A 144179-nucleotide genomic window follows, 5' to 3' on the forward strand; every position below is an offset into this window, starting at 1 on the left:
CAGCCCCCATAAGGGATTGGGAGAAACCCCAGGGTCCTTGGTCCAGGATCCATATAGATTTTGCTGGGCTGTTCCATGGGCAGACCTTCTTAATTGTGGTAGATGCCTACTCGAAGTGGTTAGAAATTTTACTCATGAAAACCACAACAGCGGAAGCTGTAATCACAGTATTGAGACATCTATTTGTGACACACGGGTTGCCCGACACTCTAGTGTCTGATAATGGCCCACAATTCACGGCCACCCAGTTTGAGGGGTACTTGGCAGAAGAGGGCATCCGACATGTCCTCTCGGCGCCTTTCCACCCGGTGACGAGAGGACTTGCAGAACATTTCGTACGCAGTGCCAAGGAAGCGCTATCTAGAATTAGCCCAGGAGATTGGCAATCCAAAATTGATACCTTCCTGGCAGTCCAACATAGAACTCCCTGTGTGACCACCGGCCGCAGCCCATCGGAGTTATTAATGGGTAGAAGACTCCGATGCCCCCTAGATCGGTTAAACCCAACACACTCCCCTGATGGGTACCAAAGCACAAAGGGAAGAACCAGAACAATGACAACCGGTGACCCGGTATGGGCACATAACTATAGTGAGGGCCCAGCGTGGCTAAAGGGAACAATTGTAGGAGTGACGGGCCCAAAGTCATACATAGTGGACATGGGGGATGGCCGAGTGTGGAGACGCCACATAGATCAATTGCGAAAAAGAATACAAAACAATCCAGAAACCAAACAGCCAGACCCTGACTACCCAATATTTGAACTAACTCAACCCCGAGGCGATCAGAGGACTTAGCTGAGTCTGAAGAAGTCCAGCGACGCCAACCGGCTCCTCCAGAGGACAGCAGGGACGACTCTGACAATAATCCAGGGCCAGATGGCCCAGAGGAGGAGCTGGGAGGAACAAACAGTCCCTCCGACCAGCTCGACTCACTCCCAGGGAATGAATTGCGCAGGTCAGAAAGAGTTAGGAGACGCCCTGTCTACCTGCGTGACTACGTGGAAAAATAACATGCAAATGTTATGCAAAAACTATGTAAATATGGTACAATGTGTTCTGGGAGGGGAGGAGTGTAATGTATTTGAATTTTAGGAGGGAAATTTGGGTGGGAAAATGCACGTTGCTGATTGGCTGATGCCTCAGCCAATATACTATTTAAAGAGGGGTTTTTGCCTGTTGGCTTTTGCTGGGATCACAATAAACCAAAGAGCTGTTGTCACTTGTATGTCTCCTGCCTCTTCATTGCCCGAACTTAACACCCAACACATGTTTTTGTGCCTTCTCCCCAGATAGTTGTGCAGTCCATTTTACCTTCAAGTTAACATATAGTTGTAAGCCGGAAGTTTCTTTTATAACAACTTTCATTTCCTACACATTTATTTTTTCTGTAAGTGATTGCTATTCACCTTGCTAGGTAGAGATGGGCATTCCTATTTCCTTCCGAATGAAACCTAACAGGAAATCCACACTTCCTATTTTTTCTGTTTCAAATTGTAAAACTTGGGGAAATTTAGCAAAATTCTTAGGTTTGGAGGGCAAGGCCAGGGTGAGCTCTCCCTCAAAAAGGCAAGGGAGTTGTGAAGAAGGCAAAATACCAGCCCAGGTATTCGTCTTGCTGGGTGTTCGGGGAGAGAAACTGCAGGACTCCGACAGCTGCGGATACGCCTTTGTGTCAATGTCCGAATGACACCCGGGTTGGCTGACAACTACCGAAAAGTAAGGCTGGTGCCAAATAAAGAGGCAGCAAAAGAGAAAATGCGCCGTTTTACGATCCGCCAATAGTCCAGTTCTTTCCTTCGACCTCTCGAGGACGAGAAGGAGATCGGCGCGCCTCCACGTTTATTCTCCCCTCAGACCCCCGAACCTGATCCCCAAGGGCCAACCAAGCGCGACAGGCAAACTTGGGCTGGCTCTCCTCTCCTCCAAGACGCTGCCCGGCCGTCGCCCTGGCTATCCGCTGGGCTACTGCCATCTCTGTGGAGCCCGAAGGCTGTGTGGAAAAATCGTCAGGTGGGCCAGAGACTCAGTCCCGCCCTCCCGCAGGGCAGCGCACTGCTGTTAGTGCCTACATCGCTCCCGGCAAGCGGCGACAGACGGCGGAGCAGTGGCGGCCCAGCATTCCCGAGGAGGCGATGGACAAAGCGGAGATGGCGATGGTACGCGCCAGGTCTTGGGAAAGGGCGAGGGGGGCGTTATTTGGCTTTGGGGCCTCATCAGGTGCAACCAAAGGGCGAGGCGGTGCTTTCTCGGAGGGCGGAAGGAAAAGGCATTTCGACCCGGGCACCACCTCCTCCTCCCTTCAGGGCTGGATGAGGCTTCGCTGGTTGTCCTCCCGCTTCGGCCCAACTCTCAATAAGTCTCAGACCGTACTGGGTCTTATTTTACTGAGTCGCCCTCAGAATCCCTGAGGATGGTGTCTGTTTGTCCAGCTTTTCAGAGTTTTTCCACCCTTGCCCAAGACAAGCTCAGGAGGCGGCCCGCTTAGTTCTCGCAGTGCCTTTTTAATTGGACTGCAGGAGCTTGTATGGATCTTGCCTAAAGAAACCCCAGCCGAAAGTCTAAAACTTAGCGAGCTCAGGAACGACCTCCGTACTCTCTGAGTCTTTCACTGCAAACAGAGATTGCAGTGAATGAATTACTCCCATAAGAGGCAGAACTGCTGGTTTAGCCCCTTTTCTCTTCTTGCCCATAAATTGGACTGATTGAGGAAGGGAAGATTCCTCAGTATAGGAAACATTTCCCCCCTCATTGCACAAACAATTAGTGCCTTGTCCTCCACACAAAATATTGCATAAACAATATAGAGAATAACATTAATATTAGTAATAATGTCACTAATGACACAGACAACTTTTTATTCCCGCAGCAATAGCTGGTTGATGGGATGTATTGCATGTTGGAAGTGCCCAAAATTTTTGACCTCCTATAAAGAATTAAGCATCAATCAGTATAAAGACGAATAATTAAAATCCATCATCACCATCACCTTAAATATTGAAACCCGGATTCAGGTCTCTTGCTTTGACCTTCTCGTAATTCATTTCAGACACACATATAGACTATCATCAACACTTTGTGAAATGTTGAATCCAGGAAAAAGGGTAAAGATTTATCTTCAATAACCAAAAAAGGAACATGCATGGCAGGGAATATATAAAGAAAAAAGGGGGAGAGAACTGGGATGTGTATTAATATAACGAGGAGAAATATTTGAGAATTTGCAAAAGATTTTTTAATATTTGAGAGCAAGATCATGTTTCCTCCCCATATACATGGCAGTGCTGCCTTTATAAAAACACTTAATGTCAATATTCTTATCTGGTACAGCAATTATTTAAAGTTGGTAATAATAGACAATCAGTATGCTGCATCTTATATATGAAAATCTGAGACAGGGAGATTGAGCAATGCATTAGTCAATTTACTTATGTGCTTTTATTTCATAAGCTTGTGCCTTTGTAGACTAATTCCAGATAATATAGAAAATAGAGATGTGTGGCTTTGAGGAGTAAGAAGAAAGATACAACAATTTCCTTTCGTGCCAATGTTGAAGGATGCCAGTATTTACTGAAACATGCCCTGCCTAGTGCCTGGCACAGGGCAGTGCACAGATGGTGGTAGTATTACATTCATATCTCTTGCCAGACCGGTCCTGTGGCTTTCTTCTGTAGGGAATGTCAAAGAAGGTTACTGGAGTGAAACAGCAGTAACTGGATCAAGAAGAGAGGCCAAGAGGGCAGAATGTCTCTCCCAGGGCCATGTGTGCTTGTGCATTTTGGTGGTGGCTTTCCCACTGAGGAGAGAATTACACTTGGATATGCATATCTGGCCTGAGGGAAGCTGGTGGAATGGCTGTGTACAGATTTCATTCCACGAGAAGAAGAGAGACTTCTTTGATACTCCTTTCACCAAAATGAAAGACCTATTGACAAACACTTGGAAAGAAACTAGTTAGTTTCTTAGCATGTCTAAACATTGACGTAAAAGGCATATTTATTTATTTGTTTATTACATTTCTATATTTTTATATATTAAGCAGTTGGTGAAACTTAATTGACATAAAGATTGCTGAAATCTTCACAGTAGTGGAATGATACATTTTGAAATGAAGAACTCATTGATATTGCAAAGACCTTCTCCTAAGAATCTAACTATACACCCATTAAATTCAATATTTATATTCAGTTTCTCTGTAATTGCTCTCTTCTCAGCAAGTCTAATAAAAAACTAAACAATAAAACAAAGCCAGCCAAATTAAGCACATTTTTAATATAATTTTGCAGTTTATGGGAATACCTCTTATATATGTAGTTAGCACAACATAATGTAAGATAAGCTTCACCCAACTCCATGGTATTTATTGAAGGAAAAGTTTAATTTGAACATAGGACCAAATATCTTAATTAACTAATCAGCTCTTAATTAAAGACCTAAACAGAGATCATAGGACTTGTGTGTCATATTTACAGTAAATTAGCCCTGATTTGGCTAATTGGCTTAGGCTTAGGACCGTGATACCTTTCGAGACCGCCTTCTGCCGCCGATTGCCTCCCAACGACCTGTGCGCTCCCACAGAGTGGGCCTCCTCAGGGTGCCGTCGACCAAACAATGTAGGTTGGCGACCCCCAGGGGGAGGGCCTTCTCTGTGGCGGCACCAGCTCTGTGGAACGAGCTTCCTCCGGGATTACGACAACTCCCCGACCTCCGGACCTTCAGACGTGAACTGAAGACTCTATTATTTCAGCGCGCTGGACTAGCCTAAGAATAAAATGTTTTAGCAAAATTTTAATGGGGTTTTTACTGTTTTAGTGATCAGGCCATGATAATATTTAGACTTAACTGGGTTTTAATGCTTATTTATTATATTGTTTTAATATGCCTGTGAACCGCCCTGAGTCCTACGGGAGATGGTGCGGTATATAAGTATGATTAATAAATAAAATAAATAAATTTATTTCTACCCAGTTTTCTGTGTTTGGCAATGCTCTAGAGCAGGGGTTCTCAACTCCTGGGCCATGGCCTGACTGGAACTGGGCCACACAAATGGAAAGTGCACACACTTGTGCAGACAGCTCCATTTGCATGAGTGGCGGGTATGTGTGTGAGTGTGTGTGTGTGTGTGTGTGAAGTTCCATTTGTGTGAGCGGCAGGTACCCGCTGCTCACACAAATGGGGCTTCATGCACATGCACATGAGTGCCTGCCACTCGCACAAATGGAGCTTCATGCGTGGAACCATTTCCTCTTCCACTGGTCCACAAAGCCAGAAAGGTTGAGGGACCACTGCTCCAGAGGAGTATGTGTTATCTAGCCTGTGGCTTCTAATGTAACACCATCATGTTACTAATGTAACACCATCATGTTACTTTAACTTGCCATCGGCCGGCTCGTCATCGACAGTGACTCGGGAGTTCATGGCTTCCATGACGGCCTTGGACCTGACTCAAGTAGTGGATGGCCCCACTCACATCGGGGGTGGCACTCTGGATCTTATTTTTATCTCTGGTCAGTGGTTGAAGGATCTGGATTTGAGAGATGTAGTCATAGAACCTTTGTCATGGTCAGATCACTCTCTCCTTCGCCTGGACTTTCTGACCGCCACTCAACACCGCAGGGAGACGGAGCCACAACGTTGGTTCCGTCCCAGGCGCCTGATGGACCCGGAGAGGTTCCGGACGGAGCTTGGGCCACTTCCTGAGGGTCTGGCTCACGGCACGGCAGAGGAACTAGCCGCAGCCTGGCAACGGGCTGCGGCTGGGGCTTTAGACCGTGTCGTGCCTCTGCGCCCTCTGCCCCGGCGCAGACCCCACCCGGCCCCTTGGTTCTCCGAGGAGCTGAGGGGGATGAAACGCCGGAGAAGACGCCTAGAGAGCTCCTGGAGGTCTAGCCGTTTAGAGGCTGATCGGACACTAGTTAGGTCCTATACTAGGACCTACCTGGTGGCACTGAGGGAAGCGAGGCGTTGCTACGCCTCCCTCATTGCGCCGGCAGATAACCGCCCAGCCGCCTGTTTGGGTGACCCGCCCTCCTTCACCAGGGGAGCGGGATGACCCGCTGCAGGGACGTGCTGAGGAGTTTAACGGTTATCAATACGATAAAATCGTGCAGGTTCGAGACGGTGTAGAGCAAAATTGCGATGCAGATGAGGCGTCTGAGGGTGGTCTTGGTGACATTTTCTGGGATGAGTTTGACCCTGTGGCTCCCGAGGACATGGACAGGTTGCTGGGTAGGCTGAATGCCACCACGTGTTTACTGGACCCGTGCCCCTCCTGGCTGGTGCTGGCCACTCAGGAGGTGACACGAGGCTGGCTCCAGGCGATTACGAGTGCCTCCTTGTTGGAGGGAGTCTTTCCGGCCGCCTTGAAAGAGGCGGTGGTGAGGCCCCTCCTCAAGAAGCCCTCCCTGTCTTAGGTAATTATCGTCGTCTCCAACCTTCACTGGCGAAGGTTGTAGAGAGTATGGTGGCATATCAGTTTCCCTGCACCTGGATGAAACTGTCTATCTAGACCTGCTCCAGTCCGGTTTCCGCCCGGCTACAGCACGGAGACGGCTTTGGTCGCGTTGGTGGATGATCTCTGGAGGGCCAGGATAGGGGTTGTTCCTCTGTCCTGGTCCTATTAGACCTCTCAGCGGCTTTCGATACCATCGACCATGGTATCCTGCTGCGCCGGTTGGAGGGATTGGGAGTGGAGGCACCGCTTATCGGTGGTTCTCCTCCTATCTCTCCGACCGTCGCAGACGGTGTTGACAGGGGGCAGAGGTCGGCCCCGAGGCGCCTCACTTGTGGGTGCCGCAGGGCCGATTCTCTCGCCTTCTGTTCAACATCTATATGAAGCCGCTGGGTGAGATCATCAGTGGCTTCGTGTGAGGTACCAGCTGTACGCTGATGACACCCAGCTGTACTTTCCACACCGGCCACCCCAATGAAGCTATCAAGTGCTGTCCCGGTGTTTGGAAGCCGACGGGTCTGGATGGGGAGAAACAGGCTCAAGCTCAATCCTTCCAAGACAGAGTGGCTGTGGATGCCGGCATCCCGGTACAGTCAGCTGAGTCCTCGGCTGACTGTTGGGGCGAGTCACTGGCCCCGATGGAGAGGGTGCGCAATCTGGGCGTTCTCCTGGATGAACGGCTGTCTTTTGAAGATCATTTGACGGCCGCTCCAGGAGAGCTTTCCACCAGGTTCGCCTGGTGCGCCAGTTGCGCCTTTCTAGACCGGGATGCCTTATGCACGGTCACCACGCCCGTGACGCCTCGCCTGGATTATTGCAATGCTCTCTACATGGGGCTCCCTTGAGGGGCATCCGGAGGCTCCAGTTAGTTCAGAATGCAGCTGCGCTGGTGATAGAGGGAGCCCTCGTGGCTCCCGTGTTACACCTATCCTGCGCAGACTGCACTGGCTACCTGTGGCCTTCCGGTGCGCTTCAAGGTGCTGGTGACAATCTTTAAAGCGCCCATGGCATAGGGCCGGGCTATTTACGGGACCGCCTACTGCTACCAAATACCTCTCACCGACCAGGCACTCTCACAGAGAGGGACTCCTCAGGGTGCCGCCAGCTAGGCAGTGCTGCCTGGCGACACCCAGGGAAGGGCCTTCTGTGGGGCTCCCACCTCTGGAACGAACTCCCTCCAGGACTTCGCCAACTTCCGGACCTCCGAACCTTTCGTCGCGAGCTTAAAACACACTTATTTATCTGCGCGGGACTGGATTAGATTTTAAAGTTATGGGTTTTAAGGGGTTTTTATTATTTATACTATTTTAAATTTGGGGCAATAGAATAAGTTTTTTAATTGTTTTTTAATCTGTATTTATATGTATTTTAACTGCCTGTGAACCGCCCTGAGTCCTTAGGGAGATAGGGCGGTATATAAATTTGAAAAATAAATAAATAAAATAAATAAATCATTTATAGAGAAAACATTGCCAATATATCTATCTCTCCATACCAAAAGGTCCTCTCTGTAGCTACATATTTAAACACAGTGGTTGTTAAAGGAATGATTGAAGATATGTAATTAAGAAATAGAAATAATTTGAAATGAAATGGCTGCTCAGCTGCCATTTTAGAAGGGAATGGAAAGGGAGAGGAGAGAGTGAAGGAAGAAAGTAGGTAGGAAAGAGAGAGGTAGAAGACGGGGAAAGGAGAGGAAGAAGAAAGGGGAAAGAGAGAGGGTTAGAAAGGGTGGAAGAGAAGAGTGGGGAAGGAGGAGAGGAAGTAGAAAAGCGAAGGAGAGGAAGGATGAAGAAAGTAGAAGAAAGTAGAGAAGGGAGGAGGAAAGATTGTGTTAAGGAAGGAAGTGGTAGCTGGGCAGGTCCGAATAAGTAATGAATGAAAGTTAATGACTAATGTTGAATAAGAGATTGTATATTGAATAGGTTGTTGGAAAATGGAAATAAAACTTTTTTATTAAAACACAGTGGTTGTTTATATGACTAGGAATTCCAGGTCAGGAAAGGTTTTGGAAATCTGTGAAGATAGCCCCTTCATTCTTTTCCTCTGTCATCCAGAACTAAGAATGCTCTGTATCCAGTGATTGCCGGAGGAAAGACTGAAATCCATAGATCATTCAGAGGACTATCATTTAATGCTATTGGCTTCTGCCTTCTTGATCTCTCTGCTCAAGCTATCTGGTATAAAGACAGTATCCAGGACTTTAACCTGGTAGACAAATTAAATGGCTGGGAACAGTAAGTCTCTACAAGAGGACTCACGGCTGCTCTTGCACTCTAAAGCACTCTGCTTGCAGCTGGGTCAAGATTTCGCTGTTTTGAGAATGCTCCCCTCCTCTTATTTTAAAGGGAACTTTTTTCTAATCTCAGTTCTTACAGAAGAGGTTTCAACAAAGAAAATAGGGAAGGGAGAGGAAGAGGGAGAGAGAAAAAGAGAGGTATGAAGAGGGGGGTGGGATGAATTCTAACTGATGTCTCGTACTCCAGGCTCTTCCAGGGGACAAAGCTGCATATTGAGATATATAGCTTTGTCCCTTGGTATGTGAATATGTGTATACAGTATACAAAGTATGTGCTGTGAGTTGCCTTTTTCTTACATACTATGTACATCTCTAGGTTTATTTATGGCTTAACTTTTGCCCCAATGTACTGAAAATGACTAAGCCTAATAAAAAATAGGGTACTGTTATGTTACAATGATTGTGAGTGAAATAAGATTGGATTTCCTAACCCTTTGAAGCAAGGAAAGGGCCTTCTCACAAAATACATATTTATCAGGCCAACAGATGAGGCTGCCTAATCCCACTGAGTTGGGATTTAAGACTTTCATTATGACCTTTTGCAATTCACCTTTGCCTTTTTTTTTTCTGGTGTACCAGCACATCACCTGTCATTTCTAATAATAATTTCTAAGCATACTAATTAACTTCTAAGAATATCTCTGGGGCTTACATAGGAATAGGAGCATTCTTGAAAACAAAGATGGAACCTAATGCATTCTCTAGTTTATTCCTTATCTGTCACCAGATGCCCCTACAGCCATGGGGAGAAGAGACTGAAGATGGAGCCATCTATAGCATCACCCTTGAGCGAGTGAAGGCAGAGCCTGCAGCCAGTGGAGCATCTTCCTTGGTAGGTTCTGTTATCATTCAAAGAAGAATGAGGCCCTCTCCTCTTTTATCACAAGGGAAAGAAATTGGGGCAGGTCAGGAGGAAAAAGTAGTTCACTGAAAGTGAGGCATTTTTCATGCAGTTAGTCTTAATTTAATTATGTTGAAAAGTTTTTCATTCCATTGAAGTGATGGAACCTATCCCTAGGTTTAATGTTAGCTAGAGAAGAAGGCACTTAGTGGCCAATAGCCCCGATGGCTACATGATACTGACAGTATTTGATGCAACCTACAGCTCAATAGCAGTTACCAGAAAAGTGATGCCGCCTTCTTATAATACTTTGGACTTCCAAGGCCCCAATGATCCTGCACTCAGAGCAGAGAATGCTGGGCTAGATGAGCCTTTGAACTGATCATGATGACTCCTTGAACACAAGCATGCAGTTTTCTTGGCAACAGTATAGAAATGGGTTGTCTTTGCCTTCTGCTGATAAGACCCTGAGAAATGCGGATGGTCTCCTACTTAAGTACAATGTCCCATTCTGCTTAACCCTTTCGGATCAGTCAGAGCCACCATTTACTTTGGCGAGCTTCAAATATATACTTTTGACTTATTTATATGCAAGAACAGTGTTGTTGGGTGACTTAACATTTATCTCATGCCTACCCCTTTCCTAGAAGGAGCTTCCAGAAACATCAGAATGTCCTTTTGTCCAGTACCGTACTTGCAAGAGGCGCACATTGCGGGCTGCCACACTTCCCCAACTAGTGAAATGGCTGCTGACAGCCAACAAGGAGGGTGACCTCGACTACACATCTAGCTTCCTGGCTACCTATCAAGCCTTTACTACTCTCATGCAAGTGTTGGAGTTGCTGCTGCCTCTGGGACCAGACAAGTGAGCCACTGAGACAGAGTGGATGGTGTAGATGTGGAGAACACAGGAAGTTCCCAAATCAGACCTCCAAGGAAGGTTTGAATTAGGAACTTGGCAGAACAGAAAGAGAGAGTATTCTGCTGGTGCTTCTGGCAGCTTCCCTGTAAATAGACTCTTTCACGCTAGCATAGTTCAGTGTAGCTTCATAAAAAACTAATTATTGACTAAAGCATATGGCACAAAGACTATCAGGAAACAGCTGACAGTAAAAGACAACATGATTGAAGGACAAATCAATCCTAAATGTTCAGTTAGAAAGTATAATCCACCAGGCTTCTTTTGATTTATCATGTTGCGAGAATCCACTTTGTTTGTTTGTTTGTTTGACATGTTTACCGCCTGTCTCACTACAGAGGCGACTCTGGGTAGGCTTACAAACATTATCTTTGATTCATCCTTATTTGTGAGATTTCAACTCCCAGAATTCTTAACAATAGCTGAGTGGAAAATTCTCCACACATCTGGAGGGAATGTAGAGTGAGAAAAAATGATTTATGCATAGTACATTTTTTGGATCCATACAAACAATTTCACCTAGTGGTTAATCCAAGAGTTGCAAATGATTTCTTGTATCAAAAAGTAGCCCCGAGCCATTAGTTCTAGTTGCTTTAAGTCTAAATTATGATGCTCAAGAGGGGATAAGTGATAAAACCCCGCCACTGCAAAAGGATGCTCTACAGTAATTAAGACTTTTTTTTTTTTTTTAAAGTAAGAATGTTCTGCCTTTGACAGTATGGTTGAATAGTAAAAGGAAATATTTCCAGGAGGAAGAACATAAGCATTGTTATTTAAGTAATAACAATGTTTAAAAATCTCATTTCATGTTTTTGGGAAAAAAAGGGAGGTTCTTACCAGAGGAGGGTATGCGAGAAAAAAATTACAGGTAATCTTCAACTTACAAGCATTTGTTTAGCAAGCCTTTGAAGTTACAGCATCACTGAAAAAGTGACTTACAATCTACCTTCTGACCTTCAGAGTCAGTTTCTGACAAGCAAAGTCAATTGGGGAAGTAGGATTTGCTTAACAACCACATGATTCACTTGACAATTGAAGTGATTCGCTTAACAACCATGGCAAAAATGTTGTAAAATTGAGTTAAACTCACTTAACAATTGCCTTACTTAGCAATGGAAATTCTGGTCCCAATTGTGAAAGTTGAGGATTACCTCTATGTACCAGTTTAATGTGAACCTTGATATGGGAGAGGCAACTTTATTGAGTGAGATGATTAGAGTACAGTTGAAAGCCAGGAGTGGCTTGTGTGGAACAAAAGTATCCCCATGGCTTGGGGTGAGTGTGGGTCAGGAGCTGACTGTGTTTCTTTTCTGATTGCAGGGCAGTACTCCATATATTGGAACAGTGGCTACAGCATCACCCTGAGGATTTCTGGGAACCTCCAGAATACCCTAATCTGCACAAAATATTGTGTTTCCTTCATCAATCTGCTCCTAACTCCCCAGTGTGTGCTTTGGCAAAAGGATTGCTACAAACCCACAAAGAAAAGGAGGCAGATGGTAAGAATAATGTAGGACCAAAATTGCCAAGCATGACCTATCTTCTCAGAGTTTCTAGTTTGGATCCATCCATTCTGACTTCTGTTCTCATCAATATGCTACTGTTCTCATGTGAAGGTGTTGTTTTCACATCCCTTGCATCTGACATGTCTGCTTTGATCCAGCTCCCTGAAGCCCAAACCCAGTTCCTCACTGGCTAAATTAATTCAAATTAGTTGACACATACCACTACGCTCGGGTATGCCTGCCCGCCCACATAGAAAACTATGTAACTGCACTGATTTTTTTTGGCAATAGCCCTTTTTTCCCCAACAGATGCTATCATCCAACAACACCAGTTTGGGAACAGAAGCACCTGTCAGACTGTCTCTGATTATATTTAGGAAAGAAAATACCTTGACTTCATTTGAAAATAAAGAAAAGTACTTTTACTAAATACATCTGGAATACAGCCGTGGATAGTTGAATCTGAGACAAAATATGGCCAACATCCCATATCCCCTCATTAGTCCCTCCTTCCACAAGACGTCAGGCAAGGCTGGGCCAATGCCACCTCCCTCTTGGCCCCCGTGGTAAACTTCTTCTGAAGGTCTCCGGCTGCTTGGCATGTCAGGAATGCAGGTTTCGTTGAAAAGCCTGCGCATCTGGTCTTCATGCTGATTTCAAACCTTTCCTCCCCCCTCCCCTTTTTTATGTCAGACGACACTCTTAAAGGGCCCTCTTCGCCTTTCCTGTATAGGATAGTAATACACCTTAAGTCCATGAGTTATTCTACACTAAACATAATAACATTGCAACCTAACTACTAAATATAAAATGCAGAAATAGAAGTGAAGATTGGAGTGGAGGCTGATAGCACCAAAATTTGTGGTTCCAATAAATAGCAATAGCACTTAGATTTATATACCACTTTACGGTGCTTTACAGCCTTCTCTAAGTGGTTTACAGAGTCAGCACATTGCCCCCAACAATCTGGGCCCTCATTTTACCAACCTTGGAAGGATAGAAGGCTGAGTCAACCTTGAGCTGGTGAGAATCGAATAACTGAACTGCTGACAGCTGGCAGTCAGCAGAAGTAGCCTGCAGTACTGCATTCTAACCACTGCACCACCACATCTCTTAATAAATACATGTGTTAGTACTACATACTACATTATTTAAAATGGATCAAATTATAGCCTGTGCACTCAAATCAACATGGTTGCACAGATTTTGCAAAACTCTCCCAGCTCAAAGGAACAGAATATGAATGGTGTCTGCCTTCTCACATGTGTAATCCCAGGAAGGGACAGACACCAGGTGAGTCTGAGCTGAAATTATCTATTTGCCCTTCTGCTTATCAACCTAGGGCATCATCCAGCTCACACTTAGCCTCTTTTGAAATTGCTATTATTAGTCTTTCTACAACAGCCTTTTCTAAACTGGTACCTCTCAAATGCTGAGGCTAAAACTCCCCTCATCTCAGCCCATCATCTAGTGATGTGCTGGTACAAATAAGGAACAGTATCGTGTTGTTCCCTGCTGTTAGAAGATGTGGTAAATTAACACCTCTGGAGGACACAGAATGAGGTGATAAATTTTTGAACTGTACCTCTTTCTGCTGCAGGTGAGAAGGGTTTGACCTGTTTGTTTTAATGTTCCTTTTTATAAAAGGCTGTCTATATGTAGCAGATTAAAACATCAGGAAAAGGTTGTTACTATGTTGGCTGGAGCTACTGAGCACTGATTTCAACAGACCCTGGAGTTTCCCACATTCCCAGACCATTCTGATCCCAGGAAGAAGAAAATGGCAGGAAGAGGAGCAATGGTGGCTGCCAAATCTGCCACAATCTCTCTTCCCATCAGAATGCTGATTCTGTAACCAGAGAAGGAGGAGGACTCTCCTACTAGAGTTGGACACTTTGCTCCAATGAACTTGTTAATTCCAGGATAATGGAATTGTAAACTGGCATTTGTCCCCCTTTGGAATTTGTAAACTTTCAGTATGTATTTATTCAATTTATATGGCTATCCACTTGCCAAGTGGCTAGGTTGAAAATATCAAATGCAAAAGAAAATGTTAAAATAATAGAATAAAATAAAATACATTATACTGAGAGCTACACATATAATACCTATATAGTCATGGTCTGGAAGGTGATCCAAATCTTCAAGGTCTTCTTAAAGACCAGCAGGGTTAATATCAGCCAAATTTTAGGTGGAACAGGTGCAGTGACAGAGAAGAAATGCATTCTGTCTTCCATTCAGTGATACTGCTTACTTGATGGGACCTGGTGCATGCCAACCCTGTCACATATTATACAGAAGTTTCCACAACTATCCAGGCCTTGTGCCATGGACCTGTGCCACCAGGACCTTAGATTTTACACCTAAAAGCCCACTGATAACCAGTTTGGCTTGCACAGTAGTTGTTATATCTGGACTTACCAAAGTGCACCCATAACTATTTATCCTGCTGTCTTCTGGACCACATGTAAATTCCCAAGACATAGAATTATAGGTTGGAAGAGACCTTGGAAGACTTCTAGTCCAATCTCCTACTCAAGGCAGGAGTCATTTCAAGACACTTCAGTAGCAACCTCTATAAAGTGTGTTGCATAGTTCAGATAAGAAGTAACTGTAAGTCGGACTCCTTGACCTTACTTACAACAATTGGCACATAAGAATAAATTGTGCAAAGCCACAGACATACTGTAGCTGTAGCTGCTATTTTAAAAGAAGACAGAAGTCTCTGATTATCTGCTCATGCTGGATTATTCTTAGACTTCATGTCACTGATGTACACTAAGGAATGAAGAACAGAGAAATGTGCTGCATTCTGTTCTGCTACAGAAATTAAAACTTGTCATTACAGAACTTCGAGGAATCAATCAATCCATACAAATAAATTAAGTGGTCATTTTATGTATTAAATTTACCAGAATAGTATACCATATAACAGGGGTGTCAAACTCGATTTCATTGAAGGCTGCATCAGGGTTGTGTTTGACCTCAGAGGGCCAGGGTATTGGTATTATGTGGCTGGGAGTGGGCGTGGCTGTAGTGGGTTTTTGACACAGGCTCAAGATATATTTTTTTCCTTTCTCTTTTTTCCCCCACAGTTCTTTACTATAACCATTTTCCTATCTCTTCTGCCAGATATTTTTTTTATTAAATTTTTTTACAAAATTTTAACAAATATCTCCCCTCCTTCCCCCTCCCCCAAACTCCCCCCTCTCCCCCTTTTCCCAACCCCTCCCCCCCAGACTTCCCAGAGCAAAATACAGGGTATAACAAACATCTAACAATCATAAGCTAAATTTATGCTAACTATCCATAAACTCTCATCCTCCCCTAGGACCTTAACTCTCCTTTTATATAAAGAGAAATATAAATATAATTCTTGCAGTCTGTTCATTCGAAAGCCATTTGATATTTCTTGGCCTGATATTTATTTTGAATATAGTCAATCCATCTTCTCCATTCCACTATGTATCTTTCTTGTGAACAGTCTTTCAAATATGCTGAAATTTTTGCCATCTCTGCTAAATTTGCAACTTTTAATATCCATTCTTCAATCGTAGGCAGATGTTCCTTCTTCCAATATTGCGCTACCAATAGTCTGGCTGCTGATATTAAATTTAAAATCAATTTACTCTCTATTATCGTACAATCTGAAATTATACCCAGTAAAAACAATTGTGGAGTAAACTTTATCTTCTTTTTCAAAATATTTTGCATGACCCACCAAATTCTTATCCAAAATGGTTTGATTTTTTTACAAGTCCACCATATATGATAATAAGTAGCATCATCACAGTTACATCTCCAACATTTAGCTTGCAAATTCGGATACATACAGGCTAGTTTTTTAGGATCTAGATGCCATCTATTCTTCTGCCAGATATTATTGGCAAACATTTATTACTTATTCTTCATACTCCACTAAACTATTTTTTCTAAATTTATGCCCCATTGTTTAATACTAAATTGCTTTTCCAGGCAGAAAAGCTATTTATACTATTGTATTTTTATTATCAGTTGAATAGCATAAATAGCATGATAATACAAGATCTAACAGCAGAGGATAGTAAATAGAAATGGCTGTCAATTATAGATTGTTGATAGGCAGAAAAGCTATTTATACTATTATAATAGTATAAATAGTATACTATTTATACTATTGTATTTTTATTATCAGTTGAATAATAAAAATACAATAGCATAAATAGCATGATAATACAAGATCTAACAGCCGAGGATAGTAAATAGAAATGGCTGTCAATTATAGATTGTTGATTGTAGATTAAATGAACCTACAATATGTAAAATCTGGCATTAAACTATAATATTAACATAGGTTGTTGCTTGTTTTCTATCCATATCAGGCACTTACTTCAGGCCAACCCCATACATGAGGGCATGCAATCTATCTCTAGTCTATTCTGAGAGCTTAAAGGATGATAGATGGCATATGTGGCTGTTTGGATAGATTCTACATATTCCTTCTTGAGCCCAGTGAGTACCAGGACCTGGATACTCCTAAATTTAATGCACTGGTATATAGTCATGCAAATGAATTCAGTTACTAATGGGGGCTTTTATCTCCATAGAGTAGCATGAGGGATCTAGTGGTCTAGAGATGCCCTAGTCATCTCGTTTGGATTTCTATAATGTGCTCTACATAGGGCAAATCTTGAAGAGTTTTCAGAGGCTACAAATGATACAGAATGTAGTGATGCAAACAGTTCTGGAGGGCTCTAGGGTGGAACATGTAACACCATTGCTACACAAGCAGCATTAATTGCTGGTTTGCTTCTGAATCCAATTCAAGGTGTTAGTTATCACCTTTAAAGCCCTTCATGGCATGGGACCAGATTGTCTGAGGAACCATCTCACCACAATGGGATTGGCCCACTCCAGCTGCTCCAGCAGAAGAGGCCTTCTGCAGACCCCGTTGGCTCAAAAATTTCAGCTAGTGGGGTCCAGGAGAAAAGACTTCTCTGCTCTCCCTCTCCAGAACAATTTGCCACCAGAGATGAGATCAACCTCCATTCTTCTGGACTTCCAGAGGGCCCTTAAAGCTTGGCTCTGCTAATTGGCTTAGGGTCCTGATAGGGGCACATTATGCTGGAGGTAGTTGGTTGAGTGACAGACAAAATCCCAACCCCCATTCCATCTGCGCTGTTGGTTTTTAGACTTAATTGTTGTTAATTTTAATGCTTTTATATTTATGCAACTGTAAGCTGCCCAGAGTGACTTGGGCTAGTGAGACAGAGGGCATATTAATTAATTAATTAATTCTGCATGATCCAAAGAGAACTTTAAAGGGCTGTTTATAACATATTCCTGAAATAAGGCACAACTGGCACATCATCTCCCACAAGTCCAGAGGTTCTTGAGGAAGCAAATATTAAAAGTTAGTGTGGAGTGAATGTTTTTGATGCTGGCATTTTGGTCTGCTGCAATGGCTTTCTTACAGCCATTGTTTGAATCTTCTTTTTTCTATAGATTACATTATTTTTCTACAGGAGGCAACTCCCCAGGGATGAGACCATCACAGGTTATCACAGAGGCAGTTGGGACAGATGACTGTGAGGAGATACCAGCACTGATGTCGTTCTCTGTGAATGAAGTGGCCGAACAGCTGACACTGATGGATGCTGTAAGACCTGTTGGGGCCAGGGACTGAAAACAACTTGGAAAAGAAAATAGACTATGGCTATGATGAGTAGGGTAGTTCTGAAACTTTTGAAACTGGCTTGATGACAGAACAGAGAGCCTATGTCACTTTTTACAGTTCTGGTAGACAACCTTTAGTGTAAAAAGGGGGTACTGAGGACCATAAAGTGGATGGGATGGATGTGGCTGCTATGGGCATGAATTCGGGATGTTCTTTGCTTTGCAATATGTCTATTTGAGACCTTGGATCTTGAAAACCTGCTCTGAAATCACTTAATGCACTGAATGGCTTTCAAATGGTGCTGAGTACTTTCTTTTCCCTTCCCTTTCCCCAGCACCTGTTTAGAGCAGTGCTACCCTTCCACTGCCTTGGCTGCATTTGGTCCCAACGAGACAAGAAGGAGAATCAGCACATGGCTCCCAGTGTCCGTGCTACTGTGACCCAGTTTAATGCAGTCACCAGCTGTGTCATCACATCTGTGCTAGGGGATCTGGCCATGCGCATTCCCCAGCGTGCACACCTGCTGGAGAAGTGGATCCAAATTGCTAGAGTAAGTCAAGAATAGGGTTAGAGTGGGGGCAGTGGAAAAATGAAGCAGGGCTGGTGCTAGGAATTGCGTAGTTCATCTCTTGGGAAACTGTGAGCCAGAGATGTAGTGACTGCTCACATGCATTCCTTATTTGTGACTATTTCTTGGCAATGTTTACCACTAATGCAACTTTTTCAATTGACATCCCTGAAAGGGGTTTCTTGTTATTTTTTTGTATGAGGTGAATTCTTCTCAATTATTGTATGCTCTGAGCCTGTACATTTCTGCTACCCAAAGTAAGGGGATCCTGAATTTTCTGGATGAATATAAAAAATAGGATGGAACACTGCAAGTGGGAAAATTAAGCGTGCTTGATGGGGACAGAATGCATATGGACAATTGCAGGGCAGGCAAGATGAACAAAAACATTGTGTGGGAAGCTACAGTGGCCAATTGTTGGTTGGCTGGAGAGAAATGGAAAAAGGGACACTTAACTAAGGCTGATTATCCGCAGGTAGCCAGAACATGCAAATATGAAGTCAGGAAAGCAAAGACTCAGAATGAACAAAGACTTGCAACAAAAGTCAAAGATAATTAAAAAAAGCTTCTTTCAACATATTGATAACAAAAAAAAGTCAAGGAAACAGTCCACTAAATAGAGAAGATGGCAAGGAAATAACAGGCAGTAGGGAGAAAGCAGAGCTGCTTAACTCATTCTTTGCATTCTTTGCACGCAAAAAGAAACTATAGCCCAATGTACAAAAAAAAAAAAACTACTGTAAAAGACAAACTAGAAATAAAAAAATAAGCAAGAAAATGGTAAGAGAACACCTATCTGACTTTGACAAATACAAATCATTGGGACATGATAGATTACATCCCAGAGTTCTGAAGGAGTTGGCAGAACCAGCTCTTCAGATCCATTGTACCATATCTTTCAAAAATCCTGGAGCACTGGGAAACCCGAGGGTTTTCCAACCCGAGGATTGGAAAAGGGCTGATGTGTTTCCCATCTTCAAGAAAGGGGGAGAAAAAAACAGACCCAGGAAACTACAGACCAGTCTAACTTGTGAAGATCCTGGAAAAGATAATCAAGAAACAGATATGCGAACAATTAAAAGCAAATAAAGTTATAACTAGTAGCCAGCATGGGTTTGTTAAAAACAGATCATGCCAAACCAAACTTATTTCATTCTTTGACAAAGTTACTGAATCGATATACCAGCAAAATACTGTGGACATAGTATACTTAGATTTCAGTAAGGTATTTGACAAAGTAGACCACAAACTACTTCTTGGTAAGCTAGAAAAATATGAAACAGACAACATTACCACCAGATGGATTTGTAACTGGCTGACAAACCGTACTCAACAAGTAATCCTTAATGATACCAGATCCACATGGACAGAAGTAAGCAGTGGGTACCACAAGGCTCAGTCTTAGACCCAGTACTCTTCAATATCTTCATAAATGACTTAGATGAAGGAATAGAAGGGGAACTCACCAAATTTGCAGATGACATTAAATTGGCAGGAATAGCCAACAGCCCAGAAGACAAGCTCAGGATCCAAAAAGATCTTGACAAACTTGAACAATAGGCCCTATCCAACAAAATGAATTTTAATGTGGAGAAAAGCAAAGTTTTACATTTAGGCAGGAAAAATCAAAGGTATAAGTACAGATTAGGCAAGACTTGACTCAAAAACAGTAACTGTTAGAGGGACCTTGGAGTCCTAGTGGATGATCACTTGAATATGACCAGCAATGTGCAGCAGCAGTCAAAAAAGCTGATACAATCCTAGGTTGTATAAACAGAGGCATAGAATCGAGATCACATGAAGTACTAATACTGCTTTATAAAACCCTAGTAAGACCACACCTCGTATACTATAACCAATTTTGGCCACCAAGCTACCAAAAAATGTTGAGATCTTATAAAAAGTTCAGAGAAGAGAAACCAAGATGATCAAAGGCCTGGAGACTAAAACATATGAAGAATGGCAGCAGGATTTGGGTTTGGCTAGTCTAAAGAGAAAAAGAATTAGGGGCAACATGATAGCGGTATTCCAGTATTTGAGGGGCTGCCACAAAGAAGAGGGGGTCAAATTATTCTCCAAAATACCAGAGGGCAGGACAAGAAACAATGGTTGGAAACTAATCAAAGAGAGAAGCAACCTGGTATTAAGGAGCAACTTCCTAACAGTGAGGACAATTAACCAGTGGAACAGCTTGTCTTCAGAAATTGTAGATGCTCCATCACTGCAGATTTTTAAGGAGAGACATTAGACAGTCACTTATCTGAAATAGTATAGGTTCTCTTGCTTGAACAGGGGGCTAGACAGGAAGACCTCTACGGTCCCTTCCAGCTCTATTCTATTCTAAAAGGGAAGAGGTTGAGAGAGGAAGGTATCCTGTAGCCCAGCGGTGAAATCCTCTGAAGTCTGCTACTGGTTCTGTGAGTCTGCTACCTGAGGCGCCCCTGTGCAGCACTAAAAAAGGAACATTTTGAAGTCTTCTGAGTCTGCAAAGATAAGTAGAACAGCGAGGGGGGGAATCCGCTGTGCCATGCGATTTAGATTAGCTAGAAAGCAGGAAATGCAACGATTCTAGCTAATATAAACAGCGCATCACAGCTGATTGTTGTCCAGCTGATAGTCGGAAATACCGGTTCACCCAAACCAATAGTGTTAAATCCAGACACCAACAGGGAGGCAAGACAATCGTAGTGAAGTAAAACAACTGTTTATTTCAGGCAACAGGAACAACAACAAAAAATAACTACGGACTGAGGGCTGCTCAAGGCTGCAGTTCCTTTTACTGGGAGCTGTCCCGTCTGTCAGCCACTGATGCTTGTTCATTTTCTCACTGGGGAAAATGAACCAATGAGTGATGGCTGATGACATCACTCCTACTGGCTGATGACTCACTCCTACTTGCATATTCAACAGATAGCATTTTTTACTACTGGTTCAAGAGAACCGATAACATTTCAACCCTGCTGTAGCCCCAGTATTGGTCAATTGGTCATCAGAATAAATACCTCTTTTAAATTCCATAAAATCTGGTATGATTCCTTGGGAGCCTTTAGTTAGGCACAATAAGCAACTTTATAGTCTCATAGGGGACTTTAGGTTACTGTAGTGTTGTATCTTATACTCTATTCTGTAGATATGTATACAAGGAATAGTTAGAGTAGGCATGGCAATGAACATTACACAAGTGGGATCTCTGTTGGACAGTCATTGGAGGAATCCAACTTTGTCATATTTAGACAAATCTGATATCAATCTTTCCTAGGTCAAAATAATGATTGGTTATGAAGATAGGCCCATCTGCATTCTGTCTTGGTTAGTTTCTTGGAAGTGTAAGTGCTTGGCTGCAGGATCCCTTGGTCATTTTTCTGCAGCAATATGGTACCCACTGCTACATCACTAGCATCTGCCTGGATGACAAAGGGGGCATTTAGGCCCGGGTACTTTAGTACAAGTTTGGCTGCAAATAAGTGTTTGAGCTTTTCGTATGCCACTTGGCATTCCATTGTCCACTTTAGAAGTTGGTTAGGTTTAGGTCTCCCTTCCCCTTTGGTTTTCAATAGATTAATAATGGACAGTTTAATGTCAGATCTGCCCCAGCTTAGGTCTGTAGGAAGCCTCCCTACCCAGAGAATGAAATGTTTTAGGGAATATTAAAAGAGGCAGAATATTATATTTCCCCAAGGAGAAATGGAGAAAAATCTTAGCAAAGGCAGAAAGCAGCCCCAACAGCCTCTAGCAGGTACCTGAAGTCTTTAGAGATGGATATTTTGTGCCCATTAAGAAATTGTAGATGCTCCATCACTGCAGATTTTAAGGAGAGACATTAGACAGTCACTTATCTGAAATAGTATAGGTTCTCTTGCTTGAACAGGGGGCTAGACAGGAAGACCTCTACGGTCCCTTCCAGCTCTATTCTATTCTAAAAGGGAAGAGGTTGAGAGAGGAAGGTATCCTGTAGCCCAGCGGTGAAATCCTCTGAAGTCTGCTACTGGTTCTGTGAGTCTGCTACCTGAGGCGCCCCTGTGCAGCACTAAAAAAGGAACATTTTGAAGTCTTCTGAGTCTGCAAAGATAAGTAGAATAGCGAGGGGGGGAATCCGCTGTGCCATGCGATTTAGATTAGCTAGAAAGCAGGAAATGCAACGATTCTAGCTAATATAAACAGCGCATCACAGCTGATTGTTGTCCAGCTGATAGTCGGAAATACCGGTTCACCCAAACCAGTAGTGTTAAATCCAGACACCAACAGGGAGGCAAGACAATCGTAGTGAAGTAAAACAACCGTTTATTTCAGGCAACAGGAACAACAACAAAAAATAACTACGGACTGAGGGCTGCTCAAGGCTGCAGTTCCTTTTACTGGGAGCTGTCCAGTCTGTCAGCCACTGATGCTTGTTCATTTTCTCACTGGGGAAAATGAACCAATGAGTGATGGCTGATGACATCACTCCTACTGGCTGATGACTCACTCCTACTTGCATATTCAACAGATAGCATTTTTTACTACTGGTTCAAGAGAACCGATAACATTTCAACCCTGCTGTAGCCCCAGTATTGGTCAATTGGTCATCAGAATAAATACCTCTTTTAAATTCCATAAAATATGGTATGATTCCTTGGGAGCCTTTAGTTAGGCACAATAAGCAACTTTATAGTCTCATAGGGGACTTTAGGTTACTGTAGTGTTGTATCTTATACTCTATTCTGTAGATATGTATACAAGGAATAGTTAGAGTAGGCATGGCAATGAACATTACACAAGTGGGATCTCTGTTGGACAGTCATTGGGGGAATCCAACTTTGTCATATTTAGACAAATCTGATATCAATCTTTCCTAGGTCAAAATAATGATTGGTTATGAAGATAGGTCCATCTGCATTCTGTCTTGGTTAGTTTCTTGGAAGTGTAAGTGCTTGGCTGCAGGATCCCTTGGTCATTTTTCTGCAGCAATATGGTACCCACTGCTACATCACTAGCATCTGCCTGGATGAAAAAGGGGGCATTTAGGCCCGGGTACTTTAGTACAAGTTTGGCTGCAAATAAGTGTTTGAGCTTTTCGTATGCCACTTGGCATTCCATTGTCCACTTTAGAAGTTGGTTAGGTTTAGGTCTCCCTTCCCCTTTGGTTTTCAATAGATTAATAATGGACAGTTTAATGTCAGATCTGCCCCAACTTAGGTCTATAGGAAGCCTCCCTACCCAGAGAATGAAATGTTTTAGGGAATATTAAAAGAGGCAGAATATTATATTTCCCCAAGGAGAAATGGAGAAAAATCTTAGCAAAGGCAGAAAGCAGCCCCAACAGCCTCTAGCAGGTACCTGAAGTCTTTAGAGATGGATATTTTGTGCCCATTAAGAAAGATTGGGCCATTCTACTCAAAAACAAAACACCTTCAGTTCCAGGGATTAAGAAGGACAGGACAGGACTTTTAGGACATAATAGGAGTAACCCACAACATTAGATTAGCAAAAGACACAAAGCTCACTACATTGCACAACCACCTGGAGCATTTCAAACACAAATCCCCAAAGAATGTATAAAAGCCCACCTATCCCAACCCCATTTGTCAGCTGTCCCAGAACTGCATGCTGTTATTCAAGTTAAGTGGTTGCAGCAAAGCTAGTAAAGCTAGATCTGATTATTCCCACACAAAGGTTACACTTTCCCCCCTTTTTCTAGCCCTCCTGCCATGACTAATCCATCAGTGCCCAACAGTATGGCATTTAGATGTTTGGGAACTGCTTGCATGTTTGGTGCCTCTTAATCCAGGGCAGGTGTTCTTGGTGGCTGCTTTTTTCTGGTTTGGCACTCTGGTTCTCATCAGTGTGATCCCCCCTCCCGCGTTTGCCTTCTCACTCCTGTGCCCCAACTTTATTTCCCCAAATTCCTTTCCCCCTCTTGCGATTTATGGCAGGATGCCAGCAAAGTGAAGAAGCTGAAATTGGAAGATCTGACAGGCCTCACTATTCTGAGGACCAAAAGTGCAGATTGCTTCAATTAAAAAAAGCAATTTTGAATGTGTTGAACATGAAAAGTATGAATGAACGTGTTGAACATGAACATTATTTTAATAAATTGTTTTAAAATTAGGTAAATCAACACATTTAAATATCCAATAGTAATCATATTTAAAGAAATATTTCCATTTAATTTGAGATGTACATTTTCAGAACTTATTTATTATCATTTATATATTTATTTATATTTCACATTTCTTAACCAAACATATCCCTCAGAGAGGGGCTCTGCATTCTTGGATTGCATTCTTGGGTTGTTAAAAATATGAGATAATGACTTCCGGTTTGGCACCGTAGGTGATGGCGGTGATCTTTACGATCACCAACCTCTGGATTATGTGGAATCGCTAGGACAGCTTAAATCTGCTGCCCAGCGGTTCGGAAAACCCCCTCTTCGGGAGAAGGAGAAGGGGTGAGCTGAGGGCAGAGGTTGAATTTCCCTAAAGCCCCTGAGAAAAAAGGGGTTTGAAGGGTTAAGTTCCTCCAGTAACCAAGTGCTCCAGATCCGAGGATTCTTCTGCTTTGGAACCAATCACCACGACCAAACGCCGAGATTTATTTTGGACAATAAAGGATTATACCGGACAGAACGAAAGTGGGAGAACTTTATGCAAGTAGCCAAGCCGATTCCCCGATACTTTGTAACAAGCTTGAAAACAGCAAGAAAATGGAGGCGAATTGTTAACAAGTTAACGAGTGGAAAGCGAAAGTGATACTTTCAGCGTGTGCCTCTGCAGTTGGTAATTTGCATGTTACTTGCTGCTTTAACTCTTTGCTGCCTGCTGATAGAATCTAGGGAGATTTTTTAAATACTGCTTTAAAAGACTGTGTTTCTCAGAAGTTAAGAAGATTTAAAGTGAATATTAAGTTGGAAATAAATAAATAAATAATTTTATAGAAGATGGCAGCCAAACAATTAAAGTCTACTGTAACAAAGAGCTCTGGAACTTTATCAGCTGGTGCCTCTCCAGCTCATACAGCAGAGACTAGAACATTGAATTTAGAGGCGTTACAAGAGAACTTAAAAGGCTTTATAGAAGAAAATTTAAAGTTATAACTGATGAGATGTCTGAAATGAAAGAGCAGATATCAGAAATTCAAGTGGGAAATAAAGAAGTTAAAGAAGGATTTGTAATGGCAGTACAAGTTTGGCAACGAATGTGATTTTATTGGAAGAGGAGGTTGAAGAATTAAGCAACATAATTCAAAATTAGAAAATAAAATGGATGAATTTCAAAGTAAAATGGAAAAGACAGAGGATGAAATAGTTTTGATACAATACAGAAATATGGAATTTGCTCTTAGAATCCGAGGTTTGAAAGAAAATAAGGAAGAGAATTTAAGGAAAATTTTCTGAAGTATTTGCTGAGATATTAGCAGCTCGTCCAGCAGATGTGGCTTATCAAATTGAAAAATATATCGTGTGAATTCTTGGATAGCAAGGCAAAAAAAGTTGCCAAGGGATGTTGTTATTTATTTTACAAACAGAATAGTGAGAAATCAGATTTTGCAAGCTTCATATAAGGGGGAGAAGATTCAGATTGCTGGTCAAGATATCTTGATATTAAAGGAAATTCCACCAAAATGTTAAGGGCTAGGAAGGAATTTGCCTTCCTGGTGAATGAACTTAAAAAACATCAGATTGAATATAGATGGGATATTCCAACTGGTATAATAGTATATTATGCAGGGAAAGTACATCGTTTCAATACGGTTGGAAAAGCAAGAGAATTTTATGTTGAGGTATTAAAAGTTGGAAGTCTTCCCCCATTGGAAGCTAGAAGAAGGGAGGCTGAAGTGAAGGAAAGAGAAGTGAAGCAGGTACAAGAACAGATTGTGATGGAAGAAGATTTATTACAAGTGTTGGAAATACCTACGACGGGTTTAGATTCAAAAGAACAAAGGCTGACTAGAGCTGCTGCTAAACGCAAGGAACAAGAGATGAAGGCACAACAACAACTGGCAACTACTACAATGGAAACAGTGGGAGGAGCAAGGCCTAAAGTAAAATGTGATCTGCGGCTGGTGTTCCAAAAGTTTCCTTTGGCCGATAATGGCAATTAAACTATTATCTTGGAATGTTAATGGCCTGAATTCACCGGAGAAGAGAAGGAAAGTATTTCATTATTTGAAATAATTTAAAAATGACATTACCTGTTTACAAGAAACACATATTAGATCTTGCTAAATGTTGGAGATGCGATTGTGAAGATGCTACTTATTACCATATATGGTGGACTTGTAAAAAAGTTAAAGTATTTTGGATTAAAGGCTGGTGGATCATGCAGAATATTTTGAAAAAGAAGATTAAGTTTACTCCGCAGTTCTTTCTACTAGGAATAATTATGGACTATACAGCTATAGAGACTAAATTGATTTTGAACTTAATAACAGTCGCAAGACTTTTGATTGCTCAGTATTGGAAGAAAGAAGAATTACCTACAATCGAAGAATGGACAAAACAAAACAACAAATGGACACTCAAAGTATCAAATCTGGCAGAGATGACAAAAATCTCCGCTTACTTGAAAGACTATATACTAGAAAAATATATTTTAGAATGGAAAATGTGGATTGATTATATTTAAAATAAGTATCAGATAAAAAAAAATATCGAATAGCATATGAGTAAATTTAGGAAATATTTTGTATTAGATATATTTTTGAAGGAGAGGGGAATTGAGAGTGTGACTAAGTGTGGTGTGACTAAAGATTATAATTTAGGAATTATTTTGGATTATGATTGTTAGTTTTGATACCCTGCATTTTGTTCTGGGAAGTCGGGGTGGGGGTGGGGGTGGGGGTAAGGGGAGGGAATTGGGGGTTTGGTAGAGATGGAGTGATGGTTAATGTACAGGGATTATTGAAGAAATATAATTAATGTAGGGTCGGGTCTGCATAGTTACCATTTTAGAACGGTGGGGAGGGAGAAAAGAGAGAGTAGGAGGTAGGAAAGAGGAGAAGAGGAAGGAAGAGGGATAGTAGAGGGAGAAGGAAGGTGTAGGGTGGAGGGAGGAGTGGATGTAGATAAGAGAAGGAGAGGAAGGTTTGGAAAGTAAAAGAAGGTAGAAGAGGGAAGAGTGTTAAAAAGGGTGGTGGTGACTGGGCAAGCCCGACTAATTGTATATAACTGTACATTGGATGAATTATTTGATATGATTGTAAAAATAAAACTTTTTATAAAAAAAAAAAAAAAAAAAAAAAAAAATATGAGATAATCTCCAATTTATACATGATTGTAAATATTAATATTAAATATTAAAAACACACATTTTCATTTTAAATTCAGCTCTCCCTTTAATGTCAGGTTAATTTGATTAAACCAATAAACTTATACTTTTATTTAACTGATTGTACCACTCTCTCTCTCTTTGTCTTTCTCTTTTGCAAGCTTAGTTCACACAGCTATAAACTTTCATTTCTTGCTGAACTATATTTGTCTTTTCCTCCCCAACACCAAACTTCCAGCAATGCCGGGCCTTAAGGAATTTCTCCTCACTGTACGCCATCCTCTCTGCTCTCCAGTCCAACTCTATTTACCGATTAAAGCGCACCTGGGCTGCAGTCAACAGGTGAGTCTTTATAAGGGAATGAGATAAAAGACAGCAAAGGGGCTGGTCAAATATACTTCACTGCCTTCCCTTTGGCAAAAAACCACAATCACATGGCAAATCCCAGGGATTTTCTTGGAGAGCAATTCTGCAAAAAAGGAAGCACCAGCACATTAGACTGACCACACATCAAGCAGTTCTGCATTTTATCCCGCAGAGACATCAGGAACTCCTTTCGAAAGCTCTCACAGATCTTCTCCGAAGATCACAATCACTTGAACTGCCGAGAAATCTTGCTGCAGGTAGGGGAAATATCTCCTGAGAAGAAGGAAAAAGAATGTAGTGCACAAGTATGGTTTTTCAAATGGTTTTCCATCTCTTATGGAAGTAGTGAGGGAAAATACTGACATTTTTTACTGACTGATTCTTGGTGCAGTCTAACATAGTCAATTGGTACATTTTAATTTTGTATCAGCTGAAATCAGTTTGCCCTTTGGGGCTCTTCTGTAGGAAGGAGATACTCAGGGTCCTTGCGATGGATGGAGAAATCGTCAAACACCAGTCAGGACTTCTCTGAAGGTAAGATTTAAACTGGTGCAAATGGTATGAGCTTTGCCTTCTTGACTGCATCCAGCCAGACTTGCTTAATGTTTGCATTCATAGAAACTTTGCAATTTTGATTTCATATCATGGTCTTAGATTTACACACATGCACCTCTTTTGCAATCTTTGACAAGCGGGTATGGTAGGAGGGTGGGATCCCACAAGGAGACGGAGAGAATTATACCATCCTTTTTCCTTGCTTGCAATTGCTAGTGTCATGGCATGGCATACCCACCTAATGAATCCAGGGTTTTTGTTGCAGATACCTACCATCCCATACCTTGGCATCTTTTTAACTGATCTGATCATGTTGGATACAGCACTGCCAGATTTTGTAGAGGTGAGCATCTTTGAAAGAGGGCTGAAAGAGGGGGAAGGAGAATGTGGTGAGCATCTGGGGACAAACAATTGTTCCCATGACACTTGGGTGGGCATTTCAAATTAACTTATTTATTTAACCCCATCTCGTTTGAAATATTGAATGAATGTGAATGGCTTTATTTGTACCAAACATCATCAGGAGAAGGGATGCCCCATACATTGAAGAATGATTAGCACATAAATTTGAACTGTTGCAGTGTGATGTATCTGGGATCACTCTGGAGGCTGGCAAGGAATCTGCAGCTCACACCAAATGGCACAATTACTCAAGAAGGAAACTTTCCCTAACCAATCAACACCTGTTCTGAAGACACTGTATCAAGGTGGATGCCAGTCCATTACTGAGTCAAATTCAAGCGATCTGTTACTATTCAATTTAGAAACTAAGTATCTGGTGAAGTACTGGTTCTATTATGGACTTGCCTGCCAGTTCATCTCTAGAGGACAGTAATAATTGAGAATGGGGTATTTGCTGGCCATCTATGCTTCTATGTGTGTGCGTATATGAGTTAGGGAGAAGTTGCCAGTTGTTGCCAAGGGGCTGTTTTTGTCTTGTATCTGATGAAGTGTTGTCCAATTTATCATGTGTCCCAATACCTTGTTTACTCTTTAAAATATCACCAGATTCTTTCTTACTTTTTTGGTTGGACTCAGTTGTCTAAATTCTCACTCTGCTATTTGAATTCCTTTTAGTTAAAAATAAACGGGATGATTGAACTTTGCACACAAAATATTAATGGGAGCTGGTTTAACTAGCTGCTGCTTAAATTCTGTCTCCATGTGCTGCTCATTGTCTCCATTTTGTTTTCTTTTTCCAATTCCACAGGGTCAGCTTATTAACTTTGAGAAGAGGCGCAAGGTAAATCGAAGTTAGAAGAACTGGAGGGATAAGGGTAGGAGCTAACTTTTCCTAGTTTTGTGCTTAGCTCTGGGATGGGGAGGCATAATCCTGGTCACCAGGAGAATGGACATGGATGCAATCCCAGCAACAGTGTGACTCTGTCATATGCACCCCTCTTCTTCAGGAAGCAGCAGTCCTCTTCTGCATCTGTCATCTGCAACAGTCCTGTCAGGGATACAATCTTTGCCTGAATCCATCCTTCCACTTGGCCTTCCACCACCAGCGGCAGCTTTCTGAAGACCAGAGGTGGGAAGGGAGATTTCTGCTGGGGATGGACAGAAAATTGTTTGGTGGGCGAAAGCATTAGGCACTCCTAACACTTGTATCACTCAGATTGCACCTCTGGTTAGTGATTTTTAAGTGCAGCAATAATTGCAAATTTAAAGTGTGCTCAAGACAACTTATCATTTTTTTTACATCAGAAAAAAATCAGTTTGCAGGGCCTTTCTCAAAGGCAAGACAGAGAGCAGCTTGATTCTGTGCTATGTGTGCCCTTTCCCTGCTGAAAAAAAATCATCCAAATTGTTTTCTTCAAATATACTATTATTGAATCTTTACTGAATTAGTCCATATCTAAATGGAGTTTATCTATCTATATCTATATCCATCTATATCTTCATCCATCCATCCGTCCCTCCGTCTGTCTGTCTGTCTGTCTATCTATTTATCATATGCTGCCCATCTTACTCTGCAAAGTGACCATACATTGCCAAGAAAAGCAGAAGAGAAAAGATCAGATTATTTTATTTGGGGAAGAAGATACATATTTATGCTATTACACTTTAGTAGATTGTGAAATGGCATTGATGATGATATTTCCATTAACAGGCAGCAATCCTATTTTGTTTCATCACTAGTGTTCAGAAAATAATGAGGATACTGAAATGATTCTTTTATTGCTAGTTTTACAACTTCATTATATTTGTAAAGTTTAGTCATTCCTCTCCTTCCCGGCTACCAGAGTAAGAGAGTGGTTGTCCACTACCAGGTTAGATTCAGCTCTTCTGCTTTTCAAGATGTAGATCATTGTACAATCAAGGCAGGAGAAAGGAGGAAAGGAGGCTGTTGGCCTAGTTGTTCTTCCATGTCTCTGTATTCCATATTGTTTTACTACAACTTGGAACCTGCCAAATATGGTGTGAAACCAGCTTAGAGAAGCCCAGGTAGAGTCTTGGAGACAGACGAGCTCAATTGCTGCTGCAGTGAATGGTAAAAGTTCCCCCTTGGAATGGGGACAGCAGCAAAGACAGCAAAGGCATCTTACCCAAAGAAGAGGCTCAGCCCTAAATCAGGACAATACCGTTTGACAATGACTCAGAATAGACTCAGAAGAGGCAAGATAGGGTTAGCAATGGGAGCAGTAAATATTATACTGGTATTTGTCAGCTAAAGGATGGGTGAACAGTAATGAGCAGGGGTGAAGGACCCAACGAGAGCATGGGGCAGGACAGAGAATCAGAAAGGGTTCTGGGAATTGATGAGTAAAAAGTAAGGGGAGATATGGGGCTGAGACTTCAGGCCATAAACCCCAAAGTGCCATGTGTATTCTCAGTCAACAATTGAGAAGATGTAGCTACAGAATCTGTCTTCACTTTTCTCCTCCAGCTACTACATTTCTTGTATGATAGAGCCACCAACTGATTCCTGCCCCAACTCACCAAAGCTGCATCGCAGTCTGACCAAACGCTTCAACTCGTAAGTTATCCCAGTAACTGGTGAGAGGAGACATTCTTGTTTCTTTCTATCCTCTGACCTTTCATCTGCCAACGATCCTTCCCTTCAAGTTCCAGATAAGCACCCCATCTACCCTGTGGGGTTTTTTTGGGGGGTGGGGGTGGGGGCCTCTACAGTCTGCTTTTCCCATGCTGAGGGGAAGGGCAACCAAAACTGGGTTAATTTGGGTGTGGACAGGTGGGTCCTTGAGTGGCGCAGATTGCTAAAACAGTCTGTTATTAACAACAGCTGCCTGCAATTACTGCAGGTTCAAGTCCCACCAGGCCCAAGGTTGACTCAGCCTTCCATCCTTTATAAGGTAGGTAAAATGAGGACCCAGCTTGTTGGGGGGGGCAATAAGTTGACTTTGTATGTAATATACAAATAGATGAAGACTATTGCTTGACATAGTGTAAGCCGCCCTGAGTCTTCGGAGAAGGGCGGGATATAAATGCAAATAAATAAATAAATAAAATAAAATAAAATTAAACCACAGTGCAATTATAAATCAGCAAATTAAGCTGTTTACTTCATGCTTTATTTATGGGGTTTTCTGAAGCATTTGGCTGGCCATTATTAAAAATAGGGTACTAGACTATTCAGAGGGCAGGGCTCACTTAAGGCTGATCTTATAAATACGGGGCACAGTGTCACCCTCTTCATATACCACCAAATCCAGGTAATTTAGGCCTCTGGAGATTTGCAAGAGGTCTGGGCTTTCCAGATCATACAATTCCTGGTTCAGAGTAAAATTAAAACCCACTTTCCCTAATATAATGTGAGAAGTCCTAGAATTCAGCTTTCTACAAGTTAATTTTTTCTAAGGTATTAAATACAATTCAAAAGAAATGGTGCTTCTAAATTAAATTAAATTAAATTTCCTAAGAGGGAATTTTCAGAAGAAATGGGCTGTTGCAGAAACATAATGAATATGTAGAATGACTGATATTTTAAATTTATAACTGTACTAGCATTAGACATTTAGGTACTCATGAGAAGACACATTCAGAAGTTTACTAATTTTGATTAGATTCCCTTTGAATAAGGAGGCACTGTAAGTGGATTTGCAAGCTGTTAAAGCTTTCCAAATGATCAACGAAATTATTTCTTTTTTTTTATAAAAAGATTTTTATTTTTTATTTTTCAAAAAATAAACGTTCCATCTTTCCTTAAACAGTGTGTCCTCTGGGTACAAATATCTCTGTGCAACAACCTTCAGCATTTACATCATTCACTTTAATATTAACTCTCTAATCTTAAAATTATAGTATATTAAACAGTTGAACATTATAAGCCTATTTCTTTTTCCTCTTAACATGTCTTTTAGTAAGAATACAATAATAATAACATTAAGCATAATTATTTGAGTTTGAGTTTGATCCTGTGACTCCCAATGACATGGACAGGTTGTTGGGTAGGCTGAATGTTTATTGGACCCGTGTCCCTCCTGGTTGGTACTGGCCACACGGGAGGTTACACGAGGCTGGCTCCTGGGAGTTACCAACGCTTCCTTGTTGGGGGGCATTTTCCCCACCGCCTTGAAAGAGGCAGTGATGAGGCCCCTCCTCAAGAAGCCTTCCCTGAACCCAGCTATACTGGCAAACTATCGTCCAGCCTCCAACCATCGCTTTTTGGCGAAGGTTGTTGAGAGTGTGGTGGCATATCAGCTTCCTAAATACCTGGAGGAAACTGTCTACCTGGACCCGTTCCAGTCCGGTTTCAGACCTGGATACAGCACGGAGACGGTTTTGGTCGCGTTGGTGGATGACCTCTGGAGGGCTCGGGACAGGAGATGTTCCTCTGTCCTGGTCCTGTTAGATCTCTCGGCAGCTTTTGATACCATCGACCATGGTATCCTGCTGTGGCGGTTGGAGGGATTGGGGGTGGGGGGCACCGTTTATTGGTGGTTCTCCTCCTATCTCTCTGACCGTTCGCAGACGGTGTTGGCAGGGGGACAGAGATCGACCTCAAGGTGCCTCACCTGTGGAGCGCCTCAGGGGTTGGTTCTCTCGCCTCTCCTGTTCAACATCTATATGAAGCCACTGGGTGAGGTTAGCCGTGGTTTCGGGGTGGAATACCATCTGTACGCTGATGATACTCAGCTGTACATTTTCACCCCGAACCACCCAAACGAAGCCGTCGAGGTGATGGGCCGGTGTCTTGAAGCCGTGCGGGTCTGGATGGGGAGGAACAGGCTCCAGCTCAACCCCACCAAGACAGAGTAGCTGTGGGTTCCAGCATCCCAATACAGTCAGCTTATGCCATCGCTGACTGTTGGGGGGGAAGTATTGACCCCCAGGGGAAGGGTGCGCAACTTGGGCGTTCTCCTGGACGATCGGCTGTCCTTAGAGGAACACTTGACGGCCATCGCCAGGGGAGCATTTCATCAGGTCCGCCTGATTCGCCAGTTGTGCCCCTTCCTTGACCAGGACTCCATACGCATGGTCACTCACGCCCTCGTTACTTCCTGCCTGGACTATTGCAATGCTCTCTACATGGGGCTCCCCTTGAAGAGCACCAGGAGGCTCCAGCTAGTCCAGAATGCGGCTGCGCAGGTGATAGAGGGAGCACCGTGTTGCTCCCATATAACACCTATCCTGCGCGGCCTGCACTGGCTGCCGGTAGCCTTCCGGGTGCAATTCAAGGTGTTGGTCACCACCTTTAAAGCGCTCCATGGCTTAGGACCGGGATACCTACGAGAACGCCTTCTGCCACCAATAGCCTCCCAACGACCTGTGCGCTCCCACAGAGTGGGCCTCCTCAGGGTGCCATCGACCAAACAATGTCGGTTGGCGGCCCCCAGGGGGAGGACCTTCTCTGTGGCAGCACCGGCCCTATGGAATGAGCTGCCTCCAGGGTTGCGCCAACTCCCCGACCTCCGGGCCTTTAAATGTGAACTGAAGACTCTACTATTTCATCGTGCGGGACTAGCCTAAGAACTATTTTATTGTAATTTTAAATGGGTTTTAAGTTGGTCTTTGACCGTTTTAGCTGATTTGGCCATTAAATATTTGGTTTTAATTTGTTTTTAAAACTGTTATTTATATTTGTACTTTTAATATGGCTGTAAACCGCCCTGAGTCCTTCGGGAGAAGGACGGTATAGAAATTAAATTATAAATAAATTAATAAATAAAATTATCCTCATAATCATAATACTAACAATTATCATCTTATTTATACCTCTATCTTAACATATTTTCTATTCTTCTTTAATCTTTTCCTTTTATTTCCAGTTTCCCTTTTTATTCTCTAACCATTGATAAAATACTTCCGATATCATATAATATTCAGTTTGTTCTTTCTCCTTAATTGCTAGTGTTAATCTGTTCATTTCTGCACATTCTAATATTTTCCTAATCACCTTCTCATTAACAGGAATCTCTTCACTTTTCCAATGTTGTGCAAATACAATTCTAGCTGCAGTTAGAACATGGATAATTAAATAAGTGTTCTCTTTATTTTTCAGGTATTATAACTTTCAGGTAAAATCCCCAGCAAAAATATTTCTGGTTTTAGCTCAATGTGTTGTTTTATCATCTTTTCTAACCATGTCTTTATTTTTTTGCTTCTACACATGTCCACCACATATGATAGTAAGATCCAGGTATCTGGTGGCACTTCCAACATTTAGCTGACTTATCTTTAAACATCTTTGCCAACCGCGCCAGTGCAAGGTGCCATCTATAAAACATCTTATGCAAGTTCACTTTATATGCAGTCAACATTGTTAATTTATAATTCCTATCCCACGGTTTCTGCCACTTATCTAATTCTATCATGTAGCCAACATTTTTCACCCATGCTATCATTGTCTCCTTTACTTGTTCCTCTTCCAATTTTATACCCAGTAAGTAGTTATACAATTTCTTTATCAATCTTTCTTCTGTTCCTATTAATAGTTTATCTGTTAGTTCTTTATAAAAACCATGTAATTTGGCAGCTTTCTCATATCTAGAATGTATCTGCACTTGTGAGTAGCATGTTATACCAATCCCTTGCTCACTCATTTCTTGTTTAGTTTTGAGTTCCCCCTTTTTATTCAAAATATCTTTATATCTAACAATATTTCCCATATTAATAACATTTGGGTGAATCAATGCTTCCATTGTTGAAAGCCAAACTGGTATCCTCAAATAATGTTTGTTTGTTTGTTTGTTTGTTTTGTCATACAGTATATATAAGCATAAGCATGAAATAATTATACAATATATAAGCGTATATATGAGTATGAGTATGTAATAACTATATTAATTGGATATAACGAAAGGACACAATAGGACAGGAACGGTAGGCACGATTGTGCTCTTATGCACACCCCTTACATACATCTTAGGAATGGGGTGAGGTCAATGGTAGATAGTTTTTGGTTGAAGCTTTGGGGATTTTGGGAAGAGACCACAGGGTCTTTTTGGAGGATAGCTGTATTGTTGTAGTGTTCAATGGTTTGACATCGTCAGCAAAGAAAATACAATTACTTGTAATATGGTCATAGAGATCATTAATGTATAATATGAAGAGTGTTAGTCCAATAACGCTGCCTTGGGGAATGCCACTTTTAACAGGAACAGGATTTGATAGACCATTGCCAATTTTGACCACCTGTTGTCTGTTTGATAGAAAAGCAAGTTATCCAATTGTGGAGGGGTCCTAAGATGCCGTAGGATTTTAGTTTTAGGAGAAGTTTATCATGTACTATTGAGTCGAAAGCTTTACAGAAGTCTATGTAGATTGCATCTATTGCTTTGCCCTGATCAAGATTTGTAGTCCATATGTTTTTGCAGTGAAGAAGTTGTAAATTACATGATAAATTTTTTCTGAAACCAAATTGTTTATTAGAGAATAGGTTGTTTGTTTCTAGATGGAGGGTAATGGATTGGTTGATGATAGATTCCATTACTTTGCAGGTGACACAGCAAAGAGAGATAGATCTGTAATTTTCAACTAGGCTGGGGTCTCCTTTTTTGAAGATAGGGATGACCGTGGCAAGTAACCAAAGTTTGGGAAGGGAACTGGTCATGAAAGCTTTTTCAAAAAATATGCTTAGGGGTTCTGCTATATTAGTGGAAATCTTTTTTAAGAAGTATGCACATAGTCCATCTGGTCCAATAGATAGGGATGGTTTCAGTTTGCGAAGAGCTTTTTCAACATTATCTTCTGTGAAATCTATGTGTGTTAGGTCATTGCATTCATTGTTGGTACAACTGGGGAATGTCGGGTATAAGTCATTGATGTTAACAAAGACTGTGCCAAAGAATGTGTTGAAGAGGTTTGCTTCAACTGTTTCAGCATTATATTCTTTGTCGTTAGAATCTTTTAGTGGTGGGATGGATCTCGAGTTTTTAAGTTTGTTGTTCACAAAATTATAAAAAGCACAATTGGAATTTGTGTGCAAGAGGTCTTCTTCTTGCTTGCTGTGGTAGTTAGTGCATTCAGTTTTTATTTGATTGCATATATTTCTGTAGCGGTTTTTGAAATTTGCTACATAGCCCTTTTTGTTTCTTCTCCAGAGGGATTTTTTTTCTTTGATTGAAGCTTTTTTATTGATATGGGTAATTTGTTTTTTCTGGTTTTGGTGGTGGTTTGTGGTATGTAAAGATTAATGACTCTATTGACTTCAAGTAGGAAAACTTTATAGTGGTCTTCTGCAATGATGCAGGTTGAGAACAGATTATGGCAGTCAAGAAATGAGAGATTGTAGTTTATAAGGTCATAGTTGGCTTTTTTGAAATTGTAGTTTGGAATACCATTATTATGACAATTTTTGTAAGGGCATATATTGAGAGAAAAGTCTATCATGCTGTGGTCGCTGTTGGAAAAGGGTTCTTTTATTTGTAGTCCATAAATTAAGTTTGTGTTGCTGCAGAAGATGAGATCAAGGCAGTTGTTGAGTCTTGTATTGTTAGTTACTAGTTGTTCTAGACCAAGTTTGTAACAGCGTTGTATAGGGTAGTATGGATGGGTTCAGTTGTACATTCATTTGTTATCCAGTTAATAGAAGGTAGATTAAGGTCACCCAGAAAGATGAGAGGATATGGGCAAGAGGTAGCCCATGTTATTAGTGTGATTAACTTGTTTGCATGAGCGATGTCGTAGTTAGGGGCTCTGTAGCATAGTAAGAATCGAAGTAGGATGTTAAGAGACAGGTCGCATACAATAGTCTCAGGAAGAGAAAGTTTATGTGTAACTTGAATATTTTTTAAATTCAGTGACTTTTTGTAAAAGATAGCCACTCTACCTCCTCTGTGGGTTTCGCGATCTGACCGAAAATCATGATACTCTTTGTTTGAAATAATGGAGTCAGGGAGGGATGAGTTCAGCAATGTTTCGCAAACAAATATAATATCAAATGTACCAATGTTTAACAAGAGGATAAATTCAGACAATTTATTTACAATGCTTCTTGCATTCATCAATTTGCATTTAAGATCTGCAGTGTTTGGTGCAGAAGTAAATGGGCATGCGTACCTAGTTTTGAATGATAATTGGTTAGGGGTTATGTATAACAGGTGGGGGTGGTTGGAGGTTGGATGGTTGTTCAACATTTGGTTGAACAATGGATGGTTGAGCATTGGATGGTTGGAGATTTTGCACAGGTGGTTCAAGGTTGGTTGGTTGAACATCGGTTGGTTGAACAAAGGTTGGTTGCACAGTGGATGGTTGGTGATTCTGTAAGACGGGCGTTTGGAGGTTGGATGATTGAACGTTGTTTGGTTGAGAGTTCTGTACAATGGGTGTTCTGAAGTTTAATGAGAAGGATGGTTGGATGTTTTGATTGACGGATGTTTGGTTGCTTTGATTGAAGTGGGGTTGGGTGTTGGCTAAATGATTATAGGTTTTTCTTTTTATGCAGTTAGCACGGTAGTTGTTCTTTAATTTTCTCCCATACCAATATTAATGCATTCTTTATGTAGTATCTTTGAAAGTATCCATGTATCTTGTTTTTACCACAAGAAAGCATGCCAACCCAATTGTAAATCAAGCCCATTCTTTCATTCCATGTTACTACAGCAGCCTGATAATACAATTCCCAGTTTTGTAACCCAAAACCTCCTCTGCTTCTTATATCTTGCAACATTTTAAAGCGAATTCTTGCTTTTTTCCCTTGCCAAATATACTTATATATTATTTTATTAAGTTCCTCAAAATATTTTTTTTCCAATTTTATCAGGATTGTTTGGAATAAGTACAGTAATTTTGGCAATATGTTCATTTTAATTATAGCTATTCTTCCTACCAGCGGTAGTTGCAGCTTTTTCCATTTTCCAGATCTATTTGAATTTGTTTCAACAATTTATGGTAATTATCTTCCTTAATCGTTATACATTTTGCTGTCAACTGAATCCCTAGATATTTTACTTTCTTTACAATCTAAATGTCTATTCTCTTCATTAACTCTTTTTTCTGCTTATCTGTAAAATTTTTCACTAGAATCTTGGTTTTCTCTTTATTTATTTTCAGACCTGCCACATTATATTGATATATTGACCATCAATTGTGTTGTAAATGTTGTACCTTGATGAACGTATCTTTTCTTTTATGTACACTGAGAGCATATGCACCAAGACAAATTCCTTGTGTGTCCAATCACACTTGGCCAATAAAAAATTCTATTCTATTCTATTCTATTCTATTCTATTCTATTCTATTCTATTCTCTGTATTCTTCTGTTATTTTTATTAATTTAGGCCCTGTTTCTTGTGGATCTTCCAAAATAAAAACTATCTGCAAATGCCTGCAATTTATATTGTTCCTTTTTAATTCCCACGCTTTTTATCTCTATATCTTGTCTAATATTTCTATTTAATACTTCCAATGCCAATATAAATAATAGTGGAGACAAGGTACATCTTTGTCTTGTAACTTTCTTAATTCTAACCTTCTCAGTCACATCTCCATTTGCTATCACTTTTGCAGTTTATGATATATTGCCTTAATCTTATTAACAAATCTCTCCCCAAAATCCATCTCTTTTAGCTGTGCTAGCATAAATTGCCAGTTCACGTTATCGAACACTTTCTGTGCATCTAGGAAGATCAACGCCATTTGCTTCTCTGGATGTGCTTCATAATACTCCAATGTGTTTAACATTATTTTCATATTGTCTTTAATTTGTCACATACATTTTATAATGTTGTTTCTTCTTTTCTGTTTTCTTTTTTAAAAAAGTCTAGTTCTCTTTCCATAAATTGAATAAATTCAGTTTCTTTTAATATTTCTTGGTTTATCATCCATCTTGATTTTCTTTTTTGTCCCTTCCATATAACTTTTATTGGATTATGATCCACCCAATTACTTATTTCTATACTTATTTCTTGTATGCTGGCTTTTCGTTCCGTTGTCATCCGTATCATATCTATTCTTAGAATAGAATAGAATAACAGAGTTGGAAAGGACCTTGGAGGTCTTCTAGTCCAACCCACTTCTTAGGCAGGAAATCCCACACCACTTCAGACAAATGGTTATCCAACATCTTCTTAAAAACTTCCAGTGTTGGAGCATTTACAACTTCTGGAGGCAAATTGTTTCACTGATTAATTGTTCTAATTGTCAGGAAATTTCTCCTTAGTTCTAAGTTGCTTCTCTCCTTGATTAGTTTCCACCATTGCTTCTTGTCCTACCCTCAGGTATTTTGGAAAATAAATTGACTCCCTCTTCTTTGTAGCAACCCCAGAGATATTGGAACACTGCTATCATGTCTTCCTTAGTCCTTCTTTTAAACTAGACATACCTAGTTCCTGCAACCGTTCATATGTTTTAGCCTCCAGTCCCCTAATCATCTTTGTTGCTCTTCTCTGCACTCTTTCTAGAGTCTCCATATCTTTTCTAGATCGTGGTGACCAAAACTGGATGCAGTATTCTAAGTGTGGCCTTACCAAGGCATTATAAAGTGGTATTAAACTTCATGTGATCTTGATTCTATCCCTCTGTTTATGCAGCCTAGAACTGTGTTGGCTTTTTTGGCAGCTGCAGCACACTGCTGGCTCATATTTAAATGGTTGTCCACTAGGACTCCAAGATCCTTCTCACAGTTACTACTATTGAGCAAGGTACCACATATACTGTACCTGTGCATTTTGTTTTTCTTGCCTAAATGTAGAACCTTTTTTCACCATTGAATTTCATTTTGTTAGATAGTGCCCAATGTTCAAGTCTGTCAAGATCCTTCTGTATCTTAAGCCTATCTTCTGGAGTGTTAGCTATTCCTGCCAGCTTGGTATCATCTGAAAATTTGATGCGTTCCCCATCTGTCCCCTCATCCAAGTCATTGATGAAGATGTTGAAGAGTACTGGGCCTAAAACAGAGCCTTGGGGTACTCCACTGCATACTTAAGCAGTTGCAGTTCCATTGAGGATACACGTTAAGTGTGGTTGGTCAGCCAGTTATGAATCCATTCTACTTTATCTAGTACAGGGGTCTCCAACCTTGGTCCCTTTAAGACTTGTGGACTTCAACTCCCAGAGTTCCTCAGCCAGATTTGCTGGCTGAGGGACAGCTGGCTGAAGGACTCTGGGGGTTGAAGTCCACAAGTCTTAAAGGGACCAAGGTTGGAGACCCCTGATCTAGTAGTAGGTTATGGTCTACTTTATCAAATGCCTTACTGATATGTCCAAGTAAATTATATCCACAGCATTCCTTTGGTCCACTAATTTTGTCACTTTGTCAAAAAATGCAATAAGATTAGTCTGGCATGATCTGTTTTTGACAAATCTATGTTGGCTTTTGGTTATTACTTTGTTTGCTTCTAGGTGTTTGCTGATTCGTTGCTTGATTATCTTTTCCAGAATCTTCCCTAGTATTGAGGTCAGGCTGATAGGTCTAGAGTTTCCTGGATCTATTTTTTTTCCCTTTTTTGAAGATGAGAACTACATCAGCTCTTTTCCACTCCTCTGGCAGTTCCCCGGTGCTCCAGGATCTTTGAAAGATATAGTTCAGTGGTTCTGAGATCTCGTCTGCCAGTTCCTTCAGAACCTTTGGGTGTAATAAATTTGGTCCTGGTGATTTGAACTCATCTAGGGTAGACAGGTTTTCATTTACCATTTTCTTCCCTATTTTAACTTGTGTTCCAAATCTTTTTTTTTTGTGGTGCTGTTTTTGATAGGTTGGACTGTTTTTTCCTTTTGTTTAAAGACAGATGCAAAAATGAGTTAAGTAGTTGCTTGTCACCTTCTTGCCACTTTCTCCCAGCAATGGACCAATTGTTTCCTTGACTTTTTTCTTATTTTTAACATGTTGGCAGAAGCTTTTTTTGTTATTTTTTACTTTTGTCACAAGCCTTTGTTCATTGTGAGCCTTAGCTTTCCTCACTTCATCTTTACAGGCTCGGGCTATTTGCTGATATTCTTCCTTAGCTATTTGCCCCTCTTTCCATTTTTTATACTTGTCTTTCATAATGGCAACAAAATCCTATCTGCTGTCATTTACTTGAATTTCTAATTCACCCTGCTTATTCCTCATACTCTGTGCATTGGTGTATAGACATTTGAGTCCATTTTAATTGACCCTGTGTTTATTGTCTAGATAACCTGTGTTGTGCCTGACTGCCCCTAATTTCTTGCCAGCTGCTTGAGTAGTGCACTTGGTATGGCACTCACTATTAAATGCTTCGTTTTGCTTGACAGCAAGGTTGATAATCTTACTCGCACAAACATCTATGTTACATGCACTGATAACCCTATTAATTTTAGATTGCTGGGACAGAAATGATCTGTATCAATTAATTCTCTGTCCCCGTTGTTCAGTTTAAATGTTTATCCAGAAAATCTGTGAATTTAATGCCAAGTAACTCAGTCCCTTTCTTTGATGGATGCAATCCATCTCTTTTGTACAGTTTTTCATTGGACCAGCTGCAGACATCATGACTAATAAAACCAAAGTCTTCCCTTTTACACCCCTCCTTTAGCCATGCATTAAACTCCACTACATGCTGGCCTTTCCCTTTTTGTTCCTTATATACTGGTAAAACCTCTGAAAATATAAGCCTACAACCTATCTACTAAGTTCATACCCCAAGCTCTGAAAATCATTCTGCACAGAGTGTCAGATCCGTGTATCTGCCATTCTTTGTGGTAGAAGGGGGTGGGATTTGGAGTGTCACATTTAGTTCTTTTCCTAAGTATCCAATTTCTTGCCTGATCCTCTTTGTATAAACTTTACCCTGATTAATAACCGTTGTCTGGCACCAGGAATCCCTGAAGAAATCTTACACCTTGGGAAAAGGGGGAAATGAATGGATTGTAAAATGACCCTGAGAAGCTCTTCATATCTGTTTCTCAGAGAGGCTGATGCAATTCGTATTCACACCTGCAGATTGGCTGGACTCCACATCGGAAGGTGGGCAGGTTTCCTAATTTCCTTTATCCTGAACTGCATGCCCTGAGGGACCCCAGAGCCTGCTTTGAGTTTTGACTTGCTTTCATCCCTTTCAATAAAAGATTCCTTTTGAAATACAAAGTTCTCAAAAGTTCATACTTTCTTAGAGTGGGAAGGGGGAGAAGCTGGTCCTTACACAGAGAGTACAAATTTTTGGGACAGTTCATTTGTGCCAAGATGTATAATATCATCAATATAACAGTTCTTTCTGGAATTCTTGACTATTTTAAGAATATGCCTCTTGTCTCCTGGCAGTAGCACCTGGCAGACACCTGACCTCCATTTCCTTTCCTAAATTTACATCCTTTACAATTGAATCACCAAGAAGGTGGCTTCTCTTTTTGGATACCTTGCTCTTCTTGTGTGACTGATGTGTAATACTTGATTCACACTTTCCCCTTTCCAATCATCTCCAATCATCTTTCCAATGATCACGCGGCTTAGCTGTGATCGTCAGAGCTATTTTTTTACCTTTTAAAAGCATTTTTAAAAAGAAGTGGCAAGCGGGCAAGTGGGCGACCGGGCAGGCATGGGCAGGAGGGCCAGGAATTTTTGCTACTGGTTCTCTGAACCACCCGCCACCATCGCTACCAGATCAGCCAATCTGGTCCAAACTGTGAGCATTTCATCCCTGAATTTAATTTCTTCTTCCATAGTTACTTGTAGATGGGTTTTGTCATTCTAGTCATTCTTAATCTCTCTTGGTTCTTTTGCTTTTCCCACCTCTCGTATTGCTATTTCCTACCGATCTCTTTCATCTTCTTTTTGCTGCATATTTCTCTCTTCTGTAACTTCTTCTCATCATTTGACCTCTTCTTTCCCACTTATTCTCATTTCCTCTTGTGGTCCAAAATATTGTTCGTAAAATTGTTCTGCTTTTTCTATAGATTCCAATCTATGTCTTTGCTCCATCCAAGTCACCAATATTCCCTCCAGAATCAGCCCTCTGAAGTTCACTCCAATCTTCATTAGTTGCCTTGTCAAGAATTGGTATTCTTTCCTTATTTCTCTTACTCTCCTCAGAATCTGTTTTAGTATTACTGTTTCCTTCTCTTTATATTTTACAGGTTCATCTCTTGCTGTTTGTAGAATCTCTGCCTTTATTGGTTTTTTTTTGGTAAATCTCACATGGACCTCCCTAGGAAGTCTGTCTTGCCACATAACTAGTATTAACGCTGAATATTTCATCAATATCTGCCAAAAAATTTTCTTTGTCCAACTCTAAGGCATCCGCCAGCAACTCTGCCATTATCTCTCCTAAATTTTCTCCTTTTTCTTCCTTCATATTCTGGAACCACAGATAATAATCAGCCCTATCCATTTCTAGTGATATTATTATTCTTTCTTTATTTTTGTCTGCTAGTGTAAGTCTATTATCAATTTCATCCACTTTTTTCCCCGCTTGTTCCACTTTTTCTTCTACGTTGTTCATTGCTTGCCATTATTTATTGACCCAAATTTGTTGACCTCTAATTTGTCTTCTACTTTCCCTATTTTTTTCTTTGAAGTCATCATGCAGTGCTTGGGTCAATCCTTTTAATTCTACCAGCATCACGTTCATCTTCTCTTGTTATAACAAAGCATTCAAGGTCCTCTGCCCCGACGGGCTCAAAGCTGCTGCTGCTGATGCTGAAGATGGTGCTGACAGTGTTTTCCTCATTTTGGGTTGTTTTAGTATTTATATTCCACAAGGAGAAGAGATGAAAGTATAATTATCCATTGTAATCCAAAGGTAAAAAAAGGGGGAAAAACAGAAGGAACAAAGAGCAGAAAGAAAAACAAAAATAGTTCATAATCCAAAAATTATCAATCTTTTAATCCCATCCTTCTTATTGCTTTCTTCGGGTTCTTTAGACCCAAATCCTTTATTATCCAACAAAAAGGGATAATATATTGATAAATTGTAATCCACATTGGCCCGCCAAGCCTCAATTGTTTTATATTTACTAATGAAGAGTTCACAGAGCAAAAGAAAAAAGAAAAAATAAGAAAACAAAGCCTTTTTGTTGTTTATATTTCCCTTTGAGTTTCAACAGCTATAGTGTTTAGAAACAACAACTTTCAGTGTTATGCTCTCTATCTCAGTTGCTCAGTTGTTTTCCTGGCAATCAATTCTTATCTTTAATTAGGCAATCTCTCAAGGTTATGTACTTTGTGGATTCACAGCTCCTGGCTTCCACTTTCCTCTTCTGCCAATAGATGGCACTGTGGCTCTGCTACTCTCTTTCTCTTTTATTTTCTCTTTTTTACAATATATTCCAGCTTAGATTTTCCTAGAAATAAAATAATAACAAAAAAAGCAAAAAAAGAAAATCTGCATATCAAAATATTGTAGTCTCCAAGGCTTCTGTACTATCCAATAGTATATTTGAAATGCCCAGTCTAGCTTTTAATTACAAAATATTCTTATTCTTTTCTAAGAAGTTTCTAAAAAGTTCTTCAGCTTAACTTCCTGTCAAGATGGCTCTAAGGCTCATCTCGCTGCTTTCCAGGAGAGGTGGAGAAGAAAAAACAATTCCACCTCCTCTTTTAGATCCCACTTTCACCAGCAGGGGTTCTTCTCTCCATTAATGTTAAAAATTCAAAGTTGGAAAAACTCACCCAGCTCAATCACACTGACAATCAATCTCTGATGCTTCCTTCCTGTGGCTGTCCCAGCTTCAGTCCAGCATACAATGGCCAACTTTTCCTCTCTGTCAGTTTTGAGAGCCTTCTCCGGATCAATCAGGGAGTTTGCAGGCTCCCTGAGATCAGCAGAATATGCTCTCTTCATTCATCACCCCTTCGAGGCAATATCTGTTTGGACCTCCTGCTGGCTTGGATTTCTGCGCTGTCCCTGGAGTCCCAAGGGACTTGTCATCTCACCACAACATCATCCAAGCCCTCTAATGAATTCTTTCTGAACCACATTCTATAAAGAGTGATGCAAGGTTGGTCTGAGAATTAGAAAAATGATATAGATAGATGATTTGTGCTCCTGGGTTGAAACAGGGTTAGATCAGAGTATTATGAAGGGCTAAATAATGAAATGGATGTGAGGATATGCTAGGATCCATTTGGTTTTATTTTAATGTGAGAAAGATGAGGAATATGTGAAATTGCATGTTTACCTTAACTCTCCCTTTCTCTCCTTCTCTGCAGACTCCTCTTGAGCTCAGAAACATCTGCAACTCCTTCTGGGTCTGAAAAGACTGGAACTATGCCATTGGGTTCCTATAGTAGCCTTAGCTCTGAAGATGGATCCAGTGTCCCTTGCTCCCCAACATGGGTATCCCCTGACATCAAGGTGACATGTTTATTTTTATTTCTAAAAATGTCTTGGGATTCTTGCAAATCAGAAATGGTAACCTTTTTCAAGCTGGTGGCTTCCAAAAGTTTGAAAATATGATACTATCATTCCCAAAGTAGGGAAGGAGGGATGATGATTCAGATTTAGAAGTTGTATTTGTAGGCTCCAAACTGGAAGAAGCTGCCTTAAAATAAGGAGGTTATTTTCCTTCTTTTCAGCAATATAAAAACCTGGAATGTGTTCTAGAAAATTTGATAAGAGATTGCATCAAATCCACGATCAAGTCATTAACTATTGCTTTATTTCTAGGATCAGTTGCAGATTATCTGCAGTGACACAGCCAAGGAATGTCAGTCACCCTCCCCCTTGTTTCATTGGCTGATTTGTAGATGGGGTGGGATCTATTGCAGGAAGTAGGATTGCATTGGATACAGGTTTATGGACTGAGAAAGACTTACTTTCAACTCCTAGAAATCATAGAATCATAGAACTGGAAGGGACTTTGGAGGTATTCTGGTCCAATTCCCTGCCCAAGGTAGGAGTCCTTATTCCATCCTAGACAAATGCATGTCCAATCTTTTCTTGAAAACCTCCAATAATGGAACACCTAAAACTCCAGGAGGCAAGTTATTCCATTGACTAATTGTTCTGTCAGGAAATTTCTCTTTCATTTTAGGTTGGAACTCTCTTTGGTATGCTTCCACCCATTGCATCTTGTCCTGCCCTCAGATACTTTGGAGAATAAATTGACCCCCTCTTTTTTGTAACAGCCCTTCAAGTACTTGAAGAGAGCTATCATATCTTCATTAAGCCATATTTTCATTAGGTTAAACATACCTAGTTTCCTTAACTGTTCATCATAAAAAATAGCCTCCAGACCTCTTATTATCTTTGTTTATTTATTTATTTTATTTATTTATTATTTAAATTTTTTATACCGCCCTTCTCCCGAAGGACTCAGGGCGGTGTACAGCTAAGATTAAAACAATTAAATATACAAAATTAAAATATCAGTTAAAATACATATTCAATAATGGTTGAATTAAAACCGTAAAAATTGACCCAAACTAAAATACCCCATATAAAATTATTAAAAATTCCAAATTTGGAAATTTAAAAATCAAGCCAGTCCCGCTTGGATAAAAAAATAAGTTTTCAATTCACGGCGAAAGGTCCGAAGGTCAGGTAGTTGGCGCAAACCGGGGGGAAGTTCGTTCCAGAGGGTGGGTGTCAGCCTGCCCCAGATCAGTGTTTGAGAAAATAAAAACCCAACTTCATCATGTTGAAGAATTTGGTAATCTTTATCATACAAGTCTGGATGCGGTGAAAAGCACAGCTGGAACTGGAAGTAAATCAAAACCCCAGAGTCATATTCTCTCCTGAACCCTCCCCCTACTAGAGGTCATACAGTAATAGTCCAATGTCTTCTTTCTCCTCAGCCAAGTGTAGTTTCACTTCCGATATTCTCCCTCTGTCAATCTTCTGAATGGAATGTGAAATCAGCAGCTGCCGTTACATTCACGCGCCAACACAATTCAAACCTCTGGTTTTGAAAATGGCATTTCCCCTCTCCCCCCCATACAATGACAGCCGACGCTGGGAACAGTGAAAACCTCCCTCCCCCTCCATAAAGCATGTAAGACAATCAGTAGAGCAAACTTTTAACAAGGTAATAAAATAGTCAGATAATCTAGTAGGAGAAATACACTAAATTAAAGCGGAGGCTGACAGTGGGCTCCAACAGAGAAGGCCCTTCCCCTGGGGGCTGCCAGCCGACATTGCTTGGCGGACAGCACCCTGAGAAGACCCTCTCTGTGAGAGCGTACGGGTCGGTGGGAGGCATAAAGTAACAGCAGGCGGTCCCGTAAGTACCCAGGCCCTAAGCCATGGAGCGCTTTAAAGGTGGTAACCAGGACCTTGAAGCGCACCCGAAAGACCACAGGTAGCCAGTGCAGACTGCGCAGGAGTGGTGTTACCCGGGAGCAACGTGAAGCTCCCTCAATCATCCGCGCAGCTGCATTCTGGACTAACTGGAGTCTCCGAGTGCACTTTAGGGGAGCCCCATGTAGAGAGCATTGCAATAATCCAGACGAGAAGTGACGAGAGCATGAGTGACCATGCATAAGGCATCCCGGTCCAGAAAGGGGCACAACTGGCGAACCAGGCAAACCTGATAAAAGGCTCTCCTGGAGACGGCCACCAGGTGGTCTTCAAACGACAGCCGTCCATCCAGGAGAATGCCCAAGTTGCGTACCCTCTCTGTTGGGGCCAGTGACTCGCCCCCAACAGTCAGCCGCGGTTGCAGCTGACTGTACCGGGGTGCCGGCATCCACAGCCACTCCGTCTTGGATGGATTGAGTCTGAGTCTGTTTCTCCCCATCCAGACCCATACGGCCTCCAGGCAACGGGACAACACTTCGACAGCTTCGTTGGGGTGGCTCGGGGTGGAAAAGTACAGCTGAGTGTCATCAGCGTACAGCTGATAACTCACCCCGAAGCCACTGATGACCTCGCACAATGGCTTCATATAGATGTTGAACAGGAGAGGCGAGAGAATCGACCCCTGAGGCACCCCACAAGTAAGGCGCCTCGCGGTCGATCTCTGCCCTCCTGTCAACACCGTCTGCGACCGGTCGGAGAGATAGGAGGAGAACCACCGGTAAACGGTGCCTCCCACTCCCAAATTCCCCAACTGGTGCAGCAGGATACCATGGTCGATGGTATCGAAAGCCGATGAGAGATCTAACAGGACCAGGGCAGAGGAACAACCTCTATCCCTGGCCTTCCAGAGGTCATCCACCAACGCGACCAAAGCTGTCTCCATGCTATACCCGGACCGGAAGCCGGACTGGAACGGGTCTAGATAAACAGCTTCATCCAGGTACTGGGGAAGCTGCCACGCCACCACACTCTCTACAACCTTCGCCACAAAGCGAAGGTTGGAGACTGGATGGTAATTACCCAAAATAGTTGGGTCCAGGGCTCATCTCTGCACTCTTTCTAGGGCCTCAGCACCGTTTTTGTATCATACTGGATGCAGTATTCCAAGTGTGGCCTCACTATGCAGTATAAAGTGGTGCTATCACTTCTCATGATCTTGATGCTATCTCTCTGTTGATACAGCATTGGATTGCATTGGCCTTTATGGCACTGCAGCAAGCTGTTGGCTCTTACTTAAGTGTTGGTCCACCTAGATCCCTCTCACGGGCACTACTGTTGAACTGGCTATTCTCTACTGCCTAAGTGCAAGACCTTAGTCACTTGTTAAATACTTATTTCACAGTCTGCAGTTCCTTTCCCAAGGAAAAAACTAGCAATAAACCACCTATTTGTTAGAATACAACAATTGATTGTGAGAAGTTGCAACCTTCTTTGTGTCTGGTGAATAGAATAGAATAGAATAGAATAGAATAGAATAGAATAGAATAGAATAGAATAGAATTTTATTGGCCAAGTGTGATTGGACAAAAAAGGAATTTGTCTTGGTGCATATGCTCTCAGTGTACATAAAAGAAAAGATACGTTCATCAAGGTACAACATTTACAACACAATTGATGGTCAATGTATTAATATCAATCAATATAAATCATAAGGATTGCCAGCAAAAAGTTATAGTCATACAGTCATAAGTGGAAAGAGATTGGTGGTGGGAACTATGAAACGATTAATAGTAGTGCAGATTCAGTAAATAGTCTGACAGTGTTGATGGAATTATTTGTTTAGCAGAGTGATGGCCTTCGGGAAAAAACTGTTCTTGTGTCTAGTTGTTCTGGTGTGCAGTGCTCTATAGCGTCGTTTTGAGGGTAGGAGTTGAAACAGTTTATGTCCAGGATGCGAGGGATCTGCAAATATTTTCACGGCCCTCTTCTTGATTCGTGCAGTATACAGGTCCTCAATGGAAGGCAGGTTGGTAGCAATTATTTTTTCTGCAGTTCTAATTATCCTCTGAAGTCTGTGTTTTTCTTGTTGGGTTGCAGAACCGAACCAGACAGTTATAGAGGTGCAAATGACAGACTCAATAATTCCTCTGTAGAACTGGATCAGCAGCTCCTTGGGCAGTTTGAGCTTACTGAGTTGGCGCAGAAAGAACATTCTTTGTTGTCCTTTTTTAATGATGTTTTTGATGTTAGCTGTCCATTTGAGATCTTGCGATATGATAGAACCCAGAAATTTGAAGGTTTCTACTGTTGATACTGTGTTGTCAAGTATTGTGAGAGGTGGAAGTATGGAAGGGTTTCTCCTAAAGTCTACCACCATTTCTACGGTTTTGAGTGTGTTCAGTTCCAGATTGTTTTGGTTGCAACCTCTTGTCTATGTGCGGATTCGTCATTGTCTCGAATGAGACCAATCACTGTTGTGTCATCTGCGAACTTCAGTAGCTTAACAGATGGATCATTGGAGATGCAGTCATTGGTATACAGAGAGAAGAGAAGTGGGGAGAGCACACAGCCTTGGGGGGCCCCTGTGCTAATTGTACAGGTATTTGATGTGATCTTGCTTAGCTTCACCTGCTGCTTCCTGTTTGTTAGGAAGCTTGTGATCCACTTACAAGTCTGTTCCGGTACCTGTAGCTGGTTTAGCTTAGTTAGAAGAATGTCTGGAATGATGGTATTGAATGCTGAACTAAAGTCTACAAAAAGGACCCTTGCATAGGTCTTTGGAGACTCAAGATGTTGTAGGATGTAGTGCAGAGCCATATTAACAGCATCATCTGTTGATCTATTTGCTCGGTATGCAAATTGCAAGGGGTCTAACAGTGGATCCGTGATGGTTTTCAGGTAGGAAAGCACTAGCCTTTCAAAGGTTTTCATGACTACAGATGTTAGAGCAACTGGTCTGTAGTCATTCAGTTCCTTGATGGTGGGCTTCTTCGGCACTGGGATGATGGTAGAGCGTTTGAAGCAAGAAGGAACATAACACATCTCTAGTGATTTATTGAAAATATGGGTGAAGATGGGGGCCAATTGGTCAGCACTGACTTTTAAGCAAGAAGGAGTTATCTTGTCTGGGCCTGGAGCTTTTCCTGGCTTTTGTCTGTGAAATAGGTCCTGCACTTCCTTTTCTGTGATCACTAGGGTTGTGAACCCAATGAAATGGGGTCAGTTGTAGGAGGCTTGGCTGTTGTTGGTGTGTCTGAGATGGGGGTTGTGGAGATAGGTGGCTGTAGTTTCCTTTCAAACCTGCAGTAAAACTCATTCAGGTCATCTGCCAGTTGTTGATTACCTTCAGCCTGGGAAGGAGGTTTGCCATAGCCGGTGATATTTTTAAGAGTTTTCCACATGTTTGCTGGTTCATTTGCTGAAAACTGATTCTTTAGCTTTTCAGAGTAGCTTCTTTTTGCTGCTCTGATCTCCCTTGTTAGTGCATTTCTGGCCTGATTGTACAGCATTTTATCACCTTTTCTGTAGGCTTCCTCTTTGGAATGTCGTAGCTGCTTAAGTTTAGGTGTAAACCAAGGTTTGTTGTTACTGTGTATTCGCAAGTTCCTTGTAGGTACACATAGGTCTTCACAGAAGCTGACATATGATGTTACAGTATCTGTGAGTTCATCCAGGTCTGCAGAGGTATCTTTAAAAATATTCCAATCAGTGCAGTCAAAACATGCCTGTAGCTTTAATTCTGATTCCTTCGTCCAGGTTTTCACTGATTTAATTATTGGTTTTGTGGCTTTAAGTCTTTGCCTGTAAGCAGGTACAAGGTGAATCATGCAATGATCAGCTGCACGTGGTAAAGACCGATACACATGGTAAAGACTACAGCTGCACGTGGTAAAGACCGATAGGCATCTTTTAGTGTTGTGTAGCAATGGTCTAGAGTATTCTTGCCTCTGGTGGGACAATTGACATGCTGAAAGTATTTTGGTAGCTCTTTCCTTAAGTTTGCCTTGTTTAGATCTCCCAAAACAATGGCCAGTGAATCAGGGTGTTTGGCTTCAGCCTCCATGATTTGGTCAGCTAGAGTTCGTAATGCCTTGTTTACACAGGCTTGTGGTGGGACATAAACAGCAATTAGAAGAAATGAGGAAAATCCACGAGGCGAATAGTAAGGTTTGCAGTTGATAATTAGAGTCTCTAAATTGTTGTCACAGAATTTGTAAATTCTATTAAAATTTTGACACCAGTTTCTATTAATATATAGGCATAAGCCTCCTCCTTTCTTTTTACCAGATGTTTCTGGAATCCTGTCTGATCGTTCAATTTGAAATCCTGGAATGTTCAGGCTGCTATTTTCAATTGATTCATTTAACCAGGTTTCAGAGAAGCATAGGACTGCTGAATTGCGAAAATCAGAATAGTATTTGTTTAAGAGGAGTATTTCATCCATCTTATTTGCAAGTGATCGTATATTTGTTAGGAAAATTGAAGGCAGAGGAGTTTTAATGCGAGTTCTTGGCCTGATTAAGATCCCAGATCATTTACCTCTTTTCCTTCGTTTCCGTCATTTGGTTTTTTTTAATAATCCATGGCTCCGTGGGAATTGCCTCCTCCTGTGTTAGAATCTCCTCCGTGTTTGTAAAGACAGGCGGGGGTGAGATTAAAGAAAGCTGCTCCTTAAAGAAATGTTCCTTAATTTTTAGCAGATGGTCTCGTGAGTAGGAAATCCGTAGTGAGTCACAGAGAACAATTAGAAATAAAGAAACAATTAGAGAGCATTTCACCGAGGCAGCCTTCGTCGGCGCCATCTTGGAAGTTTTGTTGTCACAGAATTTGTAAATTATATTAAAATTTTGACACCAGTTTCTATTAATATATAGGCATAAGCATTATTAGCATGGCACCTTCAAGTAATGTTTCTTCTAAGTCAGGGAAGCAGATACACAAGTCATGATGTCTTCTGAGTAGTCTCATTGGCTTGCCCGGGACAAACCTGGAGTGGGGCAGCAGAGGGGCAGTAGTTTTTGAAAAAAGTACATAACACACTTTACATTTGTAAGCTCCCAAATCAATTTCATTCCTGATTCTTTATTTTTGCTATTAGCATGAACTATTCCCTCCTCCTTAGTTTCCCCCCTCAACTTCACTTCTTCTTTGCCTCTGCATTTCTTTGGCTTAGAGCCTGATAGAAAACTTCATTTTAGCATCTAGTTCCCCAGAAACAAGCCTCCCTTCTCCCTCCCTCCCTGCCCTCCCATGCTTACTACTTTCCAAAAACATCAACCTTGAAAGACAGCAGAAAACCAAGTCTTGTTTAGGATCATGTGATGGGTGCTGGGTAGCCATGTTCACTCTTTAGATGAAACATTTCCTTTAAGAATAATACGTTTAATATGATACAGAATAAGCTTTTTATGGAGTAGATACCATGGAAGCAAAATCTATGCTATCCTTATTAAGCATGTGGGTGTTTGTATAACCTAGGCTATAATTATATTTGTAATTCAAAATATTACTCATATCATTAGAACAAGGCTAAGCAACAATGTTGTCCTTTAAACTTATATAGCTTGCCAGGAAGGATCAACAGTCAATCTACATGCCTGTTCATGTGTGCATATGCACACACATACTCTGCTCATGCCTTCATCCATATTTTCTCTCTCCCTTTCCTACCCAAGACCAGTTCAAATAAGGTGGCTTGGTTGCTGAGGATTGCCTTTACTTATTAATAATGGCAGCTGCCAATCACATTGATTGGCTGCCCACTGCAAAAAGAGAGTGGAACTTGCATTTCTCCTTGCATTTGTGACTGAGGAGTAAATGTGCCCACTGGGTGGCAAGTATTCAAGTATTAGGCATCCATACCCTACTTCACTTACCAACATGGGTGTTTGCCGTAATGGGTGAGTACTAAGAACAGACAGGTTAAGTTTCTACCCGGAAGATTTCACATGATTGACAATTTGATACTGTGCTGGGAAATATTGGTCATTCACAAATACTATTTGAAAACTATTTAAATCTTCCTAGTCATTTTTTCTACCAAATTAAAATTTTGCTAAATGGTGTGATCAATTAGTTCTCTAATTCCTACAATGAGTGTAGATTATTTTTCACTACCTAATTCAGAGGTATGTATGGATTCCTTAGCTCTCTTCTTTATCATTCATTTCTCAATCTTGGCAATTTACAGACATGTAAACATTAACTCCCTGAAACCCACAGCCAGCATGGCTGTTGTTGAAGCCATGTTCAACTTCAGGAGTTGAAGTGCACACACCTGAAATAAGTGCCAAGGTTGAGAAACCTTGCTCTAGTTACTTTGGTTCATTTTTGTTCTAGATCACTTATTTTGTGAGATTTATTCTTCACTTTCTCAGTTCACAGCTTCCATGTACAGAAACTATAAACCTGGGTAATTCCTGATTTTACTTTAGATTTTGATACTAGGCTGTCTGGTTAGGCTCTCAGAATACACCATTTGTTCCCCCAACATCACAGGTTATAGTTTGCATACACAAAAGTCTCTCATGGCACATCAAAAATGGTGACATATGCCACTTTAAAAGCCATGATATTTCACTTTTGGTCATTTTCCTCTGCTTAGGATCCACCTATAACTCAGTGGAAAACCTGTCCTCTGCGTGAGCAGCCTGTGCCACCTTCCATGTCTAAACAGGGAGAAACAGAAACTCGCATTGTCCGTGTCCATATGAACAGTATCTGCGGAAATGGAAACCTTTATCGCAGCATTCTGGTAAGTTTCCAAGAGAGGGCAGCATGGTGGAAGGGAAGCCACAAGTTCTGGATTGCAGGAAATACCTGGGGCAGGTTTAATAAGGACATGGCTGGAAAGCATGCCAAAAGATTACACATGATTAAAGTGATAAGGGTTCTCTGATTGCACCCAAAGGGTGAAGGGGATCAGGAATTCCCCACGTTTACAGTTTCTGTATATGGAAACTGTGAAATGAGAAAGTGAAGAAAGTGAAATGAGAAAGTGAAGAAAGTGAAATGAGAAAGTGAAGAATAAGTGATCTAGAACAAAAAGGAACCAAAGTATCTAGAGCAAAGTTTTTCAACCTTGGCAGTTTTCAGGTGTGTGGATTTCAACTTCTGAAGTTCTCATCAACAGTCATGCTGGCTGTGGGTTTCTGGGAGTTAAAGTCTACATGCCTGTAAATTGCAAAGATTGAGAAATGAACTGGAAAGAAGAGAGCTAAGCATATCCGTACATACCTCTGAAACTTTTATGATGGTTCTACCTGGAGCATTTGGAAATATTTTTGTTGGATGAGAATAAGACTGGATTGGCTCCATCCTCTAGAACAGTGGTAGTCAACCTGGTCCCTACCGCCCACTAGTGGGCGTTCCAGCTTTCATGGTGGGCGGTAGGGGTTTTGTCCGATACTGAAGCACTTTCCATTTTTTTAATTTAATTGACTTTTTAAAAATATTTAATGGCATTATTTAAAAACATTTTAATTAGGTTTTCATAAAATTCCCCATGACAATTTAAATTTCTGAAAATATAATATTTGTATCACCCACGTATAAGTTTAGTTCACGTTACGTAAGTGAAACTAAATGGCGCTATAGTGCGACCGCAAACAAAAGAGCCTCGTCCCAGAATAGCTCGCGCATCTCCTCCCACACCACCCAGCTGTAACAGACAAACAGAGCTGATAGCCAGCGCCCCCCTCCCAAACCCAATCCACGATGCATTTATTTTATTTATTTATTTTATTTTATTCAATTTTTATACCGCCCTTCTCCAGAAGGACTCAGGGCAGTGTACAGCCAAGTAAAAAATCACAGTATAAATATTAAAAGAAATTAAAACAAATATATTATAAAGTGGCCGAATTTAAAACATTTAAAATATTAAGATATAAATAACCCCAATAAAATTTTAGGCCAGTCCCGCTTGAATAAATAGGTGCGTTTTCAGCTCACGGCGAAAGGTCCGAAGATCAGGCACTTGACGTAAACCAGGGGGAAGCTTGTTCCAGAGCGTGGGAGCTCCCACAGAGAAAGCCCTACCCCTGGGGGCCGCCAGCCGGCATTGTTTGGCGGACGGCACCCTCAGAAGGCCCTCTCTGTGAGAGCGTACGGGTCGGTGGGAGGCGAAAGGTAACAGCAGGCGGTCCCGTAAGTACCTGGGTCCTAAGCCATGGAGCACTTTAAAGGTGGTAACCAATACCTTGAAGCGCACCCGGAAAACAACAGGTAGCCAGTGCAGACTGCGCAGGAGTGGTTACCCGCGCAGCTGCATTCTGGACTAACTGTAGCCTCCGGGTGCACTTCAAGGGCAGCCCCATGTAGAGAGCATTGCAATAATCCAAGCGGGAGGTGATGAGGGCATGAGTGACTGTGCATAAGGCATCCCGGTCAAGGAAGGGGCACAACTGGCGCACCAAGCGTACTTGGTGGAAGGCCCTCCTGGAGACGGCCGCCAAATGATCGTCAAACAACAGCCGCCCATCCAAGAGGACACCCAAGTTGCGCACCCTCTCCGTTGGGGCCAATAACTCGCCCCCACAGCCAGCTGCGGCTGCAGCTGACTGAACTGGGGTGCCGGCATCCACAGCCATGAGAGGCATGCGCAGACGACAATACACGGCGCATTATTGTGGAACTGATGGGCGGTTAGAAAATTTTACTACTAACAGAGATACAAAAGTGGGCGGTAGGTATAAAAAGGTTGACTACCTCTGCTCTAGAACAATTTTTTCCCAATTTGATGTTTTTCAAATATACTTAATACCTCTACACTTCCTACCTGCTTTGAGCAAAGGCTGGAAATTATGGGAGCTGTCCTATGCAACTGGAGGACATTAGTTAAGACAAAGCATTTCTGGAGATTTGCCAACATCATATTTGAGGATTGTGGTCTGTATGGAGATACAATTTGTGTATTTTTATTTTTGTCAAAAGCAGACAGCATTTTTAGATAAGGGATCTACTTAATGCAATACACTAGAGAATGGGCAACTCAGAGCCCACAATGTCTTCATTGAGACCACTTTTCTATTTGGTCGGTAATATGCCATTTATATGTGTTGTTTCATCCTTTAACAATGTTTTACAATGTTTTACACATAACTGGGTCTATCAGACTCACCTATGGTTACCTATAAGTGGATGATTTCTCCCTACAGATCACTAGCCAGGATAAGACTACAGCTGTGATACAGCGGGCCTTGCAGAAGCACAAACTGGAAGAGGACTCACCATGCAACTACCAACTTCTGCAACTTCTGGGAGATGGTCAAGGTAAGAATTGCAGAATCCTAGAAGATATCCTAGCTGAGATAGCCATAGGCCAGCAAAACAGTGGTACAGCATGTGATTGGCAGGATCAGCCATAAAGGACTCAGATGCCTATACACCAACTCAAAGTTTGGGGAACAAACAGGGAGTGCTTGAAATATTAGTACATGAGGGCAGGTATGATATACTTGTCATTACTGAAACTTAGTGGGATGAAACTCACAACTGGAATGTACTGATGGAAGGATATAAACTGGACAAAGAAACATTAGAGGAGATAGAACTGCATTATAACAGAATATAGAATAACAGAGTTGGAAAGGACTTTCCTACTCAGGCAAGAAACCCTATATCATTTCAGAGAAATGGTTGTCCAATCTCTTCTTAAAAACCTCCAATGTTGGAGCATCCACAAATTCTAGAGGTAAGTCGTTCCACTGATTAATTGTTCTAACTGTCAGGAAATTTCTCCTTAGTTCTTCTTGCTTCTCTCCTTGACTCCCTCAACCTATTATTGCATTATATGTAAGAGCAGCAGTAAAATCCATCTGGATCTATCCGGCTCGCCCGAACCGGTAACACTGGTGCCAGGAGGCTCTGCCCACCAGAGCCGGGACATCATTACGTTCTGTTTTTGATCCTCTGTGTATGCTCAGAAGAGGTGCATGCAAGCTCATACTCCCGAACCGGTAGCGAAGGTAAGTGCATTTCACCGCTGTGTAAGAGATCACTACATCTCTACATAAATGCTGAAACCAAGGATAAAAGCCTCCTAGAATGCATCTGGGTTAATATGAAAGGAAAAAAGAATGATATTGCCCTAGGTGTATACTACAGGCCACCCAACCAAGCAGAAGAAATAGACCACGTTTTGCTAATCTGTTAAAAAATGTATGTAGGAAACACACCACAGTAGTAATGGGGGACTTTAACTATCCTGACATCAACCAGGAGACAAACTACATCAAGTGGGATATTGAACAGGTTTCTGACCAACCTAGTTGTCAACTTTGTAATTCAAAAGGTAAAGGAAAGAATTAGAGGGACAGCGATACAGGTATACAGGACCAAATTCTAACTAATAAAGAACAAATGATAGAGGGGATTGAAGTTGCAGGAATTTTGGGCAAGAGGGACCATGTCATATTAAAGTTCAACATAATGCAGACATAAGCAATAGAATATAATCATACCAGTGTCTGAGACTTAGACTGTATAAAAAAATGGAAAGAAGGGCACATAACTAAAGCAGAATACCAGTAAATAGCCTGAATCTGTAAAGATGAAGACAGGAAAGCTAAGGCAACGATGATGATGATGATAACAATAACAATAACAATAACAACAACAACAACAACAACAATAATAATAATAATAATAATAATAATAATAATAATAATAATAATAATAATACTTTCAACATATAAAAAAACCAAGAAAAAAGTCAAAGAAACAATTGGTCCACTAATGTGAGAAGATGGCAAAGGAAGTGACAGGCAGCAAGGAGAAAGCAGAGCTTCTTAATTCTTTCTATGTCTTCACACACAAAAAGAAAAAAAATAGTCCAAACTACGAAAGACAGAACCATAAAAGACAGACTTAGGAATTCAAATTAAAATAGGCATAAAAATGGTAAGAGAACATCTGCCCACTCCAAATGAGTTCAAATCACCAGTACCTGGTGGATTACATCCCAGAGTTCTGAAGGAGCTAGCAAATGTGATCTCGGAACCATTGAATCATATCTTTCAAAGATCCTGGAGCACTAGGGAACTACCAGAGGACCAGAAAAGAACTGATGTGGTTCCTATCTTCAAAAAAAGTGTGTGGGGGTGGGGGTGGGGGAACAGATCCAGGAAACTACAGATCAATCAGCCTAACATCAATACAGTATCTGGGAAGATCCTGGAAAAGATAATTAACCAGCAGATCTGCAAACACCTAGAAGTAAGCAAAATTATAACCAGAAGCCAATACAGGTTTGTCAAAAACAGATCATGCCAAACAAATCTTATTTCATTCTTTGGCAAAATGACTAAATTAGTGGACCAGTAAAATGTTGTGGACATAGTATACTTGGATTTCAGTAAGGCATTTGAAAAATTAGACCATAATTTATTTATTGATAAGCTTTAAAAATGTGGGTTAGACAGCATCACCACCAGATGGATTTGTAACTAGCTGACAAATCACACTCAATTTGTAGTCCTTAATGGAATCACATTTACATGGAGGGAAGTAAGACACTGGGTATTCCAAGGTTCTCCTTTAGCCTCAGTGCTCTTCAATATCTTCATAAACTATTTAGGCCAGCAGTCACCAACCTTTCGGACGTCAGGGACCACTAAATTCATAATTTTAAATCCCATGGACCACTAATATGATCTGCCTAATGACTGGCTGGGGGTGGCTAGGTGGGAATGTGACTGGGTGGACGTGGCCAACTCGATGTCGTATCGAGAGGCACCTCGCTGGCCTCTGCTCACCCCTACCCTGCCAGCCACTCCTCACCTCCCCATCCGGCTCCTTAGAGCCCCAACAGGAAGCAGTTGTTGGAAATAAGCAGCCACCATGAGAAAGCTGGCTCAGCTCAAATTGGATGTGACCAAGAAGGAGGCTCAGCAGAAGTACCTCAATGAGGACTATGAGCATAGGCTTTCCAAGCTGAAGGAAGACCTGTGGGATTGCAAGACCAGGTACCTTGCAATCTGGAGCCTCAGTGGGCTGAGATGGTCAGCCAGTTCCAGGCCATGATGCAGTCCCACTGGAACAAGGCCCTCCAGTTCTTTGCCACCAGCAGCACTTCCCTCCAGCCTTCACCCAAAGCCCCACACCAGGAGGCTGAAGCAGACCCCAAGTCAGAATCTCTGCCCCTCTCCCACCTATACAAAAAGACACCAAAGGGGGAGACTCTCTGCAGCAACACAAACATTCATTGCACGTATCCGGCCCAGGGGCCGCAGTTTGAATATCCCTGATTTAGTGCAACATAAAAAATGCAAATAATTTTTCTGTGGACCACCAAAATTTTCTCATGGACCACCAGCGGTCCATGGACCACCAGTTGGTGACCGCTGATTTAGGCGTGGGGATAGAAGAAGAACTCATGAAATTTGCAGACAAAAAGCTGGCAGCAATAGCCAACACCCCAGAAGATAGCCTCAAGATCCAAAAGGAGCTCAACTTGAACACTAGGCCCTATCTAACAAAATGAAATTCAGTAGTGAGGAATGTAAGGTTTTAACCAAATGTATAAAAAATTAGATGTAAGTAAAGTAAATTAATTAATTAGATGTAATTAAATTTTACAGAAGATTTGATGAAACCTGGCTCAATAGCAGTAACTGCAAGAGGGATCTTGAAGTCCTAATGGATAATCACTTAAATATGACAGTGTGCTGCAGTCGCCAAAAAAAGCCAACACGATCTTAGGCTGCATTAACAGATGGATAGAATCAAGATCACGTGAAGTGTTCGTACTATTTTATAATGCCTTGATAAGACCATACTTGTAATACTGCATCCAGTCTTGATCACCACAATATTTAAAAAGAGGTTGAGACTCTAGAAAGAGTGCAGAGAAGAGCAACAAAGATGATTAGGGGACTGGTGGCTAAAACATATGAAAAAAGGTTGCAGGAATTGGGTTTAACTAGTTTAGTGAAAAGAAGGATTAGGGGTGGTGACATGATAGCAGTGTTTCAATATTTGAGGGGCTGCCACAAAGAAAAGGGGGTCAACCTATTTTCCAAAGTACCAGAAGGAAGACAAGAAGCAATGGATGGAAGCTAATCAAAAAGAGAAGCAACCTAGAACTAAGGAGAAATTTCCTGACAGTGAGAATAGTCAACCAGTGGAGCAGTTTGCCTTCAGAAGTTGTGGGAGCTCCATCACTGGAGGCTTTAAAAAAGAAACTGGATAGCCATTTGTCTGATATGGTGGAGGGTTGGACTAGAAGACTCCAAGATCCCTTCCAACTCCGTTATTATATGTTAAGATAGAGGGAGGGGAGATGCTGCTAGCCTTGCTCACTCTCATTCTTTTTGTGTTTTGTTCTTTTTCTCCCCTGAAGAGCTGCTGATTCCCGACAGTGCAAATGTTTTCTATGCCATGAATCCTGCTGGACCCCATGACTTCTTCCTGCTCCAGAAAAAGGGAATCACCAGCAAATCACACTTGAGGATAAAGCCTGGGAACCAAGCTGCTCTTTGTCACATTCCCTCTCTCAAAGATTTTGACGCCAGTGCCCTTGCCAGTTCATGCTTCATATTTTCACATAGTGCACCGAATAGCCCAGTTTCCCTTTCTCCATCACCCTCTGCTGAGGATCCACACTTTAGATCATGTCTTTCAACACACCCATTTCCAGCTCCTTCCTCCTGGTTCCTGGAAAATCAGTCAGCAATAGACACACCTGATTCTCCTCCTCCCTGTCTGTCTCTTCCTCAAAACCCGTTTCCCTTGGAAACCAGGAGCCCAGTTCCCCCTCATGATGTGCAGAAATTGTTGGCACCTCCTTCTGTGCCACAATCACCTTCTTATGCCTCTAAGAGGATATCATTTTGGTCAAAGTCCCCACCAACATCGCCTATAGAAATCCAGAGTAATCAAGAGTTGAACAGCATAGGAACTGATCTTCAAAGCCAGAGATAGCTTGTCTGATTATAACACTTCTGTAACACATGCAGGTGGCTAAGGAACCGAAGAACCCACAAAAGATTGTAATTATTCTGAATTGGTCATCTGTGGGATCCAGCTCTGTTCACTCAGATTCCTTCTGAGAGATCTACAGTCATACTTCCCAAAAGTCATCAATTCCAAAAAGCAGCTTTTGCCATCTATGGTTACAAGGAGCAATTTGAGAAGTTCCCAAATGATAGTGCCTGGTTGCTTCAAAAAACTGAGCTAGTCATAAGGAAAGGTAATGTTCACATATTCATGACCTCCAAAATTTAATAGTGTAGTCAAGGGCAGATAGATACTCTGTGATAGTGCTATTTATGCTATGTGAAAGCATACATTTTTTTACATGATTCTGTAATATTTCCCATTTTTGTGGCTTGTAGAACTACCATGTGGAGTCCACACAATCTATCCCAGCTTTGCTGCAGAGACCCACCATATCCCAAACACAGTGGTAGGCAGGTATGAGAAGTTTCAATAAACCTGTCCTGCACCCTTTAAGCCTTCTTCTTTCCTGCTCTCCAGATATTCCAGTTACTGTGAGAATGCACACATTTCAAAGAGCAGAACAAATCTTTTTTTAATTAAATTAATCAAGATTCTCCGAATGCCAGTATATCCAGAAAATGCCAGAAAATTATTTAGTGCTGCTTCCTCAATTCTATCACAGTTATCAGTGACAGGGTTGGAATAATTTTATGAACAAGATGCATGAGGCAGCTAATATAAGAACCAAACAGTAGTCCATATAAATGCTAAGACAAGTCTGCCCAACTCCCTTGAGGCTTTGAAGATACTGCCCACTCCCCCAAAGCTGTAATTCAATCATTTAACTCATTCCCTGAGTCAGAAAAAAAATTGGATTACGTGTAGGCCTAAAAACAACAAGGGCCAGGACTTTATTTTTGCTGTCTTAAACTGAGAATGTGTCAATCCAGAAACTAAGAAAGACACATGGTGGTTCTTCCAAAGAGATTTCTTTATTGTTCCACACAAGACAGAATCTTGCCAAACTGAAGCATTCTATTATTTACACCCAGCATATACTATGAGAACTAATAGGGGAGGAGCTGTTGTCACCCCCTTTCTCTCACACAAAAAGCTGGACTGGGCTGCCTCTTATTTCTCTGAAATGCACCCCTTGTCCTGGGAATCCAGCCTTCTACATCAGGGGTGTGTTTCATTTACCTTTGCTACCGGTTTGCAACAGGAACACACATGCGTGCTCACTTCGCTCGCACACGGCACTTCTGCACATGCGCAGATTGTGATGACGTCTGGGCGGGTAGGTGGAGCCTCCCGTTGCCATTACTACTGGTTTGCAACATCCGGACTGAACCGGTAGCAACCCACCACTGTTCTACATTCCATCACATTGGGAAAGGACAAATTGGAGACCCCCCAAAGGTTCACCAGTAACCTTACCAAGGATAGTCTTGAGGTGATCTATTATCCTGGCCAAAGTAGGAACATTAACATATGATACACAGTTGCTAGATTCTTTTCCTTTGTTGATGTTTGAGACTTTAGCACTTGAAATACATGTTGCTCTGTGGTCTAGGGAGAGTTTCCCTCTCCCACAATTTATCTGGCAGGCCCCGCTTTCTCTGTTCTTGCTACTCGCTTCCTAAAGCGAAAGGTGCTTTGATTTAGTTTTCAGACGAAGGGAAAATAAATTGATTGGGTATGCAACAATTTTCACTCAGAGAACAGTGTGGTTTATCTCTTAGAAATTTCAGAGACAACCCTGAATTGCCCTTGAATTTTTAGCTTGGCCTACAGTGTAAAATTAGCCTGCACAAAAGTGACAAAATTCAGGTCTTTGGATGTTCCAATTATAGTCTGGAGAAATGCAATCCCAGGCCAAGTTGGTATATCTATGCTTTAACTCAGACATATAAAGATAATTCTGTTCATAAAATGGGATTATCCTGTAATCCCTACTAGACCCAGTTGGTCTAGTCTAGTAGTAACTTCTCTGAAGCCACTAGTCTGCAAACAGACCTTCTGTGGGATTTTTTTCCCTTGACTTTGAGTCACTGTTAACTTCTGCATCTGCTTGGATAGTTCCTGAAGTTTTCTTGGCAAGGCTTTTTGGAAGTGGTTTGCCCTTGCTTCCGTCCCAGATCTGAGAAAGAGTGACTGGCCCATGGTCACCCATCTGACTTTGTGCCTCAAGCAGGCCTAGAATTCAAAGTCACCCAGTTTCTAAAGTGATGCCTTTAACTATTACACTCCTGCTGTTCTGGTTAGATTATTGTAATTTAAAAGTATATAGTTACTTAAAGTAAAGCACAAGTCTGAAGCATCATCTGAGTGATAGAGATCAGAGGCATTTCTAAAAAAACAAAAAATTGTTGTAGCTGGAACCCATGATGTGGAAACTTGCCCAGAAAAAAAAGTAATCATATTAAAATGCTACAGAGTAATCAAGGGGAACTGCTTCACCAGGCCAAATTCTGATAAATGTGGTAAATTCTGGTAATTCCAGTAAACGAATTGTGGTTTTTGTAAATGGCCACAACTGGCAAGATTTTCAATTCTGGTAACGCCTTGGTCCAGACTCAGATTCCTGAAAAGTTTGGAGTCCAGATAGAGCTGAAGATAGACATAGATTTGACAAAGTAGATTTATTTATTTATTTATTATTTATTTATTTATTAAATTTTTATACCGCCCTTCTCCCGAAGGACTCAGGGCGGTGTACAGCCGAAGATAAAACACAATACATATACAATTAAAACCAACAATTAAAACCTAGCAAATTACAAAAGGCTGATAATTAAAAGTTTAAATTTAAAATTATAAAAAATTTAAAAACCCCAATAAAAACCCCAATTTAAGATTAAAACTATTAAAACCATTATGCCAGTCCCGCTTGAATAAATAAATATGTTTTTAGCTCACGACGGAAGGTCCGAAGATCAGGCACTTGACGTAAGCCAGGGGGAAGTTCATTCCAGAGCGTCGATGCTCCAACAGAGAAGGCCCTACTCCTGGGGGCCGCCAGCCGACACTGTTTGGCAGATGGCACCCTGAGGAGACCTTCTCTGTGAGAGCGTACGGGTCGGTGGGAGGCATAGGGGAACAGCAGGCGGTCTCGTAAGTACCCGGGTCCTAAGCCATGGAGCGCTTTGAAGATGGTAACCAAAATCTTGAAGCGCACCCAAAAGACCACAGGAAGCCAGTGCAGACTACGCAGCAGTGATGTTACATGGGAGCCGCAAGCGGCTCCCGTTACTACTTGCGCAGCTGCATTCTGGACTAACTGTAGCCTCCGGGTGCACCTCAAGGGCAGCCCCATGTAGAGAGCATTGCAGTAATCCAACCGAGACGTGACCAGAGCGTGAGTGACTGTGCATAAGGCATCCTGGTCAAGGAAGGGATGCAACTGGTGAACCAAGTGAACTTGGTAGAAAGCCCTCCTGGAGATGGCCGCCAGATGTTCGTCAAAGGACAGCCGTCTTTGATCACAGCCTACTTCTTGGTAAGCTAGAACAATGGGGGATAGACAGTACCACCGCCATATGGATTCACAACTGGGTGATCAACCACACTCAGTGGGTCATCCTCAATGGAACTACATCTATAGGAAGGGAAGCATGTAATGAGCCATTATTGGCATGACCTTTCTGTAACTGACTTGAGAAATTCTTCATACAAAAAACAACCCAAGTATCTGTCTTTGAGATAAATAGGCAGACTAATCAAGGTTTCCTCCATCTTCTGCTGAAGGAATATCTTTATCAAATGAAGGCAAATACTTGTGTCCTAAGATGATACGAGGTTGAATTTGGATTGGTCACTGGGACCAGAGATTTACTATTCCGAGCTTTTGGACTCATGGGCTATGGACTATGGGCTCCAGAATGAGTCCAAAAGCTCAGAAGAGTAAATCTCTGGTCCCGATGACCAACCCAAATTTGATCTCAAATACCTTTATCTCTAAACATTTTTAAGAGATCTAATTAAGCCTGATTTTGAATAGATAACTTGTAACTATTCCTGACTTGATGGACTAGCCACTGCCTGACTGCCGGAGGGAGCAGTTGTTGGAATTTCAAAACTGGATTATAAGTAACTGTGGGAGGAACTGTCATAACTTTGAAGAGTTGCTGATTGACCAGTCATAAATCAAAGAGTCTCTCTATGTAGAGTTGGTTACTGCATCCAGAATTATAAAGTAATTATAGAATAGAATAAAACAGAACAGAAAAGAATAGAATAGAATTTTTTATGGGCCAAGGAATTTGTCTTGGTGCATAAGCTCTCGGAGTACATAAAAGAAAAGATAACATTCATCAAGAATCATAAGGTACAAAACTCATAGGGAAACAGTCAGTATAAATCTTAAGGATATGAGCAACAAGTTTACAGTCATACAGTCATAAGTGGGAAGAGATGGGTGATAGGAACGATGAGAAGATTAATAGTAATGCAGACTTAGTAACTAGTTTGACAGTGCTGAGGGAATTATTTGTTCAGCAGAGTGATGGTGTTTGGAAAAAAACTGTTCTTGTGTCTAGTTGTTCTGGTGTGCTATGCTCTATAGCGTCATTTTGAGGGTAGGAATTGAAACAGTTTATGTCCAGGGTGCGAGGGATCTGTAAATATTTTCACAGCCTCTTTTTGTCTCGTGCAGTATACAGGTCCTCAATGGAAGGCAGGTTGGTAGCAAGTTTTTTCTGAAGTTCTAATTATCCTCTGATTATAGCATCTTTTTAAAAAGAAGTAGGAAGTTGTTCAGTTTTGACAAAATAAAAAAAGTGGCCAAAAATCTGAGACGTTTAAAATGAATTGTTTAAAACTGTTCAGTAATAGAATGTGGATGGATGGGTGGGTGTGCATACTAACATATTTGTGTGTGTATGTATACACACATATTTGTGTATGTGTATGTAGTTCAGGGTTGAACTATTGGGATCCTGGTGTTCTCTGAGTTTGATTGTTTTGCAGATGTTTCATTATCCAACTGGGTAATACCATCAGTATGTTGGAGAATGGGGTTTGCTGGCTGTTTATAAAGAGTAGCTTCCCCTGCCAGTCTCGGTGAGGATGTCACTTCCTCCTTAAAGGTTCCTTCATTAAAGTATTGCTTCTTCTTGGATAGTTTATCTGATAATTTATCTTATAAATATCTAGCGAACTCACTTCCCCTCACTCTCTGAAGTTACCTAGCCTGGTAATAAAATCTGCAAGAAAACAACCAAGTTCAGAGGCCACAAGAAACACAGCTTGTTCAACAACTGCAGCAGTAAAATAGATTTCTAGTGTCATAAATTATTCTACTGAAATGATGAAAATTGTATTGGGATGAGTGGAAAATTAGTAATTAATATTTCACTTCATTTATTTTTTTTTTGGTGGAAGACTGGTGACCTCCATTCAGTTTTACTCCTCGAAACACATTAATCAAATTCAGAACTCTCTAATCCCAAATGTCTTTTGCCCAACCTTTTACTGCTGGAGTTTTTCTAGGAAAAAAAATAATTAAAGTAGATCCTACAAATTGGCCAAATATATTAGGTATGCTAGATTATGACATTACTATTTCACTAGCAATATAGCAAATCAATAAATGTATTTATAAAGAGAAACATTTCTTTGAAAATAAGTTTTTTTTTAAAAAAAAAAAGCTGAATAACAGCCAATTTTTAGGGGGGAGAGATCAGATAAGGGATTACTGCTCTACTATCTGTTTTCAAAAAGCACAAGTGTCTGAAATAAACAAGTCCTCTGCAGAAGAAGCCTTCTTATCACCCCTAAACAACTTTCTGTTTGTAGTTCCTCCTTTCCGCCTTTGGTTCAGCTCCACACCTCCCCACCTAACACAGGCTGCACATTCACCACTGGCCACTGGTCTGCTCAAAAGGCAAAAGATGCAAAGAGAAATCATTTCCAAATTGATTCAGAACTGAAAGGAATCGTATCTGTAGGTTTTCCTATTTTCCACTCTCTGTGCTACCCATGCCATCAGAAATCATCCCATGAAGATGCCCAGTTGAATCCCCAAAGGAAGATCATTCCCCCTACAGCATTAAGAAGAGTCAGAGGCCATAATCTGTATCATGTCTTTATCCCCCCAGCCTTTGGCTAGACATATGTTTTTTTCCTCTGTAAATCCAGAGACTTCCTTTAAAACTTATGGAGATGATTTGATGATTTGAAAGAGGATACTACATCACACTTGGAATATTGTATCCATTTTTGGTTGCCACAATATAAAAAGGATATTGAGACTCTAACAAGGGTGCAGAAAAGAGCAAAGAAATGAAAGACGGTTGTGGAAATTGGGTATGTCTACTTTAATGAAAAAGACCAGGGGTGACATGATAGCAGTGTTCCAATATCTAAGGGGCAGCCACAAAGAAGAGAGAGTCAAGCTATTCTCTGAAGGCACCTGAAGGCAGGACAAGAAGCAATGGATGGAAACTAATCAAGGAAAGAATCAACCTAGAAATAAGGAGAAATTTCCTGACAGAACAATTAGTCTCAAATGGCTTGTGCAGGGGGTTGGACTGGAGGACCTCCAGTATCCCTTCCAACTCTATTGTTCTATTCTGTTATTCTTTCTATGATTTCATCAAGTCCAAAGAAAGTCTGGGACAAATAGAATCTTCTGCCACAGGCAGGGGGTTGGTTTAGAAGACCTCTAAGGGTCCTCCCAATCCTATTATTCGATGTTCTATTCCCAAAGCCACTGTTAGGGGGCGCAAGCTCCAGTAGCCGACTTCCTACAATATCAGGGCCATCACAATTGTGTTTTAGTGCAATGGGGGGGGGGAATAATGAATGTATGCCACATAAACAATTAAAGGTTCTCTTCCTGTGAATTCCTGGACTTGGGAAGTTCTCTCTGACATTAACATAATCTTTATGGCAGATTGTTTATTCTGCCTTCTGTGAGGTGTTGTTTACCCCTGTTTTATCCATTAGATTTTTAACAATCCTTTTCCTCTCTCTTTTGCCTTCGGGGCATTCTATCTCTGAAGTAGGAACAACCTGCACTGCACACTGAATAGCAAAAGGAATGCCTTTGGCACAGGATTGGAGATACACAGACCGGGGACAGATGGTCCCAAGAAGAATGATTGGGGAAACTAAGCAAGTTTCAAGCTTTGGGGTGGACTAGAAGTATGCTGGGCCTGGAGTTTGACTTGCAGTTGCCATTGTGTTACAATAATTTACTCTAAATCTAAGAAGATAGTACTCTATCATGCACAGGAGAAATCCCCAGGGGGAGAGGGGGCTCCAGTCTGCTTGCAGTTGCAGTTATTTGTTGTTTTTGCTTTGCCGCTACCTCTCTCAACCCGGAGCCCGCCCTCTTATCTGCAGCTTCCAGCTGTGGAGCAAAGACCCGGGCATCAGCTTCTGCAGTCAGTTACCAACTGGCAGAGCAGGTGAAAAGTCTTTTCTGGAAGAACAGCTGCCCTTCCTCCCACCAAAGCATGGAGCAGGCCTGGAGGTCCACTGCTGCCTTTTTGATCCTGGTGTTTTGGGCTTCTGGCTCACTTCAGGAGGGCCCTGGGAATCTTGGTGCACACTTCAACAGCAAAGGTACCCTTCTTGAGCAGGCTGGGCTAAGTGGGACCAGTAAGGGCAAGGGGGAGGGAGGGAAGCAGGTGAGTGTCATCACAGGGTGTCAGTGGCAGAGGAGATAGTGTCAAGGAATGAAGAGCCAGAGGCACCATGTTGTCAAGAGGTGGCATCTGAGGCCAGCCTGGCAGGGGTCTAATGTGATGTTTGAATTCATGCAGTCCATATTGGGCTAGAGCAGTGTTTCTCAACCTCAGCAACTTTAAGACATATAGACTTCAACTCCCAGAACTCCCAGCCAGCCATGCTGGGGCTTGACAAACATTGCTACTGGAAAGGTTTTTTTTTAAAAAGGAGAGTTACCATATGCAAAATTGATTGAATCAAATCACATATAACCTGCTTTATCTGGATTATGTCCAAAGTCTCTTTCTCTGTCATTTTATTTCTCTTACTGTACTACTATTGACAAAGAAAGCCTATATATTTTTGGCAGACGGAGGAGGAAGAAGAGAGTCATGTTAGTTTATGTAGCAAAAATCACGAGGGGTCAAGAGAGGAAAAGCCACTCTGCATGGAATGACGTCAGCTGGAACTCATGAAAAAATGTGCCTTTTACGCGAGTTAGAAAAACTGCTACCAGACTTCCAAAAAATTGGCAGACTGGAAAATGGTTTCCTGCAACAAGGTTGCAGGAAAACATTTTGGTCTCTTTTCAGTCAGAGCAGTTTCTTGTAAGGCCACATGGACCTGAAAAATCCCTCCCTGTGCAGGTAAGATCCCACAGTTAACCTGAAGGAAGGGAAAACAATCCAAGTCAGCCAAGAGAGGAAACTTCTGAGAGATGCTTCTGTTGAGGAGCAGAGATAAACAGTGCTCTGTGACATCAAAGGGATGATCCCTGGAGACCAACTGGCACAACCCAAGCCTTCGATGCTTTGATATTCCAAAGCTGGCAACTTTGCAGCAGCCTTTCAGATTTAACTTAGCACTTTTCTGGCAGTGCTAAAAGCCATACAGGCTTTAAGAGATGTTTTCTCGGGAGAACATCAAGTCAGAAAAGGCTAATGCTCAGTTATAGCCATTTAAGCAAGAGTGGGGGGGAGGGGGTGGATTACAAAGAGACATTACATAAAGTGACAAGAGATCCTGAGCAGCATCTACAATATTTTTTGACTTGTGTTGCATACATCAGCAAAAGCAGGTATAAGAGCCCAAGCACATTATCACCATATACTTCCCACCTCAAGATGGTTTCTCCCTGCTATGGTAATCTTAAAATTCTGAAATCCAAAAATATTCATTTATATAAAGATAAAAGAAAAAGTGCTGTCTAATTTTTTTTCATTTTACCTATATGGTCATGGATTGACAGTTAGACATATGAAATTTATAACATGGAGCAAATGCTTGCTTTAAAAGAGAGTTTCACTCTGACCATAGAAGAACATGACCTATGTTACATAAATATCCAGAATTCATTATGAGTGAATGTAATCATAGATTGTGAAGCACGTACGATTTGTCTCACTCTATGCATTTGTGTATGAAAGGATCTTTCACAATTTAATTTCATGATGACAACATCCAGCGAGGACTTGTAATAAAAAATAAATCCTGCCAGGTCTAGCTCTGCTAATAAAGCAAGTCTTTGTGTTACTTTACACTCTGCTTTAGTTTACATTGTAGGCTGCAAAGTGTCATGGGTTGAATAATTCAGTCAGGGTACACTCTCTTGTTTAAACCCAAGATTCCACTGAAAATAGCCTCAAATCATATGATGTTAATCTAACAGTAGGAAATGAAGGTACTCTTTAAACTGGTGAGCATGTGCTACTTCAGCATCTTCTTTTCAAGTACCTTGTGCATTGCAATAGGGCACAGGGATTGCCCATAGAGACCTTTGAAAAAATTGCCTCAAAGCATGCAGATTCCTTGCCAAGGAATTAAGAACTTGTTTCTAATCAAAGGGATATTCTCACTGCATCCTGTTCTGTCTTGTCCTCTCTCTAGCAAATACTTTTCTAAATACTGTATCTATGAGACTCTTCACAAGTCTTCTCTCTTACATCTGTTTTCTCTAGAATGGACCCATTGTGCTTAAATTCCCACCTTTTAATCCTCCACTCCCCATGCTTCATACCCTCTAAGAGTGCTTGACCTTTTTCTTAGGGGGGGGGGTTTCATCAGTGTGCATGTGCGTGCATGTGTGTGTTTGGTTTGTGAATCTCCAGACTGAATTCAAAGACAATAAGCTACCCAAAAGAAGCCTTTTGTCAAAATCCCATTCATTTAAAAAGCACTAAAGTGCCTAGCTTCTAGAGAAATCAATGTGCAAACTTGGGGCACAAATACTATCACATACTCTGTTGCATCTCTGGAGTCGTGTTGTTTACTCCCATCTCCCAAGCAATAGCCCCATGCTATGAGCGGTTAAGAAATTATAATCAGATCTTGCTAGCAAGTTCAGCAGTCCTGAAAGAAAGTACTCACCAGGACTTATTTATTTAATTTCTAGCATGTATATTAGCTCTTCTTACTTATGTTTATGCAGGTTATTTCATAGAATTGTATACAGGAAAGCATGAGGAATGTAAAAAAACCAAAAGAAATCCAAATGCCATGTGCAGATTTCTTAGTATTTGTATTAATTTATTTATTGCATTTCTATGTTTAACTGAGCCTTTTGGTTGATATGAATTTACCTATGGCAGGAACAGAAAGCAGGGACAGAGTCCCTTATCTCAGGAAACACATGTCAGATGGAGTTGGTTGTTATAGAAGTGTGTGTGTGTGTAGGCATATGTGTTCATAAGGAAGCAGAGTCCTACAATGCATACAATATTGTGGTGGATCATGTGATTCTGACAAACAATATATTGTTTTAATGATCCACTGCCACCAGCTAGAATCCCAAATACATTGCTAGATATCCCTGAGATATACATATTGCTGAAGAAATTGAAAGAAAGGAAAATTACAGCTAAGACTCTACGCTATAATTTCTGTTTGGGCAGAAAGGCTTTTATTTTCTTTAGTTTTAGTCCAGTGCAGAAGGCTCTGTCATGCAACTAGGAACTTATTTCAGCCAGAAAGAGAAGGAATTTAAGTAGATCAAAGTTTGCTATGATACCCCCTGCAAACTGCAAAAGACTTTTGATTGGGATTTTGAACCAAACTCATCTGCAGCTTATAACTTTAACAAGAGACTGCATTACCAGGTTACTGTAAAGTGATTTCTCAATCCAGCCTTACAATGTATTACACTGGATGCTATTGTATGCTGTATGTTATTGTACTGTATTCTCACAGTTCAACCTACATTTGGAAAGGAAGACAATAAACAGTATTTGTAGAGCTAGTATAAACTAGTTTTCAACTTCAGTCCAACCCACAGAAGGGTACCACCAGGAATCTATGCAGTACAGTACTGCAGGGCTCTCAAGGCGGAGATGCAAAGATCAGGTGGCCACTAAACAACCTGGGAGAGAAACAAAAACCTGTTAGAGATTTCTTTCTCTTTCTATTAACCCCTCATACTGTAGTTGTAGTTGTTTGGTGTTTTACAGCCTGTATCCAGTAGCACTAGCCTTAATGCTATTAAGCTGCTTTCTCCCAAGCATATAGGGAATGCATTTCCCTGGAATCGTATATTAGCAGAATTGCAGTTCATAGTAAATAAGGGTTGAATTAGAAACAGCAGGAACTATCCCCCTCCCTTTTATGTCTTTCTGAATGTGTTTGTGGGACACAGTCTTGTAGACTGAATTTCTTTAGGTTTTCACACTTCAGTCCCTAGAGACATTTTAAAATAACTTCTCATGATGAATGTGGATGTGACCTAACAAGCCATAAGTGCATTGAGATGCACTCGGAGGCTTCATGGTCCAGAATGCAGCTGCGTGGGTGATAGAGGGAGCTCCACGTAGCTCCCATGTAACACCTCTCCTGCGCAGACTGCACTGGCTACCTGTTGCCTTTTGGGTGCATTTCAAGGTTCTGGTTACCACCTTTAAAGTGCTCCATGGCTTGGGGCCTGGGTACTTACAGGACCGCCTGCTGTTACCTCATGCCTCCCACCGACCCGTACGCTCACACAGAGAGGGACTTCTCAGGGTGCCGTCCGCCAAACAATGTCGGCTGGCGGCCCCCAGGGGAAGATCCTTCTCTGTGGGGGCTCCTACTCTCTGGAATGAACTTCCCCCCGGTTTACGCCAAATATCTGACCTTCGGACCTTTCGCCGCGAACTGAAAACATATTTGTTTGTTCGCGCGGGGCTTTCTTAAATTGTTTAGATTTTAAATTTAATTGTTATTTAAGTTTTAAATTGGGGTTTTTTAGATTATATATTTTAATTTATCGGCCTAACTGTATAATAAGTTTTTTAATTTATTTTTAATTGTACATTGTTTATTTTTATCTTGGCTGTACACCGCCCTGAGTCCTTCGGGAGAAGGGCGGTCTAGAAATCTAATAAAATAAATAAATAAATAAATAATGTGGTATTTCCTTCATTTTTTACAAATCTTTGTAACTTACATAGTTTCTTACATTTCCAGTAATTCCATTTCAAATAACCAACTTATTTTTTCTGACTTAAATCAATTAATGCTACCAATTTTGGGCTGTTCGTTTGTGTTTTGTTTTGTTTTTGCCTGGCAGTTTACTTAACTGGGGGAACATATCAGATTGGCATAATTAGCAAACGCCCCCACATTCTTTTGTGTGACCTTCAGAAGATACAATTTTGCTGCCCAGTGATCAAATAGGGATGGTTGTGTTATGATCCCTGCTGTCCCATATCAGTCAATAACATTAAACTTGTGTCTCTCTGCTTTGCATCCAGTTGCACGCCTGTTGACAGAAGAGCTCTTGAACCCCAAGTGCTTCACCCAGCAGCTAGAAGATCTGGCCTGTTTCTGGGAAATATCAGATCTTCTGAAGGAACCAAAAAACCAGAGCATTTACAGTTTTTATTACAAGTTTGAGTAAGTGGTTTATACACTGTAGTAAAGTTAGCCTGTCTCAGGCCATGGTCTCATTCTAAATGTTTTTCTTAAAACATTTTTAAGTGGGTACTTACGGGACCGCCTGCTGTTTCCACATGCCTCCCACCGACCCGTACGCTCTCACAGAGAGGGTCTTCTTAGGGTGCCGTCCGCCAAGCAGTGTCGGCTGGCGGCCCCCAGGGGAAGGTCCTTCTCTGTGGGAGCACCTACTCTCTGGAACGAACTTCCCCCCGGTCTACGCCAATTGCCTGACCTTCGGACCTTCCGCCGGGAACTGAAAACTTATTTATTTATACAAGCAGGACTGGCCTGACTTTTTAAATTCTAAATTTAAATTTTAAACTTTTAATGGTAATTTTATTGGGTATTTTTATGGTCAATCGACGGTTTTAATTTGGCCTTTTATTGAATAAGCTTTTTAATGGTTATTTTAATATGTATATTAATTGTTTTAAATGAAGGCTGTACACCGCCCTGAGTCCTTCGGGAGAAGGGCGGTATAGAAGTTTGATAAATAAAAATAAATAAATAAGAATGTCAAGTGCTATTTTGTTGTCTTAAATCCATTTAGCCTTGACCAAGCCACTATTTGCCCCATGTGATTCTGATCCCTTCCTGTGATCTGTACTTCCTGTCACATCAGACCTATTTTCATCTTAATATAGGGAGCAAACTAGTATCATCCTTCAGTCAGCTAAGTCTCAGTTTGATGAATCTTTTGCTAGAGATTCAGGAGAAAAGCCCCAATCAGGAGTTGTAAAATGAGGAAGAGTTCATATGTGAATTTGAAACAACCAACTAGGTCCTCATTAAAATACTTGCAGATGTCAGCCCCATTCTTTAGTTAAAGAATACTGACAGGGAGCTTTTAAAAAGCCAGATAGCAAAAATTATGTAGTAGCAGTTAACCTTCCAACCTCAAGACTGGAAATTCTATCCCCTTGCTTTGACTCTGGCTTCTGCTGGGAACAGTGGGGGAGAGGGGAAACCCCTTCATAATAGTTTCCTCCCAAGATTAATCCTATTTTGTCCCTTGATTTCACCTAGGGAAGACAACTTCCTAAAGTCCTGTAATTTGACTGTGGAAAACACATCCAGGAACACAACACTCTACACCTGCTTCTTTCAAAGGCAGGATATCTCAGCTTTCAGCCCCCTTGAGATCAAAGTCTTTGAAGGGCTGTCCTCTAACAACACTCTTTACACCAGAACAATATATGTGGAAAGACTTGGTAAGTCTTTATTTATTTATTTATTTATTTATTTGTCACAACATTATATATAAGCATAAGCATGGAATAACTATACAATATATAAGCATATATATAAGCATAAGTATGTAATAACTATACGAAATTGGATACAATCGAAGGGGACATTGGGACAGGAACGGTAGGCACGGTTGTGCTCTTATGCACGTCCCTTACAGACCTCTTAGGAATGGGGTGAGGTCGATAGTAGATAGTTTTTGGTTAAAGCTTTGGGGATTTTGGGAAGAGACAATAGAGTCTGGTAGTGCATTCCAGGCATTAAGAACTCTATTATTGAAGTCATATGAAGTCCTCTGCAGATGGCTATGTGTCTGTCTGTCTATCTGTCTATGTGTATGTTTATGTGTGTTGGAGTCTGATCCCTTTCTAACCCAGAAATAGAAAGAATCCATATTCAATGCATTAAAAACTTGGTGGCAAGACTAGAACTGCTTCATCCTATTCAGGTTTCTTCTCATACAATAAACACATGCTGCAGAATATGGAAAGGGGAAAAAAACACACATAGTGCAGAATATGAAAAGGAAATTTTTCCCCCCCTCATACGTGAATGCCAAGCTGAGCTTCCCATTATTTGCAATCAGGAGCTTCTAGCATTATTTCTCTATTAGATGGATCTCCCAATTTTTTTCCAGGAGCTTATTTTTTCCTCAGCTCAGCTATTTCTTCTTTCTTCCCTTGGATTATTTTTGTTATAAGAAAAAGGAATAAATAATTGGAAAGCATGATAGGGTTATAACTGAAAGATGATGATATGACTATTTGGAAACACCTTTAAGTGCTTTATCTTTCAAAGGATTAGTTCTTAAATTTTGCTTGTAATTACCTATTGTATAACCAGGCAAATCAAACCTTCCCATCTGTTTGTCTCCTTATCAAGAAAAGGTTTTGGATTTATTTTGTTATGTTTTGGTCACAAGACATCCATGTTCAGCATGACAACATGACCCATGAAGGTGTCCTGAGCTTCTCATTGTCCTAAATAGCTTATCTGTGTTACAGAGGAATGTTAGAGTGACATTATTTGAGGAAATGCATCTAGAAATTGTGGTCTGTCCTAGATGGGAAATAGGAACTGCAGGGCCACTGCCTGATGTATCTGCTGAACTGGAGAAATGAAGGTTGCTTGCCTGTTCTCACCCTCTTTTTTCTTTGTCCCAAGTTTTCCTGGACCCCCCCTCTAACCTGACAGTGCAGTTTATGGAGTCCTCTGGGCAGCTGAATGTGAGCTGGCAATCACCCCCCTTTGCATACATGGAAAACAATATCCGATATGAAGTGACTGTCTCCCCTGAGGGCTACAGACCCCAACGGGTAAGTCTCTGACTTTTTATTTCTTGGCTCTAATAACCACCACCCCCATGGGCATTTTCTTTTCTCCTCCTTACTCAGTTTTTATCCTCCTCTCCTCAGGTGGAAAGTACCAGTGGGCAGACCTATTACCTCCTAAATCTCAAAGGGGGCACTCACTACACTTTGGCTGTTCGGGCCAAGCCTAATGGAGTCAGCTATGATGGCTATTGGAGTGAGTGGTCACAGGAAGTATCAATGACAATACCAAATGGCAAGTGTCCCATTTATTTGTGGTGTTAAATGTTGACAACCCAATGCCACCATTTCCTAGAGAGCTCACAAAGACTCACAGAGTAATAAAACACATTCTAGATACCATCAGCCCACAATGAAGCATTTTGGGGTACTAATAGCTATACTCTGCTCAATAATTGGGTCCACACTATTATGGCAGAAATACATTATTTTTTTATAGAGGTCCCTATAAACATAAAAAGGTCCTCCAACTCAGGAAGAAGAAACACAGATTCCCCCCCCCCCAAACCAAATGATCTGGGTGTGGGAAGAATATCAAAACTATTCAATTCTCTATGATTCTCTGTAATTCTATTGCGATCAATTACTTTCTGATACTGTACTGCTATTTCAGGCACAAAGTACCTGAAATAGCAGCTGGTCTCGGTTGCATTTTGATTTCAGGAAGAGGACATATAAAAACCTTGCCTACTGTGATCTTACTCAGGATTGCCATTTCTGCGTTTTGTTAATAGTGGGAAAATAGGTATATTGGCTGCATAAGGGCTGGGCAAAGAAATCTTTTAGTATTGCCAAAGGTGAAATAAAAGTAACTGGAGCATAGATCAGTATTGCCAAAATACTCCCTGCCATCAAAATATAGATATATCCAACATGCCATTCAAAACTGATTAAAAGAAGTTCAAACAATCAAGGCTACATTTTCAGCCACTGGAGGCAAACATTAGAATCACGCGGATTTCCAGACAGTGAAGCTGACCTTTCAGATCAAGTGCAAACTTACTAACTAGACACACAGTAGCTGAGCCCTACATTTCTTCTCTTGAAGGACGTAATACCTAGACCTGTGCTGCACAGTGGTCCAGTGGTCAACACCGATAAGCTTTCCATTCCCTGCATTCGGATAAGACCAGCTTTTCCCTCCATTGCTATGTCAATGAATATGCATTTTTCTTATACTTTTCATTGGTGAGACTATCTACCAGATCCTCTCCCTTTATTTGTTCATTCTCTAGAATGGAAAAATATACAAAAATACAAACTATGTGGTAACCAACCTCCTGTTTCAGGGGTAAGGAACCAAAAACCTTTCCCTCCCTTTTGGTATTAACCTTACCTTACACAATGTAAGCCGCCCTGAGTCTTCGGAGAAGGGCGGGATATAAATGTAAATAATAATAATAAAAAAACAGAGAGTACTACATGTCTTTTCACAGAGGGCTGAAAGCTCTGGGGAGACAGGAATTGGATAAACTATGTGGGTTTTTTAAAAAAATCCTCAATCAATCAGAGTTGGAAGGGGCCTTGGAGGTCTTCTAGTCCAATTCAAGCAGCCTATACCATTTCAGATAGGTGGTTGTCCAGTCTTTTCTTAAAACCTCTAGTGATGAAGTACCCACAATCTCTGAAGGCAAGCTGTTCCACTGGTTAATTGTCCTTACTGTTAGGAAGTGTCTCCTTAATTCCAAGTTGCTACTGTCCTTGATTAATTTCCATCCATCGTTTCTTGTCCTGCTCTCTGGTGCTTTGGGAAATAAGTTGACCCCTTCTTCTTTGTGGCAGCCCCTCAAATACTGGAATACTGCTAGTCCCCCCTAGTCCTTCTTTTCTCTAGACTGGCCATAGCCAATTTCTGCAACCATATGTTTTAGTCTCCAGGCCTTTAATAATCTTAGTTGCTCGTTTGCATTTTTCCCAAAGTCTCAACACTATGTTTGTAATGTGAGGACCAAAACTGGATGTGTATTTCAGGTGTGGTCTTACTAAAGTTTTATAGAGCGGTACTAATAATTCAAGTGATTCTGATTCTAAGCCTCTTTTTCTTATATATGTGTGTGTGTGTGTGTGTGTGTGTGTGTATGTATGTATATATATAATTGCCCTACTACATGGAATTAGGTTTAACATACCATCAAATGAACTTTAATTATAGTCAATGATAAGCTCAATAAAAAGAAAAGAAACATGCAGAAACTGTTACCAAACCCAGGAAGGACAGTGTAAATGTCACATAAAACAAAAACCAGAGTAAAAGAGGTATGGAATAAACTATAGTAAAACAATACATAGCACAAGATAAAATAGAAAGGAAGAGCAAAGAGACTTCATAATCTCATCAAGATTAGAACATCATGCAACAGAGGAAGTCCCACTGGTACAGGTTAATATGGATGAGAGTATTACAGGTAACCCTTGACTTATAACCACAGTTGGGACCATTTCTGTTGCTGAGCAAGGTAGTTGTTAAGTGAGTCATGCCTGCTTTAACAACCTTTTTGCTATGGTTGCTAACAACTGCTAAACACTGTAGGTGTTAAATGGATCACATTTTTGTTAAGTGAACTGGCTACCCTCATTGACTGGCTACCCTCACTGGCTTGTTAGAAACTGTCCAGAAAGGTTGCAAATGGCGATGACTCCAAGACACTGCAACCATTGCAAATACATGCCAGTAACCAAGCTCCCAATGTATGGCTATAGGGATGCTATGTTGTCATAAGTGTGAGGACCTGTCATAAGACACTTTTTAGTGCCATTGTAACTTCAAATGGTCACTAAATAAATGGTTTTAAGTTAGAGACGACATGCAGTGAATTAAAGCATAGAAAATCTCCAATGAAAACAAAAGAATCAGGCTGAGCTGTGGCACAAAGTCATCTACATGTGAGACATGCTGCATTTGTATATCTAGTCATTTGTCAGACCAAGTCTCAATCAGCAAGTCTCAGTCACCATCATCCACAAATTGATGGGATGGCTTCCTGCCAGTTATGGCATGGCATGTAATATTCATAGTCTTTGGAGAGTTTGTACAAATACACTATAGTGGACATCTGTATTTTTTATCCACTGTTTTAATTTTCTACTACTGTGATGGCGAACCTATGGCACGCATGCCCGAGGTGGCATGCAAAGCCATCTTTCTGGGCACGCGAGCTGTTGCCCAACTCACCTGCAGCTGCACATGTGCGTGTGCCCCAGCTGCATGCGCACAATTCAGGGGACCCAGCTGATCTTCAGAGCTCTCCTGCGCATGCACACGTATTTGTGCATGCACATGAGAGTACTTGTATGCAGTGTGCACATGTGTAGACAGCGTTCATGCACCTGCATTGCAAGTGTGAAAACCGTGTGCATGCGCAGATGGTGTGATTGCACACGCAGTGCATGGGGTAGCCATGTGAATTAGCACAGATAGCACGTGGACACGCGCAGCATGTACCTGTTTAGCTCTCGGTGAGTAAAAGGTTTGCCACCACTATTCTATCTTGAAATGGGTGGGTTGTAAGAGAAAAACTAAGGTAATCAATTGACCAATAGTGCTAATAAACAGCAAGCTTAATTCAAGAAAAGGATGTGTATCTTTCAGTAAGTAGCATATTCTTTTTTGCCTGACCTAGCCCCAATTAAATCCTCATAGGGATTTAATTATCTTTTATTTTTTAGGTGGTTATGGCACTGCAAAGTTTGAGAATCCCCAGTAGATGGTATTCAAGTTGCAAGGTCATAAATATTTGCTCCCCAGGGAACTCATTCAGAAGGACCTTCAGTAAGAATTGTACCGTTCTGTCTGGGCCAAGTTCAGATAGATTTGTCAAGCAATAGCTTTACAAATCTTCATGCATAAAGATATTAGATATATTAGATGCCTGTGTGAATTAACTTCATGGTTTTATGTGATTTTTTTTTTGCCTACAAATGAGTTCAATTAACTAAAGATAATGCCTCAATAAAAAAAAAATACTGAGTATTTAAGACCTCAGAGAGAAACATGTTCTCTCTGTCAGGGAAATTTGATGGCATACATAAAAAATTCTTAAGTGTGTTCAAGAAAATAATAAGGTAATACAAAACAAAACATACCGGTATATTTAAGAGGATTTTTGGATGCAACACAATTTCATGCAAGGTTCTTGGCTAGTTTCCTAATCTTTTCATTGCCAACAAGGTTTTCTGTCAAACTCGTTTGTAAGACTGTTGCCTAAGCTATGCATAGGACAGTGACATGAAATTTCAAAAGAAGGATGTGTTCTTCTGCAGTACAGCTATAAAGACTTTTATTTTCCTGACTCAGTGTAGAGACATGATGCTACATAGACTGATGCTATATTGCTCTGGCTAGATAAAGAAAATAGCAATTCCTGACTCTCACCAGAAAATTATTAATTAAAGGGGCAATAGCTAGAAGAAATTCAATAGGACTTAGCAATACTTCATTGGCAGGCTTTTAAAAGAATAGGCATTTGGACTGAAAGCACTTGATAGACTGCATAAACTATTACATCTATAAATATGATTTTTCTGTTAATATGAGCAAAGTCAAAACCAGTAATTGCAACAGAGAGTAGTTTTAACAACTGTACTATGTCACAGGTAATACAATATACATTCAGAATTCTGATTGTTTTTGTTTTATCTTTGTTAATTTTAAGGCCTGAAGACAGTATTGAAATGAACATCTCCAGCTCCAGATAAAACTTACTGTCTGCTATTATTAAGACATTTCTGTTAAGATAATGTTATCTTTTATTAGCTGTTTTTTTTAAGCAACCAACTTTTTGTTTACTACACCTATTGTTTTAGAAGTGATTTTAAGATTACTCCTGAAGATTTCTAGAAAATAAAGACATTGTGTCTTGTGCTTGTATTCAAATAGAATAACTTTGAAATGTGACTTTTAGTCTATATTCTTGTAACTGAGCAGTTACTAATAGTTTCAATCAAAATTTCTCCTACATTAAAGAGATTAATGCTTGAAAAAGGAAAGACCAATATTCTGAAAACATTTTCAGCATTAAAAATGTAATAAATTATCTAATTTTATTCCACTATATAAAAAGTAGTGTTTATGATTTCTATACATTATCCTTTAACTATCTCATGGATATAGGTATCAAAATCATTTTTTATGACTCAACTGTTCTCTATTTGCTTTCATTTTTCATCTCATTTTCCTTTTCTTTCAGAGTCCATTTTCATAACTGCCATTTGTACTTTGAGTGGTACATTTAGATAATTAACTATGGGCCATTCCATTGCTGACATGGCAATGCTTATTTTTTCACATTTCAAAATGAGCTAAATCTGCCTCTGCTGCTACACTTGGAAGCATCCATTTCTTCCATGAAATAATTTCTTCAGAGTAGGATTTTTAAAACTGAGATTGATTCCTAGAACCATGAGGTTCTGCAAGAAAGAGTTCCATACAGGCAAAAACAAAAAACAAAAAAAATAGAAAAAAACACCCAACCCCTAAAAGGCCATTTAAGCAGTCAGAGAAATGCATAATAATTTTTAGGGAAAGGTAATCATATCTTAGTCATTGAACATTGATTGGTCTGGTTAGAACATTAGCTTCCCAAGTAATTGTGGAATTCAAGTTTTAATTTTTTTGTACATTGGAAAAATGCATAGTACATGTACAATAAATCATTTGTTTTTACATTTATGTGTGCAGGTAGTTTCTGATACAGTAGGTGGAACATTCATTTTTGGAAATTTAAATTGCTGTAACATATACATTTTCATAAAGGAATTAAAGCACATATTTTGTTTTATTGCAATTTTTCTATCATTCGAGCTCTGCCTCTTGATGAGTGGTTCCAAATATTAAACGAATCAAAACATTTTTCAGCTTGAAAAGAGATCGAACAACTTTGCTCCAGAATCTTTCTCCGAGCCCCAGAGCTCCCAAATTCTTCTAATCTTGGTCCATTTATTTATTTAGAATAACCAAAGTGTGCCTCTGCCAGTGTATTCCTGTATTGCATCTTTCTTGCTATTTGTTTATTGGCATGTACACTGAACTTTCTGCCAAAATTAAATACTATGAAAGATTTCCAGAAGAATAATACTTTAATCCAGAGGCAAGGATTGCACTTTTACCACACTATTAATATTTTGTTAGAATTTGGCATTAAATATGAATTAATGCCAAATTATATACCTGTTAATTGGAGAAAAAAATGGATTTCAACAACTGTAGAATCAGGCTGCAGCATAACAAAATTGACAGTGAAGGGGGTCTGAATACTTTCTGAATGCACTGTATAAATACACACACACACACACACTTTGAGAAATGCACTTTAAAAACATATTTGCTTCACTATTTGATCCAAAAGGTTTATTCATTCACACTACCAGTTCAATTACAACCTTCAGGAAGACATTAGGAATGATGGTGTCACAGAAAAATACATTTTGAGCATGAATTTTACTATTTAAAATGCAGTGATAACCACCATCACCACAACTTGATTCCACAGATTCTAACATGGTGAGTCAATTAAAATAGAGTTTTAGTTAATTTTCGGTATTTAATCATCATAGTTCGCTTTCGAAAAACTATATAGTTGATTACAATCCAGAAAAAGTATCAGTATATATTGGTGGATCATCTTTCAAAATTTGCTGCTACTTCAGTTTATGCAATTTCTTCACTAGCTATTATCTAATCAAAACTGTAGTTTTATAATGTGGTCAGGTCCTTCCAGTGAAGATAGTTCATTAAGAAATATAACCTTTTTAGAGTAACTTTACATAGCCTAATCTGATTTTCTTTCTTGCAGATCTGGACCCACTCATTCTGATCCTCTCTGCCATTTTAATTGTGATTATCTTGCTTTTGGCTTTCATCACCCTAATGTCTAACCGAAGGTACAGCTCTGTCATATTGAGAAACCAGTGTTATTCTCCCATTGAAATCAATCAAATGGATATTCTCCTTCTTTATTCCAGAGTTATGGATTGAGGCAATATAAGAGCATTTCTAGACTTAGCTTAGTACAGGTACCCTTGACTTATGACCACGGTTGAGCCCAAAATTTCAGTTGCTAAGTAAGGTAGTTGTTAAGTGAGTTTTGCCCTATTTTATGACCATCTTTGCCATAGTTCTTAAGTGAACCACTACAGTTGTTAAGTGAGTCACATAGTCATTAAGTTTTTCCAATGACTTTGCTTGTTAGAAACTACTGGGAAGGTTGTAAATGGTGATCACACGACCCCAGAACAGTGAAACTGTTTTAAATACATGGTTACCAAGTGCCCAAATTTTGATCAGATGACCATGGGGATGCTACAATGGTCTTAAGTGTAAAAAATGGTCATTTCCCCCCCAATATCATTGTAACTTCAAATGGTCACTAAATGACTGGTTGTATGTCGTAGATTACCTATACTAAGCATGAAGGGTGGGGAGAAGTGCTTTTATATTTGTTTTAAATAGTATTCTTCTGTCCTACTATTTTTCACCAGATTTTTGAAAAAGAAGATCTGGCCTGTCATACCCTCCCCAGAGCATGAATTCAAAGACCTTTTCACCATCTACAAAGGCAACTTCCAGGTATTGTTCTGCCTCCCCTTCCTAATCTATTTCCTCCTAGTCTCACTAAAGCAAAGATCACTATAGTGGTGTTCTTAAGAGCACTCAAGTTACATTCTTAATTCCAAATGAAGGAACACTTGGTGGCCAAACAGTTTCAATTAGAGGGTATCAAAAAGGACAATTAGGAATAAGCATTTAAAAGAATTTAAATGGGGCAAGGAATTTGGAAATTTAAGCACTAGAATTGATCCATATGGCATTAGAATGTTATGAAAAATCCTCCAACATGTAGAGAGCACTATCTTGTCCATTTTGTTGACTGATGAAAAACTACATTAAAATATATGTTCATATGCATGCATTTGTATGCCAGCGCATTGAAGTGAAACTGTACACTCATAAAATATATTCCCTTTGTATGGGAATCTGAAAAATGACAAGGACTAACAATAGTTTTAAAACACATTTCTCCTAATGTCCCATTATCCAAATTGGGATCCAGATTCACTAGAAAACAAGGACCATATCTGAAAAATAAAGCCCATTAAAGCATGTGCAAATACTTGATTAATATACAGAATAAGAATAGTCTGATCCAGACTATCTAAAAAGAATTGTAAATCTGAAGCATTTGAAACTTTTCAGCAATAATTGACAACTTATTCGATAAGCCATTAATGAGCTATTAGAACAGACATAAAAGACAGTGAAAGCTATTTAAAATGAGATCTGTTAATGATAGGCATAGGGGTAAGACATTACGTATTTTCATCCTGGCCACCTGTTTGACATGCATGCCTGTGGGGCCAAAGAATCCTAATGAAAAATAAATATTGGCACCCTATAGGAAAATGAAGGTGGGACTTAGGAGCTCTGTTGAATGTTCAGGATTCAACATATTCTCATTATCGCTATTAACCAGCTGTACAAAGCTAGATTGATATAAAATGTTTGAAAACGTGTATGCTTATGCAAGAAAGTGAAAAACCAAAGAAATTGATATAATGGGATACAGAAAAAGGAAATACGAAGACACTGGTAAATAAATTAATTCAAAAGAGGGAGAGAAGGGAATGTTCCACATCCTATTCCTTGACACAGACATTTTCCTTTTTTGCAGTTGTGGTTGGGCCATCAGAGCACGTACCCATGGTGGAGCCAGAATACCCACTATCTGGAGGAGCAGCCATTTTTGGTGGAACTATTATCCGAATGTGATAGCCACAAAGTGGACAACCCTCCCCTTCCTCCTCCCCTTCCCCCCAAGCGCTGCTCTTTAGTGGAGCTCCCTTATGCTCCAGAACTGTCCCTGGATGATTACCTAGTACTGGATAAAAATGTGATGCCATGCTGCTTAGGAGGAAACGGCTCCCCATTTTTGCTGGGTAGGCACAGCAGCGAGGATTCAGACCTGGTGCTGGCTGAAGAAGAAAGAATTACAGAACCCAGCCAAGCTTCTTCTAGCTTTGAGTACACTGTGTTTGATCCCAGTTCCAAAAGTCTCTCTCCACAAGGTCACCAGGCAGAACTTCAGTTCAAAAGCAACTACCAGATGGTCTCCGACTCAGGGATCTCTGCTGACTACAGCCTGGTGGACTCCACTGCTGGCCCCACCAGTCTTTACACCAACCTCTGTGATAGGGCACCGCCACCGCCACCGCCACCTTTTCTGCCTACCTACATTGAATGTTCATAGCTTTGACAAGCATGGAACCCGTCAAAAACCAGAAGAACTGAAGCAGAAAAGGTACGCCCAGCTGTCCTGTACCATGTTTGCTCCTCCCAGGAGAAAAAGCTGCAGTAGTGGGAAAGCCATGGATCACCACAACAGCTCTGTCTGGTCAAGCTGCTTCTATAGGAGGAAAAGTGGTTTACAAAAGGGATGGGGAAGACTGGATAAAATTGCCAGCATGATTATGCACTGAAACTATTGGCATTACTTTTGACCACGACCTTGTGCTCATAGAAACAAACCTATGAAGTTGTTAAACTTAAGAGGCATGGGGGGGGGGGGAAGCATAGGGTAGCAGCTTTCCAGCCAGCTGTAACTAATACTCCCTATCGAGATTGGATGATGTTCTCTTTATGTCACCTGAAAGAGTAAGCAGAGGAATGAACAGTTTTCTTTGATTCTGTCTGTGCCTAAGTTCTTGGGCGAGACTACCTTTTTTTTAAAAAAATGAAAAATCTATTTTCATGATCTTTTATAAAAACAAATGTTTTAAATATACCAACTGGGCCTGGGCCAGGAAATTGCAGGATTTTTCGAGCACCAGGAAAGGAGCAAAATTCAGAGACTGAAGCAAGGATTCTTACAAATTCAGGATGTCTGGAGTCTCAATTCAACTGCAATTCACTCAATGGCTTTTCCTTCCCCATCTACAAAAACTGGCTAAAATGCTAAAGAAATATCTGATAGACAAGATGACCCAATTATCAGATTTTTAGAGCACTGCTTTGGTATTCCACCAGCTGTTTACTGTCACTGTGCATGGATTGTATAGAAAATTACTGTTATTTGTTCTGGTAAGGATGACTTGCGATGCTCATGCTCCTCTTGGCAAGTCCCTTGTGTTGAGTTCCTTCAAAATCAGCACAATGGATTGAAATCACAGGTGTTTCAGACCAAGACTTTAATTTAAGTGTCATTGACATGCCTACATAGTATTTTTTGTAATTATTATGGTAATTTAAACTGGAAATGTGTGTATGTTTAACTTAGATCTTTAAAAATAAATAAAGGTCCTTGTATGCTAACTGACTTGAGAATTGAAAGAGGATACAACTTTATCATCTTACATTTGTTACAGTGCTTTCTCATTCCTTCTCCAAGCCCTTATTACTTCATATGGTTAAATTTGATTTGCATCACATAGCTGATGAACATGTGAGGCTTTCTTTTGCCTTTTGAATCAATGTGGAGCTCAGCACTGTATCAGACCCTCAGTAGTCCAGGTTGCAGGATTAAAACAAAAAGAGGAAGATTTTGTTCGAGTCAAATCCTACCCCAGGTGATCTTGTGGACAAAACAATACAATTTCTTGGAGATGGTACAGAAGTACCATCAAAAAAGCACCTTTCCCAAACTTATCTACAGTCCAGGAGTTTGGGCAATTTTATCTAATGGGATACTTACATTTATGGCTCTAACCAGTCAGGAACAGACCTTTGATCTGCATTGATTGTGGGCTACTTAGTAATGGCTTAGTGATGTGTGAACGTAGTCTTTATTTTTTTTTATTTTTTTGATAAACTATATAGTTCAAGGTATTGGGCAAACCCAGACACTAAATAAGCCAGTTTAAGGTGGTAGTTGAAACAGATGGCTGTAGTTAAGATTTCTTTAACCAGATACAGTAGACAGGCCATCTTTTCAGCTGTGAGAGTCACATCCATTACCAGCTGAGAACCGTACTAAGGGACATACAAAGCAATAGCACTTAGACGTATATTCCATTTTAAAGTGCTAAGCAGTTTACAGAATCTGCATTTTGCTCCCAACAAGCTGGGTCCCCATTTTACCGACCACGGAAGGATGGAAGGATGAATGCCGATCAGAACTGAACTCCTGGCAGTGAGTTAGCTTGCAATTCTAACCACTGTGCCACCACAAAAAATACAAAGAATGGCACATACACATATCCTTGGTCAGATGGTCTCAGTTCATAAGACTTTGTTGGGGAATCACAGAGGGACTGGCAATTTCTATGCCATAATACAGTGGTCACATAGCCTATTTGCTGCAGGCTGTCCACCCAAAGGGCAAGGGTGCAAAATCTGCAGCCCCTTAGTCACAGGAATTCCCTTAAATCATGGGCATAAGCCCAGATTTCTATCAAGCAAAAAAATAATATGCAAATGGGGTGGGGAATTAAATCTTCCCTGCCAGTACAGGAAGTGGAGGATTTTATCTTCAAGGTGCCATATCCATCTCCCTTAACAAAGCCCCTTGATCAAAACCCTATTTCTGTACATGCTGAACTACTTCCATCATCCCCAGCCAATGGTCATAATTATTTAGCAAATTCATGTAGCTGCCCATCTCACCCAACTGACATTGGGCAGCAAAAAAAATTAAATAAATCAATATTTTAAAATAAACATAATGTCAGACCTGATTAACAGAGTTGGAAGGGATCTTTTAGGTCATCTAGTCCACACACACATACACCACACCCGAGCAGGAGACCCTACACCATTTCCAACAAATGGCAGTGCAATCTCTTCTTGAAAGCCTCCAGTGATGAAGCTCCCACAACTTCCGAAGGCAACTTCTGTTCCATTGGTTGATTGTTCTCACTGTCAGAAAAATTCTCCTTTTTCTAGGTTGAATCTCTCCTTGATCAGTTTCCATCCATTATTCCTTGTCTGCCCTTCAGGTGCCTTGGAAAATAGTTTGACCTCTGTGGCAGCCCCTCAAATATTGGAACACTGCTATCATGTTTCCCCTGCTCCGTCTCTTCACTAGACTAGCTATGTCCAGTTTCTGTAACCATTCTTTGTATGTTTTAGTCTCCAATCCCCTAATCATCCTAGTTGCTCTTCTCTGCACTGACCTGACCTAGTCCGGTCCCTTAGGAGAAAAAGATCTTCAACTCCTTTTGGGTGAAGTGAAAGATCCTTTTCCTAAAGGCTGCTGGCTGCTGTAAAGTCAAGCTAGAATTAAATTGCCGACACAAAAAAGTTACAAAGATTTCCCCTCCTATGAAGAGCTGCAAAGGTGTTTTGAGAAACGCTAGGATGTTTGGGTTCCAATCTCAGGTTGTGTGACCTTGAGCGCTGGAACAAGCTGGTTCCCCACTTCCCTGGTCTTTGTCCCCCTCCCTACTTCTCATCACATCCCCATACATGTTTATTGCCCATTTGCTCTCCCTGTGCCCCCTCCCACCTACCCTTGAATGGCAAGATGCCAGCAAGATGCCAAGCCGAAGATGGCAGACCTGACACATTATTAAAAATATAAGAACAATCCATATTAAAAATATACATTACCTGGCACGAGAGAGTAGATATGGAGCCATCTTAAAATGTCACCAGTCCACTGGAAGATGTGTGTACACACACACACACACACACACACCTATTGACATAGCCCAGCCTCATGCTGGCTGGAGAATTCTGCAAGTCAAACTCCACACATTTTAACTTTACTCAATTAGAAGAGAATGCTAAGATCAATTCCATCCCCATTTTATCTCCCCAAATAATCTCCACAGCCTTGCTAGTATTGTCAAATCTGCTGGAACTCAGTGAAAGCAACTCCTTGCTGGCACATTCTAATTTCACAGGTTTTTTTTTTTTTTTTTTTTTTATATTCAAAAAGTTTTTATTAGTCAAAAAAGGTTTATACAAATACATTTCAGGTATGGTAAATTTTCATTTTTCTTATCTAAAATAAGAATTTTACTCAAATTTTTTAACACATACAACAGCCATATGGCAAGCAGGTGACACGAAGTAGCTAAGTTTACAAATTTTAAATACGTAATAAAGAAGAGTCAAGAATAAACAGAATATCGTACAAAAGAGAGTAAGGAAAACCAACACAATCCCAAATATCTTTATCACTTCCTAGTTTTAGATCTCAGAACTCTGGGTTCAGCCTGACCCAACTCCAGGGCCGCAACAGCGGCAGCCGCTTCCTCCCCATGATCTATAACCTCCCTTCTTCAATTCCTGGGTCATCTGATTCCAGGAGGGCTTTGTGTTCCTCCACATAGGCCGTAGCCTCCGCAATTGTACTGATTTTTTCGTAATGCCTCCCGGAAAATCATCAATCCTCTGGCATCAGCCATCTGAAGCCCACTCCTTCTGGTACAATTTGCTTGACAAAAATAATATTTCTTTCTTTTTCACGCACCTGTCTGGGAATCTGCCTCAGAATGGCTATCTCCTGCCCCTGTAAATCAGTGCCCCACTCCTATGTTTTCTAAGAATTTCATCTCTCGCCTCTTCTCACAAATTTGACATGAACCTCTCTAGGAACTGCATGCGTGCGTGCATATTGCGAATTAACTCTATAAACTCGATCCACATCCCAATTCATGAAATCAACACCTCTCCCAAGAAATTCTCCCAACAATTTAGTCACAACATCTCTCAAGTCTTCTTGGTCCACTTCTTCCAAATTTTGAAACCTAAGGAAATAAGACATTTTATCCATCTGTAGTCCAAGCACAGCATTGCCTGTCGTCTCCTCTCTTTTCTGCACTGCCCGCATCTCGCCCTCCAAACCTTCCACTTTCTGCTTGTTTTCTGCTGAAACTTGTTGAGTATCCTTTAAATCCTTTTGGATAGTCACAATTTCTGCTCTTATTTCATCCAATTTCTTGTCCATATTAGATAACTTTTCCAAAATTCTCTCCATTTCTCCAGCAGTTGGTCTCTGACCTTTTGCCATTTAAAAAAAATTTTTAAAATCCTCAGGCAAGCACAGTATCCTTGTAATTTCCTCCGGATCCACCAGGGGGCACTCACAGGAGCAACGAGTCCAGAGTACAGTTAGTCAACCAGGAAGCCGAAGGGAAGTGATGTCATCAAAATTCTCATAGTGAAGGAGGAAGCTGGACGCCACCACTGTTCCCCAGAAGGAGGGGGGGCCTCAAACCTTCCCTCCTAAATTTCTCCATCACCTCTTCTCTCCAGAGCTCCACAAAACCGGTAATCTTCTTATTTTAAGTTCTCCTCTCCAGAATAACTCGTGTTCTTCCAACCGCAGGGAGAGAAACCCCCGCACTCGGAGCACTCCACCACGCCACCGATATTCCCTTCCTTCTCCTCCTCAATTCTTCTCCGTGCCCTGTTCACCACCAGGCTGCTGCAGTTATAAATCCAATGCCCCGTGTCACGGGCACAGCGCCCAGGCGACACCAAAATAATGGCCGCGCCTGTGGCCTCGAACCCCGCCGAGCCTAGGACGCCAGCATCGGGTCCCCACAGTCCTGTATGTCGGCTGGGAGACCCCTGGCGAGCCGTCCGTGCGGCAGGTGTCCTTTTCGGAACACCTGGCCCCTGAGGGCCTCGGCGGCGGCCGGATTCGGGCGCTGGAGGCAGGAGAAGCCTTCCAGACGTCCGTTGCCGCTGGATACCGGAAGTCGTCTCCCTAATTTCACAGGTTTTCATTCAATCTTGTAAAAAGCACACAGGAAGGCGAGAGAATAGGCAGTCTCTGAAGACTTCAGGTTCTGATCTTACACTCACAAACTGTTACATCTAACCTCACACCCTTTGAACAGCACGCTCGAGTCCAGGGCTTGGCCTTGCTTAATGGTAATGATAGTTTCTATCAATGTAACAGAAGTCTCTTTGCAGCCACTATCAGGGATGCAGCTTTTCAGCTCTGCTGGCCGATATTGGATGACAGCCAAGATATGACTTTCAGCCTAGAACTTGGGGAGGTCTTTTACCAGGCGGGGATCGTGAAAGGGGTAAAACAATGTGGTGACTACACATGGGCCCTTGGAAATAATATCCACACTCTTTGCAAGTCCATTCTGCTGGTCTCTTAGATCTAGCCTTAGGGTGAAGACACTGCCTTCCACAGCTAGGCCACAAATTCTCTGGGCCTGAATTAAGAACAGGTGGATACCCAGCCCTGGAACCTCTCTGCCATTTATCTAGTACAGGCAGAAGCCTATCCCACCACATATTCTTGTGGATAAGCTGAAAATTTTAGGCGCCAAACATACCCGATTTGGATTCAACTTATTCAAGGATGCACTTGTATTTTTATCAATCAAATTTAGGCATGGTAAGTGACTGGGGTGGTTTACAGATGGCAATTATAAATTTAATTACTTTTTTAAAGTACCTATATTCCCATACTTATCTGCAGATAAGCAGATTCTGGTTTTTAATCAAAATACCATGAGAAATGCAGGGCAGTTAACTGCAGTGGCATATTGTTCATGGTATTTTGGTTAAAAATCCAAGACTCAGCTTATCCATAGATGGGCTTATCCATAAGTACAAATGGTAGTTTTAGATGGGGACAGCTATAGCAATGCCATTCCTCCAAGGCAGGGTTCCTCAAAGTGAGCAATATCAACTCCAAAAGGTCAATGGAACTATCTAAGGGTATATTGTAGTGCTATTAAAGTAATAGTACTGCATTTATTATTTTCATATAATTGGGGATCAATGAATCATCTGAAAGGGATTGAAGGGTTTGGAGAGTCTTGCTCTAGGAGTGCATGACGACCTTGCCCCATTTCTTAAAAGTAATCTCTGCTCATCTTTTTCCTCTTTACTTCAAACTTAATGTCATGATCCCGCCTAATGAACCCAAGCAAATCAGAATTCTGAGGCTAAGGTCTTCCTCTAAGAACTTCTTTATTGGGTACATCGTATTGGCACATTCAAATGGAAAACCAACTCTAAATGTTTCCTGCAGTTTCAGTATAATAGGAAATAGCTCCTCCCCAAAAGTCACAGGTTATGTTGGCCAATTAGGTTAATTGGTGGGCTCTCCAGGCACTCCTCCCTGTCTCTGTTCACCACCTGTAGAGATGACCTTGGTTTCCATGAAAGTGTTTTGTCTAGCAACATATTTCCTCCTTCTTCCCCCTCTCCACTCTGTGTAGCAATTGACGAATAGAGAAATGGCTTCTGCAAGGTTCCATTCGAAACTGACACTAAAGGTTTTCTATCTTGAGCCAGCTCAAGTGGTTTTGCCTGGCTTGATTGCTATGTCCCATCTCACTGCAGACAGTTCCCTCCACTTCCATTGGCTAATGGAAGATCCTTGCCTGTCTAGTCATTGTCTTTCACTGCCATTTTTTTTCACAAATTCACCAGAACAGCAGCAAAAGCTGCATTTTAAGTATGTTTGTGTTTGGAAATTGTGGCATTAAAAGTATTTTTACAAGTTCACTAATAGAGTAATGAAAGGGATGGCCTTTTTATTGATTCAGTGGAGATAAGCAGGAAAATCCACTGATCAGGATCCATGTAAACATAATGCACAATGAATATCAGGCCATCACTTTAGCCAAAGCAAAGACTGGGGCTGAATTCTGAAAAGGGATTCCTTAATCTGGTTTCATTTCCAGTCAATTTGTAAATAGCAGCTGAAGGCCTAAGTGCCGAAAAGCCCTTTTGACACTCTCCAAGTAGATATTTTAGAAGGCTTCTCCTACATAGCTTCCCAAGGGAACTTAGGACAATTACTGTGCAGAGTATACTCTATTATGGGACCTCCTCCTTTCTTCCAAGGGCTAACAAATCCATATCAATGAGAAGAAACTGGAACAGCCCAAGCCACCACCCCTTCCAGAGAAATCACACTGCAGAGAATACTCTTAACTGACCAAATAGCATACAAGCTACCTCCAGCTTTGTGCAACACTAAAATTGATTAAACTTCTTTTAATGGTCAACTTGCCAGTTCAGTCTAAATGAAAAACCCAAACTTTGATTAAAAAAAATAAATCACATTCAGTATTAATGGAAGGTATGTTTGCTGTAGATCAAAGGATTGTCCAGAAGTCCTTAAGTATGGGAGCTAGGCAGAGTAGTTATCAACTTGTGGTACCAAAGAATCAGAAAGCCTATTTTCAGAAACTCTTTCATTCTCAGTTTCATTTTTGCATGGCAATAGAGAAATTGTCATGCTACCTTGTGCATCAAATTTCACCATCCATTCTTGATCCTTTGTTCCTGGCTGGAAGAGTTGTGCCCTAATCAGCCTGGTTAAACTTTGGTTATCTAAACCACCATCTTTCCCAGTGTCTGGATGCAGCCACAGTTTTGCTGGGAAGTAGCGTTCAATGGCTGAGAAATGTTCTGCTTCTTCCCCAGCTTCTCCCAGAAACCTCATGGAAACAATCAGTTGGCAACCCACAGACAAATGACTACATTTCTGAGTGAAATGATTAGATGTGTCCAGTAACAAGGCTACAAACTGGGCTGCTGTACAGGCACTGGAACAACTGTTCAGGTATTCTTCCAAATCGTCCAGCACAATCATGGAGGGGCTATTAGGTAGGGTTTGGTGCAAGGAGGCCAACAGTTGAAGTAGCTCCTGGAAGGAAGATGGGTACAGGAAATGGATATTCTTGAGACAAAAAAAACCAACAACACATTAGTGACCAAGGGTGCTAGGCACAAAGTCATGATAGATATCAAGATAGCCTTTGTAAAAACACTTTCCCTTAATCATGGTAGATGCTGAAAAGCTGAAACCCACAATTTACATCTTGCAATAAATACCCATCCCCATAGCAGGCTAATGACAGAAAATGTGCATTTATCCCTACAGATGTTCAACATCATTCTATGTATTAATCATTTGAGACCCATGGGCCCATTTAAGTCTATAAATATTTTTCTGAAATACAACTGAAATTATTTTCCTTCCCAATAATATTTTTCCAAATTTTCTGCAATGTATTAATCAACATAGAGAAAACATGTTGGCTTTCTGGAGTCCCAGAGAACTGCAAAGCCTACACTCGTTTCATTCACACCTGGATTGCTCCTCCTCCAGCTGCTTTCCCGCCTGGAAGCCGGTCCAGGGGCCGCGGTGCCAAAAACAACACGCGAGCCGAGGAGACAATGGAAGCACCTGCTAGCGCTGCGCGGAACAACAGTGCTGAACGACCAGAGCCGGGAGGACCAAGAAGAAGCAGCGGCCGCGGCCGAGGCCCAACCGGTAATGCTCCCGCTCCCACCATCTCCATCTCCAGCAAAGCGGCCGACATGGCTACAGCACAACCCTAATAAGAAGCTCAGCCGCATAGCAACCAATCTAAAGCCTGCATACATGAGTTGGCCAATGATTAATGGCGCCAATGTAGCCGTATTCAGGAGACACACAAAGTCAACAATTTAAGCCAATCAGAAACGACAGTCATCGAAAATCAGCCAATCCATGTATACGTTTTAGAACTTTCTGACACGTGGATTGGAACGTGACGCCGAGAAAGACGTTGTTGAGGATGGGCGCTTCTTGGTTCTCGCGACTTCAGCAAATTTTTTGAGTGATGCATTTTTTTTTAAAATAAAACGACAGGCTCCTTGCCCTTTGCTTTTTATCGATTTATTTCCTTGGGCGCTTGATTAGTTTCTTCTTTAGCGCTGTTCTAAGAACTGTTACCGAAAATTACGGAGGAAGTACGTGCAGGAAAGTTTGGTAACTTTCTCTTTTATAATACGTGGCTTGCCTGAGATGCTTTCCCATGGGCTGCCAAGAGAATAGCAGATTCACAGTGGGGGAAAATGCAGCTGCTCTCAGAAACGCCTGCCTTTGGCCAGATAGAGAACTAAGATACTTAAGCAGAAACATGAACAAGACGGGCTATGCAAGGGATCCTGGTACATGCACATGTAATGGGAAGGAGATCACAGTGGTGGTGGTAGTATGTGTCTCAGTACCTGTGGTACTATTAATACCATGTGTTTTATCTATCAATAACTACTTTTAATTGAATATACTCTGGGTAAATTTTAGCCTTGCTTATTCTAAGCCTTAGGGGATGAATTGAGAAATCTATTCATATTTCTCAAAAGAAATTAAAATATGAGGGAACTGAAATTTGCTCCATTAATTATTTTAGTCTTAAAATATTTCTAGTGATTTGGTATACAAAGTTATCATTTTCTGCATAAGGTAGGCCTGCATAACAAACAATCTGTGGCCACAAAGCAGCCTTGTGCCACTTGCCAGTGAGTTTCGAAAAATAACCAATCTGCCAACAAACATCACCATCACTAGTAAGGATTTATCAATGCTTACGTTCTGGCAGCCCCTTCTGCTTCAAAAGACATGCTGCTGAGCATCTCCAGCATCTCCAGACCTCATGGAGGCTCTGCTCCTAGTCGCCAAACCTATTCCTTTGTGGCTCACAATTATTTTTAAAGTGTCAATCTACCCTTTTGCCCTCTGTGAAGTGTGTAGACATGATAGAGGGTGAAATAAATAGCACGTCTCAGTATAGCCTGTCATTATACTTATGAGCACACACCACTTGTCAAGTAGGGATTTTTTTTTAAGAACAATATGAATGAGGAAATTTATCTTTTCTAACAAAAGCAAGTGTACTTTTTAGTGCTACACTGCTTATAAAGTTTTGTAGAAGGATCCTTTATTCTACGGGCATTATTTTCTTAATTTGGGGTGAACCCTATGTTTATTTCAGTTCCCTGAGTTAACAATCCGTATCTAGTTTACTTAGTGCTTGCTGCTAATCATTATCTGCTGCCTCTTCCACTCACTCTTTTAAATCCCACTTCCTGTAAGAAGACAGCTAGTTGAGATTGAGAAATACTATGATCCCACCTCATGGAAAACATGAAAAACAACAACCATTTCTTGATTACCTTCTTGAAACTGCTATAAATCATTTAGAACGTGAGGAGAGGAAAACTTGCACTGAAGTGCTACATCTATGCCTATTTGATTTGTATAACGTTTCAGTTTTTTATTATTTTTTAAAAAAATGTTTTAGACAAGCTTTTACATGAGCCCCTTTGAAGTTTGCAACAAACCAACCAAAACAAGAGGAATCTGAAACATGTCTCAGAAGCTTTTATTAGTAATTCTCTCTCCTCTCTAGAGAAGGGCTGTCAAATTCCCCCCCCCCCGCCAGATGTGTCACATGCTGGCCACACCCATGCCCGGTTTAGCAAAGGGGGGGAAAAAGTCCCGATACATCATGTGACATCGCTGCGACAATGTGAGTTTGACACCCCTGCTCTAGAAGAATCCACTATGTACTGGCTACTTGAAAACTTTTTTTAAAGATAAAGATGTTAAATCAAATGTGAGAAACTGGAGAAAGTTTGAACTGATTTCCTAAGAAAGCTATTTCAGATAGCGAAAAGTGTACCTAATACTGCTTTATGTTTGAAGGTAAGTTTATATTTTTTTTAAAAAAGGGCTGCATATACTTGGGTATTGGTCAGACTACCTTATCAGATAATTTTTTAAAACTCCAAATAAATGACAAATTACCTAAATTGGGTTTTTCAAGTGAGATGTTGATGCACCTGGAAGATCATGCAAAGATAGCTTGTAAACAAAGATTGTTTGACATAGAATTACAAACAGTATATACCAATTATATTCAATTACCCTACCTTTTGGACTATAAGACACACTTTGTTCCCCCCTAAAAGAGGGTGGAAATGTTGGTGCATCTTATACACCGAATGCAGCCATTTTTGGCCTCCCGAAGCCCCACCCCACACGTCCCATTTTTGCAGAAAACCAGGCCCTTTTTTGCAAAAACCACACAGAGGCTTTGGGCGGCCTGCAGAGTACTCTTGGGGGCCGGGGAGGGCAAAACCTTTTTTTTTTCTTGCTTACCTCTTCAAAATCTTGGTGCGTCTTATACCAATGAGCAGCAGTGGCGCAGTAGTTAGAATGCAGTACTGCAGGCTACTTCTGCTGGCTGCCAGCTGCCTGCAATTTGGCAGTTCAAATCTCGCCAGGCTCAAAGTTTACTCAGCCTTTCTTCCGTGGTGGGTAAAATGAGGACCCAGATTGTGGAGGGCAAGAGGCTGACTCTGTAAAATGCTTAAAGAGGGCTATAAAAGTACTGTGTGCTATTGCTATTGCTATTAGGGCACAGCAACATATCTGGCCCAACTTACAAATAACAAACTTTAGGGGGCCTTTATTGTGTTGTGATTTAATATACATCAGCAATATTGGAAGATAAATATCACAAAATTTCACCACTAGTGTTAAAAACTCATGTCCAAAGGTTTTTTGGGTATATAACATTTGCCAGAGCTAGTTTGGTACAGTGGTTAAGGCATCAGGTTAAAAACTGGGTTCATACCTCAAGCAAGATGAACCCTCGGTCGCCCAGTTTTCTGTCAGCCCTTGGAAGAAGGCAAGGGCAAACCACTTCCAAATCTTGCCAATAAAATTGCAGGGACTAGTCCAGACAGTCGCCAGGAGTCTTAACTGACTCAAAAGCACCAGCATATATTTAAGTGATATCTATCAATCACTGATTAGTAACCCTAACTGATTTAATGAAAAAAAAAGTAAGACAGCCAAAATCAATTTACGTTGTCCATTGGTGCACAAAACAAAACTGTTGGTAAAAACTTTTTGCCAGGCAAAACAGGAATAAGAGCCAAGTCCCCAACACTGAAAGACTTTATCCCTACAAAGATAGGAGCATTGCATCATGGGGTCCTATTTGCTGTACTGTAATTTTTACCAAGATATCTACAGTGAGTTATTACCATTTCTTCCTGGCCCCAAAGAATTCTATATGCAGCTTCTTTGGACAAATAAATATCCCAAGATAACTTTTCCTGTTGCCAAGTTGGTATTTGTAGCTTGTAGAAAATGTGCATTGTTGACAGCAAAGTAGGCAAAGTATGACATAAAAAACATTTATTTTTATCATGCATGTTATAATTTGTATTATGTATTTTAATGAAGTCTGGGTCACTGACCTATACTGAAGTTTTACTTGATTTGACTCTGAAAATGAGAGGAGGCATGGGAAGCTGTTTTATATAAAATCCTCTTCACCTTATTCTAGGAATGATATGCTCAGAAACTTCTAGACTGGAACAAAGTACTTGAAGATGTTCTATGCTCTTAATTTTTGGTTACATTTTTCCAGAATCAAGATATGTCTGAAAGTGTTTATTTCAAGCTATTCCAATGAAGTATTGTCACCCCCACTTTAATACTTTTTATTTAGTACAGTACTGGTTGTATGTAAGTGTTTTTAAGTATTTCAAATTTGCAGCAGGAAGAATTGACTTCAACAACATTTCATCTTATTAGGCTTTATTGTAATCAGGAGATCATGCAAAAGGCATTACAACTACTTTAATTTTTCCCCCAAAGAAATGGCTTTAGCTAATGCTTTGAAACACTTCCAGGTTTTCTTCTGAAAGAGCACATTGTTTTTTCCCTATTTATCTGAAAATTTCTGCTCCCACCTTCAGGTAGAAAATTGGAAAAGAAATTTCACTATTGTTTCTCTTCTGAATCTGCTGCTGCAGCATCAATTCTCCAAGTTAAAATACTTTGATTGATGTACCGTTCACAGAGCCTTCACCTACTGTCTTCAACCACTCACACAGCAACAGCCTTTGTTCCACCCGCTCCAATCGCAGCTGCACATGTGAGAGAGAGGAACTAGGAGCCTTAGAAAAGGCCATGGCTCCCTGTGTGGAGGCACCGCCACTTTCAGTAGCAGTTTCCTGGGTCAAGGGCTGCTTCCAGCCTCTCAGTCAGAGCTGTCAATCACCCATTGTGCTGCCCAGCAATCACGTTGCTTAGTGATTGCCGAGCTTGTTGCCAGGTTACGCAAGAAATTCCTTTCAGGGTGCCAATGGGTGGACTTTTATAGTTATGAAATCAGACTATCCCTCCCCCATTTCTTCTCCCTAAATTCATGCCACCAACCCACTTAGAGTGCTATATTGGTCTCTGATTATGTTTTCAACAATACTTAGCCATTTACCTAACCATACCTTGGAGGGAACTCTCAGATGGAGAGCGGGTGGTTTCTGTTTAACTGTTTTTGGGGAGTTCTGGCTGGCTAACATCACACTGCAACCTCATTGTTCTGATAACTTAGGATGTCTAGGTGCAGCTCTCTCTTCAATCTTAGCAACCCCATGGGAACACAGGCCCAAATCTGTTCACACAGCCACCTGCAGCAGGTATTTGATTGTGTTTGAAACAGACCCCTCACTCTGATTTTAGTTTTTCCAACCCAACAGAAAAGAAATTCTGAAGGAATCCGCCCAGTGCACTTGGGCAATGGCTCTGAGGGTTACTGGCTGCTCTATTCTTAGCCTAATTCTTCCTGGCTGCCTGGCATAGGCTGGAGCAGAAAGAACTGTAGATGCCATGGTCTGGAAAAAGGCAAGTGTCAGGCCTGGAAACCATATTAGGCCTTAGGGTTCCAGACTCTGCCATATTTTTCCCCTGAGGGGAAGAAGGGGGGTTGAGGGGTATGGTAACATTCTTCAAGCGGTCGAGGTCGGATGGTGTTCACATCTGCAGGAGGAGTGGCGGGAAGATATTCAAATGAATTGGGAGAACGTGGGACCATGTGACCAGCAAAGGGGTTAGGGGGGTGGGACTCTTGGGATTTGTATAACTGGGAAAAGAATCCGGAAGTTCAGTTTTGGAATTTCACTCATCGTGTGCCAGTTTCCTTATGCTAGTAAAGAACTCTGAAAGACAATGGCTTCTGAGTTTTTTTTATGCAGAAGAGGTTTTTCTGGAACCTTGACAGTATTCCAAAACTCCTAACTTTCTTTTGCTTAACGGTACCCTCTCCTCCGCTCAGGGGGGGGCGTTAGGGGGGTGCTGGGCCCCAGCCTCCGCAACCTCCACAGCGGTGCAAAGACCCAGCGAAGATGGGAGGGCAGCAAGCTGAAAGCGTGGAAGGGGTGCAAAGGCTGGAATCTGAGGACGTGGTCAAAAGTTGGAAAGTAAATGCGGACAATTTGATTAAACAATTTCATGACACTTTCCCTGACAAACCTAAAAAACCTCTTGGAGGAGGGAGAGAGGCGTAGAAGGGAAGTGTGGACCACCGACACTCTTCTTTATTAATTCTTTGTTTTCTTTCCTAGGATATAGCTTCTTTTCCAAGGGGGGACGCCTGTCAGGCCTGGAAACCATACTAGGCCTTAGGGTTCCAGACTCTGCCACATTTTTCCCCTGAGGGGAAGAAGGGGGGTTGAGGGGTATGGTAACATTCTTCAAGTGGTCGAGGTCGGATGGTGTTCACGTCTGCAGGAGGAGTGGCGGGAAGATATTCGAATGAACTGGGAGAATGTGGGACCATGTGACCAGCAAAGGGGTTAGGGGGGGTGGGACTCTTGGGGTTTGTATAACTGGGAAAAGAATCCGGAAGTTCAGTTTTGGAATTTCACTCATCGTGTGCCAGTTTCCTTATGCTAGTAAAGAACTCTGAAAGACAATGGCTTCTGAGTTTTTTTTATGCAGAAGAGGTTTTTCTGGAACCTTGACAGCAAGACTCTAATAAGGAGTTGGCTTTTTAAAGTTGCAGTACTGTATCTTTTAATGTAACTACTTAAAGCAAATTCATCTTTTTTCGGGCTCTTGCAGAAGCATGGAGATAAAACCAGGACTTCAAGTTACATTCAGAAATTAACTGAAAGCCAGGGCAGGACCTGCAAAATAAATGTAACATGCCTCCCCCACCAAGCACCCAGGCGATTACGTTTTGCACAAACTGAAGTTGGGGCAGATTTTAATTTTTTATTTAAATATTCATTTTATTTGAAATCTGTTCATTTATTTAAGGTGCAAAAAATACAGAGCGTAACTAGACAAAAAGAGATAGCAACTTACATTTTTTATTTTTCTGTCCCATCCAATACTTTACTACCTTGAGATATTGTGTAGGAACATGTATTTCAGCTGTCTGACAGAAATGGATGATTGCATAGACAGACATAGTGTGCTGATTGTATCTCATCTCATATGGACAGTTGGTATTCCCCAATCAATGATTTCATATAGAAGGGAAACATGGGATAATGAATTTCTCATCTATAAAAGTTCCTACCATGATAAATATCATAGGTTCAATTATAAATCAGGTAGCAAAACACATCTAGCCCTTTGTTTGAATAATACCTTCATATGTAGAAATTAGCAGGTGATCATTTGGATACAAGTATTATTAATTGTCAGTGTTGATAAAACTATTTAAGAATTGGGTTTTTTAAATTCCACAATGTCCAGAGCTCACCCCTTAGTGTTCTGAAATTTTCTTGCTATGACAAATAGCAGCATGAATCAGCTGCAGACTGGTCTTAATCTGAGCTAAATCCCAATTTCTCACTTCATTTAATGATCCAATCACTGTTGAAATAAGTAATGAAAGTTCCCAAGCTAAATAATAATCCAGTAATTATTAAACCAATAAGCAGCTGCAATTGATTTTCGAGTACATTTAAGCTTTTCTTTGCATCTTACTTTTACAAAGTGTGAATTTTGAAAGCCTTCAAGGTTAGATTGCTTGCATAATGCCCATAGATTCAGTGGAGTTTGTACAGCCTTTTTTTGTACAGTCATTTTTATAGTCGTTATCCCCTGGCTGCTGATGAATTAGAGGCTCAGAAAAGTGAAAAGTGACCGTGGCTGATTAAATTATGGTACTGTTTCTTTGGCTCTGAGCAATTATGTTCATATGATGAAGTGTTTTTTAAGTCTGGATTGCCAAAACAACAAGCACAACAAAATCTCTACAATTGAATGCTGTAGTTGATTTAAAAAGTGTATACTTCCATTACTCTCCTCTATGTTCCAGCTTCTTCTTAATAACTTAATAAATCAATGTCTCCCCCTCCCCCATATTTTGGGACTGACAGACAAAACAAAAAGAACCCACAACATACTTTGGGTGTTCTAAAAATGGCTGCCACTGAAGAGTTTAGCCATCTGTAAGTAACTGCAATGGATATGGTCAGCCTTAAAACATCAGTTGATTTTACTAATGTTTACAATTTTTTTATTATAGTTCTACCATGGTTGTTTTTCAAATGCTTTTGTTTCTTTTTAAATTCTTTTTATTTCATATGCTTTTCTTTTTTAATTACTCTAAGAATCTAGCAACAACTGCAGTTATATATTTGACAGATAAATAAATAAGGTGGTCCTTGATTTAGGACCACAGTTGGGATTGGAACTTCTATTGCTAAGCAATACAGTCATTAAATGAGCAATGCCCAATTTTATGACCTTTTTTCTGTGGTTGTCAAATGAATCACACAGTCATTAAACAAATCTGGCTTCTTCTATTGATTTTGCTTGTCGGAAACTGTCTGGAAAGGTCACAAATGGTGATCATGTTATCTTTAGATGCTGTAATCATCATAAATCAATGCCAGCTGCCAAGCACCCAAATCATGATCATATGGCATGAACATGCTGCAACAGTTGTAAGTGCAAGGATCAGTCATAAGTCACTTTTTTAAACCATCTCCATAATTTTGAATGGTGGCTAAATAAATGGTCATATGTTAAGGACCACCTGTAAGTTTAACAAAAGCAAACTAGTAAATGTCCTTCCATCTTTTCTAACTCCCTAGCATGCTCATAACCAATGCTGAATTAATTGCTGTATTCTTTCTTGGCGGATACATTTATAAGCAATGTACTAGGTATAGCCAAGGGACATGGTGGCTGAGTGTTAAGTCATTGGGTTTGCCAACCGGAAAATCAGCAGTTTGAGACCTATGTACCTATGTACCTATGTGATGCAGTGAGGTTCTGTTACTTGCCTCAGCTCCTGTTAATTTAATAATTTGAAAGCATGCAAATGCGAGTAGATAAATAGGTACCACTTTGGTGGGAAGGTAACGTTCTGTGCATCTTTGGCATATAGTCATACTGGCCACGTGAGCACAGAAACCTTTTCAACAATGCTGGCTCTTCAGCTGAGAATCAGAAATGAGTCTTGCCCCCTAAAATCAGACACAATTGGCAGTGGAATCCTTTACTTTTTTTTAGGAATAGCTACTGATCAGTATGCCCACAAGATACTATCAAAAAAGAAAAGATGGGGATATGATGGCTCCTTATGTCTGACACATAAAAACAAGCGGAACCTTGATTGTACCCTTACAGATGCCATCTTGACTATTTTTGGTAATACCTGTTTTTTATAAATGCCTATCAAGATTTGTGTGAAACCCAAAAGAATTCTTGGAAACAAGAAGGTAGTTCTTGTTTCCAAGATAAAGGTAGTTGTGATACTGATAACTCAAACGATCAGGGGATTATGGTCCAAGATGAAGAACTTACTTTGGAAAAGTGTGTCTCGGGTATTACAGATCGGTCACACAAGAAGAGCACGGTATCCAAAAAAAGAAGCCACCTTCTGATTGGTGATTCAATTGTAAGGGATATAAATTTAGGAAAGGATATGGAGGTTTTGAAAGAGGTCAGGTGTCTACCTGGTGCTACTGCCAGCAGAGACAAGAGGCGTATTCTTAAGATAGTAAAGAATGCCAGTAAGGATTCTGATGTTGATGCTATTACACATCTTGGCACAAATGATCTGTCCCAAAAGGATGTATTTTCTGTCAAAATGATTTCCAGAGCTTGGGGTATGAACTTAGTAGTATAGGTTGTAGGCTTATCTTTTCAGAGGTTTTACCAGTATATAAGGAACAAAAAGGTAAAGGCCACCATGTAGTGGAGTTTAATGTGTAGCTAAAGGAGTGATGTAAAAGGGAAGGCTTTGGTTTTATTAGTCACGATATCTGCAACTGGTCCAATGAAAAACTGTACAAAAGAGATGGATTGCATCCATCAAAGAAAGGGACTGAGTTACTTAGCAATAAATTCACAGATTTTCTGGATAAACATTTAAACTGAACAATGGGGACAGAGAATTAATTGATACAGAAAATTTCTGTCCCCAGCAATCCAAAATTAATAGGGTTATCAGTGCAAGTAACATAGATGTCTGTGTGGGTAAGATTATCAGCCCTGCTATCAAGCAAAACCAAGCATTTAATACTGAGTGGCATACCATGTGCACTAAACCAACAGGTGGCAAGAAAGTAGGGGCAGTCAGGCACAACACAGGTTATGTAGACAGTAAACACAAGGTCAATCCAAATGGACTCAAATGTCTATACACCAATGCACAGAGTATGAGGAATAAACAGGGTGAATTAGAAATTCAAGTAAATGAGGGCAGATATGATATTGTTGCCATTGGGCTGCAGGGGTCAGTTCTCGCGCCTCTCCTGTTCAACATCTATATGAAGCCACTGGGTTTTTTTGTTTTTTTAATTTGAATTTATATCCCGCCCTTCTCCGAAGACTCAGGGCGGCTTACATTGTGTTAAGCAATAGTCTCATCCATTTGTATATTATATACAGAGTCAACGTTTATTGCCCCCAACAATCTGGGTCCTCATTTTACCTACCTTATAAAGGATGGAAGGCTGAGTCAACCTTGGGCCTGGTGGGACTTGAACTTGCAGTAATTGCAAGCAGCTGTGTTAATAACAGACTGCATTAGTCTGTTGAGCCACCAGAGGCCCATGAGTGAGATCATCTGTAGTTTTGGGGTACAATATCACCAGTACACTGATGATACTCAGCTGTACATTTCTACCCCTGACCACCCCAACGAGGCCGTTGGAGTGATGTCCTGGTGTTTGGAGGCCATGCGGGTCTGGAAGTGGGGGAACAGGCTTCGACTCAATCCCTCCAAGCACTGAGTCCTTCGGGAGAAGGGCGGTATAAAAATAAAATAAATAAAATAAAATAAATAAATAAATAAAATTACAGAAACTTGGTGGGATGAAACCGACAAATGGAACATGCAGCTAGAGGAATATAAATTACTTAAAAGAAATAGACCAAATAAAAGTGGAGGTGGAGTTGCACTATATATAAGAAATAACTACATCTCTACAGAAATAGAGCACAAAAATGATGAAAATCATCTTGAATGCATTTGGGTCAATATAAAAGGGGGGGAAATGATATTGCCATAGTATACCATACTATAGTATGGCCACCCAACCAAACAGAGGAAGTAGATGAACTTTTTGCTAGTCAGTTAACTAAGGTATGTAGGAAGCACATCACAGTAGTAATGGGGGATTTTAACTACCCTGACACCAACTGGGAGACAAACTCTGCACCAAGTAGAAGATCCAACAGGTTCCTAACAAACCTAGCAGACAACTTTGTTTCCCAAAAAGTAGAGAAGGCAACAAGGGGATCAGCCATACTTGACTTAATTCTCATTAACAGAGATGAAATGATAGAAGGTGTTGAAGCTACTGGAACCTTGGGGGCAAGTGATCACGCAATATTGGAATTCGACATTAAGCAAATACAAGTAGTAGAACAAAGTCAAACTAGAGTCTTGGACTTTAAGAGAGCTAATTTCAATAAACTTAGAGAGAGCTTGAGAAGGATTCCATGGATGAGAATGCTCAAGGGGAAAACAACTCAAGAAGCTTGGGAAATTTTGAAAAGTGAGATTATAAAAGCGCAGTCTAGCAAAATACCAGGGGTGAAATGCTACCGGATCGGACCGGGTCGGGCGAGTAGGTAGTGGAGATTGGGTCTGGTTCGCCGATCTGGTAGCAATCACTGGCTGGCCACACCCCCAACCAGTCCACGGCCCGCAGTCCAGCCTTCGCAAGCTGGACACTGGGACACCGGGAAGGCAGCATCACCTGCTCGCCCTTCGGTCAGGGGCTGGGGCCTATTCCCTAAGGCCCCAGGGCCACCGCCTGCCCCAACCAGGTCAGGGAATGCACCATTCCCCGACTCCAGGCTTTCCCCTGAGCTGCTGCCCATTCGCCGCCCGTTCGCCCTTCGCCTTTGGTCAGGGCCCAGGGCGCAGGGATGCCTCATTCCCCTGAGACCCCGGAGCCTCCACCTGCTTGCCGCCTGCCTCAATTGGGTCAGGGAATGCACCATTCCCCGACGCAGCCTTGCCCCAGAGCCACCGCCTGCTCTTCCTTCGCCACGCAGCGTATACTTACTTTCCTCCAGCGGCTGGCTGCCAGGAAAGGCAAGCGTCCAAAAGTTTATTTTTATTTATTTATTTATTGATCAAATTTATATACCGCCCTATCTCCCGAAGGACTCAGGGCGGTGTACAGGCATTTAAAAACGCATAAATACAATATAAAAAATATAAAACAGTTAAAAAACTTATTCTAAAGCCTGTTAATTTAAAATTAAAAATATAGAATAAAAGCCAATTTAAAAGCCAGTAATTTAAAATTTAGCTCAGCCCTGCACAATTAAATAAATATGTTTTAAGCCCGCGGCGGAGGGTCCGGAGGTCCGAAAGCTGACGAAGACCGGGGGGTAGTTCATTCCAGAGGGTGGGGGCCCCCACAGAGAAGGCCCTTCCCCTGGGCGTCGCCAGACGACATTGCCCTGGGCGTCGCCAGACGGCACCCTGAGGAGACCCTCTCTGTGAGAGCGCACGGGTCGGTGAGAGATATTCGATAGCAGTAGGCGGTCCCGTAAGTAACCCGGCCCGATGCCATGGAGCGCTTTAAAGGTGGTCACCAACACCTTGAAGCGCACCCGGAAAGCCACAGGTAGCCAGTGCAGCCTGCGCAGGATGGGTGTTATACGGGAGCCACGGGGGGCTCCATCTATCACCCGCGCAGCCGCATTCTGGACTAACTGCAGCCTCCGGATGCCCTTCAAGGGGAGCCCCATGTAGAGAGCATTGCAGTAATCCAGGCGAGACGTCACGAGTGCGTGAGTGACCGTGCATAGGGCATCCCGGTCCAGAAAGGCGCGCAACTGGCGTACCAGGCGAACCTGGTAGAACGCTCTCCTGCAGACGGCCGTCAAATGATCTTCTAGAGACAGCCGCTCATCCAGGAGGACGCCTGTTGCGGACCCTTTCCATCGGGGCCAATGACTCGCCACCGATGGTCAGCCGGATTTAGCTGACTGTACCCGGATGCCGCCATCCACAGCCACTCTGTCTTGGAGGGATTGAGCTTGAGCCTATTTCTCCCCATCCAGACCCGTACGGCCTCCAGGCACCGGGACAGCACTTCGATAGCTTCGTTGGGGTGGTCCGGTGTAGAAAAGTACAGCTGGGTGTCATCCGCATACAGCTGGTACTTCACACCGAAACCACTGATGATCTCACCCAGCGGCTTCATGTAGATGTTAAACAGAAGGGGCGAGAGGATCGACCCCTGCGGCACTCCACAAGTGAGGCGCCCGGGCCGACCTCTGCCCCCGTCAACATCGACTGCGACGGTCGGAGAGATAGGAGGAGAACCACCGATAAACGGTGCCTCCCACTCCCAATCCTCCAACCGCGCAGCAGGATACCATGGTCGATGGTATCGAAAGCCGCTGAGAGGTCTAATAGGACCAGGGCAGAGGAGCAACCCCTATCCCTGGCCCTCCAGAGATCATCCACCAACGCGACCAAAGCCGCCTCCGTGCTGTAACCGGGCCGAAACCGGACTGGAACGGGTCTAGATAGACAGTTTCATCCAGGTGCAAGGGAAATTGATATGCCACCATATTCTCTACAACCTTCGCCGCGAAGCGAAGGTTGGAGACCGGACGATAATTACCTAAAACAGCCGGGTCCAGGGACGGCTTCTTAAGGAGGGGCCTCACCACCGCCTCTTTCAAGGCAGGCGGGAAGACACCCTCCACCAAAGAAGCGGTCGTAATCGCCTGGAGCCAGCCTCGTGTCACCTCTCGAGTGGCCAGCACCAGCCAAGAGGGGCACGGGTCCAGTAAACACGTGGTGGCATTCAACCTACCCAACAACCTGTCCATGTCCTCGGGAGCCACAGGGTCAAACTCATCCCAAACAATGTCACCAAGACCGCCCTCGAGCATCTCACCCGCATCACCGCAATCTTGGTCCAAACCATCCCGAAGCTGAACGATTTTATCGTATAGATAACCGTTAAACTCCTCAGCACGTCCCTGCAACGGGTCGTCCCGCTCCCCCTGGTGTAGGAGGGAGCGAGTCACCCGAAACAGGGCGGCTGGGCGGTTATCTGCCGATGCAATGAGGGAGGAGGCGTAGCTACGCCTCGCTTCCCTCAATGCCACTAGGTAAGTCCTAGTATAGGACTTCACTAGTGTCCGATCAGCTTCGAACGGCTAGACCTCCAGGAACTCTCTAGGCGTCTTCTCCGCGCTTCATCCTCTCAGCTCCTCGGAGAACCAAGGAGCCGGTTGGGACCTGCGCTGGGTCAGAGGTCGCAAAGGCACGACACGGTCTAAGGCCCCGCCGCGCCCGTTCCCAGGCCGCAACAAGTTCCTCAGCCGAGCCGTGAGCCAGACCCTCAGGAAATGGCCCAAGCTCCGTCCGGAACCCATCCGGGTCCATCAGGCGCCTGGGGCGGAACCAACGATCGGCTCCGCCTCCCTGCGGTGGTGAATGGCGGTCAGAAAGTCCAGGCGAAGAAGAGAGTGATCTGACCATGACAAAGGTTCAATGACTATTTCCTTTAAGTCCAGATCTCTCAACCACTGACCAGAGAGAAAATCAAATCCAGAGTGCCACCCCAATGTGAGTAGGGCCATCAACTACTTGAGTCAGGTCCAAGGCCGTCATGGAAGCCGTGAACTCCCGAGCTGCCGTCGATGACGAGCCGGAAGATGGCAGTTAAAGTCCCCATGACTAAAAGTCTGGGGTCTCAACTGCCACCCCAGCCAGCATCTCCAGAAGCTCGGGCAGGCGGCTGTCACGCAGCAAGGAGCCAGGTACGTGATCAGCAAACCCATCTGACACCCACGACCCCATCTCACAAAGAGGATTCGCACCCGCAATCTGAGGTACAGTGGTCTCCCTCGGCTCTAGACTCTCTAATCACAACCGCCACCCCCACCCCTACCCTGGGCCTCGGCTGATGGAACGCATGGAAACCCGGTGGGCACATCTCAACAAGGGGCACGCCCCCTTCAGTGCCCAACCAGGTCTCCGTAATGCCCATAAGGTCCGCGGAACCCCCCTGTATAAGGTCACAGACATGGGGGGCTTTATTCACCACGGACCGGCATTGCACAACATCAACCAAGGCCCAAGCTCTGAGGATCCTGACCATCCGGGAACGGAGAAGTCCAAGGGTCGGAGCGTGATCGCTTTCAGACATCGAGCACGCGCTCCCGGAACTTGATATGACCCCTCGCTTCCGCCATACCTGCCTCTCCCACTTACCGTGTCGATAGAACCACCCTCACAAATAGGAACACACTCCTCCCCCATAGCCTCCGAACCTGGTAGAGAAAAACCGCCGCGAGCATGTGCAGGAACTGGCCCCCTACCCGACGGGGTACCCCCATTACCCGCCCTTACCCTCCCACCCCTTTAAAATCCTCTCTAAAAACCCCACAGGCTCTTCTTTTCGCATGCCACCTCTGTGGGTCCCAAGACCCGTCATGGAGGCCGGCCCTTGGTAACGAGGAGGGCCATTCCTGCGAGGCGGGGGCACCTCGCAGGCGCAAGAGTTCACAAGATGAATAGCGCATAACAACTGAAGATAAACAGATAAAAAATAAAAATCGGCAATAAAAAGGGTCCATCTCCGAGTGGCAAGAATGTCATGATATGATGGTAATCCAAAATGAGGATGGGCTTCAGATGGAAAAACAAAACAAAGAGGACAGTCTAGATGGCAGTCTGCCCAAGCCTCATCCAAACATCCTGGAACGGGGGTGGGGGTGCATCGGTCGTGGCACATGTCCTCCTCTGTCCCCAAGCAAGTCTCACGCCTCTCCCCAATAGTCCAAATAGGGCCAGTCCCAGCCATAAAGATCTCAAATGGCAAGGGGGGAGGCATAGCTGGAACTACAGCAGTCACGGGATGGTTTCGCAGGGACAAATCAAAGATACCTCCGTCGCCTCCGTCGCCTCCCCCAAAGTCCTCCAACACCTGCTTCCAAAAATGGCCAGAAAACTACCGTCCAGGGGGTTACCTCCATCTCCATCTCTGACACCCCCCTAGTAGATCCAACCATCCCGGAAACCAGATCTCTCCGAAACTTCTCCTTCCAGGAGGCCAAGCCTGTCCAAATGGCTGAGCCTCCCCGAGAGGCCGGAGGATATGAAGGGGCCAAGTTCGCAAACTGGCAACAGGGGAAAGGCCGGAAAAGCCGGAAAAACTCCAACATAATGGAGGATGGAAAATCCAGGTCGTCCCAGATCGTGGCAGATCATGGCAGGGGACCAGATCGTGGCAGGGGACCAAACCTCACCGCTTGAGAGGAAGCCAACGGCCCGGCTAAAGATCCGGCTGAACTGAAACTCCAGGCTGAAACTCCAGGCCGAAACTCCAGGCCGAAAAGCCGGCCGAGACAAGCTGACTCATTGCCCCACCTCCTTAAGCCTGGAAAACATGGCCGCCGCAGTCCACCGCTTCGCCCTCCCAGCCTCGTTCTCGGCAACCGCGGGTATAAAAAGATCCGAAGACCTCTCCCGCGGCTGCCAGAGAGATGATGCACCGGGCTGGGAAAGGCAGGCAGCTAAGCAGGCGGTCCAGGCGTCGCCATCCTCGGAGAGCCGCCCGATCGCCGAAGGTAAATCTTCAGCGCCGCGCCATCTTGCGCATGCGCAGAGTCTGTTACTGTTACTGGAATCCCTCTCCTTGAATATGCCGCTGCCATTGCTGCTTGTTCCAAGCGCCGGCTGCGCAAGCGCACACTGTTTATTTCATTTATTTATCAGTGGCAGGTTGGGTGTGCGCTTGCACAGCCGGCGCATAGAACAAGGCGGCATATTCAAGGAGAACAACTCCGGTAACTTTTGGATGCTTGCCTTTCCTGGCAGCCAGCCACTGGAGGAAAGTAAGTATATGCCACGTGGTGAAGGAAGAACGGGCAGCCGCTCCAGGACAACGCTGGTGTCGGGGAATGGTGCATTCCCCAACCTGGTTGAGGCAGGTGGTGAGCAGGTGGTGACTCCGGAGCCTCAGGTAATGGGGCATCCCTGTGTCCCGGCCCCTAACCAAAGGCGAAGGGTGAGCAGGCAGCAAGCAGGCGGTGAGTGGACGGCAGCTCCAGAGAAAGGCCAGAGTTGGGGAATGGCGCATTCCCCGACCCTGTTGAGGCAGGTGGTGGCTCCGGGACCTTGGGGAATGGCTCATCCCTTGGGCCCCGGCCCCCGACCAAAGGTGAAGGGAGAACAGGTGGCGAGTGGGTGGCAAGTGGGCGGAGAAGCTGCAGCTGCAGGCATCTCGCAAAAAGGGAAAAGGCAGAATAGAAATTTAATAAAATTTCCTACTGGGTTCTGTGGGCGTGGCTTGGTGGTGGGGGTTGTGACTGAGTGGGCATGACTGTGAGAGACATTGAGTTGGCCATGCCCACTCTGTCACAGGACACACCCACCCACCAAGCCACACCCACAGAACAGGTAGCAAAAAAATTTAGATTTCACCCCTGCAATATACCAATGAAGAAAAATAATAGATCTCAAAAATACCAGCATGGATGCATAAAGAACTATCTGACAAATTGAAAGACAAAAAGGACAAGTATAAAAAGTGGAAAGAGGGGCAAATAACTAAGGCAGAATATCAGCAAATAGCCCGAGCCTGTAAAGATGAAGTGAGGAAAGCTAAGGCTCACAACGAACAAAGGCTAGCGACAAAACTAAAAAATAACAAAAAAAGCTTCTTCCAACATGTTAAAAACAAGAAAAAAGCCAAGGAAACAATTGGCCTATTGCTGGGAGGAAGTGGCAAGAAGGTGACAAGCAACAGGGAGAAAGCAGATCTACTTAACTCATATTTTGCATCTGTCTTTACACAAAAGGAAAAAACAATCTAACCTATCAAAAATAGCATCACAATGAACAGATTAGGAACACAAGTTAAAATAGGGAGGAAAATGGTAAGTGAACACTTGTCTACCTTAGACCAGTTCAAATCACCAGGACTGGATGGATTACACCCCAAGGTTCTGAAGGAACTGGCAGACGAGATCTCAGAACCACTAAACTATATCTTTCAAAGATCCTGGAGCACAGGGTAGCTGCCAGAGGACTGGAAAAGAGCTGATGTAGTTCCCATCTTCAAAAAAGGAAAAAAAAAACAGATCCAGGAAACTACAGACCTATCAGCCTGACCTCAATACCGGGGAAGAATCTGGAAAAGATAATCAAGCAACAAATCACCGAACACCTAGAAGCAAACAAAGTAATAACCAAAAGTCAACATGGGTTTGTCAAAAACAGATCATGCCAGACTAATCTTACTGCATTCTTTGACAAAGTGACAAAATTAGTAGACCAGAGGAATTTATTTATTTATTTATTATTTTAATTTATATACCGCCCTTCTCCCGAAGGACTCAGGGCGGTTTACAGCCAAGTAAAACAAGAAATCACAAAAATTAAAAACATTTTTAAAAAACTAATTCAATTTGGCTAAGAAACTAAAAACTCTAATAAAAACCCCCATTAAAACTATATCAAGCCAGCCCTGCGCGATGAAACAAAAATGTCTTTAGCTCACGTCGGAAGGTCCGGAGGTCAGGGAGTTGATGTATCCCTGGAGGCAACTCATTCCAGAGGGCAGGGCCCCCCACAGAGAAGGCCCTCCCCCTGGGGGTCGCCAGTCAACATTGTCTGACCGACGGTACCTTGAGGAGGCCCTCCCTATAGGAGCACACAGGTCGATGGGAGGCAATCGGTAGCACCAGGCGGTCCCGTAAATAACCCGGTCCTATGCCATGGAGCGCTTTAAAGGTGGTAACCAGCACCTTGAATTGCACCTGGAAGACCACCGGAAGCCAGTGCAGCTTGCGCAGGAGGAGTGTTACATGGGAGCCTCGAGTTGCTCCCTCTATTACCCGCGCAGCCACATTCTGGACCAGTTGGAGCCTCCGGGTGCTCTTCAAGGGGAGCCCCATGTAGAAAGCATTGCAGTAGTCCAGGCAGGAAGTGACGAGGGCATGAGTGACTGTGCATAGGGAATCCTGGTCTAAGAAGGGCGTATCAGGTGAACCTGATAGAAAGCCCCCCTGGCGACAGCCGTCATATGTTCTTCTAAAGACAGCTATAATTGCGAACCCTCTCCATGGGGGCCAATGACTAGCCCCCTACAGTCAGCAATGGAACCAGCTGGCTGTACCGGGATGCTGGCATCCACAGCCACTCAGTCTTGGAAGGGTTGAGTCGAAGCCTGTTTTTCCCCATCCAGACCCGCACGGCCTCCAGACACCAGGACATCACTTCAACGGCTTCATTGGGGTGGTTAGGGATGGAAATGTACAACTGTGTATCATCAGCATACAGGTGACATTGTACCCCAAAACCACAGATGATCTCGCCTAGCGGCTTCATATAGATGTTGAACAGGAGAGGCGAGAGAACCGACCCCTGTGGCACCCCACACATGAGGTGCCTCACGGCCGATCTCTGCCCTCCTGCCAACACCGTCTGTGACCGGTCAGAAAGGTAGGAGAAGAACCACTGAAAGACGGTGCCCCCCACTCCCAACCCCTCTAGCCGTCGCAGCAAGATACCATGGTCGATGGTATCAAAAGCCGCTGAGAGATCTAATAGGACCAGGGCAGAGGAACAAGCTCTGTCCTGGGCCCTCCAGAGATCATCTACCAACGCGACCAATGCCGTCTCCGTGCTGTATCCAGGCCGGAAGCCAGACTGGAATGGGTCAAGATAGACAGATTCATCCAGGTACTGGGGGAGCTGTCGCGCCACCACACTCTCAACAACCTTCGCCACAAAACGAAGGTTGGAGACAGGACAATAATTCTCTAAAGCAGCTGGATCCAGGAAGGGCTTCTTGATGAGGGGCCTCACCACCGCCTCTTTCAAGGTGGTAGGGAAGACACCCTCCATCAAAAACGCGTTGACAATTCCCTGAAGCCAGCCTCGTGTAACCTCCCAGGTGGCCAGTATCAGCCAGGAGAGATATAGGTGCAGTGAACATGTGGTCGCCTTAAGCCTCCCCAGTATCCTGTCCATGTCCTTGGGAGTCACAGCATTGAACTCTTCCCAGATAACCTACCTCCGTCATCCCGCCCGAATCTACCCAATCCGAGTCCAGGCCGTCCTGGATCTGAGTGATTTTACCGTGCAGATGTTGTCCAAAATCCTCAGCACGCCCTTGCAAAGGGTTCTCCCGAGCTCCCTGTAGGAGGAGGGAGCAGGTCACCCTAAACAGGGCGGCCGGGCGGTTATCTGCCGATGCAATAAGAGCGGAAAAATACTCACATTTTGCCGTTCTTATTGCCACTAGGTAGTCCTGAATATGAGACCTTACTAGTGTTCAGTCAGATTCAGAATGCTGTCAATATAATTTACTTGGACTTCAGTAAAGCATTTGATAAAGTAGACCATAACCTACTACTAGATAAAGTAGAAAAATGTGGGTTAGACAGCACCACCACCAGATGGATTCGTAACTGGCTGACCAACCGCACTCAACGTGTAGTCCTCAATGGAACTACATCCACATGGAGGGAAGTATGCAGTGGAGTACCCCACGGCTCTGTTTTAGGCCCAATACTCTTCAACATCTTCATCAATGACTTGGATGAGGGGATAGATGGGGAACTCATCAAATTTGCAGATGACACCAAGCTGGCAGGAGTAGCCAACACTCCAGAAGATAGGTTCAAGTTACAGAAGGATCTTGACAGACTTGAACATTGGGCGCTATCTAACAAAATGAAATTCAACAGTGAAAAAAGTAAGGTTCTACATTTAGGCAAAAAAACCCCACCAAAATGCACAGGTGGTACCTTGCTCAATAGTACCTGTGAGAGGGATCTTGGAGTCCTAGTGGACAACCATTTAGATATGAGCCAGCAGGGTGGGGCCTCTGTGGCTCAGGCTGCTAATGCAGTCTGTTATTAACAGCAGCTGCCTGCAATTACTGCAGGTTTTAGTCCCACCAGGCCCAAGGTTGACTCAGCCTTCCATCCTTTATAAGGTAGGTAAAATGAGGACCCAGATTGTTGGGGGCAATAAGTTGACTTTGTATATAAATATACAAATAGAATGAAGACTATTTTATTTATTTTATTTATTTATTTATTTTATCACATTTATATACCGCCCTATCTCCCTAGGGACTCAGGGCGGTTCACAGGCAAGTAAAAAAGTACATATAAATACAAACTAAAATACAATTAAAAAACTTATTCTACATAGCCGAATTATTAAAAAGCAGTATAAATAATAAAACCCATTAAAAACCAGTATAAATTTAAAATCTAATCCAGTCCTGCGCAGATGAATAAGTGTGTTTTAAGCTCGCGACGGAAGGTTCGGAGGTCCGGAAGTTGACGAAGTCCTGGGGGGAGTTCGTTCCAGAGGGTGGGAGCCCCCACAGAGAAGGCCCTTCCCCTGGGTGTCGCCAGACGGCATTGCTTAGCTGACGGCACCCTGAGGAGTCCCTCTCTGTGAGAGCGCACGGGTCGGTGAGAGGTATTCGGTAGCAGTAGGCGGTCCCGTAAGTAACCCGGCCCTATGCCATGGAGCGCTTTAAAGATGGTTACCAACACCTTGAAGCGCACCCGGAAGGCCACAGGTAGCCAGTGCAGTCTGCGCAGGATAGGTGTCACACGGGAGCCACGAGGGGCTCCCTCTATCACCCGCGCAGCCGCATTCTGAACCAACTGAAGCCTCCGGATGCCCCTCAAGGGGAGCCCCATGTAGAGAGCATTGCAGTAATCCAGACGAGACGTCACGAGGGCGTGAGTGACCGTGCATAAGGCATCCCGGTCTAGAAAGGGCGCAACTGGTGCACCAGGCGAACCTGATAAAACGCTCTCCTGGAGACGGCCGTCAAGTGATCTTCAAAAGACAGCCGTTCATCCAGGAGGACGCCCAAGCTGCACACCCTCTCCATCGGGGCCAATGACTCGACCAGGATGCCGGCATCCACAGCCACTCTGTCTTGGAGGGATTGAGCTTGAGCCTGTTTCTCCCCATCCAGACTATTGCTAACATAGTGTAAGCCGCCCTGAGTCTTTGGAGAAGGGCGGGATATAAATGCAAATTTTAAAAAAAGTGTGCAGCAGCTGCTAAAAAAGCCAACACAGTCCTGGGCTGCATAAACAGAGGGATAGAATCAAGATCATGTGAAGTGTTAGTACCACTTTATAATGTCTTGGTAAGGCCACATACTGCATTCAGTTTTGTAAAAAACTGTAAAAAAGATGTTGAGACTCTAGAAAGAGTGCAGAGAAGAGCAACAAAGATGATTAGGGGACTAGAGGCTAAAACATGAAGAACGGTTGCAGGAACTGGGTATGTCTAGTTTAACTAAAAGAAGGACTAGAGGAGACATGATAGCAGTGTTCCAATATCTCAGGGGTTGCCACAAAAAAGAGGGAGTCGGGCTGTTCTCCAAAGCACCTGAGGGTAGAACAAGAAGCAATGGGTGGAAACTAATTAAGGAGAGAAGCAACTTACAACTAAGGAGAAATTTCCTGACAGTTAGAACAAATAATCAGTGGAACAACTTGCCTCCAGAAGTTGTGAATGCTCCAACACTGGAAATTTTTAAGAAAATGTTGGATAACCATCTGTCTGAGATGGTGTAGGGTTTCCTGCCTGGGCAGGGGGTTGGACTAGAAGGCCTCCAAGGTCCCTTCCAACTCTGTTGTTATTATTATAAACAGGTACAGTTAATTCTCAACGTGTAACCATTCATTTAGGAATTGCTCAAAATTACAAGAGCATTGAAAAAAGTGACTTACAACTGGTCCTAACATTTACAACTGTCTCATCATCCTCATGGTTATGTGATCAAATTTTGGGCATTTGGCAACCAGCATGCATTTAGATTAGTTACAGCATCCTGTCTGAAATGGTATAGGATCTCCTATTTGAGCAGGGGGTTGGACTAGAAGACCTCCAAGGTCCCTTCCAGCTCTATTCTGATTGATTGAACCTGGAGTCATATGATGATCATTTGTGACCTTCTGTTATGACCCAGGTCGCCTAGGCAGAGACAGGTTTTGATAGAGTCTTTTATTGCTCTGTTAAATTCCACAACAAACGGCCCTACAATGGCCAGTAAGGCTCCACCCCGCATTTCCCTGAAGGCAGCCACCCACAGTCCCACAAGCAAAAGTCAGTAAGCAACAAAACCAATTCATAAAGGCAGAGAGGAAGACCAAAAACAAGGTGCAAGTACACCTTGGGTCCAGGTCCACAGGGCAAGGCACAGGCAGAAACACGAGTCAAGGCTTAATTTTTCCAAAGCTGGGGGAGTGTATACCAAAGCAAACAATTCCCAACAATTTCCTCCAGCTTCTGCTTAAGTCATCCCACGCCAGGTGTTCCTTGTGAAGGAGGGGTTGTGTGACTTCCTGAGCAGCTTTGCAGACTTCCTTGGAACTTGCCTCCACTCTCTCTCCGTGCCCTCAGAGCAAGTGAGGGAGGCAGCTGCTCCTCATCAGAGGGGATCTGCTGCCTCTAACACCTCTGCCTGTCAGCATCCAATTCTCCCCCATGTCTGTTGAGGGCAGGCAGCTATCCATCGGGTCAACCATCTCCCCCAATGCCTGGAAGGCATGGGACAGCGTCATTCTTAGCCCCTGGCCTCTCCAAACATTCCAAGGGAGATGTACCATCCCTGTCAAACAGTCCCAGTTCCAACACTTCCTCCGAACCGGGATCTGATGGGGCCATGACACCTTCCCACCTGGCTCCAATAAGCAAAGTTTGTAGGGGAAACTGGATTTGCTTAACAACCATGTGATTCACTTAATTCAGTGATTTGCTTTACAACCATTATAAAATTGTGTGTGACTCACTTAACCAACTGCCTTGTTTAGCAACAAAAATTCTGGTCTTAATTGTGGTTTTAAGACAAAGACTAACTGTTATTCTTGCAGTTTTACAGGATGTCCATTAGTTTTTGTTTTAAAAATTATTTTTTATGCATTCATTCATCCCCCCCCTCCACTACCACATTCAGGAGGTTTTTTGCAGATTACTATCTCTATAATAAAACATCCACAGTATAATTAATTTTCTATAACAATGAAGCATAGATAAAATAATAAAAGAACTAATTAAAATAAACTAATTAAATAAAAATAGAAGGTGACAACTATAAATCAAAGGTTTCTTTTAAAAAATCTTAAAGTTGACAGGAGTTATAGTGGGCATGAAGAATGGTCTTTCTAGGAGATGTAACAGAATGGCAAGTAGGAATTAAAAGTAAAACTTCATAATAAATATATATAGGATATAACATAAGATTCTGTCTATAACAAGTTAGTTCCCTCTCTGAGATCTTGCTGTCTGTCAGAATAAGAAGCACTTGATTAGGTAGACAATTAGTCTGAAATAGGTCAGCTTCCTCTGAATTTGACTAATCCTCTTTTAAAAACATCTCATATTGTGGTCATTGCTACATGTTGTGACAATGAATTCAATAAGTTAATTATATGGAATAATTCTATCTTTTGTTTGTCTTTCAGCCATGGATAATTAAGTTCATTGGATGACCTCAAGGAATAATATTATTAGACAGAGAGGGAAGTCTTCTTTTGATTAACTTACATTTCTCCATACCTAATTTTACTCAGCAGGGGCTTTTCTAATTTGTAGGATCTGCACAGCAATGGTAACAGAGGAGGAGAGCCTAGACTGGGCGATTGGGTATTTTAGTTGCAGAGATAAATGTTGTTCATGCTTGGATTCAGAATCAGCCAAGCCAGCTTACATTACAGGTGTAAGCTTCAGAGTCCTAGATTGTGATGCACGTATACACACACACAAACACGCGCGCACACACACCCAACTCAGTTAAACATCCTGTTTTTGCAGGATGAGATGCCATCCTGCTAACAGGCCATAATATGAGATTGATGGTGGGCTGAATCTGTCCACAAGTCTTGTAGGAGTTGCACGCCAAAACTGAGATGGAAATACAGCATGTCCAGCAATGAAGTGTATTAAAAGTCAGGCTTGTTAGAAATAACACTAGTAGAGCCAAGAGAAAAAATAAATAAAACAGAGACACACAGTCAGCATCTATATTCTGAACAAACAAACAAAAAACCTCAGATAGCAGATGGAATGAAATCATGGTTCATCCTTTTTACTAAGTGGTAAGATAAATAGAAAGAAGAAGCAGGTGGTGAGAAAAAAGATGAGCTTTAGGATCCATATAGCTGCCCTGATGATGAAGTGGAGAAATGTGCAGGAGGTAGTTTTGTTCTAATTCCTCCTTCTCTGAAGTGTTGGAACTTCATTAGACTTTCTTACCTGGAGCCATAATCCAAGGATCCAAACATTCACTTTACCATTCAGGTGAGTTTTCTGTGCTAGCTCTCCTGCCTGATTTGACTAAGAGTTTCAGTACCCAAACTATACAGTACACACCTTTCGAAGTAGACCCCATTGAATTCAATAGCTTAAAATTGTAAACAGATCCATATAGAAGATTGCTCTGTTGATACTCTCTTTGGAAGAATCATGGGTAACAGTAATAGAGTTGGAAGGGATCTTGGAGGTCATCTAGTCCAACCCCCTGCTCATGCAGGAGACCTGTACTAGGGATTCGATCTGCCGAACTACTGACCTTCCTGATCGACAAACTCAGTGTTCCTCCTCATTGTAGAAATCCAGATGAGACATTTTGCTGGAACACATGGAGAGGAGATGCTGGCATATCTTTTCCCAGACATCGCACTGAAATGATGGGATCAAAAAAAATCACTAGAAGACTTCTAAATGCAAATCATAAGGAATATGAGTTTCTAAGTGGAAAGACATTGAAGGATTTTCTATCTGTTCCTTCAGCATATCTTTTGAAAAGTGGATCTTTACTGCTCATTTACAATCATGACCAAATATCAAAACAGACCAGATGATGGGCCAGTTGTTAAGCAACTTAGATTTGCTTCAGTGAAGCCATTCCTGTCCTGGAAGTGACATAATTCTGTCATTCACTTAACTGAAGCAAGGAGATGACCCGATTTTCCTCGCTGAAGCCAGTTGCTTCATCTCAAGCCACTTCAGGACAGCTCTGCAGCAGCAGGATCTCTTAAATTTTTGCCCCAACATTTGCTAAAGTGCTCCCAAGCTGAGAGTTTGGGATTGCCCACAGTGTGTGCTGAAGTCACTCGGCCAAGAAGTCCTTCAGTGCATACTGAAGTGCAGCTCCTGAGTGACCGGGCTTAGCCAGAGCATCCCAAGTGGAAGATGTTTGGTGTACAAAGCTTTGGGCCAATGATTTGGAGGGGATGGATGACAGCTCTTCACAGTGCTTGCCAAAATAGGACATTAGAGAACCTAAGGACCTGGCTGGATTGCTTTGGCGTGCAGCGCTGGATTGTGGAGGAAGATGTGTGTGCTGAAACCATTCAGTATACAAGGCCTTCTGTACACACTCAGTGGCTTTAAAATTGGCGATCCTTAGTGCACACTGCAAGCAATCCCACAGCATATGCAAAAACTTTTTGGAGAGTAATATGGGGGAAAGCTTATTTCAGCTTAATTTTGCTCATGCATGAAAGAAAATGGTTGCTCTTTTATGTGGTAATGAATATTGGCAGTTTGGGGTGGGTTGGAAATGCTAGTTTTATTATTTCAGATGTATGCTGTAGGTTACACTGCATCTAACTGACCTTGGCCAATCCTGAAAAAAACTAAGCAAGTTGGATTCAATTAGTACTTGGATATGGTGCTCCAGAGTTTTAGGCTAAATTGGAATGTTGGAAAAAAGACCCTCAAAAGCAGTGGCAGATCACTTCTATATAGTTGCTAAGAAATATATAGGTTGAATCCATAAACCGGTAGTCACCAGGAGTTAAGGAAAACGTTTATCTTCTAACCTACTACTTAGCTTCTTCTGAAGAAGGAAAATGAGTAAATTAATTTGGGAACACAACCTTTTTAGAAGCTTCCAGTAACTTTACTAAGATCATTTTCCCTGTTCTTAGTTCTGCAGTTCATTTCTATGAGTAGCTTCCTCAGTGTTCAAGGGTCAGTTGAATATATATTAAATTCTTAAATCATACATTAGTCCTGATTTTCAGCTTCATCTTTTATTTGGGATAAGAGCATTATGGAAAGCTTGATGGATCAGATGTGAAAGTTATTCACATTTTGTTTTCTGTGGTTGTTAGATAAGGTCTACCTCATGGCCACAAGAATTAGGCCTATATCTTACCATCATACTTATATTTACCAAAACATAGTTCTGACAGGCATAATTTCTTTGAGGTAGAGGCACTTTTTTACAGCCACATAGACTCTTACCCTGAAGAGATAACATAAGCCATTTCTCAGTCACAGCCCCTGTTGCTCTCTTTCTAACCTGTGCTATGAGGATAATAGCACAGGTAAGGCTACTGTGAAATCTTTTCTGAGGAAGATTGTTTTATTCTTTGAAAAGTGATGCCCAAATGCAATTTGGCTAACATCCTGCATTTCCCTTTATGGATAATCCCTACCCTATCTATGGGTACTTTTGGAAAGGCTGAAGGAAATCAGCAACTGGCAGATGACCTGAACGTGTTTTACTGCAGGTTTGAAAGGAAACTACAGCCACCTATCTCCACAGCCCCCATCTCAGACACACCAACAACAGCCAAGCCTCCTACAACTGACCCCATCCCATTGGGTTCACAACCCCTAGTGATCACAGAAAAGGAAGTACAAGACTCTGTGGGAGCATCGACGCTCTGGAATGAACTCCCCCCTGGTCTACGTCAAGTGCCTGATCTTCGGACCTTCCGTCATGAGCTAAAAACATATTTATTCATCCAAGCGGGACTGGCATAAATGGATTGATTTTAAATTGGGTTTTAGTAGTATTTTAAATTTTAAATTCATTTTAATTCTGAGCCATTTAGTAATTTTATATTTTAAATCCGTTTTAATTGTATATATTTTGTATTTTACTCTGGCTGTACACCGCCCTGAGTCCTTCTGGAGAAGGGCAGTATAAAAATTTAATAAATAAATAAATAAATAAATAAGACCTATTTCACAGACAAAAGCAAGGAAAAGCTCCAGGCCCAGACAAGATAACTCCTTCTTGCTTAAAAAGTCTGTGCTGACCAATTGTCCCCCATCTTCACCTGTATCTTCAATGAATCACTAGAGATGTGCTATGTTCCTTCTTGCTCCAAATGCTCTACTATCATCCCAGTCCGAAGAAGCCCACCATCAAGGAACTGAATGACTAAAGACCAGTTGCTTTAACATCTGTAGTCATGAAAACCTTTGAAAGGCTAGTGCTTTCCTACTTGAAAACCATCACGGATCCGCTGTTAGACCCCTTGCAATTTGCATACCGAGCAAATAGATCAACAGATGATGCTGTTCATATGGCTCTGCACTACATCCTACAACATCTTGAATTTCCAAAGACCTATGCAAAGGTCCTCTTTGTAGACTATAGTTCAGCATTCAATACCATCATTCCAGACACTCTTCTAACTAAGCTAAACCACCTACAGGTACCTCAACAGACTTGTAAATGGATCATAAGCTTCCTAACAAACAGGAAGCAGCAGGTGAAGCTAAGCAGAATCACATCAGATACCTGTACAATTAGCACAGGGGCCCCACAAGGCTGTGTGCTCTTCCCACTTCTCTCTGTATACCTATGACTGCATCTCTAACGATCCATCTGTTAAACTACTGAAGTTTGTAGATGATACAACAGTGATCGGTCTCATTCGAGACAATGATGAATCTGCATACAGATGGGAGGTTGAACAACTAACCTCATGGTGCGACTGGAACAATCTGAACTGAACACACTCAAAACCATAGAAATGGTGGTAGACTTTAGGAGAAACCCTTCCATACTTCCACCTCTTACAATACTAGACAACACAATATCAACAGTAGAGACCTTCAAATTTCTAGCTTCTACAATATCACAAGATCTAAAATGGACAGCTAACATCAAAAACATTATCAAAAAAGCCCAACAAGGAATGTTCTTTCTGTGTCAACTCAGAAAGCTCAAACTTTCCAAGGAGCTGCTGATCCAGTTCTATAGATGAATTATTGAGTCTGTCATCTGCACCTCTATAACTGTCTGGTTTGGTTCTGCAATCCAACAAGACAGACACAGACTTCAGCGGATAATTAGAACAGCAGAAAAAACAATTGCTACCAACCTGTCTTCCATTGAGGACCTGTATACTGCATGAGTCAAAAAGAGGGCTGTGAAAATATTTACAGATCCCTCACATCCAGGACATAAACTGTTTCAACTCCTATTCTCAAAACGACACACTGCACACCAGAATAACTAGACACAAGAACAGTTTCTTCCTGAATGCCATCACTCTGCTAAACAAATAATTCCCTCAACACTGTCAACTATTTACTAAATCTGCAGTACTATTAACCTTCTCATCATTCCCATCACCCATCTCCTTCCACTTATGACTGTATGACTGTAACTTTGTTGCTTGTATCCTTACGGTTTATATTGATAATGATATTGATTGGTTCCTGATTGCTGATTGCTGATTGTCCTATGACTATCATTAAGTTTTGTACCTTAGAATTCTTGATGATCTTTTCTTTTATGTACACTGAGAGCATATGCACCTAGACAAATTCCTTGTGTGTCAAATCACACTTGGCCAATAAAAAATTCTGTTCTGTTCTGTTCTGTTCTGTTCTGTTCTGTTCTGTTCTATTCTATTCTATTCTATTCTATTCTATTCTTCTCAGTGTTAATAGCAGCATTCAGTATAAATCAAGAATTTCAACCTCATAAGGAAGAGGTTTCATTTCTGAAAACCAGGGACATTCTTTCTTTCTGTTTATTTTAACAAAACTATAAATACATTTTTTCCTATGTATTTCTATTATTTCCTGTAAAACGTGTGATTCTTGGGTGACTTTATTTCCCTTCCAAATGAAGAGATATACTGATATCGAATTTGTATTGAAGAGAAAATCAAAATTTCTCTTTACACAAGCACCAGTACTGCTATCCTTATATCATACAGGTTTCTTAACAAAAACAAAAGACCATGAATTGTATTTCTGCACAAAGATTCTTTATCTCAGATTTGGTTGGCCAAATCTTCAATAGAATGAAGTTTTTCTGTATGTATTATCAAAAGTAATTCTATAATGAAACAAAAAAGGTTATCTTGTTTGCTTTAAAACAGTGAAATGTATCAGTACAAAATATATCATGGTTTTCCCCTAAATAAGACTCTATTATTCCCCAAATACATTGTTGTTGTTGTTGTTGTTGCTGCTGCTGCTGCTGCTGCTGTTGTTATTCAGATTGGTCTAATGGCTAAGGCACCAGGCTAGAAAACAGAAGACCATGTGTTCAAGTTCTCCTTAGCCATGAAAGCCAACAGGGTGACTTTGGTACAGTCACACTCTCTCAGCCCAATCTACCTCAGAGGGTTGTTATTGTGGAGAAAGTAGGAGGAATAAAGTGTTTTGGATATGTTCATTTTCTTGAGTTTTTTGTAAAAATAATAAAGGTGAGATACAAATAAATAAATAAAATTACTACTATACATTAGTTTTAGTCCTATTATTCTAAGTCATACTGAAAATGTTTATAGAAGCTGTTAAATTTTATCAATATCCAAAAGGAGATTTTGGAATTCTGGATCAAGATTCAGGTTTGGGTGATATTAAAATGGAAAAAGACTTCAAGTACAATGAAGATGAATTGAGCCTGTTTTCTTCATTAGCTCTAAATCAAATAGTGCTATTTATGAAAATCCCTGGAGAGAGATAGCATTGTTATTGTGTAGGACATGAGCCACTGCTAATATATGGTATGATAAATAGCAGGATAAATAACAGCAAAATCATGGAAAATTAATCATCATGGAAACCCTTTAGCAAAATGAGAAATGGGTATTATTTGCTCTGTTTCCTGGCACTGAATCTCATTTATCTGTTCAAAGACCTAAGAAGGATCTCTCTTCAATCATGCATTGAAAACTGTTGATGATTACATTTCTAGATGTCTTTCAACAAATTTTAATACTGTACACAGATGGTACACCAAATAATGAGTAATCCGGTTCTTATGTCACCTAGTGGAAGCCTTTTGATAATTCTCAGGTTCTCAGAAGGAATGTAAAAAAACAACAATTATCTCTGGCCTCAGAAGCATTCCCCAGAATGCTTGCTTGGATCCATCAATTGTGAAGCAGAGCTCAAAAGACATCTTTAAGAAAGGTGATGTTGGTCTTGTCCTGTGGCTAGTAACATCAAATCTCAGTCTTTCATAAATCAAGAAATATGATGATAATCCTACCATTAACAAGGCTGTGTGCTCTCCCCACTTCTCTTCTCTCTGTATACCAATGACTGCATCTCCAATGATCCATCTGTTAAGCTACTGAAGTTCGCAGATGACACAACAGTGATTGGTCTCATTTGAGACAATGACGAATCTGCATATAGACAAGAGGTCAAACGACTAGCCTTGTGGTGCAACCAAAGCAATCTGGAACTGAACACACTCAAAACCGTAGAAATGGTGGTAGACTTTAGGAGAAACCCTTCCATACTTCCACCTCTCACAATACTAGACAACACAGTATCAACAGTAGAAACCTTCAAATTTCTAGGTTCTATCATATCGCAAGATCTAAAATGGACAGCTAACATCAAAAACATCATTAAAAAAGGACAGCAAAGAATGTTCTTTCTGCGCCAACTCAGTAAGCTCAAACTGCCCAAGGAGCTGCTGATTCAGTTCTACAGAGGAATTATTGAGTCTGTCATTTGCACCTCTATAACTGTCTGGTTCAGTTCTGCAACCCAACAAGAAAAACACAGACTTCAGAGGATAATTAGAACTGCAGAAAAAATAATTGCTACCAACCTGCCTTCCATTGAGGACCTGTATACTGCACGAATGAAGAAGAGGGCCGTGAAAATATTTACAGACCCCTCGCATCCTGGATATAAACTGTTTCAACTCCTACCCTCAAAACGACGCTATAGAGCACTGCACACCAAAACAACTAGACACAAGAACAGTTTTTTCCCGAAGGCCATCACTCTGCTAAACAAATAATTCCATCAACACTGTCAAACTATTTACTGAATCTGCACTACTATTAATCTTCTCATAATTCCCATCACCAATCTCTTTCCATTTATGACTGTATGACTATAACTTGTTGCTGGCAATCCTTATGATTTATATTGATATATTGACCATCAATTGTGTTGTAAATGTTGTACCTTGATGAACGTATCTTTTCTTTTATGTACACTGAGAGCATATGCACCAAGACAAATTCCTTGTGTGTCCAATCATACTTGTCCAATAAAAATTCTATTCTATTCTATTCTATTCTATTCTATTCTATTCTATTCTATTCTATTCTATTCTATTCTATTCTATTCTATTCATTTTTGCAGCAGGAATCATCATGAAAAATTTAAAGTAACAAAGTATCGCATGGAGCTGGAGAGTTCTAGTTTGTTTTGAAACCCACAGAATAAATGATGAAAGCAGAACCGTAGATGCCTGCTTTCAGCTGGGGTATCAACCATGGTGACCATTCTCATGGTTTACATGCATCTCACAAGCCGTTTTTTGTGGGCCACAATTACACTGCCAAAATTTAATAGCAAATCACCAATATTTCCCACTAGTTCTGATTAGAAGATAAATGCATAATACAGTTAAAGATTTCATATAAACCTTTGCACTAAAACCAGCAAGATCCCCCTCCCCAAATCCCCCAATTTTTGTTTCAAAGTGCTTGAAAATGAAACAATATATAAAATATTTTTCTTTTCTTGATGAAATTTTCCTCTAAATCATCTATTTTCTGCCAAAGATGCTAGTTTCTAATAGTAGATTTTGATTCCTATATAAATTGTCATCCTGATGGCCAAAGTACAATTAGGTCCTTGAGAAACCTCACCATTAATCAACATCCAACAACAGAGCGTTCCCACATCAATTGTTTCTTTACTGTACTGAGTTTTAGGAATTAGTCAGAACTGAACATTCAGTTTTCTCTTTATCTTCACATTTAAACTAATTATTCTCTTTTATGTACAAGTGATACCTCTAAGCTATCCACCTTTACTTCAGCTTTTGTTTCATAAACATGGGGTGTTTATTTAGATCAGTGGTAGTCAACCTGGTCCCTACCGCCCACTAGTGGGTGTTCCAGCTTTCATGGTGGGTGGTAGGGGTTTTGTCCGATAGTGAAGCACTTTCCTTTTTTTAAAAAATTTAATTGACTTTTAAAAAAAATTTCATAGCATTATTTAAAAATATTTTCATTAGGTTTTCATAAAATTCCCCGTGACAATTTAAATTTCTGAAAATATACTATTTGTATCGCCGCGCATAAGTTTAGTTCACGTTACGTAAGTGAAACTAAATGGCGCTATAGTGTGACCACAAACAAAAGAGGCTCGTCCCAGAATAGTTTGCGCATCTCCTCCCACACCACCCAGCTGTAATAGACAAGCAGAGCTGGTAGCCGGCGCCCCTCCCCCCAAACCTACTTTATAAATCCCATTACTGTGGAACCGGTGGGCAGTTAGAAAACTTTACTACTAACAGAGATACAAAAGTGGGTGTTAGGTATAAAAAGGTTGACTATCCCTGATTTAGATTGATAAACAGATCTTGCAAATAACAGGGAAGCTTTACAGGAGATTCCACTCACACTCACTAACATGCATACATATTTTATACCACTAATTGCTAGCAAGGATAACTAACTAGTTCAATCAGTCTAAACCATTTGTTTTGTTTTGTCCTAATGGTTTGGGTGAACTTGTTTCCATGGTTTAAAATAAACTTTGGGACTTTTGTTTCTGAATAAATGAGCAACCACAATGCTTCAAAATCACAGGATTTGAGCTGTAAGAATTATTTATCCAGGAAAGAGTACATGTATTATTATAACTATATAGCTCATATAGTGTTCAGTTTAATACCTTCAGGTATACATATTTGTTGTAATGAAGTTTATAACAGATTAAAGGTTCATGAAATTTAAATAAATAAATAAATAAAATGATGTCCTGCCTAATTCAAAATTAGTATGTTACCATTTTAAATATAGATAAAACACAAGACCTGCTCTCAAGTAATTTTAAATAAACTTAATAGTAGCTCAGGAAAGGGCTTCAGTATTTAAATGGGGTAGTAAATTACTGATTAGTTATTTCTGACTGAGGACCTTTCCCATTGGCACTTAACCATGGCAGAAATAAGCCTTGGGAACATTTTATGCCTTGCTTTCAGGATGATGCCTTTATCTCCTCTCTACCCTGTGAAAAAAACTTTTCTCTTATTCCAATATCCTCCAGGGCTAGTTCAAAAAGTTGAGCTTTGTCATTCAGGTGACTGAAATTATTTCAGACAAAATGATTGGCAGTAACCATTTTTAGATAATACTATTTTAAACTGCAGACTTCCCAGCTTAAATATCAGGCCTTCCTTAGACTTTCTTGCTTCTTGCCTTCTTTTGTGTTTTATAATACCTGGCTTAAAGAAATGGTTGGAAGTACTCAAACTTGCATAGTCATTATTTTGGTCATATTCACTACATATTCAAGTTATGGATTTTAGATTTGTGTCTCATATTTACTCCCATTCATCCAATTTTCTATTATTATTTCTATATCTGTTTTTCTTAAACATCTAGTTCTCAGACTTTCTCATTTAGTCCTAGATTCTTCTAGTTAGTATTTGATGAAATATGAAATGAAATGAAATATCATTCCATTTTTTCTGATATTACCCCTGTGACCCTATGCCTTTCTTGATCACTAACTTTATTATATCTTCTTTGCTAGATTTACACTATTACTATTTAAATAATGAAAATCATTCTTACTCTCTAGAAGTAATTGATTTTCCTTGCAAAATTTCCTTAAAAGTTGCTGTTAAAATTGCTTAAATACTCAGAATCTGATTCGATCCTGGTTTTAAGTCAAGCCAAAATGTATCCTTATGGGTAAGACATCTAAGTCCCCTGTTCAAGAGCATCATCTCATCCACATACTGAAACCCTGCTTGTCTAGTTGTTTCTCTGTGTAGAATCAGTGAAACTTTGTACATTATTCATCATTGGCTTGGCTCTCTGTACTGTACAATTACGTATTCAAAATAAATTAAAAAAACCCAAAATAATCAATGGCAGTTCCTCTTTCTTTAACCACTAATGAGATTAGATAATCAAGATATATGTTAAAATGCACAAAAATATTTAGAGAAATATTCACTTACCCAGGGTATTTTAAGGCTCTGAGAATCCAGGACAAAATGTTCATTTAAACTCCACCCTATTTCTTCTTCTGTTTCTAGTAGTAATATGATTCTTTTTTACATAATATTTTGGCCATTAAAGCCAATGGTTAAATAAATAGCGGCATGTGATAAAATCCAAACCAAATAAATGAGCCTTGGAATTATTGAATACATTTCACTGCTTTGAATGAGATGTGTTTTTCCAGCAATATTATTTTGCATATTGGACCATTCTTTGAACAACTGCCCTCAATACCTTGCTCCTAAAAACAGCCAGGACTCATAGTCACTTCTTACTTCAATTTTAGTAAATAGAGTTCTAGATGACAACTAGATGATATAAAAGTTTGAAGCATATAATCCCTTCCTCTGCTGCCCATAACTGGAAATCTGTCAGATCATTCATTTCCATAAAATTGAATCAAGAAATCCTTTCATGGAAAAACAATCCTGCATTATCTTCTGAATGGCATAATACCATTGTCCATACCATTGCCCTTACTAATTACAAAAACCAAAATACTCCATATTTTATTTTATTCAGTTATTTAGAAATGATTGTTCCATTTCAGAATGACACAAAGTGGGGCACACACGGCATTGAGGGGGGAGGAATCCTGCTCATTATGTGCTTTCTATGTGTTTCTTAGTAACAAGAACAAATGTACCCAATCGTAGATGAAGATACACATGGCAGATATTACAGAAGAGAATGGTGTTGAGGATTATTTTAGAGCTGTGCTGTGGAAGGAGAAAATTTTTCTTCCTCCCATCCATCACAAGAACAAATAACAATGAATAAAATTAGTTATCATAAGAATTGATGCAGTTGATCCAAATTGTCTCCCCAAACACTCCTCTTAAAATTCATGGACAGAATATCTCTTTTACTTTGTTGTTTACTGCAAAGGTGGAAAACTCTTCTAATAATGTCTTGAAACAAAGACTCTAGAGACTAACTTTCTACCACCGTGCCTACCTTTTTAAAGAAAAATAAATATAGGGGATGTTACTACTGTCCTCAACTTGCATCCAGATATTTAAAAAATCAGCTTAATACAGGACACTGCCTGATTTGCCTTGTTAATTTGGGTGGAATGAACAAAAGTCAAATAAAACATCTGAGAGGCAACAAATGCAGGAATTGCCACCTCCTGATAGGCACTTATGCCTTGAGTTTTCAGTATAAAGGTAGTAGTGATGGTATATTTCCTATTCTTATGGCCTCAAAAATTTTGTCACAGAGACAGTGCCGATCCTTCAACATATCCTTCAATCCTTCCACAATTATGAAAATAAGAACAACAACAACATATACTGAAATTTCAAATATATTTTCTTTACAGGGACTTGTTTGTACTGATACATAGATATACACAGAAAGAAAGAGATTATAGGCAAAGAGAAAAAAAGAGAGAAAGAGGTACACAAGTGGTGCCCCCTTCACAAAAATAAATGACTCCATTGTGAATTGCCTGAATCACACCTCACTTCTTCTGCCTTTTGTGTCTTTCTTGCCTTGTCGCTATTTTTTTTAAATTCCAAGTTGAATTGGAATCTGTATTGCAGATCCAAGTTAGTTCTTGAATGGCAAGTTTGCGAACCTCCCTTTCTGTAAGTTGGAGTCCCATTTGTATAATTTCTCCTCACATACTGAACAAAAGTGTAGCTAAGGATATAAACTGGAGACTTAAGGACTATTGTCTTTTTTCTTTCCCCCAGCAAGGACAATACCTGTTAGGATGATATATCAATATATATATATATATATTGTTATATATAACAATATCTGTTAGGATGATATATCAAAAATTAATGAAGAAATCTGTCCAAAATGTATTCATCAATACCAGAAGAATCTTAGAATCTTAGAAATAAAAATTATCAGTCCAGGTTTGCCTGTTCTTCAAAAACAAGTGGCACCAGATACTTTCAGATCAATTTTCCCAACTTGTAAAAGGTCACTGAGCTTCTGTGACCAGCTGAACAAAAACCTGGGGGTTAACTCAATTTGGTTTGTTTCAGATGAAATTAGATATTCATTCTATCTATCATTTAAAAGTCCCAAATACATCCTTTCTCTCATAAACCTAAAAGAAAGAAACATTCTATCACACTCTTACTTGGAAGCTTACAAAGCTCTGTCTTTTAGCAAAATCTTAAGGTGGTAACTACCACAGAATAAACACGAAAGTTGGAAATCTGGGCAAGAAAAAAACAAGTACTAAGAAGCTGTGGGACCCATCCAAGAAATGGCTGTTTTGTCAGTCCGTTTGACTCTTTCAAGGAAAATTAGGAGACACATTTGTTTGCTGATCATATAACAGGAAGGACAAAAAAAGGAGGAGACTGAAGAGAAAGAGATGGGAACAAACTGCCACTGAGTTGAAGCAACTTCCCCTCAACTACGCGTATTCTCAAGCAATAACAACGCTATCTGTATTATATACCCAAGAATACCCGTCATCGAAGGGAGCATAGTCACCAAGCCAACCTGCTGAGTCTTCTTCAGCAAACCCTCACAAGCAAAATGGCCCAGGTCTTGGCCTGCAAGAGAGGCAGAAAAGAAAGAGGCTTCATATAGAGGCAATTTCTCAAGGAATTCATTCTAAAAACCAAATGCAGAACAAGTCAGCTACGTAGTCTTAATGCCACAGCCAACAATAAGAAAAAAAGTCCTCAACAGCAATCATCTTAACTGATTTGTCCTTGTGGGACAAGTACTTCTGTGTATTTAGTTGTCATTAACAAGGACCGTAGAGAGACAATTCTTTTCTGTCCCCATAAGACATAAGGCTACATCATGGATGGCATGAACTCAAATCCAAGACTATCCTAACAGTGTGACTTCATTCTCCACCTGTGAAATCTCAAATTAATCTGACATGAAAGTAAAATAAGGAAATATTGTTTTATGTTAAGACTTTGAATGGAATGGCTTATAGATCTAACTTGATCTAAATAATTTCTTCAAATTCTTAATGAAACCTCAAGTTTACAGGCTTCAATGCAAAGGGCTTCAGATGCCACAGAAACTGACAGCATAGGTAAATGGAGGATGGAAATAAAAGTGGAGCAAGAAACTAACACTTAGGGCATTGGGACCCTTTGAGCACATACACCCCATGAGTTTCTGCAATAGAAGTCTTACAATGTGACTTCATGTGACAGGTAATAGAGCAGGACACCCATTTGTAGATGTATTAGTGCAAAGTGAAAAAAAAATGTTCCTCTTAATTGCACAGACCAGTCTGCAAGCATGTCCAGATGCCCACTGACAATGACTCACTTCATAAAGCTATCTAAACTTGGTGTCATAAAGATTCTTTTGAAAGCATGGAATTACATGAAGCAGAAAACCTTCATTGCTGCCTTTCTCATAGCCCCAAATGACCATAGTTATAAAGTATTTGGTCGCGTTGGTGGATGATCTCTGGAGGGCCAGAGACAAGGGTTGTTCTTCTGCCCTGGTCCTATTAGATCTCTCAGCGGCTTTTGATATCATCGACCATGGTATCTTGCTGCACCGGTTGGAGGGTTTGGGAGTGGGAGGCACCATTTATCGGTGGTTCTCCTCCTATCTCTCTGACAGGTCGCAGACAGTGTTGACAGGGGGGCAGAGGTCGACCGCGAGGTGCCTTACTTGCAGGGTGCCACAGGGGTCGATTCTCTCGCCTCTCCTGTTCAACATCTATATGAAGCCGCTGGGTGAAATCATCAGTGGCTTTGGGGTGAGATACCAACTGTACGCTGATGACATGCAGCTGTACTTCTCCACCCCGGGCCACCCCAACAAAGCTGTTGAAGTGCTGTCCTGGTGCTTGGAAGCCGTACGGGTCTGGATGGGGAGAAACAGGCTCAAGCTCAATCCCTTCAAGACGGAGTGGCTGTGGATGCCGGCATCCCGATACAGTCAGCTGCAGCCACAGCTGACTGTTGGGGGCGAGTCATTGGCCCCAATGGAAAGGGTGCGCAACTTGGGTGTTCTCCTGGATGGACGGCTGTCGTTTGAAGATCATTTGACGGCCGTCTCCAGGAGAGCTTTTCACCAGGTTCACCTGGTGCGCCAGTTGTGCCCCTTCCTTGATCGGGATGCCTTATGCACGGTCACTCATGCTCTTGTTACCGTTCGCTTGGATTATTGCAATGCTCTCTACATGGGGCTCCCCTTGAAGTGCACTCGGAGGCTTCAGTTAGTTCAGAATGCAGCTGCGCGGGTGATAGAGGGAGCCGCACGTGGCTCCCATGTAACACCACTCCTGCGCAGGCTGCACTGGCTGCCTGTGGTCTTTCGGGTGCACTTTAAGGTTTTGGTTACTACCTTTAAAGCACTCCATGGCTTGGGGCCTGGGTATTTACGGGACCGCCTACTGTTACTGTTACCTCATGCCCCCCACCGACCCGTACGCTCACACAGAGAGGGACTTCTCAGGGTGCCGTCCGCCAAGCAATGTTGGCTGGCGGCCCCCAGGGGAAGATCCTTCTCTGTGGGGGCTCCTACCCTCTGGAACGAACTTCCCCCTGGCTTGCGCCAAGTCCCTGATCTTTGGACCTTTCGCCGCGAGCTGAAAACATATCTATTTACTCGTGCGGGGCTGGCTTAAATTTTAAATTTTAAATTTTAAATTTCTAGATGAATTTTAAGGGGTTTTTAGATTTTAAATGTTTTAAATTTCGGCCAATTATTTAATAAGTTTTTAAATTTTGTTTTAATTGTATATTGCTCTTTGGCTGTAAACCGCCCTGAGTCCTTCGGGAGAAGGGCGGTATAAAAATCTAAATAATAATAATAATAATAATAATAATAATAATAATAATAATAATAATAATAATAATAATAATAATAATAATAATAATAATAATAATATTTGTTCAAAGCAGTGGTTTAAATGTGGAGGATAGTGGTTCTTTAACCATCTCTTGAGCTGAATCCAGACACTCAGAAGAAATTAAGGGAGGGTTTGCTTTACTTTGGCAATCATTATGTCTTTCTGGGAACTCTCTTTTGATAATGTTAAGACCTTCTGGCCCAACAAAGACAACACCTACATACAGATGACTAATCACGAAGATAATACCTATATACAGGATGTACAAAAGTGTTTTTACTTCCTAGCACTTTGTTCTGAAAATTTCACCATTCTCCATGCTTTACCATATTTCTGATTACAATGCAAAGATGTGTATAGCAAAACTGAACCCCTCAATACACACATTTTATGGAATATCATAGATGAGTATCATGATGCAAATTCTTTTATGAACAATATTCTAAACTTCCCTGTTTGAATTCCTCTTTTACAGCTGTAGAAATTGAGGTATATAAGTGATTGGGACAGATAATTCCTAGTTGCACCAGATCAACTGACCTTTTCTGTCAGATCAAGAAATGGGAACTGGAATAAGGAAAGGTTGATGGCTTTTGTGGCTGGAAAATGAAAATGATACTACATGGGGATTAGGGCTTCCGAGTTTGTAGCTTTCACAGAGATAAAGTATCCCATTATATCCTTTCACTTCCATATAATTCTATTTAAATATCTGTTGTCAGAGCCCCTGAAAGCAAAATCTTAGGAATATCCGCATCCTGATTGAAGCTTGCTTAGTTTTTAATGCCCAAAAGGCACATGTTTGTACACAGAGACTCAGAATTGCTGCTGCCCAGTTCCAATTCATGCATACATTCCTGTCACGTCTATACCTTTTCATACACTCTTGGTGACACTGAACCAGATCACTTCATCCTGTTGCTTGGCCCTGACAGTAATATAGAATGGACTGAATTGTAGGCCAGCTTCCTACTTGGATGCTATTGTATTTGTTTTACCTCCAGCACCAAGGATAGCTCCCACCAGCCTCTCTTAACCAAAGTAATAATTGCTGAGTGCCTGGTGGAAATCTGGAGGCGTTGGCAATGAATTCCATTAATGGAGGGCTCCAAATTGCAGCTCACACATTCAGTCTGTTCTACTGGTATTGGAAGAAGATTGCACTAGGCAAAATGGATTGCAAACTACAGAGAGCTGAGATACCAGAGCCATACAGTAGTGCAATTGGATTTGCTTTGGATGGAAAGAGAAGCTTTCATTAACTTTGCACTAATATGTATTCCTAACTGATTTTAGTTCAGAAGACAGTAGATGTTTTTACTCTGATGATAGGAAATGAAAGTAGATAGAAGAAAACCAAATTTCTATGCCTCATCTACATCTGACAGTACTAGCCATGTAATTTTTCTATTGCTAATACTTAGATGGATTTTCTTTAAGTGATTCTGGATGCAACTTCTTATGCAAGGTTTTCCTCCAAAAGCAAATCAAGACATTTATAGCGTTGCATTTTTAAAGATATTGCTATTAAATGCATTAACAACAATAATTTTCTTGTTTCAGAGACAGAGTGATTATATTGTATGTGTGTGTCAGTTAAAAAAACTATATGAATAAGCATAAACACTTGGATTTAGAACGAGTGCCTGTTTTTGCATGAAAGATTACCACACAGAGGAGCAAGGAAATTGTTTCTTAGGAAAACATACATGCACACATATAGACAAACAAACCACAATGTGATTTTTCCATGTATCCCATATTTTGACTCACCAGAGGCCTCCAAGGCAGCAAGTTAGATGCAGAAATTATCATGTTTCTAATAATACAAAAAATAAATATTTGAAAAATTGGGTATGTCTTTAATTTATAATTATTAAATAAATATTGGGTGGTAAACCTTCCTGTTTAAAAGCCGGGCTTCCTAATAAAAAATATACAATTAATCTGATGAGTTGAGATGGGGAGGGAGCAAAAAAAAAAAATCACAATTCAATCCTTTCTCTTCCCCTCCTCGAAAAAAACTCCATGTAATAAAGAATGCCTGTTGAAAAATCTGGTAGAGAAAATATGAACTCAGCCCTGAGGAGAGGGGGCAAGAAAAGTCAGGTGGGGCTCATTATAAAACGACACCAAAACAACACACACCCAAACAAAAGGAAAGGATGTAGCGGAGGGGAAATGTGAAGGTGGAGTGTGAGTGTGTGTGGGGGGGGAATGAGTTTGGCAAGCCCCGCTTTTTCCCCTTCCACGCTGCCACACCTTAGTTAATGCCATCTCGGTAGCGAAGCCAAAATACATCATTGAAACTCGTCCGGTCTCCAACGCGCAAGAGTAAAGACAGAAGGAAGCCCGAACGATCCCGAATTCCGGAGGCTTCAAGCAGAAATGCCGCCTTGACGGAAACCGAGGCGAAAACACAGAGAGAAGACAGCCCTCGACTCACCCGTGTGCTTATCTCGCCCTCTCTTTTCCGCCGCCCCAGGAGAACTCGCCTCTTCCCAGGGGCTCCATCCGCCTCTTGCCCCCGATCTGGACCCTTCTTTCTTCCCAGCCGAGGAAAGCCCTGGATTTCGTTTGGAATCCCATTCCGATGTGTAGGAAGATCACGACCGCCTCCCTCTTTGCCCGCTCCTCTTCCCTCCCCTTTCCACGATCCCGGCGAGATTCCCTCTTCCCCACCCACCCGGGTCCACAAACCTCCATGTTTCTGGAGCGAGAACCTCAACCTTTCACTCCCAGCCGCTCCGCCGAGCACAAAGGGGTAAGGCAGCCGCCAGAGCCTTCCTTCTCCTGCGTCTTGACCGACCTGCGGGGATGGCCCACCCCCGAACGCGCCCCCCACCCCAACCGGGCTCTGGCTGTCGCTCTGATGCCCCAGACGCTTTCCGCCGAGGACGAGACCGTCTCTCGGGGCGCGAAAGGGCCGAAGACGACCGCCCATTGGAGACGAGAGGAGGGCGGTGAGACACCGCCGAGCCCAGCGGTAGGAAGCGCAGCCGGGGGCCAATGCTCGGGCCCGGCCCGGCCCGGCCCGACCTCGCTTCCTGCTACCACGCTGCTTCTCCTGCTGGCCTGGGAAGGCGTGGGTAGGGCCAGGTGGAGCCGGAGCCTAATGGCCCGCGTGTGCGAGGCCGACGCCCGGCCGATCCGACGCTTTCGAGGATCAGGGCGATCTAGCCGGCCCTAACCTGAGCGGAGGAGGCATCGGGGCGCCTTTGACTGAAAAGGCCCGGATCTCTTTCGTCCCGTCCCCAAGGAGGTTCTGCAGGGAAATGGTTTGGAGGGGACCACAAATTGAAGGAATCAGTGCAAATTGAGATGAACGCGAGGCGGAGGGGGGGCGCAAGGGGACCCGGGGCATTGCTGTCGGTTTCACTCTTCCGGGTTTAAATGTGAGGTCTTACCTTGGAAAATGTTGCTTTACATTTCCTAGGCTCCTTTTTTGCATTTCTGTATCTTAAACCTGGTATCTCACCGGCTGTCAGTTATCCTATTACGTCAGTTAAATGATGAATGGTGATGAACGATAAAGATGATGAAAATGAAGGAGGTTGAGAAAGACATAGTGGCCATGAGGAAAAAAGAAAACCCATTGAGGGAAAAATTGTATTAGGCCAATTAAAATTAGCAGTAGCAATTGCATAGCCAGGGTATCTAATGCTTACTGTAAATAGTTAGCCTCTAAATACAGGGCCAATTGTGTCTCTATATTTGCACTTGGTGGAGAGGTTGCTTGAGATCTTGCTATAGTCTACTTATTTATATTTATGTATTGTACTTGGAAAATAGTAATTACATTCAAATTATAAGCATAGTAAATGTATCTGAACGATAAATCTATTCCAAATTTCTTTGAATAGCTGTATATTGGTCGCAATAATTTTCAAAGCAGTTGATCTGGAGCTGATTGCAAGTGTCATCTCTCTGGCCTTATTGCATGGCTTCCCAATTTGGCCGGTGTGGCCTCCTGGTTTGATGCCTGCAATGAAGTGAGAAAAGCAGGTTACTGACCTGTCAAAAGTTACTACTTCCTCACCCCAGGAAGGGATTCCTGTCTTGATTATGTCTTGATTCATGTCTTAATTAGTGGATGGCTTTTCTCTGTTTAGAAAATGGGAATATTATAAATCCAGAGAGTTCACCATATGAAGATGGGACAACATAATTCAATTGCATACCAAAATAAGGGCAATAGGTATGAGGACAAGGAGTTTATAAGGTAAAGGTTCCCCCACAGATGTGTGCTAGTCTTCTGGCTCTGTGGGGGGTGCTCATCTCCGATTCTAAGCCGAAGAGCCAGCGCTGTCCCAAGACATCTCCATGGTCATGTGGCTGGCATGACTCAATGCCGAAGGTGCATGGAGCGCTGATACCTTCCCACCAAAGTGGTCTCTATTTTTCTATTTGCATTTTTTATGTGCTTTCGAACTGCTAGGTTGGCAGAAGCTGGGACAAGTAACGGGAGCTTATCCCATTATGCGGTGCTAGGGATTAAAACCGTTGAACTGCCAACTTTCTGACTGAGAAGCTCAGCATCTTAGCCTTTGAGCCACTGCGTCCCCTTACACGTACAATACATGCTCAAAATTCTTAATACAGAGAAGAATGCAGTGAGAAGTGTCTTTGAAAAAAAAAAAACCTTAATTGGTATAGCATGCCTCTGCAGAAAAATCTCTCTACTACCTGTCAGAGCTATTTTCCTGTCACTTAATCTGATGCCTTTCAATGACACCCACCATTTCCTTTGCTTTATGGAAACAGAGACTAATATACACACAGTCTTGCTGCCCAACATTTGTCAAAAGATTGCCCTGCTGAGCAAAGTCTCAACTCTCCACTCCTGGTTTCATGAGTTCAGCAGACATGGTTCCGAGACACTAATTTCATTGTCACAGATTCGGTGTTTAAATTATTGATGTCAAAGCAAAGGCCTCTGAAATGTCCAGCTCCCCACCACACCCTGATTAAGCAGGGACAAAGGTCATGAGGTCTGTCTGCTCCCAATACCCTCACATCACTGTCCTCTGCAGCTGACACTTGGCTTATTTCACATATTGGAAAGTCTGGTGAAATCTGGAAAGAAGAACTGAAAGGAAGAGGAGGAGCTGATACTTTACATATACAAGAATAGAAATAACTGCAGGCTACATGATTTCTCTTGTCATAGATTCCAGGATACAATATTCACCTATGGGCAGACAGACGGAAAAGGAAGGAAAGATTCAAGGATATATTCCATGATGAAACTTTGGGGATTTTCTCCACAACTCTGTGGAAGAGACATCTCCCAGGAACCCCTAGAGCTTTGACACCAATAATTTAAACACTGAATCTGTGACAATGAAATTAGTGTCGCAGCACCTTGTCTAGTGAATTCATAAAACCAGGAGGGGAGAGCCCTCTGCCAAAACTCACATCAAGGCCACCGAGAAGCAGATTTGGCAGGTAAAGCCCATCAGGCTTGTTTTTAGTGAGGGTTTAGTGCTCTTCCAGAAGACACTGTCAAAATAAGTCCCCTATTGAGCGGATTAAAATGGGAGGGGAGTTGCCTGATAAAACGCAAGGAAAGAGCATATATTTTCATCACGAGCAGCAAACAAACAAGAAGAAACATGGGCTAACATAAATACACGAGGCAAAACATGTTCTTTTCTTATCTGTTAGTGAGATCTGCAGGTTTTCTTATGATAGCTCCTTAAGCTAAACGCTATATATTGAGTGATACTCATGCGTAATAAATGTTAAGACACAGATATTCTGAACCAGGCACAGAAGTCTTCTCAAAGAAGGATGCATTCATTTGCACTGGTTCTTCTACAAGCAATTCTGGGTCTTCAAAATCCAGACATAATCATACATGATGATATTTCCACTCCGCCACATTGAACTTTGATAATTTGAGCACAGTCAATAAAGGGCCATCATCCAACCATGTTCCAGGCTCTGAGCATCTTCATCCATCCCTTTAACCAAGCTTGTGCAAACAGCAGCCTGTTCTGTCTGCTCTCATGTTTTCCTTCCTGAGTGACAACACAGCCACACTCATAACAGGAGGACCACTGGGAAGGCAGTGATTAAATCATGGTCTGCCCAAGCAATCCATCTCATGTACCTGAACTCTGTTAATGGGAGGCTAATGGTGGCAATGCCTGCCTGGAGGGGGCTCTGAAATATTTATCAACAGATTGCATTGATAAACTGAAGCACCTGCTCCTTATCAGAGAAATGAGATGATGAACATCTCTCTATGAAAATTACAAAGGCATGGGATGCAAAATTCAGATGAAAGACCACGCAAAGAAAAGAAAAAAAGAAAATCTGGGAAGCCAGCATGCCCAGATGAGCAGCTGCTTTCCCATGTGCTGACAAAACTAGGGGACTGCTCTTTATTGCCACATGGGGAAAAATAAGGCAGGGCCCCAGGGGAGCCTTCCTCTCGGCACAAATAGCAGATGCAGCTTCCCACTGCCCCTATCCAGACAAGGGGCCTAGCAAGGGCAATTAGTTAAAATCTCATTAATGCTCCCCCAAGTCTAATTGTATGCTGGATCCAATGCCCTGCCCATATGCACCCCCACATGAATGTTGTATTTGATACAACAACTTCACTCACTGACAGAGGAAGACAATGAGAAGATTGGAGAAATTTTCCTCCCAGCTGTGGGAGTGAAAAAAGATCAGCTTTTGGAAATAATTGAAGCAGGCCATCTTGTTTGTTTGTTTATCATAAAATGTTTTATAAAATTTGCCAAACTCCAATCCCATGGGAGTCATGGGTTCTGAATTTTGGGTGAATTCTGTAAGTTCGCCTGTTTTGGGGTACCTGGTTCAAAAATTGTATCTTTCTTGGAAGTAGTTCATATTAAACTGTATACCACATCAAGCTTCAAGAATTGGCCTTAGGAAATATTTTATGATACTTTGTATTATGTCATAAAATGTTTTATAAAATCTACCAAATGTCAATTCTTTGGGTCAAAAGGTTTTGTCCTGCGAGACATCATTTCTCCCAATTAAAGGTGACAGACATGAGAGTTTTAATAATATATAGATACTAAATACGTGGAGTCACCTCACAAGATCCCCAATCCTCTGGGGTCTCCAGGCTTGCTGGCATAACCAGGTCTTAATGGACTGTTGGAAGCTGAGAAGTGATGAGACAAACCTCACTTCAGAGGGGAGAAAATTCTACAATACAGGAGCCACAGCAGAAAAGCCCCACTGCCTAAGGCCTGCCAAATGTAGCACACTTAGCCGATGGAACCCATAACTTGGCCACTATGCTGGATCTGGTGGGATGGGCAGATAAAATCTGAGAGAGGTGGATCCTTAGTAACCTGGTCCTATGCCATGAAGGGCTTTAAAAGTCAACATCTTCACTTTGAATTGACTCAAAAGCAGACTGGCAACCAATGCGGCTCACAAACCATAATTGTGGTTTTCTAGGAGCATACACAACTGCCTGTGTCAACACATTCTGCACTGGTTGAAACTCTAGATATGCTTCAATGGCAGTATCATGTACAGCACATTACAGAAGTCCAAATGGGAGGTGATTAGGGCATGTATAACAGTGGGCAGACCCCTCCCCCCCCAATCCAGGATCAAAGCTGTGCAAAGAATTTCCTAGCCATGATTGCAATCTGATCTTCGAGTAGGAGTTGTGAGTCCAGGTGGATTCCCAGATTGCATACTGCATCTGTCTAGGGCCGTGCAACCCAGGAGTGGGTTCTACTTACCTTAACCATCAGTTTGCATCGTGCACCCCGCACACCAGCTCGCTCTGCTTGCACACGCGCATGCTCTTCTGCGCATGCGCAGAATTGATTACGTCTGGGTCAGTGGGCGGAGCCTCCCACTAGTTTTACTACTGGTTCTATAGAAGTTCAAGAGAAACTTACAAACATGGAAATTGTCTCCCATTGCAAGTTCCTATGATGTGTCCAAACCTGGCAAATGTATTTTCTTGGGGCACACACAATGGATTAGTTTGAATTAATTTCTATCAAGTCTTCTCTATTGCAGACACACATGTTGAAAACCAAACCAAAATCAAATTCTAGTTTTCTGCAAGATAGTAGGCAGCCGATTTTTTGCTAAATCAATGATTATAACTGGAATTTTTAAATCATAAAATCCAACAGAGGTGTGCGAAGTTGTTGAATAGTCAACTATTCCAGTTAAAAGATCCCTTAGTAGTTCAAACAAATTCTTTTGAAGTACATCTCAAAAGAACACTAGCCCATTAATGCATTTTGGATTATCTTTATTTATAGGAAAAGTATTGTCAGGCCCTGCCTCTCCTCCTTTCCCAAGAAAGTATAGACTCTTGAAACATGGTATTTCAAAAGGAACCTTTTATTGAGAAGAAGTGATAGCAGGACAGGTGAAGCAGACTCTAAATTCCCTCCCAGATTATACAGTTAGAAATAGGGCTTTAGAATCCCTCCCTCCAGTCCGAATGTGGATTCGCCAATCCACAGGTGTGAAGATGTTTTTGTAATGAATGTCCTGAGAAACAGATAAGGAGTCATTCCCAGGATCTTCTTCCACTTTCAGCAAACTGAAACAATCCACATGGCCCTTCCTCCTTATTACATTCTAAAGAAGGTGAGAATACTGCAGGGCGCTGAGGTGCCAAGAAAAAAGTTATAAAAATACAGCTTATCTCCATGCTCCCCCTCCTCCGTTTGAATGGCAGTGTCACATTAGGGATCTGACAAATATCAGCAGAAAAAAAAGACATGCATTTGTGGAACAATCAACACCAATATACCATATCTGGTTGAAAAGGAATGGTGAAGACCATGCAATTGAGAATGAATAGCAAAAATTTTAACTGCTTTAGAGACAATGCATATCATTTATCATTCCTGCACAGTAGATATGTTTTCCCAAGAACAACACATAATGCCATCAGCTCCACAAAATCAACCTTGCTTCTAATAAAAAAAATTCACCAGATCAACCACGAAGTCTCTATATTACCAAAGTAACAAGTGGATTAAGAGGGTGTGTACAATGTCAATTATTTTTCTGGTTCATTGCAAACAATAATAATAAC

General features: G+C 41.6%; 3 protein-coding genes across 7 annotated transcripts; 2 read left to right on the forward strand and 1 right to left on the reverse strand.

Annotated features, from left to right (window-relative positions):
* The first annotated feature begins 1236 nt into the window (after positions 1-1236).
* Positions 1237-63663, forward strand: RGL3 (ral guanine nucleotide dissociation stimulator like 3). Of its 3 annotated transcripts, XM_058171248.1 has the most exons (19): positions 1237-2158; positions 9477-9581; positions 10238-10455; positions 11830-12008; positions 17519-17652; positions 18005-18220; positions 27722-27825; positions 28022-28106; positions 28315-28383; positions 28670-28747; positions 29615-29647; positions 29814-29935; positions 31295-31384; positions 42680-42736; positions 45917-46061; positions 54550-54699; positions 57104-57218; positions 57577-57639; positions 61288-63663. In XM_058171248.1, the coding sequence occupies exons 1-19, from the start codon at positions 2135-2137 to the stop codon at positions 61866-61868; spliced, it is 2568 nt and encodes an 855-aa protein (XP_058027231.1). In that variant the 5' UTR covers positions 1237-2134; the 3' UTR covers positions 61869-63663. The 3 variants fall into 3 exon arrangements, with proteins under 3 accessions (XP_058027231.1, XP_058027232.1, XP_058027233.1); XM_058171249.1 differs by lacking the exon at positions 42680-42736 and having other exon boundaries at positions 61288-63661; XM_058171250.1 differs by lacking the exons at positions 42680-42736; positions 57577-57639 and having other exon boundaries at positions 61288-63659.
* A 5602-nt stretch (positions 63664-69265) lies between these two features.
* On the forward strand, positions 69266-87347 carry EPOR (erythropoietin receptor). 2 transcript variants are annotated; one of them, XM_058171466.1, is made up of 8 exons: positions 69266-69455; positions 74282-74423; positions 75492-75676; positions 76878-77029; positions 77108-77279; positions 83836-83923; positions 84521-84608; positions 85711-87347. In XM_058171466.1, the coding sequence occupies exons 1-8, from the start codon at positions 69347-69349 to the stop codon at positions 86284-86286; spliced, it is 1512 nt and encodes a 503-aa protein (XP_058027449.1). In that variant the 5' UTR covers positions 69266-69346; the 3' UTR covers positions 86287-87347. The 2 variants fall into 2 exon arrangements, with proteins under 2 accessions (XP_058027449.1, XP_058027448.1); XM_058171465.1 differs by having other exon boundaries at positions 69269-69455; positions 77129-77279.
* Positions 87348-92499: 5152 nt separating this feature from the next.
* On the reverse strand, positions 92500-95499 carry SWSAP1 (SWIM-type zinc finger 7 associated protein 1). 2 transcript variants are annotated; one of them, XM_058168982.1, is made up of 2 exons: positions 95057-95499; positions 92500-94611 (listed from the first exon to the last, which is right to left on the reverse strand). In XM_058168982.1, the coding sequence occupies exons 1-2, from the start codon at positions 95288-95290 to the stop codon at positions 94093-94095; spliced, it is 753 nt and encodes a 250-aa protein (XP_058024965.1). In that variant the 5' UTR covers positions 95291-95499; the 3' UTR covers positions 92500-94092. The 2 variants fall into 2 exon arrangements, with proteins under 2 accessions (XP_058024965.1, XP_058024964.1); XM_058168981.1 differs by having other exon boundaries at positions 92500-94644; positions 95057-95493.
* Between the last annotated feature and the right edge of the window lie 48680 nt (positions 95500-144179).

The sequence above is a fragment of the Ahaetulla prasina genome, chromosome 2 (assembly GCF_028640845.1).
Source record: "Ahaetulla prasina isolate Xishuangbanna chromosome 2, ASM2864084v1, whole genome shotgun sequence".
Taxonomy (NCBI): Eukaryota; Metazoa; Chordata; class Lepidosauria; order Squamata; family Colubridae; genus Ahaetulla; species Ahaetulla prasina.

What these genes read in the sequence shown, in the direction of transcription:
- SWSAP1 (XM_058168981.1), bottom strand. Translation starts at nt 95,290, where the DNA reads ATGTCGGCCGCTTTGCTGGAGATGGAGATGGTGGGAGCGGGAGCATTA. An exon ending in CTGGAGGAGGAGCAATCCAG is followed by an intron (nt 94,645 to 95,056) that starts GTGTGAATGAAA and finishes TTTTGTCTCAAG; the next exon opens with AATATCCATTTCCTGTACCC.
- EPOR (XM_058171466.1), top strand. Translation starts at nt 69,347, where the DNA reads ATGGAGCAGGCCTGGAGGTCCACTGCTGCCTTTTTGATCCTGGTGTTT. An exon ending in AGGGCTACAGACCCCAACGG is followed by an intron (nt 77,030 to 77,107) that starts GTAAGTCTCTGA and finishes CTCCTTACTCAG; the next exon opens with TTTTTATCCTCCTCTCCTCA. An exon ending in TCTACAAAGGCAACTTCCAG is followed by an intron (nt 84,609 to 85,710) that starts GTATTGTTCTGC and finishes CCTTTTTTGCAG; the next exon opens with TTGTGGTTGGGCCATCAGAG.
- RGL3 (XM_058171248.1), top strand. Translation starts at nt 2,135, where the DNA reads ATGGACAAAGCGGAGATGGCGATG. An exon ending in AGTGGATCCAAATTGCTAGA is followed by an intron (nt 18,221 to 27,721) that starts GTAAGTCAAGAA and finishes CCAAACTTCCAG; the next exon opens with CAATGCCGGGCCTTAAGGAA. An exon ending in CAGTCAGGACTTCTCTGAAG is followed by an intron (nt 28,384 to 28,669) that starts GTAAGATTTAAA and finishes TTTTTGTTGCAG; the next exon opens with ATACCTACCATCCCATACCT.